This window comes from Lepeophtheirus salmonis, chromosome 1 (assembly GCF_016086655.4).
Source record: "Lepeophtheirus salmonis chromosome 1, UVic_Lsal_1.4, whole genome shotgun sequence".
Classification (NCBI taxonomy): Eukaryota; Metazoa; Arthropoda; class Copepoda; order Siphonostomatoida; family Caligidae; genus Lepeophtheirus; species Lepeophtheirus salmonis.
In genome coordinates, this window is record NC_052131.2 from 11,134,935 (window position 1) to 11,279,113 (window position 144,179).

At 28.8% G+C, this 144,179-nt stretch overlaps 1 protein-coding gene across 1 annotated transcript; it reads right to left on the reverse strand.

Moving 5' to 3' along the window:
- Nucleotides 1-113,648: 113,648 nt before the first annotated feature.
- On the reverse strand, nucleotides 113,649-114,357 carry LOC121132102 (uncharacterized). The gene is made up of 2 exons (XM_040727550.1): nucleotides 114,163-114,357; nucleotides 113,649-113,891 (listed from the first exon to the last, which is right to left on the reverse strand). Exons 1-2 carry the CDS (start codon nucleotides 114,355-114,357, stop codon nucleotides 113,649-113,651), a joined length of 438 nt encoding a protein of 145 aa, XP_040583484.1.
- Nucleotides 114,358-144,179: the final 29,822 nt, after the last annotated feature.

Sequence of the window (144,179 nt, forward strand, 5' to 3'; positions counted from 1 at the left end):
TACTTTATTGTTATCAAAGTGAAAATAAAGTTTAAAGTTTTGAATGTTTTTCTAGGACTGATAATAGGAAAACAGCAAATGAATATATGCCTTTATTGTATAAACTTATATTTTAAAAAAATCAATCTTGGTATTTACAATTATAGTAAATTCTATAATATCTTATTAATGGATTTAAGAGAGTTGATTCTAAATGGTAAATTAACAAAAATTAGTATTGATAATAAAAAAAACTAAATTTTAAATTGGACTTTAAAAAAAGAAAATAAAGGAAAAGTTAGATTTGTTTTGATTTAATGTCAATAGAAACTGTGTTTATTTTGTATCCCGTCCACACAACACCGTTTAAAAAAAATAATACATTTATTTTACACGGATACAAAAACTTTTGTGTCCATATGATAAATAAATATACTTAACCTGAGCCAGTTAAGAATTTTGATGAATGATGTATCCAATGGAAATCTTATAATTAAAGAAGGGAATATGAGCACATTGTGTGTATAAAAATTATATTTTTTCTCATATTTGTAAGATTTGCTTGTACAAGATCAACAGTGTTGTTATGTTCTTTTAATCTAGAAGCTGTTTTCCAAAAATATCGTTGGGTGAAATAAAGCTTGAATCATTATGTAGATTCAAACTCAATTATTTGAGTTTTTGCCAAAAAATGTTTCCCTTTAGTATAACATCGCTGTTGAAAATTAAAGCTTTTGTCTAGATTCCAGACAATTACCAGGACTATTAAGTTACATGAAGATAAAGTATATATGAAGATTATTTGATTTATATTATTTGCAATCACTGTCAATGTATAAACGTACACCAAATTGGTAATTCATTCCTACCTGTCCTTGAGTTATAGTTATTTACAAAAATATAAATGATATATTCAACGAAAATATCTTTATAGGTATAAAAATACCATGTTCATTTAGATTGTCTAAGGGCAAATTTAAAATTATCGAGTGATATTAGATTATAATTGAGAGCTGTATGATCAATAAAATCTATTAATATTGTAATTATGGTTTCAATGTCGAATTTAAATAAAGATTAGTTGAATCAATAATGTCCATGATCAAAGATTTGTGGAGATAATTTAATTTAAGTTCATAAAACAATTCCTTAATAATGTCGATAATGCAAAAAATGATAATACTCTTAAAGAAATGAAAAAATACGGTATTGTGTAATATCATAAATAAAATAGTGTGTTTGTGAAAATAATGTTGATATACTACTTTGATAAATAAGAAACCATTATTTTCTTATAATGAATTGAATTCTTTTTCTATTCTAATTAATTATTCTATTAAGTTGGTAGAAGTCTCACAAAGTTTATTGATATCATCAACAATTTTTCATTGTTACTTTGTTTTTGACAGGCAATATATTAGATATATTTGGTTGTGCTTTCAATTTTTAACTATTGAAAAAAAGATCAAAAAATCAATTCAGATAATTTTTATTTAAAACTTTTGAGATATTAATTATTTTTCGAAAAAAGTTTTTTTTTTCTACAAAATGCTACAATTAAAAAATATACAATCTTTGAAATTTTTTTGAAGAATTTTCCACTAAATTGATTTTCTTTATTTTTTCAAATATCTACATTATAATTAATACACTTTTTTTCTACATGTGTATGGTTTGCAGCAATTTTGTTTGTGTGTTTAGTCATTCTACTGTGTTGATTGAATATAATTTTCGAACATCGATCAGGTAGATTGTAAAGATGTATATTGTCGATATTGTTGAATAAAAAAGGGTAATCAACTTTTTGACCAAAAAACGCTACTGTTTTTATCTAGTACCCTTCTTTTTGACGTAATTCATGTATTCAGTATCTTATCTTATTATTAACATGACATCTTTTGATGGATGTTTTTCCTTTCTGGGTAGCATATAACTACATTATTTTGTATTTATCACTGATTTGAAACAATTTTGTGTTTTCCGTAAATCTTGTCCTAACACGAATCATACGTCAATATTAAAAGCTTCATATTTCAATATTTTTAATAATGTTGTTGATGATGATTATTTGTCTGTTTACTGTTTCTTTTGTCTAGTTTAACAATGACTTTTGATGGGAAAAAACTTTAATATATATATATATACATATAATTATACACATTAATATATTTATTTAATGATTATTATTTTATTGAGATTTTTATTTTATATGGACAAATTACATAAGAAATAAATGAAGGAAGAAGGATCACGTAAAAAGATCACATAAATAAACATTTTAGTTTATAATTATCCCTTTCCAAAAAACTACCTAATTACTATACACATATTACTTATCAAAGACTACTAAATAAAATCCTTCATCATGTAGAATTTAGACCACACATACAAGCAAATAACAAAACCAAAAAAAGAGCAAATAAGAATAAAATAAGAAGCATTCCACCATTAAAAGTACAAACAGTCTCCATAGTAAGACTATTTCTTTTTTAAAGCTTTGTAAGATCTTACAATCCACTTCAAAGAGTTTAAATATTTTACGGACATTCAGGCGTAACACCTAATAACATTACCTCCATATTTCCATCCAGATCCAGAGGTGTCAGGAACCATCACAGAGAAGGCACCATACCTTGCAATAGCTAAGATAATAATAGTTATTATTTCTTCAGCAGCTAAGGCTTCATAATTTGTAATTTTGCTGGCAATAAGAGCTTTGTAATTTAATAACGCTAATTCCAACGCCTTCGTCTTTCCCGTAGAATGACGGATCGTTTTGAAAGCCCATACAAAACCAGTGCTTTTGTTAATTTTGATTCGTGGTCATCTAGTCCCTTTACATTTAAGGAAATCAATACTTTTAAGATTGGAACACAGGGACAATCTAAAAAAGCGTGAATGGAGGTATTAAAAGTTTTTTCACAGTCTTTACATGGATCATTATAAAAAAGAAGGCCATCCCAGATTTGAAACTGTGCAGTAAACTTTTTGTCGTCATAAATATATAGTAAGGATCTCTCCATTTTTATATCCTAAGATTTTGGGAGATCTAAAAATTGTATAAAATTTTGAGATATCACAGTAAAATTACTCTTAAAATCTCTCGAATATAACATTTTCAAATGCTATGGTGTTTGAGGATTGTGGTTTTTAGGAGTCCTAAAAAGCGGAAAACAAAATTAACCTTTCACAAATACCGAATCAGGGTATTTTAGAAGGTCATGAACAGTCAAAATAGATTTATTTATAGCTATACTTTCTAGGCAGCTCGGATCCTCTGTATTGGTGAAAAAATGTTTTTTGCTACGTTTTGATGAATTGTATCTATGATAGAGTTCGACTCATACGTTGGCGTTCCATACCGTAAAACACGATGAGCAGCACCCCATGAAAATGAGATTTTCTCGACTGATCTGTATGATAAAATAGTACCCATCATCAGAAGTATGTATAGAGGAGTACCTGATACAGTAACTCTCCATTGAATGAGGGGATTATTCATTATGTCAATAAAAATCTTCTCGTATATCTTGGGAATAATAGAAGATAGTAGAGTAAGCCCACCTCCTAGAAATATTTTTGACCTTTTGCGATAAGGGAGGTACTTTGAATAAAAAAGGGTCTTGAGCCACGAATTTTCTTCATTGATTGCCTTCTCAGCTAAAAGAGGCAGATAATGTACTTTATTTAAAACCAGGGGGACTATTTCAGCGACATAAAATTCAACTCTTGTCAGGAGATTGTATTTCCTTAATTCTCTTACTTTTTATAGACCAAATTACACAGTGTTGTTCAATTTGTGTATGTTTCACCCTGTCTTTGCCATTCTATGCCAAAAATTTCAACCCTATTTTTGACATTACAATTTAAAAGTGTAGTCGAAGAGTATGGCTTCCAAATTCCTACTGGGAGAACAGCAAATTTACTTTTATTAATTATCAAGCCATACCTGTTGGAATATTTTTCAAAAGACATTAGAATGATTCACTAACTGACATTAAGTGTTGGCTCGGACAAATAATGTGACATCATCTGCATAGGTGTCAAGTAAATGTAAAAGGAAATTCCAAAGGCCTTATATCTCTTTAGCAGAGATATACAAAAAATTTCAATTACGGCAATAAATAACAAAGATGCTGTTGGGCATACTTGCCTGAGGCTCCTTTTGAGAAGAATAAACTCACTTACACAACCATCGAACCCGATTGTAGATGATCCATTATACAGCAAGGCCCTTATAGGATTGAAAAAACGCTCAGGCAATAGCTTTTTAGCAGCCCAAAGTATATGGCTGTGTTAAATAGAATCAAATTCCTTTGGATTGGAAATCCACCGTAATGATTACCTCAAATTTTGTATTCTCCTTTAAAGAATCAACACATGCTTTAATTTAATATTTCTAGATATGTCAGTTATTTTCCTATTTCTTAGAAATCCTTTTTGATGGTTATCTGTCTTTTGGTTGAGGATAGGCTCAATTTGTTTTGAAATTACTCCTGCTAGGATTCTGTATACTTTGTTTAAAACTGTTATAGGCCTCCAATGACCAAACTGACTACCGTCTCCTCTCTTAGGGATGAGTGTAATTCTACCACGGATTATAGAAGGAGATAATTTCCCATAATTCTCCATCGAAGTTCCAAACTTTAAGATAACTTCTTACATGTTAATTTAATACTTCTATTTGAAGGTGTTGAAATCCATTGCCACTTTTCTATAAAACTGTATTTCCAATCTAGACAAATAGTTTCAAAATGATATTTTTTTCCTCGATAATACTTGGTGGTAAATAGGTCTTACACTACCTTGCATGCTATATATCTTTTTAACCTAAATCAAGTATAATACACATGTACATAATTGACATTAAAATATATAAAATAGGTTGTGGAAAAAGTAGTTTCGATTTTTTGACTATATTTCAATGCTTTATAAGAAGTGTTACATTCATCCGATTTAAGTGATTTATGACGTTTTCTGTTCAATAACTTTTTGTAAACAAGAATCTGGCTTCATAGTGCCCTTTTCGTTACACCCTTGTCCTTATTGGCAAAAAATACAGACAAAACACAAGTCTCTATTACGGCCGATTTTTTTCCCAAAAGCGTGTTGGCCATAGACAGAAACAGGTAACACGAACTGAAAGAGATTATCCCCCTATTCATCGCAAATTTTCTTGGTCGTTTGAATGTAAAATATGACAATTTTTTTCCTTTGATACCTTCATATTCGATGCGCGATAATTTACGACTGTACTGGCGATGGGCAATAATGTCCAAAAAGCGTGTGTAGTATATATTTACACCATTACAATACGTTATCGTATGTTCTGTATGACCAATAATGAACAAGAAATATTTAGTTCAGAACAGGGGCGTGAAATAAAAAATTACTTTTTTCTCAACTTAATACATAAGACAACATTCGTCGAACGTGAACTTGACCATAATCAGTGGCAAAGATAGCCTCTAAACGAGGCTTGGTAGGCTGTGCAACTGAGATGTAGTCGCAGTTAATTTTCTTACATTTCTTATTTACGGATAACTCCGATTTTGTTATGGTGGACTCGGTAGAATTTTGGAATCTTCTTTAGATCCACCAGATGTTGATTTCCATCGTCATCGTAAATCCTGGCTTTTGGACAGAAAAAAGATGGTATACCGATTTAAACGATGCTCATTTATTAATGATCATTTTGTCATTTGATTCATGAATGCCTTAAGTTAAAACTCCATGACATCTTTCAATAGCTTTGACCACCTTAAACACGGTAACTGGTCTAGGTACTTAGGTTTTATTTATTTTTTTGCAAAACTGACCATGGGTATGGACAGATTGGCCTAAAAAGATTGTTTTCTAGTTCCAAGAGTGGGTTTGGATGGCTTAGTACTTCGAGAAGGATCCTTGATACAATACCCTCTATCATGGCGCTTGCAGTCGCAGCAGATCGTGGTGTAGTTGACCCTAAGCTACCAGGAGATATCAAGGGTGCCATATCTGATGCAGACAATCAAATTAAAAAAATATTCGTCAAATTGATCTGATTGGTAGTTTAGGGGTAAAAGGAAAGGCAATAATTCAACATACTCATGATATGTAAGAAAGACTTGAATATTTTAGGCAGAAAAGGAAAAGAGACCATCCATTTTTTTTATTTTTTTTGTAATATTAAGTAAATATGTTTGTCAAAGTCTAGGTTTTTATATTAATCAGTGTATGTTATGTATTTATGTCCTAAGCTATTTTTACTTAATCTACTTTGAAGTAAGTCTTCCTTCGAAACCTTTTTTTTAACAAAAAAACATTGGCTGAAAAGTCCCAAGTTAACAAAGAAAATACTTTTTTCGTTAAATTTTTATTTCATTTTTATTCCCTTTATTGGGCAGAGTCCCAATAACACTTATCAAGGCATTGCTCAATTCCAACAGTATTTTTTTCTCATCAATAATCAGTGTAAAATTAAAGCAAAAAATTGTATTGGATCCAATGTTTTAGAAATAACAAAAGTAGCGTCACACATAGTACAATAACTCACAAACTAAAGAACAGACTGTCATAATATTTTTTTTTCATGTTCTTTTAATTGGTTAGATGGAGTTGCACTGATTAAGTTTAAGTAAACATTAGAGTATTACAATTACTCTATCTAACCTAGGAATCTATAAATTTTAGAGTTGTCTTTTGAAAATTCTTACTAACTGAAAATGAGGATAAGTGAAAAAGGGTCGCATATGTTTTGAACCCAGGACTTTTCCATCCATTTGTTAGTCAAGTATATGTATAAAATTATTCACCATAACTTAATCAGATACTATTTAAGTTTTAAAATATTATGTACATTAGGAACTGACATAATATAATATTAGTAGTGAGTACTAAAAAAAATTTGTACCTAATAACAATTGATTGATTTAGTCAAAAAACAAATGTAACACAAAAATTTGTACATGGTGAAAATAATTTAAAAAGAGATCATTGGCATAATTGTATGTTATTCAAAAATGTTAATATTTTTAATTAATATATACTATTATCTCATATCATTAATACTAACCATATTGATTTTAGGTCTATTTTAGTCTTTAAAAGTGATTTGGCACATATAAAACTATAAATTAATAGCTAAAATATTTTTTGATACAATGAATTATCGCTTATTATGATGATAAATTATATTTTCCTATTCTCAAACTTTAGTTGTACGATATTATATTTTAGATATATATTAATATTTAATGTTGATTGAGTATGTGGAGTATTCTATTATTCTGAAATTGATATTTTTTTAATGTAATAAAGAATAATAATTTATTAAAAGGCATATTTATTATGAATATGGGGATATTATGACTTATGGTAATTCCAAAGTCGCTCTATTAAGCCTGTTCAAGAATTATGTGGGCTTTTAAGAAAACAAAAACTAATTGACATGGTTTTGGATGAATCAACGCATCTTTGGAAGATTTTTTTCATATCTCTCAGCCTTTCTTGTATTATGGAACTTTTTGGCATATTACACAATTTCACGAAGTCATCATTTTTGATGTTGGCCATCTTGAGGGTCTAAAAAATCCTGTTTAATAAGAATAAAACCCTTTTTTTATTGATATTAAGGAAAATGTTGAACTATTACTATGAACTAACTTATTATGATGTCATAATGGGACTAATAAATAAAAAGTTTAATTTTATATTTAACTTTAACATATACTACAAATATGTTATATTTACCTCATCAAAAATTCTTATTAACATGGGTTTGACAATAAATTAGCTTTTATATTTCTATATTATTTTTCTAATCATCTTACTTATATAATTCAAAAACGATGCACATAAAAATTAGTTATAAAACCAAAACACTTCTTAGGAATTTTTATTATCAATAAATTAAATTTAATTCAGATATCAATGTTTAACTATCATAATTCTATAAATATATCAAATGTGTACCTTAAAGCTTTGATAATAAATTTTATAATAACATTTAAAGAACAGATTAAAAGAAAAAATATTGATAACTAACTGCTATTTTCTATAGTCTGTTCTTTTTTTAGTCACCCTCTATATATACGCCTCGTAATAGATTTGCATAAAATATTTAATTAACTACATCATAACTTTTTATATAGCCAATTTAAACAAAGTTATTCATGCCTTTGAATCGTAAATTTAGTCATCAAAATTTGAATCATAAAAAGTATCTTCCTTATTACTACTAACAAAGTCAATGATTTCTCAATGATTCAAGGTTAAAAAACAATTATGAATAGATATTTACTAACATAGGTATTTAGGATTTTAACATTGGTATGAATGGGAATTATAGCAAATTAAGAGATGTTACAAAAATATGACTTTATTGTAGGTTAATGTAAATTATATACAATGATTTTTTTTTTCTGTTTGCATATAATATGTTTCTGTGAAAATGATGTTACTTAACTACATGACAACGTCTTTTGTTGTATGTAATAATAAAGTTAGAGTCCATTCTTGAAAATATTAAATGAGTGTCACATTGTGTCAGTTAGACATTTACCAAAAAAAAAAATACAATTTACTTTAGAAATACTAAACAACATAATGAGATCCCGTTTGAAGGACGTTTTTTTAAATGAAAATAAGACACTACTTAGGAACAATGATGACATTACAATCATATTGCATCATTATTAACCAAAAGTGCATTAAATGGAGATGTATGGCAATGAGTGGATTTGCATGCTTTTGACTATAAATTAGGGGAGACCAAGAATATTTATGCTTTTGGCTGATTTATTTGGAGCTGTTTTGACTACATGTCAAAATTTGACACAATCTAACTACTTATGTCTGCTATTGTTTGAATCTATTTAGATTAGTTGTTTTTATTTAATTTGCATTTTAATGTGAGTCTCCATTAGCCTAGGACGGTTGAACAATAAAAAATCGATATTGGTACTTTTTTTACTTTATGATACTTTTTTGACTCAAAATATTAATCGAAAAAGTCTTTAAGGACAATTGACAGATACTAATCCAACTGAGGGCAGGCTATTTCTTTTCGAGTAAAGGCTAGCACAGAAATTTAAAAACTTGTTTTATCAAATAAAATTCTTATTTTTGCTTTTTTTATTAGGGACAAAATGTTGTTTAAAGTGAGAGAAGGGTGTTATAAATTTGAATTACTTGACTAAATTGTTTATGACGTGGTGAAAATACAATTATTGGTTTCAACGTCAGTTTAATATAATACTGTTATAAATGTTTAACTACCCCAGTATCACTATAGTTCCGAGTAACTAAACAGCAATAGCTAGAAGCCTTTCGTTTTATAACTAGCCCAGTAACCCCTAAAACTATGTGTTTACACTAAATTATACTAATTTTATAATCACAGATATGTGTACTTGAATCTTTTAATACTTTTTTTATGTCTAACGATGAAATATTTAACAAGTTAGTCATTAATTTATGAAGCAGTCACGCTAACCAGCTATAAAATGACTCGTGATTCACAAAATCGTCTATATTTATATCTATAAATTAAAACATACCAAGGACACCTATTCAAAAAATTATGGGTGGAAGAAAGTGTGTGTTTTTGTCCATAATCATTGTGCCAAAAATTATGCAAGGACTAACAATTAATATTGGACCTCTAAGTTTTGAAGTTGAAAGTCACTCATGTATATAATTTTATTGGTTTATTTTGAGAAATTAAAGTTATCATTGTGCAAATCCTGTTAAACACAAAATAAGTTTGTCAATATAATTTTTATTATTGTGTGTTTAAATATGATATTTATATGATAGGTATAAAGGATAATACAACTAGAAAAATAGCATAAATATGTGTTTCGTCAACACAAAAACTACCAAAATTATTTTACTAAAAATTGAGTCCGGATTACAGCTATATTCTTCCACGGATTATTATTAATTTTATCATCAAATTATTCTTACCAATCGAAGCATCACAAATTACACAACTCAAAGTAGCCAAAATTTATAATTTATAATTAAATAGTTTAAAAATGATAAATTTTATTTTAAAGAACATATCGGGGACAAATTGAATCTTATTAAGCAAATGAAGTTTTTCAACTATAGTTAATTCTAGTTTAAAAACTTCATTTGATGCATTTGGTTAACCTAAATGAATCTCAAAATTAGAATACAATGTCTATAATTTACAAAAATATGTCTGAAAAATAGAAAGCTTAAATACGAGTATATTTGTGATGTAAAAATTTATTGGACCTTTTATGTTTAAGATTTTTTTGTGTGCTAATTGACCAAATACGCAAGTAAAGCATTTTTGATTAACAACGTTTAATCATTAAATATTTATCATTCCAAACAGCTATTGTTTTTTTCAATGATTTCCGGTATAGTGACCCTATAAAACAATTAATAATTATGAGATAATTTTTTTATGTTCATGCACCCTATAAAAATCAGTTAAAATTCATATTCTTTTTTGATCTCTTTACAAGTTATTCATACTTTTATAATTATTATCCATCTTAAACCGATACAAAGTATTTATTTATGACGTAAATTTGAACACAAATCTGATTTTTCATTTATGAATTTGGTTAGTTAATTGAAAGAGAAAAAAATGATTCATTAAATGAATTAAAAAATGTCAGACGTATGAATTACATTTATTTTTACTGAACCAACGTAATGGGTTGAGAAAATGAAATATACTTAATTTTTCTAATTTTTTTTAGATATTTAACATAGAGTCGCAAGTGATAAAAAAAAGTTATTTATATATATGGTTTTATTGTTGTAATCAAATAGCTTTCAGCACTTAGTAAGAATTTGATAATTTTTTTGATTGTTTTTGGTTAAAATGGCTCGTCCCAAGTCCATAAAATAAAATGGTCTTGGCCGTCTACACAAAAGGGAACTAGAATGATTTTTTTTTAAAAATTAGTTTTGAATTCTTCCACAAATTATTGTCAATTTATACTTAAATACAAATACATTTTTTTTTATTATTCCTTTGAAGGTACATTTTCAGAGCACTCTAAAAAACACCATCTCTACATTAATATTAATTATAAGGAAATATTTGATCTGTAATAAATTATTCATAAGTACATGTTCATCTAGATAATCATAATTTGTGAGTAATTTAGCTTTTTAAATGGAATTAAATTCAAGCCATCCTGTATATTAGTATATATATATATCTTCTTATCAATAGATTAAGATATCGAGCAATAAAAACTGATTTATTCCAGTTTTTGGTTATTACTCAGTTACTTTAAAAAGTAAAATTATCAAAAAATCATTCATCCCTGAGTTGAAATCTTTGAGAGTAATTGTAGCAATATAAACTACATAACAATTATAAAATAACACTCATATTATGCGTGAAGAACACTTCATTATGTCCCTCCCAAAAAAGTTAGTTTTGCAATATATAAAGAGATTTTTATTTCTTATATACAACATAACATTCACCGAACTCTATTTATACTTTGTCAAATACTTGAATTAAACTAGTATTTAGTAATAATATGTTTTATTGTTGCTTTGCAAAACATTTATTAATCATTGTATGAGTGATGCAACGATACCAATATTTTTGTGGTGTTCTGGTACTAAAATTGGTATTATTATTTTGATACTTTTTTGGCTAAAAATATAAAGCAAAAAAATGTTAATTCAAGGATTCATGGCATATCCTAAGAACTTTTGTTTAAGATGTGGCTGAGAGATAAGCTGGCGCATAATTTTGACAATTTTTATTTATGAAATACAATTTATATTTTGTTACGCAGTTGGAAGTGGTAGAGTTGTTAAAAACAATTTAATATAGTAATATTTTGAATTTTGTGAATCTATTTTTATGATTTTTGTAAGAGATGAAAAAAAGAGTTATTCCCGGTGAGCGTAAAAACTCTGTCTGAAAAGGTGACATAAATATATGGACCCTGGGATAAATTATACTGTTGAGTCTTATAGAACTAGAAAAAAAAGGTACTTCTTAACCGCGTTACTATATCAAAAAACCCCTGTAGTTGACCTATATTTTAAGTTTTCAGTATTATTAGAATAAAAACTGGTAAAAAACAAACAAATAAAGAGTGATTTATCAGTATTCATCACGGTTTCATCAAAATATATTTCCAACTTCATATCAAGTGACGTCATTACTTTTTGTTTTTTACTGTCCCTACTTTATTATATCTACCAAGGGGTTTCAACGTGGCGTATTTGCAACGGTCAATGCATTCCAAAAAACCAATACTACAATTATTTTATTAATTTTCTTTTTTTTGTATAACATATAAATATGACTTGATATTAGAATAAAAACCATACAATTGTAGCCAAATATTTAGTTGTTGTATCGAATAAGGCCTCACCCTAAAGAAGACACAGAAAACATAGTACAGCACATTTTTTCCGTTCAAACCCCTATTTAACATAAAAGTCACTAAATAAATAATTTACAAATTTTTAATTAGTTTTTTTCCTTTTTTCCTTCACAAAAAACATTAACTTTTTTTGTCTTACGACATATGTTTGTGACAGTTTAATTTATAGCAGCAACAGTCACACGGTAACTCGCCAAAACTCCTTTGGAAACATCTGAAAATTATTGAAAGTATCAATGAAACGTTGAATTAACTGCTTCACGTGAACAAGCTCTGATCTCACTGTGTGCCTTGGTCGAGTGAGCAGGGCCCGTTAGCCTGTGTGTGCGTGCGCTGTCTGGGAGAACAGACACACACTTACACATGCATAATTCATGTGCGTGGCTCTGTACAACATTATAAACCCCCTCCAATGTCGTTAGGGGACGTCAGTCTCTGGCACCATTATTATGGGGAGCGCAGGCTGAAAAGTTTGGGAACTCCTGATATAGACCTTGGTAAATATAAAAGAGAAATGAAAAAGTTTTTATTCTTTTCTGCCTCATAAAGGAGCAGCTATTTTTTTATCTATTTGAAAATAAGAACTAACATTCTCTATACAATGGTTATTTTGATGCATTTTTTCACTGCAGATGATATGAAGTAGGGATTATTAAAAATTATTTGTTATTTCAAAACATAATTATTATATAGATGTGTTCCCAACAAGAATAAATATAGAAAGAGGATAGCTTGAACAAAAATAAATATATTATAAAATTGCCAATTAACATGATTACGGAGTATTTGATGTTTATATTACCGATATAAACTTTCTAAATGTAGAAACAATGAGATTGCCTATCATTAAAATTGTAAATTATAAGCCTTTTCCGTATATGACAAAAAAAAAATACAAAATTAACATGGTAACCTTAACATTTTAAAGAAAGTTGGGAATGAGAGCATCTTAGCTGCTATAATTTTATATTAAATTAGCTGCAAACAGCTACAAAATAAAGGAAATAAATGCAAGTCCTACTCCGATTTATGCAAATACAGAGGTATTAGTTACTCCGTGTTTGATCGTCAATTCTACTCTGAGTCCAACAGGACTTATACTTATAACTTTTCTACAAATATTTTGCTTTACTCTTTCTTATTCATTTGCACACTTTGGCTACACTTGTGTCTTAGATATGGTTTCTTTAAGAATGAACAAATCATGATAACAGCCTTAGAAACATAAAAATAAAACGGTTTAGATTGCCAAGAATAACAATACTTAAAAATGTATAGGATTCACAGGACTAGCTATCAAACTATATGTTAATATATGTAGCATTAGTTATCCGTATACAATAATGAACAAAAATGAAGAAAATAGCTTTTTAACTTAGAAAGTTAAAAAATTATTTATTTCAGAAGAGCCGAAAATGTAATTACTATTACATTTTCAATTCATTTTTGAACTGCTATAAAATAGTATAATAAATGACTAGTCAAAAAATTATGCTGTATTATTTACTTATGATGTAAATTTTAACATGAATATGAATAGCTATTTGAAGGAAACGTGATAAGTTATATATTTGTTTTGTTAATTAAAACTAAAGATCAAAAAAGTTTCTATTTAATACCAGCAATGAGGAACTTACTTTTTTTACAAAGTTTGCAGGGCCGTTGTAACAGGGTGTTGGGGTTTGATACCCCTCATTTTCACCATTGATTTATAGAAATTATTTGGAAAGTTAACGTTAGGGACCGGAAAACTCAAAAAGAGTTGGGTACGTCCCAAAATTTTGAAGTTTTACTTATAATATCCAGAAAAATAAACACAATTAACAAAGTCCCCTGTAATTTGACCAATTTCAAATAAATATATTTTTATATAAGTTGTTGCCAGGAATATTTTGTCTGTAGAGAAAAACAATAGAAAAATCCCTGAAAAGTGCATTAATCTATAAAAGTATGTAGGAGTTACCTTGCTACAAAATAGTATGGGCAGTTTCTTGTGCCGATATAGGACTTAATATGAATTTTATGCTCATCATTGATGAATTATTACTATCATTTTCATCACTTAAAATAAAACAAAATATCTTTAAAAACATTGTTCAAGGTCATTGTCCTGAAGTCAATGACTTTATGTTTAAAATATAATACTCTCATTTTAACAGGCCATGTACATTGTACAAAAGATATGCATTTCATAAATTTTTCTTATTCTTTTCCACTATCACCTTGATATATTTATTTATTTTGCTCTTCAAAAAAAAAAATATATATAGGCTTCTTATTTTCACGTAATAATATTGTGTTGTTAAAGCCCTTTATTTTTGCCTTTAGGTGATTTAATTTTGACCCTTATCGTACAAATAATTACTATTTTAAGTCAAAGAACCTTCATTCAAAAATGGAAGTTGTTCAACTTCCTTAAATATGTAATGTACATTTGGATACTTTTTTAATTGTATAGAATGTAAATTTTAATAGCATGATAAATTTAATTCTTTATTTTTTTTCTGAAAAGGTTTTTAAACTATATTCTTACTGTATTTTTAAAAAGAGGATGAAATGTGAGAGATATCGTTAAATTTATGTATCCTTTATGTTTACACTTTGGAAAAAAAAAAATTAAAATACTACATTAGAAGTACTGATGCTGAGAGCCATCAAGTCTTCATCATTAGGAACTTGATAAACTATTATTTAAATTGTTATTGTCATAGTGTCTGAGATATTTTACAGACGCCTACGCGTTTGGCCTGTTACTATACTGTATTTAATGGTTATCCCGCCAAAGTTATGTAACATGCAGTTAATTTAAATAAAGTTATTATACAGGGTGATCAAATCAAGTGAAGAATATAATTATTGAAATAACAATACAGTAAATACAGGAAAGAATGAAAAAATTGAAGAAATATACATTGAAAAGTAATATATCCTCCAATTTTCTTCACTAAACACCTTGAAATATCATGAATTTTACAAAATGAGGCAAATATGGTTTCAGGTGGAGTTTTTTTTGTTTCCAACAAGTGATTAATATTACCTTCAGAGCTTCAAGACTTCAATGGTTTGAAAAACTGGCCTCATTTTCCAAAATACTCGATGTTACAATATCCATTGGGTTTAAATAAGGAATTGAAAGAGGTAACAATTCCTTTGGCCAAAACTCTGCCATATTCTCTTTACAACATTACTGAATATAATTAGCCCTGTGTGACGTGGCTTGTCTTTTCGGAGAGTTATTACGTCTTTTCCAAATGTGGCATCCATCCAGGGTACCAATTTGTCTTTCTAACATCTCCAGATAAACATCTTAATTGACTTTCCCCCCGCTTTAATGAACAAGAGAGGATTTTTTTACAAGATGAATTTACCCCACCCAATCTATCACAAAAGCTTTTTAGGTCTCTAAAAGATCAACTTTTTAATTTAATAGGATGAATTTATCATTTAATGCAAATACGCCGTCATTTTGATATCCATGCACGGCCTGGACAGTGAATATCTTTTTATATGTCTACAATGCTGCTATACAATCTGCAAGTTTATTAAAAAAAAGTTTCTCTCCTTCCAATCTTTTGGTCTTTGCAGCTTGAACAAGCAAATAAACTTTTGTTTTCTTAAATATTGCTAAGTTAAGATAATTTTTGTAGCACATTTGGTCGTACCATATTTTAAAACAGTTTTCCCTAGGGATTTTTTGACTTTTTCCATGGCGTTTTTGATCTGTTTTGAGTTCTTACAGTAGGATTTGAAATAATTATCACCTTTTCAAGGGATAAACTGTTTCTATCAAGCGTTTTAGATTCTTATTTACACCAAATCTGCTGACAAAAGCCTTCTGTGTAGATTTCAAGGAGGTCATTTCCTGCTTGTGATAATTCTTGAATAGTTTTATTTATTGTGCTCATAATAAAGCAAATTCTAAGATTATATCCTGCAAAAAAAAAACAGACTATTTTTGTCAATATATATAGTTCTAAAACTACAGAAAGGAAGTTTTAATTTTTATTTGCTAAGAGTATATTGTGAAATGTAAAAAAATATCTACAGCTTGTAATATCAACTTGTATATTAATTCAATATAACCAATTGTGCTACTTCACTAGCATGAAAAATGACTATAAATTTTGTAAATTAAACTTTTTTTGGACCTTTTACACGTATCAGTAATTATTTTTTATTAAGTTTCGAGTAATTACTAGTGATGTCCAAATTATGCAAATTAGATTTATTTGCATTTTGAGCTCTTAATTATATTTTAGACATTTATTTGCATCTTCCCCGCTATTTTTAGGTAAAAAAATATTCAGTTATTAAAGTAAAGAGAAGATTGTGTGCTATTATAAGAGGAAGAAGAGAAGAAGAAGAAGAGGAAAGGATGAAACCCTTAGCGCCATGAATTATAAAGGGAAAAGTACTCGGATATTCAAAAATATATTATATCCATTTTGCCACACAAGCTATTTATTTTTTTACAATCAGGATTTTCTCTTTATATAAAACGGGCATACAATAGAAACTCTTTTTAATATATATTTACATTTATTCGAAGTGAAAGACCATCTCTTTAAATTGACAATGTCTAAGATAGTTGACCATCAGTGCTCATTAAGGAGCCTGTTGGCACCGAGATTTGGACTTATGTGGCTGAAACAAAGTATTTGCTATGCAGCTTTAGCACTAAATTCGGCAGGAAGTGTGTCCAAAAACAACATGGATAGTTCACCAGGCAGAAAAAGAATGTATAATTAAACATCAAGTGAGACAAAAAGTTACACAGAAGCTTTTCAACGTCATTCACTCCAACGATAACAGCGATGGCGTCTTCAATACTTAACTTTTTTTTTCTCCTAATATCCCTTCACCAAGATTAACAATAAAGAGTTCAAGAACTTCTTGGAGAAGTACCCTGAAAAGACGATGCCTATCTGGACCAGATGATAATTCAATGGAACAAGGACATGCTTGATTAAAAAAATTTAAATTATACATTACTTTTTTACCGGAATACATCCAATTTTATCAGATTTATATACATTTTTGGCCTTTTTCTGCATTTTTGAGGTTTTTTTTTTGGTATGTTCAGCTCAATTTTTATGCATTATTTGGACATCAATAGTAATAACCAACCATTATTAATATCTAGTGTCAGTACTCAGCATTGTTTAGAATTATAATCAACTCCACAAACATAAAAACTTTGCATTGATAATATAGACTTTCTTAATTACTATAAAGAAAATACCCCATAAATCATTAATATTACTCTACGTTTTTTTATGAGCACATGCACACGTAATTACTAAATCCATACATGTTTTTTCCTCAAGAAGGAAATAATAAGGATAACAGCTTGAGAAAAAAAAATACTTCAGGATCTCATCTAAGGACACATACATTATTTTCTATTTTATATAATGTACTTTAGTTTTTCTTTTAAATATAAGCTTTAGTGAAATACCATCGTTGTTATAAACAAGTCCTCAGCTCATATTTTACACAACTCTACACAATATCAAGGTGTCTAAAATATGAGTTGACCTAAACCCCTGAAAGATTAAATACCTTCTTTATACAACTTTATACATACATATGGAGTGTTTATCGTCCAGCAGGATTCGTCTACGGATGAACGACGCATTTTTTATTTTTGAATGTCACCCAGACGTTTGATTTTTATCCTAGCATACGATAAAAAAATGATTTTAAAGAAAAGTTACAAAAATTCATACTTATACAAAAACAGACATACTTTTCTTTATTAATTAGATAGTTTCATAGTTTGGAAGAATTAGCTAACTAAAAACTGATTTTAAAAGTTTTTTTTGTTATTTTTTGATGGAAAAGTTTACAAGATAAATTAAAGTTAATGTGGTGTACCAAATCCCCAATCTTAACCCTGGGCTATCAAAATTGATTATTAGTTAAATGATCCAGGATTTAGAAATAATGGAATTTAAACAATTTGTTAAATATTTACATATTGTACATTGTTACTCACAATACTCATTTAATATTATTATATTAGGATATAAAACGAAAAATAGACAATGTATTTTTTGGTTAAAGCGGTCGGGTGCACTACTCAATTTGTCTAACAAATTCAAAAACGTGTTAAGCATGATGGTGTGAACCCACTGACGATGGTTTTTAGGAAACATTGTGAGCTGAAAGTGGCTAAAATTTTTCAAAGTCAATTTTTGTCGGGGTAAATAAACAAAAAATTGGGAAGAATCGTTACCAATCTATGTATGCGATCGCTGAGAACATCAATGTAGCATCCCGTACCAATTGTGTCATCAATGTATAATTAGAAAATTGCAATTGAAAACTTCTAATCCCGTCAGAACGGGAGAAAAATTTCACCCAAACCAAGGCATAAATCAAGATAACACAGAAACCTCCCTTGAAAGATCTTGTCTGGTTCTTTTCAGATGATAAAAATATCTGTCAAACCCAGAAACCTAACTCAAAGAACAATAGATGTTTGGCAAAAAGTCCGGAAAGTTGTCTCTGAGGAAGGCTTGGGTCTTATGATACATATTTTTATATTAGTACAATTCCTTCTCAACCTAATTAGGGCCCTAGGATCATGAAAACCAAGTACCCAAAGCAAGATATGCTTGTTGGCATTGTTAGCAGCAAGGGTCACGTTATGCAGCATTTCATCTTCAAGGTCACCGTTAAAGTTTACATCAGTATTCCGGGCACATAAGTATTTCCTTGGATCAGCAACATCATCAAAGAGCTACCATAGATCTGCTGGCAAGACGGAGTACCCTGCACGTCAGCAAAAGAACACTTGATTCTGAGAATATGAAGTACGTCAAACCAACTTCTTGACCTTGGAATTTGCCAGAATTGAATCTTATAGACTATTTTGTCCGAGGCAATGTGGAACGAGCTTTTAATGTCAGTCCCTACAGCACCACCCATTGAGCTACCATGTTATTTCTTAAGTTATAATAAGCCTATAAGAGAAGAATCATTTTTAATGTCAACTCGTTAGCATAATCATTTTGATAAAGTAGCCACTGAGTTCTTAGATATTAAGTGCACTGACACAAATGAGTCATCCACAGACATTCTAACTTTAATTTATTGAAATTGATAAATAAAAAACTTTCTGTTAATCAACTTATTTTACATAAATTTTATGAAAATCATCTTTTTCTAATTTTAATATATTTGAATTTTCATTTCTACATATTAATTTGACCATTGAAATACAGGCCTATAAAAAAAAAGCTCAAAAGTAAAAACATACAAATTTTTTGTTACAAAAATAATCCCATATAATATATTGCCAAGCATAACCATAAAATACAAATATAATGTTTTACATTATTCAACAATTCTTTTGTGTCAACTTTTCCTTGTATTCTCATCGTATACAACACATACTGATTTTTTTGTTGATAGCAGTGATCTTCTTATTGCTTGTGCTATTAAAAATGTTTGAATATTATCCATATTGAGTTAACATCTGATTGTATTTTCCAACAAAACTTTAATTTAAATATAGATATAATTTAATATCAAATAGTTTAAGATTAAATGTTATATTGTTTCTAATATTTCAAATAGGCACTTCCCCGCTTAACTCCATTAAATTGCGTAAGCTTTATAGAGTTTTAGTAAGTATTTGGTTAATAAATACTTAGCAGCGTGTGCTAAATAAGTTATAAAATTATTAATACATCCATAAATGTTTCTTCTAATTCTCTTCTGCTTCTTATCATCCTTAAAAGAATGCAAAATCGGATTTTGAGAGCACTTTCTAAAAAAAGGAAACCCACATATTAAAGGAAACAATTAGACGTTGAATCCTATTTTTTCCACGAAAAATGGAGTAATTTGTCCTTGTACAATATGTATAAAAAGATTCAGGAACATTGCACCATCAGCAGAAATATGTTTACCTTTATTTTGCATATCCAGTGGATAAATACATTATATATTTGGAAAATACCTTTCAAAAGTTTTTGTTAAACCCTTTTGAAACCTTAACAAAAAAATTATATTCTTGAAGAAGAGTAACGTTGAAATATTTTCATTCAAATGTCAATGTATTTATTGACGTTATAAAATCTTTTTATTGATAAGTGTTTTTTCTTTTTTAGTTCAAAAAATGAGTTTAAAAAAAAGAAAAAAGAACTCAAAAGTATCTATATGAAAAAGAGTTAAACATAACATACGGATTACTTTTCCACTGATATATATATTACAAAATTTTAGTTTATCCCTCATATGTAAAGCGAACGAATGGAAAATTATGATGACCTTCCTTATGTCAAATAAAATTTATTTTTGATTAATTTTAATATTATTCTCCCCAATCCACGAGCCAAGTAACATTATTTAGGATATTGTTTTGAAAATAGGCCATTCTTTCTCAGGGTCCAGTAAGGACTTAGATAATCTGTTTTCCAGTATTTATTTACAAACTAGTTCTTTGAAGAATTATTTAAATGTATAAAACCCATAGTCTATTGTAATTGTTTGTAATGGTGTGCCAATAACAATTAATAACAAGTCGTTCACACAATATAAAATAAAGGGAAGAAGATCAAGTGAGAAGTAAAAGACTTAGGACCAACTTTTTTTATATTTTGATAAATATAATGTATCAAGCGGTCAATACATAGGAAGAATAGTATTGTAGAGGAACGATAACCTTGGAAAACGCCTTTTTTTTATAGTTAAAATCGAAACTTTTTTTATTTCTACAAAGAATCTAAGTACGAGTTCTCAATGTAACACCCACCATACGTATAGTATAATCCCCAAAATTTTGATATACAGACTCTGATTAATTTGGCTCAGGGTATCAAATACTTTAGCAAATAAATTGTCATAAATGACATAAGTTCGTATGACTCTAAAATAAAGTGTAGTATAAAATTGATGTTGTCCATTATTTTAGTTTTAACGAAACCTTATATAGAATTCTGTACTTTTTTGTAAATCCTATTACATCTATGGGCAAGAAGATTAAAAAAATTATAAAACAAAAATTTATAAATTAATTTTCATTAATAATAATTGCTTTATGTAAAAAAAAAAGAGTAATTTTAATTTTAATAGGTTTTTTTTTTTAATTTTTCATCTTTTAAAAATTGTTTGTGTTAAAATTTTTAGGGTTACCCTAATGTAACTGATTAACTATCCTCATTCCTTTCTCCTAGAACAACATCCTACTTGGATAAAACTTCTGCTTACCTCTTGAAGACAAAAAGCAGATATAGTTAATCTTTTAAGTCAAAAATTTTTAAATAGTCAAATTTCTAAGGTTTTTGTTCCATCTTCTAATGAACTTTTGAAATCTAAATCTTATAATATCTTCTTCCAATCTTCAGAGTTACAATGAAATATTTTGAATATTTTATTCTCAATGTATCCGATTTACAATAATTTAATCAATGCTTTGGTTCTTAATTAAATCCATTTATACAAATTCAGACTTTATAGCATGAAGATAATATATAGTTTGTTAGATATAGATGATTTTTTTCAACAAATTTGTCATGGGGAGGATTAAAATCTTTGTTTTATTTCTACTATACACAAGTATAAATTTTTTTAAATTGTTATATCTAAAATTGACAAATATTGAATTTGTAAGTTTCTTTAGTTTATGGTCGTTTCTAATATCAAGAGGAATTGAATCCTAAATTCTGTATCTAGAGTAGTTTTTAAATTATAGAATAAGAGTAAAAAAATGACATTAAAATCATATTACTATTACTATAAATTTGCATATTGTACATTTTTTTATATCATGAATATCTAGTAACTACAACTTCAAAGTTGGCACACGAGTTTTTTTATGAATAATCACATTTGTGGTGTATCAACATTAAAACAATGTTGACCAAAAATGAGAAAATCTTAGTTTTGATTTATTTCTTACTTTAAATATAACTACATCCCATCATTAAATATATATATATTTGTATTCAAATTTGGGAAAATAGTTAAGATACATAAGACATTTTAGCTTTAGATTAGAATTTTTATTTGATTTAAGGGACTTTTATTGATCCCAGATGGCCATACAAATAGAACCAATCAAATTATCATAATTTTATTGTAACAACCAATTTTATCTACATACATTTAGTGTTATTTACAACACATCCAAAAGAATAATCTGAATCATTGTTCATCGGGATAAATTAATCTTTTTAGCTCACTATTCGTAACTTTGCGCCCCGGTTGTTTCTATAAAAGGAAAATTACTTTATTCACATGGACATCAAAGACAATTTCTAGGTCAGATGGAGTAAATATAACACTATAGTGTTTACTTATATTTAATCAGTTCAAATGAATCTGACAATAAATGAGACATTTTTTTTTTTTGAAAAAGTTTTTAATAATTTTTTTTTCAATTCTACAACACCACAGGCTAAGACTTTACTAAGATTTACCAACCTAACCCCCAATCCCCTTTCCCCCAGTAGGAAAACTATTCCTAAAATACTTTAAAGGTAATATGTATATAAATATTATAGGCAAAAACGATGTTAGTTGGTACAATATGAAACTTTTAACACTTAACTTGAGTTTCAGATTATAATTAGTAAACAAGAAAAAAATTTATCCAAGGTCGAAAATTCAGAAAATGAGTCATAACTTAGGATTTGGTGTACTTACAACTCTAAAAAATCAGTATCTACCTATTACGACATTAATTGTTTAATATTCTACAAAAATTCCTTTGTTAGAAAATTATTGGAAATTGATGAACACCAATTTAGTATGTGTGGCAACTATTCCCACTCTCTCCTAAAATGGTATTCCGCCAAAAAAAGGATGTATGTTAACTGTCGATTTCTCTACTCTTAGCCATTATTAGAGATCAAAACATAGTTAATGTCAATATCTCTTATAATAAATAAATAATTTGTAATGTAGACATGTTGGAAACAATGTAATTAGCTACTAATGTTGTCGATCTACTATTATTTTTTTATTGGTTCCTATACCAAAATTAGTACAAATATTTTGGATACCTTTTTAATGAAAACATATAACAAAAAAAAACAAATTTTGCAAAAGCAAATTTTGTTTTTGCAAGTTGGGGAGGGGATTAGTTCAGAAATTTAAAGGTTACGTAATTACTTCTTTGATTTTTAATAACATAATGAGGCTACATTACTAATTTCAAAATTAAATTTATCAATTTTTATATACGCTTACACCTTGGTGCCATATTAGTATTCCTTGTCAGAAACAGCTTAAACTAATTTCGGTACTATAACTAAGTATTTAGAACAAAAATACAAAATTTTAGCAAATTTGGATGACGTTTACCTCTTGCACAATTGTAATTTCAAAACACATGTGAAACAAATATTTTTTTGTGCATTATTTTAAAAATATTATTTATAATAAAGTATTTTTATGAACCAAAAAAGATTATAACGTTTTAAATTTAAAATTATAATGTAAATATGTTTTTATATTATAACAAGAAAAATAACTACATTTAAAATATTATTTTGTATTTCAATTACTAAATTTAAAACAAAGATTATTTAGCAAGAGCCATGGCTCAAGATATTCCCTTTTAAACCAAAAAAAAAAAAAAATAGAAAGCAAAATCAGTAGTTGACGAATGATCTATGTATATTTATGTGTAAAATAGTTAATAATTTAATTATACTTATAAATTTATATTATTATATAAAGATAATAATTTGTAAAAACCAAAATAGCTAAAAAGGAAAAAGTGTTATTAATTATATCTCCTTTATTTAATAAGGAGTCAAGGCTCGATCACTTATTGCGAGATAGAATTAAGGAAAAAGAAGTGACAAAAAAAATCATCTCTGTTTGATAATAGAAATATGAAACGTTTCAATATGTTTTTAATAAAACCCATAGTATTTTTTTCGTTTCAACACGCTTAAAAATTGCAATTAAATTCGCTAAACTTTTGCATTTGTTTTCTACGCTCTGCATTACCAGAATTAGGTTTTGCTGATTCTTATAATGTTGGAGCAATTGTATCCCCTATATCTATATAATATATAATTACTTTCTATTAAAACATTTAAATGAAAAATTTTTTTATTTAAAATTAACAATATGTATAAGATTCATATAAGAAATGCAAAAATAATTTTAAATTTTATAATAAGTAATGATGATAGATGAAAGGAATTTATTGGGGTTTTTACATGCAACCATGTAAAAAGGCTGATGAAGGTACCTTAGTAGTATTTTCCTGGTTTAACAAACACAATCATTGAAAATGATTCATCTCAATTATTTTTGATAGAGTTATTACAATAAATGTATTGCTGTTTGTATTTATTCTAATGTATTTGTTAAATTTCCCTGAAGTTATTAAGCTGTAAGGATCTTTGGAAGGAGGAAAAATTGTCGAAAATTCTATGCAAACCGAAACCGATTATTCAAACAACCCAATCATGGCGATTATAGCAGCTTTATAAAATTACAATGCTTCGTAAAGAAAAATTGCAGTCTTATAATCATAGAAGGGAAAAAATTTAAAAGCTTTTTATTCTTTGTTATATCGTTATAGTGTAAAAATTTTCCTTATAAAAGGCTATTAAAAAAGTGGAGGTTTTTATTCTGTTTCATCATAACACATTGATTTTCTCAAAATAGTTGGATTCAGTTTTTTAAATAAATAAAAAATCGCGAATAAGTGATAGTTTGATTGATTTAATAGACTCACCGATATAATAGTCAGTATATACCCCAGAGTACCTAAGAAATTTAGGCTCATATTTTACTACATAATAGTATTTTATTGGTGAAAAAGACACTGATACCTCCATCTACTTTTAAACAGATTTTTGTTGAAGTATCATTATACATTATTTTTATGAACACAAACTAAGGTTAATCTTTTATTAATCCTCGGTTACGTCTCTGGGGGGCTTTCCATACAAACAAAAAATTATATATACTCGTGTGAGGTCTTGAGATGTGAACCAAGAGATAGTGCTGAGATATCAGAGACAGGTAAATATCTAACTGGGGAAAAATTTGACACATTTTGAGATTAAAAATTTCATAAACAAAAATGCAAGCTTAATAAATCCCTGGGGCCATCTGGCTTTCAATTCGAATTTTACAAAAAATACGCTGACCTCTTGATCTCTGCTTAACTCTTTTTTTACAAAAGATTAGTGTTTCATAAGGGGTTTCCCTGAATTTGCATTGGAAGGACGTATCGTCTTGATGCCGAAAGCTAACAAGGATCCTGGATACTTACAGAACAATCGACCGTTAACAATGCAGAATTCTAAATATAAAATTTTCCCTTATGTATTGACTAAAAGAATAAATAGTACAACAGACGCATATATATTCCAGTATGGATTTCTGAAAGGTACACTTATGGACAATATTCCCTTCTCTTACAGACATTCCTCGAATCGTCGAGTAACACCTCTGAATCGCTCTAGAATTTGTCAAACTCTTTGTCACTCTGTCCCATGAGTTCATAATTCGTACGCTATATGAGAAAGGGTTTGGTGATTTTATAACTAGAATGATCGGAGTAATCCTAGCGGGTTCCCGTACCATTGTGAGGTATGGGAATCAAGATTCATTTTTGGAGAATAGGAGAAGAGTAAGGCAGGGGGACCCCGTGTCTACGTAGTTATTCAACGTAGGGATTGACAGATTTCTTCGAAATTTACAGCAAGATCACCATATTATTGTTTTTTCGGCGATCCCAACACGTCCAAAATGTATCTGCTATGCTGACGACCTAACCGAATTATAAAAAGTGAATGGAAGATTCGCGCCTGGAATTTTGTCCCTGCGGAAGTTTGGATCTGGGAAGTTTGTATATATATATATATTTTTAATTAAATGTATTTTCCTACTTATTTTTCGTGCTTTTTTGGGTGTGCTTGACTTTAAGTCCTTTGTAATTCATTGTTTTTTACATGATATAACTTAAAAAGAGGGAACTTTAATGCGATTCGAATGTATAGCATTCACATTGAATTAATATTATTTTTTTATTATGATAAATTTGAACCGTTTATTAACAGTCTACATACTTTAGCTGAGAGAAAACTGAAAGAAAGAACGCAAGCAAATAAATTTGAATATCAAAAGTTAGTACTGCTACTTCAACTTATAGAGGAATGAGGAATTCACAATTTTGCCGAATATGATTTTTTTTTAATTATTGGCCTGAATGAGGGGGTTCGGATGGAGATGAGGATATGAGTAGGGGGAAGGTGGGGCAAGTCACTACCCCGGGTATGTTGAAACACCATTGACTATGAGAGAACTATGGAAAATTCATAGTTGTTTACTTTTAACATATTGATGGGGACACTATTTTAACTTCTAATTAAATTTTATGAAAAGATTCAGTAAAAGGAACAAGATTTAAGGATCAAAATTTATATATTTGTCAAATTTGCATATTTGATGTCACTACAGTTTTTGGTTCATATCAATGTCTTAAATGGTTATCTTATTAATTTTCACCTGTTGGAATTGTTCATTAGACATTTTTGAATAATTTGAATAATTAAATTAGAGATATTTTTTTTGTTTTACTTATTGATTACTTTTGAACTGAATGACATAGGATTGGGTCAAGTTGATACACTTTGTAAGGGGCAAGTTGATACATGTATCAACATTTAACATGCTCCTCTTCTGTATGTACGAACAATAGGGGAAGGTGATGTAATATAACATTTCAATCTATGCAAGTTGGTCGATGGGAAATTTTTTGGAATGCATTTTATCAGGCTTTAGAAACACATATATATTGCCGTAAACTATGATATTTCCCAAGAATCGGATTACGTAGCTTCCGAAATTACTGAATGTGAAATGCCAAACAAGAGTAAAACATCTTTGCCGTCCATTTCTTCTGAAAACTCTTGTAGTTCAATACAAAATGGCAAATCGCCAACATTAAATGAAGTCCCTTCTAAAACATTATGCTCACTACCTATAGCCCAACAAAGACCATCCAAAATTAGACGTTGCAGAGTATCAGGTTATATTCTTACAAAAACACACCAAAATGTGAATAAAAAGGATGATTTATTATTTAAATTATGATTATTATCTATGAGTTAAGTGAAATATTCCTGTATTTGGAAAGTAATATGAATAAAGTCATTATTGTCTTCATAAAACCATGACAGTGTATTTATTGACCAGGGTGTGATGTATACCTAATAATGAATAAATCTGAATAGACAAGATAATTTTCATATCATCAATATGTCGATTTTTCTTAATTATTTCTTATCTTAATTAGTCATTCAATTACATGTATCAACTTACCCCTACCCTGAGGTAAGTTGATACATTTGCCAATTTTTATATTTTGGAAAACATAAGAAAGCATATCATATAAATACATACTTACATTTTCTTAGGTAACCCTTTTTGCTACCTAGGTGCTAAATATTAGCCAAAATAGATGGTTCTGAACTCTTTGAGGACGTAAAAACCAAAATGTCTTTCAACTGACCTCGCCTTCCCCTAGGTTGAAGGTCTTATATAAAATTAAATAAATAGAACACGCCACTTGTTTAACGTAATATTATTAATGTCTGGAAATTATGTTTTCATTTAAACTATACAATTTGTTCATGCAACTATTTTGAAGCAAATAAAATTGACTCTGAGCTGAATTATGTCTTACTGAGGTTCGAGAATCCTTTAAAAATCGCTAAAGTTTGAGAGACTCCCAAATTTGCCCTCTTACCTTATAAGTTGTAGGGATAAATTCCCTTACCAGACATGATCAAAGTCGAGGATTCTGATATCGTCAATTTTCAAGAAGGTTGTACACTTTACCCAGGGTGCCCCAAATATTTGATTAAAAATGTTAAATATTTACAAATAATATATTTATGTGAAAACAAATTGGAAAGTTTCTTAATTTTAAGATAATGTTCATACGATAACTCAAAATTTGAAAAACACTATCAACATTAATTGACAGAATGACTAGAACCTATTGACATTGTTTTAAACATTTTCGTGTAATTATGAACTTTTTTTCATCATCTAATGAGAAACCTTATGTTTAATTATACTTTTAATTCTTATTAAGAAAAAGTTATGTCACATTTGCAGTCTTCATTTTTGTTTGTATGGTTTTTTTGTTTTTTTGGTTCATTAATTATTAGAAAATAATACCAAAAAATATTATTTTAATTAGAGAAAATTAAGTTTTTTTTAATTTTTTTTTTAATGGAAATAATTGAATTAGAAAAAAAAACATAACAAAACGAAGGTTTACTAAAGAGTTTAATGACTAGATTTGTATGAAATATGACACGCTTGTATGGTGGATGTAGACTAGTAAAGTTTTGCACGAACGAAACAAAGTTTCAGTATATAGACAATTTAGTTGAGCTACTCGGTAAATTATTTTTAGTATTTTCAGATAACATAACTCATTTAATTTTAAATACCAACTGAGAAATATTTAACATTTTGAAGTAAAATAAAAAATAAATGATTATTTTACTTATAAATTAATTTTAAAATTCAAAAATACGAACTGAGACAACCACAATAATTTTTGTAATTGTAACCCCAATAGTGTTTTTATTATTTTTTATAATTTGATCGTTATTTTTTAATTCTTGAAGAGGGTAAAGAGAAGTATATAGTACACATGCTGATGTATAACGGAGAGTTAGACTAATGATTTGTTGAGGACTTATGAGTGTAAGTTCTCATAAGACTTAAAGGAGTAATTACTGTCTATGTATTTACTACATATATAAGTCGTTGGATTTGTGTTTATTACCTTCCTCACCCTCTCAAATTTTCTTGTACCTAATCTAATATAATTCTATGAGATATAAGTGGATCACTTCTTAAACATACTTCGAAAATGTCAGAATGATAATGATAATTTTCAGTTTCTATCTATTTTCTTACTTACTTGCAAGTAATATTTTTTACAACGTTACCTATGATTAGTTGATATATTTTATATTCCTCAACAATTACATCACCCTTCCTAAGTTGATCAACACTTTTCTTAATGTATAACTATGCCGAATGCAGTGCTGAGATAGTACATTCATGGTAAATTCAGTATCTTTCTTTTCATTTCCGTTAAATACATTACCAGTCTTTTCATTCCTAGTAAATTCATTCCCTTCAATGTTCATACCCGTACATTTCATTCCCATTTTGAAAAGATATATTTAGTGACATCATACATTCGATGTTTCTAAGCTGGTAAGTAGTTTATGTGTAACCTTGTACAAGGAGGTCTAGGCAGTCGGCACTGGAGATGACTAGTGATGTATGGAAGGCTTATATAATTTATTGGCAACCTGTTCTAATACATGGACCTATGGATTAAAAATGAAATTATCATAAGTATTTCATAGTGATTAGGAATGGAATCTGTCTTTATTATTATTTATTGGTAACCTTGGAGGTAGAAGTAAATCCTGTTAGTGGTCTTCCATCTTTGAAATGGGAATGATATGCCGGGGAGAAATCTTACGGGAGATAAATATACTAAAATGAATAAACAGGGGACTAATGTAATAATATTGTATTTGGCCGTCACAGCTGAATGCATCCCTTTAATTTTAAACGAAATAGTGTTCTAATTAACATCATAGATGGGAGGAAGAACTAAAAGCGACTCCATCTTAGATGCGTAACTTTTGGTGGGTGCTTAAAAATGAACAAAGAACCAAACATTTTTTAGGTGCATGTTATTCTTATAATTATTTAGACTTAGATCAAAACCAATAATTATTTTCTTATTTAGCCAATTTAAAATCATGGAAAGTAATTTAATCCTTCTCAAGCTGTTAACCGTTATTTGTTTCCTGAAAACAAATAAACCATCAATATAAAGGTGGAAAAATATAATCAAAAAGATTTAAATTAGCTCACACAGATTATTATTTTAGTGGATTCAAGAACTTGCTTGGTTACTTCAGGAGAACTTTGTATGATAGCTGCAATCACTGGAAAGCTTGACAAAGATGATAGAAATTCCTATAAGCTAAAATGTGACAAGAAGATGAACAGGGGATTCATCTTCTGTCTTGTGTTTATCAGCTTAGATAATGGAATCCTATCAGTGCTCTGGCCAAAAAAAAGCAACAAAATTAGAGTCATTTAAGTCTCCCCAGAGCTGCTATTTTGACTTATGGATGAAACCTTACAAATGGCATCTTGACAAAAAAATATATTCATTATTTTTTTCAATAATGTTTAACAAATTAAGGTAAATGGATAATAATTAATTTTCTTCCATGATGAGATGAACGGGATTGTGAAAATTGTTGCTGTATTTGGATGTATTGGTTTTCACATGTTCAAAAAAAAGTTTTCTACCCTATACAATCATTCTTGGTATTTTTTAGAGTAGTGGCAGTCACATTACGCTGCCATATTTCGAACAAAAAAAAAATTTACCTCACATTGCCTGAATCATTAATAGCAGAAGATGATCAAATTTAATAAATGAAAATAATTTAAAGTAAAAAATATCGCTAATTATAACTTTTTTGACGAATTTTCATTACATTTTGTTTTAAATAGGTGTTTAAAACTGTAATTAAAATGATCTTATATACCGTGTAGTGGACATTTATTAAAGTCCCGAATTAGTTATTTTATAATTGGTACAATTAATACGATAAGGAAAATATATTTTATTTATTATATATTACGAGCTGTATGTTTTATGTTAAATATATATAGCAATTAAATTTTACTTCACTATTCTTTAATATGAATGTGTTGAAATACTTGTAACAAAATAATTATATGGTCTTGAAAGTTTATTGATTTATTTGCCAATCAACTCAATTTTTCCATAATTATTTGTTGTCTAGTTTAGTCTATACAACACATAGTTTTCAATTGTCATTCTTAATAAAAATATACATTTTAGAAAGAGACAGGATAATAAATCATTAATATTTCCAAGTATATATTACACATATAGCATTCAAAATATGAATATCTTACGGATACAGATGTGTTGCGTACAATTTCAAAGTACACAATATATTTTCAAAATAAAGCATTTAGATTGTCTTACCTCTTTTATTGAGAGATTGTTTGACTGGGGCAAACATAAAATTAACACCACATACTTACATTTATCTTATATCTACGAAATCTATTTTTCAGTAATTGTTAAGGATGGTTGTAACTAAATATACTCTATGAATAGAACCAACAAGACGTTTGAAATAATAGTGAAACCAAAAAAAAAAACATATAATAAGCTATGTTCCCCCATTTGCCGAACCTCGATCGAAAAAATATAATAACTAAGATTAGGGTTAAGACTTTTTCAAAGAGCAGGGAATATAACATCTTATCATTAAATCAATCTTGAAGGATGACACAAGACAAAAAAATGAACATATTGTCTTAGAAAAATTCAAATCTAACGGAATTGAAGGTGGTAATTTATTTTTTTCATTGATTTGTTAGTTATCTCTCTTTTTAGATTCTGTTTAGTACTTTTAACAAAATATTGTTTTTCCAGAAATTTACTTTAAGCACTCAAAACTGTATTTTTTCAAATATCTCAAAGAAAAATTGGTAAAAAAAATTTAATTTAAAATAAAACATCTATCATCAAATTACACCGTTTTGATGTAAATTTTGTGGCTATAGCTTCTTTTTTACTTATTTCCCTACTTTAACAAATAGATTTGGCCTTTAGAACCTTTAAAGAACCCGATTTTTGAGTATAGATACGATTCAGATTCATATTTCAACATGAAATCTAGATTATTCAAACCAAGTTTAAATGTGTGTTTGGATGAAAAAATATCATTTTCATATTTTTAATCTAAGATTAAATTCTAGATATAAATGAAATCTTGCAGGCGTTTTGCATGTAACATTTACCGTATTTACTGGGTGTACTGTATACAGTACTTCCTGTTGTATATTTTATACGTATTTTTGCTTTAAGATGTAATAATGTAGTCAATTTAATCCAATTCGCTGGCATTTTGCATGTTGAATTCAGCGTGTATAGTTTACATAGTGTAGATGTTTATAGTGAATTTTATTGTAAATCATATTCATATACCGTACGCGTCATAATGTCTTGGGATAGATAAATAATATTCAAATAACAATGTCAACATAGTAAGGAAATTTTGCAGGCGTTTTGAATCGAACATTTATTATATATACAGGGTGCAATGTATATAGTGATCCCTGATGTACATCATATGCATATTTTTAATCTAAGAAATAACAATATATCAATATTTATGAAATCTTTTAGGTGTTTTGTATTTAGCATCGAGCATGTATATCTAAGACTAAACAATGTAGAATTCTAGAGACTAAAGCACTATCAGGCTCATCAATCATAACATCATATTACAGATTTTTGTCAAGTTATCATTACTGTTATTATTTTATCCTTGAGGAGAAAACATCTTAGTATTCAGTAATTATGTGTGATTGTGCTCACGAAAAACGGTAAGTAAGCCTCATGATTTCATAAGTAGTTATCTTCTATTTTTTTAGCAAAGTTTATCTGGTCAAGACTTCTAATAACTCAAGGCCATGCCGAAATCAACCGCTTGTGACTACTTATAGATTACATTAAATATATTACAAATAGTTAAAAAATATACCATCAATCAAAAGATAAGCTTTTTAGTATGTTAGTACATTTTTTATACAAAATGTGTTTAATAATACAATGTCAATTAAATTGAAAATAATTTTTGTTAATTTGGTTTATATTACACCTAAAGCTGAAGAACAACCTTAGCAATTTTAGTCTAAGTAATTTTGTCAAAAAAAGGTATATAGATGGATTTTTGTTTGTTTAACTATTAATTATCTTATAAAATAATTAATGAATAACCCATTTAATGTATGTGCGAAAAGTTCAAAAATAAAAGTCATTAATTTAGATAATTAACTAATTGTAATAAGTATTTAACATGTTGGAGGCAAGGACATGAACTCCAATTTAAATATGCTTCATTTACGATTATTTGTATTTATTACAGTTTATTTAATTTAATTAACTAATATATTTAATTTTTGAACTTATTCATAAGAACTGTTTTTGCTTATTTAGTATCTATGTCCCTAGCTAAGAACAGAGCTGCGAATTTGACGAATTTACCCAATAGTATATTTTCTAAATAAAAAAAAAAGACCGATTTAGGTATGTTGTGTTAAATTTTGGTGTACCTATGTCAGACCAACTCTGAGCTATTTATCTACAAGCAAAAGTGTGGCAACAGTTTCAGGGTTTCTTTCGATCATTTACTATACATATGAAAATCAAAGATAAAATTTGTTTTTATAATTGATTTTCGTGCAAAAGAAAAATAATATTTCAAAATAATCTCTGGTAACTTCTTTATTTTCTAAATGATTGAATAAAAAATATAATCCTAAGATTTTTTGATTTTTTTTTTCATGTTTCTTTACAATTAAAGATCGAAAGTTAGACGGAGTTGCACTGATTAAGTATAAGTAAACTTTATTGTATTACAATTACTCCATCTAACTTAGGAATCTTTTGGTGAAACTAATATACATAGAGTATATTTCTTTCTCTAGGAATCACCATGGTACGAACGTTCACATAGTGACAACGCGATCAGGAGATATTATTCTCTTGAACGTAACGTGCGTTCGATTCAAGGTTATTCCTAGAGAAAGAAATATATAGTACTTTATGTGTGTATATTTAGATGGAGTAATTGTAAGACTATTATATTTACTTATACTTAATCAGTGCAAATCCATCGAAACAATTAAAGGAACATTAAAAAAAAAAAAAAAAAATTGTATTCTGTTGTACCCTATATAGATTTGTATAAATATAATGATGTGACGTATTTCAGAGGATAACTGCTCAGGAGCAATTATTCTCTTGAACTCAATGAACATAAGCTCAATTTACAATCGTTCCTAGGAAAGGAAATACAAATTTGTTAGCTCAAATAAAGTAATTTTAGTACTATAATATTAACTTTTACAAAATGAATGCAACTGCATCTGACAAATTAAAAGGACATAAAAAATAGAAAAATTTTAAAACCCATATCGTTCCTAATAATGGAGAGTAAAATACTAAAAGTTTTTTCACACATGAAGTGTTTTTGTATCAACTCAAGCGTTGTATATATGTATTTCGTTTACAGACACATGAACAATTTGAACATTAATTAGGATTAGTAAATTTGAGAAATAACTATTTTTAACCTGTCCTTTATTTTTAATGAAAATTTCAGGATAAAAATAGATCAGCATATCTTTCAAAAAATATTGTATCAAGTATTAAAATAAAAAAGCTTTTTAAATGGTTTTTTTATTTATTTTACAAGTGATAAATTTTCAATAATCTACCTTAAACAAAATAATATGTCTATTTTTCACCAGAGGGGCTTGTATTTCCAAATAGTTAATATATGTTCAATATACATACAGTTATAAGAAAAACATTAATTAACCTTAATAGATTGAACATTAAAAATTAAAATTTTCTTCCTCATATGACCTCTGGCAACAAAATTGAAAGTGTTTTATATTTACTCTTTAGTTTTTTTGTTTGTACGCAGAATTACTAAAAAAGTTGGATGTTTGTATACCCACTTTAATTAATTATATAATGGGCTATTGTAATCTTCATAACATTTAAATACCTCAACAAGTCTAATATCAACTTCTTAATCCTACTTTTTACTATATATCTTTATATTTTTGATAGAGATTGCTGCATATCACGCCACGATTGTGATAAAAATTATTAAAATCAAAACATGAGCGTTGATTACTTATTAGTAGTTTTTTTACATAGCCAAAGATAGTGGTGTCAATTTGTTTATAACGAGAACTCAGTATATCTGTACCATCTTGCGGATATTGATGTTTTTATTAGTTCATGTTCTATTGGATCCCACATGTTAAGGCATGGGCTCACAATTGCAATTGATACCTCCTTCATCTCTGAACATTTTCTCCCTGAATGAAGACCAAACAATATTTTAATATACGCATACATAAGTACGGATGATTTATTTTGTAGAACACAAGGTACATGCAGAATCAAGACTTATAGTATTAATGAATTAAGATTTTTTTTTTAAATCAGCTAAATGTTACATAAGCCTGGGAGGGAGACAATAAATTACTCATATAAAGAGGAAAACCTTTTACAACTAAAATAGGGAATAAGTTAAGGAAAATTATTATAGTAGTATTTAAATACATGTGTTTTACTAATATTTATTTTCAAACCATTTACACCAAAGATACGGAATAATTTCTTTTTTTTTTTTAGATAGGTAATAGTAGTTTTTTGGACAATAACTATTTTTGTAATTTCCTGATTTTTCCTATTATTTTTATCATTTGAATTATAACATTACAATCACTTTACCGAAATTAAAAATTCATAATAACTAAGGATAAATATATGAAATTGCATTTCTGAGTTGAAAGGGGCAGTTAAAACAAGTGTTGCTATTTTCAAGAACATTTGATCCTTGTTTCTTAATTTATGTATTAAAAGTTTCAATCAATCCTTTTTAAGCCAGAGTTTAAAAATTTCGCAAATTATAATATGAAATATTTAATTTGTCATGGCATTTTCACTCATATGAATATGCCACATTTAAGTCACATTATTACTTCATTTTCAAAATTAAATTATTAAATCAGTGCAGCTCCAAGTGACCTATTAAAGAAACATTTAAAAAAGAGGGTTTATGTATATTATATAATTAAATTTTTTGAAACAACATGGATCTATTATCTGGAGTTCTCATTAGAACAACTCAAAGACTATGTACATTGTACATCCTGAGTGTTAAGAGGAAATGCCCGCATAAGTATGTTATTACGTCTATCTAATCCAATAAAGAAACTGTTGCGTCTTGACGAGGGAGAGACACAATCTTATTTATAATAGGAGAGATCCAGGATGACCAAGAGACATGAGGAGAAGAATTCACGTGGAGGAATAATGTTACACTAGATCATGTGTATTCTAACTATACTCTGATATATTTAGAAAAGACGACACTATTTATAATACGTAAAACTCAGTACTTATAATACATAGACGAATATACAAGAAGATAAAAACCAGACAGGACATATTAAATACATAACATCACCCCCCAAGCACCAAATCCATGGCGGTGCTTAAACAGGTTCCTCTCCATGAACAGCAGCCTATAGATCCGCTCCATCCATGTCCAGGCGAGGACAAAACATTCTTCCTTGTACCGCAAAAGTTTATCTCCATAGACGTGCCGTGCTCTCAGCACGCGCACCGGAGAAAGGAGGACAATACTCCTCATAAAGGTTTTAAGGACCCGAGCACCTTGCTCGTCCCTGGGAGAAATAACATTCACCCTTGTTGAGGTTTTAAGGACCCGAGCACCCTGCTCGTCCCTGGGAGAAACAACACTCACCCTTGTTGAGGTTTTAAGGACCCGAGCATCCTGCTCGTCCCTGGGAGAAACAACACTCACCCTTGTTGAGGTTTTAAGGACCGAGCACCCTGCTCGTCCCTGGGAGACATCTTGCTCGATGTACCCTCATCCAACTCGGGATGATCCACAAGAGAGACCGTTCCACATCCATCAACCAATGATGTGAACGGGAGAGTAGGAACAGTAGAGAACCAAAATTGAGTAGGAATAAATCCATTTTTAATTATGTGGTCCCTGACCCGGACACACACTTCACTTCTTGAAAGTGACCAAGGTTCTCTTCCTTCCTCCACGAGGCCCAAACATAGGCACAGTCCATATTGCTCCGCCTTCCGCAGACAAACGAGCGTTCTCCCCATCGACGAAAAAGGGCTACCCAACTCCAACAGGGCTAGCTTCGCCGACGATCCCACAGCAGGGAGGTCACGTGATCCTGATCCCATCCTCGTCGCCAATGTTGCGTCTTGACGAACGAGAGAGTCAAACTTCTTTATAAGGTGGAGAGATCCAGGATGACCGGGAGAAATGAGATAACGGAATGACGTGGAGGAATGAAACTACACACTGTTTATATGTTCATGTGTAGACTAACTATACTCTGATATATTTACAAAAGACGACACTATTTATAATACGTAAAACTCAGTACTTATAATACATAGACGAATATACAAGAAGATAAAAACCAGAAAGGACATATTAAATACATAACAGAAACCCTGAATCAAGTTAGGATATTCATGGAAGACATATCTTATTTGTGCAATACTTCTTATTGGTGTAGACTACATAAATAAGGGTGGAAGAATTAAAAAAATAAAACCAGCATCAATGACATATCAATTTTACTTTCCTTAGGGAGCGGTAAGGGGGAACATACTGTGTCGATAATAAGTATGGAATGTCACAACACAAATTTTTATCCGACTCCGTGATTTTCTTCACAAATCATATTTGTGTCAAATAAAAATGAACCTCTCGAATGTATTAATGATCCATATATTCATTGTTCTCTACGTTCATTCGTTCAGGTTATAAGAATCCCAAATTATTAGCTCAGTATATTTCTCCATATTCTCCTTTGTTTATAAATCTTATATTACAAATTTCTTTAAATTTATACAAAGAAAATCGAAAACGTAGTGAGGAATATACAAAACTTGGGGTTATATGTGAACTCGTTGTTGTTTCCGCCATGTCCACGAAGAAGATCTTTCCTAGGAAGACTATAATTCTATCCTATAGGCATACATAATACTTTATGTAGTTCTTAAATAATTATTGAGTAAATCATCCATTTTCTCAATTATGCTCAGCCAAATGCTCATCAATCATTCCTAATTGGATAAAATTAGGGACAAACTATTTGTACAAAAATATAACCCCCATATAAACAAGGAACTATTACATTATATTATTGCGAATTCATTTCTTACTCGATTCTCAAACTTATTTTTTACTATATTAATACACATTTTGACAACATATGATAAAATTATCCACCATTCTATATTATTAGTTTGTTCTTGACAGATTAAAAGGTTGGACGTATTTTTGTGTGCACCACATTTTTTTATAATATAAATATATATCTGCTTCCAAAGAAATGTCATTCCGTGAAATAACGACTTCATAGAAGAAAAAAAAGGACGAAAATTTTCTTATTCTATTATTTATTTGTTAAACTAAAGTGAAGATGTTTTACATAAAATAATACTTACATATATAAAGAACTTACTTATAATTTTTATGTTATTTTATGGCGCGCAATGAATTACTATTAGAATCACATATACGAGTAATATGCCCTTGAATAAGAAATGGGATGAATAAAGTTTATAGTCATGAATTTAACTCAATATCTCCATACATAATACATATTATTAACTCAGCTGTTCGAACTGAGAAAGAATAAAGAATGTGCCTCACTCCAAATATAAAACAAAGTCTTTCAACCAAAAAATTAAATAAAAAAAAACTAAGAAATACTCAGTTTAAAGAACATAAAAAACAACCATGAATACCTACTTGCACGTTTTAAAAAGAAAATTAGGTATGTGTTCAAAATATATACAATATAGTTGTATAAAATATGACCTTAACACTTGCAGGATATGTTTCCAGTTGGCAATTTCATGAGTATTGTTTTTTTAATGCTGTTATCATTATTATTAAATTTTTGAAAAGAGAGCATCTAAATATAAAGCAATCCCGTGAAAGACAAAGAGTAAGATTAAGCACTTGTTGGAGAATTATAAGGATAAATCATTGTTGGCCTCGGAGTAAAATAGAGGATCAACATCAGAATAATTCCTTATACGTCTTTGTTAGATAAGGAGGGTGATTATTCTTTATTTCATGGTTCTCATAGTTGCCAGTAGTTAAAATAATAAAACAGCATGACAGCTCAGCTGCTCTTTACAAAAAAGTATTCAAATTTTCAGAGTTACCATGTCACTCATTGGGTTTTTTTACTTAATATACGAGCAGCTCATATTTTATACGATACTAAAAATGTAAATAGAAGAATTTATATGGAGTAGAACACAATTTGATTTTAAATTTATAAGAAATGAATCTGTTTTTTTAGCCTCCATTACTTTATTGGTATGTTTTTCACTTCTGAGACTGAAATGTATAGATTTGTAGATTATATGACCTGTCAGTAAATTCCTAAAAACTTAAAACAAAATTTGGAGAATAGAAAATTAACCGTCACGATGTTTTATTAGAGTAGCTGCCTGCAGATACACAAGAAGAAAATAAAAACGAATTGTACTTTGTATCTAACAAAGACATAAGAAGGATTTATTTCGATATATATCATCATTTTTCCAGCGAAGGTTGTAAATCGTAAGCATTTTGGTAATTTTCAATTAACATGGTAATCATGACAAGTTGAAGAATATTTGGGAGAAGAGCAACTTAGGTTAAATGCTATTTTATAAGATTCTTTGTAAGCATATATGGAAGGAAGGAAATAAACGCAAATCCCACTCCAGCCAATGTATATTTTGATCAATTATAGGCCTTGAATTCCAATTTTAGAGATAAGCTGAGGTGTGCAATAATTTTCACAAAAGTATTTTGCCCTAATTTGATTTATGAAACATTATTTGACCTCGAAAAGCCTTAAAAATGAAATCTGACAATTTTTAATGATCTAATTTTGACTATGATATTTTGCAAATATAGGAGCAATTTGCGCAGGATTTGAGGTCAATATCCTTGGGTTTGATTCATGGTCACTCCTATGGAAGTTCGTATAAATGATGTATGTGGACTTAAAAACAAGTCTTAGATTAGATAGATTCATTGAAGCCCTATAATGTTTACTTATACTTAATCTGAATAATTTGGAGATAAAAATAATAATTTGTCAAAGAATAAGATTTATTGTTGATGGGCAACATGTCTTGTTTCATAATAATTTATTAAATTAAAACTAATCTATCTTATACAGACACCAACCATTTGATCTTCTTTTTCTAAATAGTATTTTAGAATATGAATTCACAGGAATGAAATAGTATGGTAAAAATATATTCAATTTCTTCACCAACACATATACATATTAGGAAACATATGCAGCAAATAAAAATTTATATTGCTAAAATTTGAATATATATATTTTTTTTGGCTTAACATCCGAGGAAGATATTCACATAAGGAATTGAAGGGAATTGATGGACAGTTAATTGTTAATATAATCCATTCAATTCACAGAAATAAATAAATTTGCATGTGAATATATATGTATAAATAAAAATAGTGATTTGAATCATGACAGGATCAACCCTTTAGACCTCTTCCGGAATCATATATTTTCCCACATTACATTTGAGGATCACATACTACTTAAGTAATAATTATCAGTTAGATAGTATCGAATTTGACAGTAAGTTTAAAAAGGTATTTCAATCTACATGTGGCTTTTAAATAATATGATAATAATCTACTCTTTACGGTAGTTGAAATTTACCAAATTCCATATTCAATGTGCTACAGAGACATCCGTAACAACGTGGGAAAAAAAATTGTGGTTTGTATTCTTACATAATTATCACAGTTATATATTTTTAACAACATTTTTCATAAACTTTGAGCATGTGACGTATTTGGACATGAAGAAAAATATCTATTCATTTAAACGGAAATTTCAATCCTCTTTCAACATGAAAATAGTCTTACTATTATTATGAAAAATGAATGAAAATATTCATCATGATTTACGTTGTATGTACGCTACATTTTGTCCTTAGTGAATATATGTATTATCAATGAAAAGTACAATTTATTTTATTAATATATATTTTTTTAAGTATAATGTTTGACAGATTTGCATTACTCGAGGCCATAAACAAAATTATATGAGCTTGAATGCAAAATGGTTGTTTGCGATTTTTTGCTCTGCAAGATACAAAAAAGTATTCTTCGAGCTCATTTCGTCTTTTGTACTGAGGGGTTAATATAGAAAATTATATAAGCATGATAAATTCGTAGTCTTTTTATCCTTTTATAATATGTGTTGGACCTTTAACTTTAATCTTTACTGTTGTATCTCAGCTATAGATCATAAGAAAGAAAAAGGGAAAAAGTGAGAAAATAAAGAAGGAGAGTGGTTATAAGGACTGAGAAGTATATAAGATAATGAGTCAATTTTGATAGTAATCATTGAGTAGTGGCACTTTATTCATAGTCATGATCTTATTTCAGGCTTGAAAAAATTTAAAAAAAAAAATCAATAGAAAAAAATCAATATTTTAAATGTAAATAATACAGGTAAAGTCGAACTTATAAAATAAATAAATAAAAAGATTCAGCAAAAATACAAGGAAGAATTTGCTTTCTCACGTTTAAAAACTGTGCTACAGTATGTATGAACACAACAAACAAATAAGACCGGTCATAAATTTTTAATCAATTTAAATTGTAAATCGATCAAAAAATTATAATATATTGTTCTTAATTTTTTAAAGCCGATAAGGATATCTTTATTCAAAATAATAATATTTTCTAAGTAAACAGAAATAAGTAACTTATTTACATACAAATATTAATATTTTTTTGGGTAAAAAAAAAAACAAAAACGAATCAAAAATTGCTAGTTAAAATATGTTTAACAAAACGAAGGGGGAAACCCCCTGCAAATCTAAAGATCCGTTAAGGAAATCAAATCTAATAGAAAGAATCTCAAACAAGTTCTAACATACAATAGTTGCATAGCATATTATATTTTGTAATATTATTTTCTAAAGACTCAAGGGAAAGAGCGGACAGACAAAAAATATACAACAACAAATTATAAGTGAAATAATTAAGATCTTCATCTACAGCTATTACACAGACTGTTATAATATACAGTTGTTATTCTCTTATGATTCATGATTTAAAATGGTTATTTAGTATAAAATAGTTGTTAATATTTTGTTTTATTATCTTTATTAAAGAATTCAATTAAAAATGTATTAAAAAAATTATATAAATAGTTAAAAAATAACCAAATTTACTTTTTAAATTTGAAATGTAAAGTGAATTTTCTACTATAATCTTGAATAATATTAGCAGGAAATAGTACATTTAAATAATTAAATGTGTCCAATAATCAAGGCATGTGTTGTATAGTTTCAACTTTTACTAGTCTAAACATTGTTCGTCATCCCTTCTTTCTCTGTTCGTCTCTTTCAAAAAATGTTCTCGAATTTGGCAAATTTTTCGAATAATTTTTGTGCTAATATTATGACAATCGGCTAGGGATATATTTGCTGTTTCTTTTTCAATTAACTTCAGTAGGATTTTGGTTATATTTCTTAAATCATCAAAATTTTGAGTTTTTTTAACGTTGCCATATCATTTACAGTTGTAATAAATATTTTTTCGAATACTTTTTTTTGATACATCGACATAAAAATTGATCGGTATATTCTTTTAGACAAGGAATTTTGAATATGGGTCAATATAACTTGTGTCCAAAATAGCAAAAATAAGACAGCCCGAACAATTAGACTAATATGTTTTAATTTGTTTTAAAATATAATCAGCAATATCATATAAAATATTAGTTTGTTGTTCAGACAACACAGTCGCTCAGGAGTTGGTTTTTGAAGAAAACATGAATTATCAGCATCGTCCGATTTCCTTCTTTCTTCTTTTAAATTGTCAAAGAAATTGATTAGATATTCGCCATCATCATATTCATAATTGGAAGATCATTTTTCATTCATGAACTGACTTAAAGCAATCACTCTAAGATTATTTTGAGCCTCTTATGATGTTGGAGTTAAGCTCGGGTGTCAAATAAGGCTGAATGAATTTTCCATGGCTTCTTGAGTAAATCTTACAGTTAAAATGAATGAAAATCCTTCATTAATTTGATTGATGTCTTTTGAAAAGTTGAACGTTTTTATGGGAGATAAGCCTGATGACTTTTTACTTGAAGTTGATCTATTTTTACAATATACTACATTTCATGTAACTATTATAAAAATCAAATGCCAATTAATAAGCCAATCTGAGGGACACAGTCTTGAATCAAAGTTTATCTAGATTTTTTCCTTCGCCATCCTAGGGACCCGGGTAATAGTTACACGTTCGTTGAATAGATGGAACGAGGTTTCCAAACTATTCATAGGAAAAATAACAATTTCTGTAGGATCTAATCAGGACTTGTTAGTAAAAATACAGGAAGTTCCTAGTCAATACCTCATAGTTATAATACACTATTGAACTAAAATATTTAACACAATGTAAGAATATTATTTTACTGCAGTTAAGATTTTCTCTAAAAATTTCATTTATTTGGCATCACGATAAATTTTCACATTTCATATTTGCCAATATTTCAATAAAGTAACAACTCTATTATAGTATATATTTGTAATTGTTTTATAAATATTTGTATAATTTGCTATTTTACAAATAAGTAATATTGGATATTTATGTAATGTTATATAGTTTTTTTTTCTCTTCATATTGAAAGATGTTTCTTCCAGAAAATTTACTCCCTAGAAGAGTATTATGTTTTATATCATAATATAGTTATATTTCAATAATTACCTTTAATAAATAAAGTTTATAAAAACATTAAAAATATGTGACGTGTCAAATTAAAAGAAGTCAGTGATAAAAAAATGAAGAAGTTATTATGAAAAATGAATGAAAATATTCATCATGATTAACGTTGTATGTACGCTACATTTTGTCCTTAGTGAATATTTGTATTATCAATGAAAAGTACAATTTATTTCATTAAAATAAATTTTTTTAAGTATAATGTTTGACAGATTTGTATTACTCGAGGTCATAAACAAAACTATATGAGCTTGAATGCAAAATGGGTGTCTGCAATTTTTTTATTTGGCAAGATACAAAAGAGTATTCTTCAAACTCATTTCGTCTTTTGTACTAAAGATTTAATATAGAAAAGTATACAAAAATAATAAATGAAGTAAAAATTGTTTTTCAAGTTATAAGAAGGGGTGAGAATTTGGACTCAAGACTCGACTTGGACAGGAATTCATTTTTAGAAGACATACGACTTTATCAAACTATCGAAAACCATAAGACTTGACCTATACTAGTAAGCTAAAACTCTCATCTCCATCTAGAATAAAAAGTCATCCAGGATTCAGGCTACTCCCTATGAATCTCTCCTTCTGGCCATCAGAGCAAGCCAGAGCTTGTAGGATCATTTCACTGTGAGCATAACAAGCAGATATTTTCACTAGCATCACTTATTTTTTCCAGGACTTGAGAGAATTAAATTTAAATACTACGTGCGTTGGTCCTTCTATCCAACAGTACTACAGCTTGGTATTAAACCAATATGGATAATAGACGCCAACTATAAGCTCCACTATGAGTCTCAGATTTGTTGGATTTTTCCCCTTCAGTCCACACTTTGATACTTAGAGTCTTAAATGTCTGTTAGAAGTAGTGAGCCAGCAGCTGTGGTAAACAGGTAGGATCTCCAAGAAATCCATCCTTTCAGAAAACACTCCTTCTCTTACAGCACACACTTTCAAATGACTATATTGCTGATTTGTAGATAAATCTTGAATAATCTCATAACACAGTTTAATTAGTGGTGAGTTCATAGAGATTTGGGTAATATTTAGATTGATATCCAAGCCAGTAACAGAGTTTAGCAGCTTTCATATTGGTTCAGATAATATATTATTAGATAAAGTCATCAATTTCATAAATTCGACGGATTGGGGGAAGTTAATTATTATGTAGACTACACTTCAACCAAATCAGTTTTCTCCTAATTTTTCGTATAACTCCAGCATTTTCAACAATGTTCATATTTGTTAAGTCCGCACTGATGGTTAGGACTGTTTTATCAACCCCACTTTCCTTTAAGTATCTAAATATAAACTTTGTGATTTATGGAGCGTGTGTGATTCTTCCTTCTTTGCTTTATCTGGTATAAAGTGGAACAAGTATTTAATCTCAGCATCACGACCAACATTATAGTGTTTTGCTTGATCCTACCCATAAATGACTATTCACTGTTTATTGCTTCCATCGCCACATTAGTCTTCCATCAAATAGAATACAAGAGCTTATGTCCAACTCTCTACACCTCAAATTAAACTCGTCTCTCATCATTTTTATCAACTTCTACTACGCTCTTCTAATCTTATTTTTGTCAATTATTTACGTTGACGTTTTATTAAATTAATTCTTGATGCTATCATTATGTGTGTTAAAAAATATAAAGTCTATTTAAATAATATTGAAACACGTTTTGGCTATGTATTTATAAAATGTTTAAATGTTAATTTGAAACAAAACATTAGAGCTCAATTATGACTTTCAAATCTTGCCCAAGTATAGCATCATCAAATCGTTAACTTACTTAACTTAATGTTAAGGTATAAAAAAAAATTATTCATGGTATTTGAACTCTACACATCAAGGACAATAAATATTGTACATTCCATTAATATGAACTTCAATAAATTACATAAAGAAACTGAGTAAAAAAATATAGAAAAAACTGTATTTTTCTCTAATTTTCAGAGTGAAATAGATGTAGCTCAGGGTTATCTTATTTAAAAATACATTTTGAAATCTACGTGAAAAAACATAATACTACGGGTTTGTGATTTCCGAAAAAATGAAAAGTACGATACAATACGCCAGCAAAATATGGATTGTTTCTTAATGTTTTTTTTTCTCATTACTATGAAAATGTTTTTTTGATTATTTTTTTGAATTTCTGTTTCAACCGTCATTTTTACATAAACAAACTAAACTAATCTTTTAGTCGTTTCATCATCATGAGCGAGCAACAAGCAAAAAGGTAGCGCATCTCAGATCTCTTAGATGCTTGATGTGATGAAGATTTCGGGCATTTTTGAAATAGAAATAATTGATTTTCTAATCAAATCAAACCTATTTCTTTGTTTAACATTATATATTGAATTATGTCCACACGCAATAACGCAGTTAAATCTGCGGCTTTCCCCCAACGAATTACACTATTATTTAATTTAAAAAGCAGAACTCATTTCAATATTTTAGCTTATTGATGGATTTTCATTAGAAAAAAACCTGCCTACTCTAATTTTGACATGTCACATATTATTCTAATAAAAGTTTATGTATAAAAATAAAAAATTGACTTAGATTTGGTCCTTTTTTTTATAAAAATCAGCATTATGTACACATATATCAATCATATTGTTTTTTATAAATATAAGTTAAAGTCATATTTTGATATAATAAATCATATTTGAACCATTTCTCAACATAAACACAAAATAAAGAAGTATAAATAAATTATGATTTGATTTAAAAATGGTGAGCTTATGTATAATAAAACTCCCGTTCGCAAAAGTTTAGGAGTAGGTTACTAGTTCGTTATATTAGTACCATAGCAGTACCAGGGTACTGCCCATTTTAAACACTAATATACTAAACTCATAATAAAAAATGTACTTGAAGTTCCACTACATCATAAAAAAATTGTCCTGCTGATGACGCAAATCCTCAAATTTATAACCTCCCCAAACACCACAAACAAAATTTCCCTTATTCAAAAAGCAAGAATAAAAATTGTCTGAATCAAATTTTTGAGGAAAGTATAAAATCTTGCAGACACCCTAAGTAAGTGTATGTAATTGCCAAAATAGTAAGTCTGAAATAATAATGATAACAGCTTTAAAATATAAACACTGTTTAGGTTGCCAACATAATAAAAACTTGTACCATAAAAAATGCTTAGGATTTATTTTATAAAAGTACTAAAATATCGATATCGTAATTCGTACCAGCACCGGTGCCATTAAATTGTTATTGAGACAACAACATCTCTGATGTATATATAACAGTTTCTTTTGGGTCTTAAATCAAACCCAACCCCCTGTTCTTACTAAGCTTTAGAACTAAATGTAGAAACACAACGCTTTATATGATATATATCCTTTGCTGTCCTTTTCCTTCATGATTTATTCAATTTTATTTCAAAATTTAATCAATATATTTCCATCGTAATATTAACCTTGGACATTCAGTTACAAACATAAGTTCGTGGATAGTATGTTGTTAGTTAAAAAGTGTACTTAACGCCTCCTAGAGGACCAAAAAGTATCGCTACGACCTCTAATTTTTACAAATATTGATCACGTAATCTTGATTTTGTTACTTAGTTTATAGCTTTGTATTGAATATCCATTTTTGCTCATTAATCTGTTTCAAAAATGTATAATTGAGCAACAAACAAAAATATTAAATCACTTAGTAAAATAATTAATTCTAGTAAAAAATTAAAACTAAATAGGAAAAGATAATTCTATATTTAAAAAAAAATATATTATGATTTAATATAGGTTAAAGATGAAATCTTATAATCAAAATTATTAATAAAATACAATTTATTATCGATAGTTAGAATATTAATTTTTTATTCACAATATATATATAAGCGAAGAACTTTTACCTAAGAGTGCATTTTAAATTTTCCTTTTTTTTTGCATATTAATCTTTCGAATTTGTTAAACATATATTTAAAATTGTAGCAATCAATAATCATAAAATTATCCAATAATCGAAACTAGCTTTAAATATAAATTATACTATCATGACGATGTAGTTGATTTCTAAAAATTTCCATTTGTCATAATTGACCATTACTTATGCATATCAGAATGGTTATTCCTCACCTCTTAAATAATTGAACTTTGTCTCAAATCTTGAAAAAAATAACTTGATGGCTATAATTATGTAAAAATTATATGTGTTTTATTGGAACTTACTTTTGGATCCAGTAGAATTCTTATTCAAAAAAATAACTGTGAACTAAACAATAATTTGGTAAAAATTGACATTCAGAACTACCAATATTTAAATTAATATCATTTAGAAAATAATAAAACTTTTGCATATAAAACGTTTCAAAAGTTCAACATTTTTTTTTCTTTGCAAAAAATAATTTTTTACTGAGTTTGACAGCATTTCTCATAAGTATGTTATCAAATGTTTTAAAACTCGTGTTTCGGAGTAATTTGTATTATAATGGATCTTCTTGGAACGTTTAATATATCTATTAGCCTTTTCGTTGGAGCGGTCGACAATTTAACTAGGGATATTGATTCAATTGTCAACCGCTCTAAGGAAAAGGCTGATAGATATTGGTCTCCTTAACGGGCGCCTCGTTTAATCTCAAAGGATTTTTTTAACACCCATGTATATTGTATGAAGGATGCTCATTCCAAGAAGAACCATTCTAATAAATAGTCAGAGCAATGCATATATCAAATAGTAGCACTACAGCAAATTTAGAACGCTTTTGCGAATGATATTACAGGCTTGTACTCTGGTATGGGAAATCAAATCCATAAATCCATATGGGATTTTGAAAATACTTGAATCATGCAAAATTGAATCAGAGCTGCAGATAAATATGCCGAAAACAATAATTCTTACTAACCTGTACGGTACCAAGAGGGAAGAAAAGATTTAAATGGTTCCAGAGTTGAAAATATTGGATACCATTATATCTATGAAAGAGGACAGTATGTCTAATAAACCGACAGAAATAGTTTAAAAAAATAGAAAAAACAAGCAGATATATGTACCTTAAAGGGACAAACATACCGAACTGTATATTTGGATAGAATTCTTTAATTCTGCCCAACACAGTTCAATAGTAAAAATCACACCATTCAATGGGGACAAAACAATGAGGGTAATAAAATAGAAAAAATATGTCTCAAATTTCGAAAAATTGGAGGGAAAGATAGCCTGAATAAATTCTCCAAAAAAGTATGATGGATTGGGACTGCTTCCGTTCAAATGCTATTGGAAAGTATTGCTATTTTTCGAGATTGTGGAGATAGTTTTAGAATCAAAACTAATGGAGAAAAAAATTGGAAGTAAAATCGATTTAATAAGAGGAAAAGGACCTGATTTATTAATTGAATCATGAGCAAAGTCATATCTCCGAATGTTTTTCCACTTATGAATTGACAATAACTTGTTCAAAGAAATTGAAAGTTTATTTACTTGACTGGGACGTCTATCAAAGGAAGCTAGAGTAAATTGGTGACATTTTCGATTATGAAATTAATATAACTGAATGTCAAAAATTGAAAAAGCAAATACTGATAAAAATACTAAGTTTCACAGGGGTGAAGTAGGTCCCACAAACACCCTTTTAAATTTTATAAAAGGAATTAAAAATCATTCTATTTGCTTTCAACAAATCGAGAAACTGCTCAAACTTCAATACATTCAACTGATTAATTGCAAGAGAAACTTGATGAAAGAGGAAACCTAAACTCCTTAAAAGTCTATCGAATGCAAAATTTGACTATTTCGTTTAAATATAGAAATGTAACTAACACACTTAAGAAATAAAGTAGCAATGAAAAGAGCGCAGAAGAGCTTTTTTTTATTGTAACGCCTGTTTGGAGACAACTTTTCAACTTCGCAGAATGTGAAGTTGGAATTACCGGCTCCTACTCTAATAAAAGCTTTATTGACTTATACCAATAACATAAATATACATATTTATGTATGAAATGTCCAACTTTTTTAATTTATTAGAGGAACCACTTAGAAATGGGCTGATATATCGATAAATATAACGGGCAAAATATCCAATATCTGCTTCTTGTCGGTATTAGAGAAAATTCTTAGAAACTTATGTATTTACTCTGATATTTATATGATGTAATCCGGGAAAAAGGGATGTCATCAGATTTTATTTTCAACTTTTGTAGTCAGCGAATGCTTAAGATACAGAGTATCAGACTTATATTAATGAATAAATGCATCTTTCATGGTAAAATTACTTTTTAGAAAGAGTACAACCCAAAATTTGCATCCCTTCGATAATATATATAAAATATAAGACCGATTATTCATTACAAAAACTTGTTAAGTTTTTCTTCCATAATCCTTTTGAAATTAAAATTACTAAACCCGGATTCATATTTTTAGAATATGAATCTTTTGGCAAACGAAACAAAACAAATTCTTCCAAGGGTACCACCACATCTAATAATTTGTTAAATGTCCGATAGAAAAATAATTTTTAAGAGACAACAGATTGGATCAAAAAATATTTTAAAATTATGTGGTAGATGTAGTTTTAACTAGATAGATATTTTGATATTAATACGTCTAAATTAAATTTTCTATATTCAAATTATGATTTTTGGTCAATGAAGTAAATCAATTTTCAAACTTATATTCTTTTTAATAAATTCTCCTTTTCTATTTGCACTTCATTTAAAAGGAACTTTATCCTTTAAATATTTAGATATGGACATCTCAAAATGACAATGATATAGGGCGTTTTTGAAAAAAATATTTATTTTGTATGAAAGCTCAGATTTTCAAATATTAAATTAGATATAAATTAACTTTTCTTATTCATTTTTTTGGAGCTATGAGCTAATCTAGAAAAAATAAAATAATTATATTCAAATAAAGAATATAAAAATTATAAAAATGGGCTTAGAAATCTTTAGTACTTAAAATAGATATATGTATTATATCTTTAGAATACTAAAAAAACGCAAAAACTTTAAAGCCTTTGTCTGAATAATCTCAGCCAAAGAAAACTACTTTAATATTGGAAATGAGAACCTCAATGCTCCCTCTATCCATTCCAGAAACTGATATGTCCTTGCAATATATCATGTGCATCAAATTTTTGCTCCATCTTCTGTGTAAATTATTAATTTATTATATATCCACTTCCTGTATCTTTTTTTTTATTGCTGCTTAATTAATATGAGTTTTTAACACTTTTTACTGATCATTCTTTTTGTAATGCTGTCAGTCAACTACGTAAAAATGAGATCCCAAAAATAAAAGATATTTAAATACATGATATTACATTTGAACATTGAAAAATAACTATTTTTATCATTTTGAATGACCACTCCAGTCATTTTGAACATGCAAGTATGAATTAAATTTCTAAGAAAACTTCTATGAATATAAAAAATCTTTAATAAAGAAATTAATATATATATTTTTATGTATTGATGAGTGAAGACGTGCCAGTCCTTCATAGTGCATATATAAATCTAAAAAGTGAGGTTAGAGATTGTTTACATACTTGAAAAGTGAATATTTGGAATTTTGAAGTGTAAAGTGTTTAAATTAGTGTTCATAGATAGTGTTTATTGTTATCTGAGGCCTTTTAAACGAGGTGTTTACTCTCTGGAATCCTTATTCTTTCATGTATTGCCTGGAAAGGATCGTTGCCATCTTTTATGAAATAGTATTATTATTATTTCATTTCAATAAGTTTTCATACTTCTTCACTCATCGTACTCAGAATATACGCCCATAAGAAAATTGGGGGATGGTTTTCTTCATCACTTTTATTTTATTAGTACTTATTACTAGATAAATAAAATTATATTCTGGCATATCGGTATAGTCAAATCTTAGGATACATAATATCAAAGATCCCACCCTCCTTGTGTGTGTGTTTTTTTTTTAATAATTTATTTATCTGTATTACAAATTTGGATACTTTGGCAAAATACGTATAAAAGAGGATGGATGAACTTCCTAGGACACGTCCGCCGGACACAATCAGATATATGTAAAAGATGGCATATGCTAGGATTACTGAAATGAGAGAGAAAATGATAAAATCTGCATCAGAATATATCAATTTAAATGTTGATTTAATTTGGGATACATTCATTGTTATACTCACGAATGAGTCCGGTTGTCCTTTTAGGCAAGATAACCTTGACTTTATCGATGTGTTCGACGCGGCCATTTTTTTTTTTTTTTTTGGTATTTCTGAGAAAGAGTTATATGGAACAAATCCTAAGTATTCATTCGACCATGCTAGTTTTCACACAAACAGGCTTATTGATGTAAGAGATAGAGCAGCTTCTCTTAAAATGGAGTTCAAGGTGCAAGTTGTCTCGGTAAATGTTGTTATTATAAATGATTTATGCATGAAAATCAATGGATCGATAAGCTTAGAGTATCTTCTATTGGAAAAGTGAAAATAACTGCCTTAAACACTATTGGAAGGTTTAAGGATGAGAAAATGATTACATCTTTGTTATCAAAATTTGATTAAGTAATTGAACAAAACTTATCTAAGTGCCCGCCTTCGGCAAGAGCTGCTCATTTTAAACAGTATAACGAAATGAGGGGTTTAAACTATGAAATTGAGATCGAAGTAAATCTAAACTCCATCCCACAAATTCGTCCAATTAGTGACCATTTGGTTACAGTAAAATTTGAGAGAGCAAGGCAGTGCTTTCAATGCTTCAGTGCTGGACATTCTTAGTTGTCTTGTAATGCAAAAAGAGTTCAGGCTTTTGCATATGAGAATATTTTTAATGAAAAAATTAATGAATATATGTCGTCAATTAATAGGCACCCTCGGGTAGAAGATTGCGAAATTTCCACCGATAAGAGCGGTGGTGAGCTATTTATTTAGAAAAATGATTATCAACGAAAAGCTTTCTACTGGAAATGAAGTGAGTACTGAAGGTTCTACTCCCTTAAATGTTCTATAAGAAGTATGACAAGATACGTAAGAGGCATATAAAAACAGTCCCCCCTCCAATGTTGTTGGGATAATACCCTCAAACGAGAGTATAAATGAACATGGCGAATGTGCCATTGTAAGTAAGAACACCGTTGAGGATGTAAATTCTGTAAAAATGGGGATGATGTAAATCAAAGTGCTAAGGTATTAATTCAGGAAATGTCTAGTATAGCCGACAAATCATGGATCAGCTTGAATAAAGATCTTCGAGATGAATTAGAGAATGGAAGTCAATGAACGATTCATTAAAATTTGCACAGGATTATTAGTAAATAAATATGTCATTGGCTGTAAGAGTTGTTTTGCATATTATCCTGTTAATCACACAACTATTTCATTTTTTATGCGTCATATTACGACTTAAAATAGTATAAGCAGTTTTATTTAGACAGCTTATACTAAAGTCATGGCAGAATCGACAAGAAGTCAAACCAAAGATTTCTGGTTACTTGGACACGAAGGGGCCTAAATAACTGGTGCAAAGTTACCTTCAAGAAGGCAGGGTTTGCTTGTTTTGTATCACCATATAACATTGAAAAAAATCATTCATGATAGTGCTTCAAAAGTGATATGGGATGTTATATTTTTTTGGGAAAAAGCTGGAATTCCTGTTCGTCCTAAGCCTCATGCTATTATACAACTCAAAAAGCTTCATTGTGAGTGGCAGAAGCTTAAAAAGGATAAAAATCGTACATCTAAAACTCATCAATCGTATATAATTACCTATGAGAGTAAATTAGAAGATTTGTTTGACATTGCATATAAAAATGCACTCATTCTCATCAAGAATCCAGAAGATAAAGAATTTATTTTGGCGCAGAGAGAGAAAGGACGTCGCGGATATATAGGCGTAGAAGATAAAGCCCATTCTAAAAAAGTAATGAAAATAGCAAAAGGCGAGATATAGAATCCAAAAGGCTAAAAAAAAACGATAACATCCACTCAAATTCCATGATATTGACGAAGAAAGTACATTGGTAGATAGTGATAAGGATTATCAAGTCCATCACAGATCACATAAAAAAGTTAAAAGTATTATAAGTCCTGAATTGGCGGGATCGATAGACAGAGCAAAGCTATCTTATCGAAATGCAACCTTTTTACTTGCATCAACAGTTAAAAGTATTGGCAAAAGTATTCAGGATTTCAACATCAGCAGATCATCAATACAGAGGGCAAGAGATAAAATATAAAGTAACTTGAAAGACCATTTTTGTCCTAAATCTCCCTTTACTTTGCATTGGGATGGCAAATTATTGAAGTACCTAACAAAGAGAAAAATGGTCGATCGTGTACCTGTAATTTTATCTGGATTCGGTAACAAGTCAACTTCTGGGGGTTCCTATGTTGGCTTCTGGAACTGGCGAGGCCCAGTCAAAAGCTATTTATCAGTTGCTAGAGGATTGGAATATCAAACATTTGGTGAGAGCTCTATGTTTTGATACAACAGCATGCAACACTGGGAAAATCAATAGTGCATGTGCATTACTTGAATCAAAATTGAAAAGAAATCTTATATACTTAGCCTGTCGACATCATGTATTTGAATTGGTTTTAGCAAGTGTTTTCTCCATTGGTATGGGCTCCTCATCAGGGCATGATATTAAAGTTTTTAAAAAGTTTCAGAAGGAGTGGCAAAAGATCGACAAAACAGACTTTAAGACGGTCATGACTAATGATTTGAAAGTCATTTCAGATATTAATAATATTATAATTGACTTTGCTAAGAGACAACACCCTAGTTTTCCAATAAGAAATGACTATAAAGAGTTGTTAGAACTTGCTATCCTTTTCTTGGAGGTATTCCTCCTCGAGATATACACTTTATTGCACAAGGAGCTATACATAATGCTTGTTGGATGACCAAGGCATTGTACGCTCTCAAGATTTATTTGTTTCGAGATCAATTCAAGCTCACTGCTAAGGAAGTTAGAGGAATTCGCAATATTTATATGTTTATCGTGAAAATATATTTTAAAAATACAAATCCAGAAATTTCAGAAGCTGCAACAAAAAATTTTTCAAGGGATCTGTGGTATTTAAACGATCATAATATAGCCTTGGAATTTTTTGACCCAAAAGTGTCATCTCAAGAAAAAAGAAATATGATCAAATCAATTAACAATTCGGAAAGGCCCATTAATCCATGAAATACACCAAAGCGAGCAATAATAAACATGAAAAATATTGGGCAATTATCCTTATCAAATTTGATTTCAAAAAACACCATAAACTTTTTTACATTTTGGATATAACAAATAATTTCCTTCAAACTGACCCTGAAACTTGGAATTCAAGAGAAGATTATAAGGCTGCGTGTTCAATCATTAACAACTTAGTAGGTGTTAATAATTTGGCTGAAAGCAGAATTGCTCTCATAAAAGAATTCAACTCTTTAATAACTACTGATGAAGTGCAGAAGCAATATTTATTACAAGTTGTCCAAGACCATCGAAAGAGATTGCCCGATTAAAAAAAAAGTATAGTAAGTAGATATGATTATTACATTTTTTTTTATATCAACAACACTCATTGTATGTACATAATATTTAGATTTGTCATTTTTTTATGTTGATTGTCCACGAAAAAAATAGGATATTATTTAAGAAAATACATTTTTGCATAATTTAAACGAATTCGATGACTTTCTGTAACAAAAAAGCTTATTGAACAAACCTTTAATGAAGGTTCAAAGTCCTGCTGATAATATTATTCATTTTTAATAGAAAAGATTCGACAATATTGCCATTTAATTAAAAAAAAATTAAGATCGATAATGTGCGCTGTAAGTAAAAGGTTAAAAAAAAGTCCTTCACTACTATTCCGTTTAAAATCCAAAAAAAACTAATTTAAGAACAAAATTGTATAAATATTTTATAAAAGTTAGTTTTTCTAAAACAAGGAACAATAAGGTTGCATCTTCACGTCTCGAAATTTACTTGTGTAGAACAGGGAACATCATTTAGCCCTATTGAATTTACTGTTTTTCCAAATGATATTTCTGACTATCAGTTTATTCTAGCTATGTTCGAACCAATACATCACGTAAAACCGAAAGGGAGATGGATATTTAATTCATCCCTCCTATACGATGAGGAATGTCTGAGGGAAATGAGAGGAGTGATCTGAAATGACAGATTTCGTATAGATATGGGGAAAGAAGTGTCGAAAGAAGTTCGGTATATGGAGTTGGCATGGAAAAAAATTGCTATAAAATAAAGCTGTAGGAATGCGGTTGAAAAAAGACGAAAATCATCAATCTTATCAAGCTAGAAGAAGATAATGGGAGTATGCAATTGATTAGTCTCTTGAATGACAATTATCGTGATACAAAATCAGAAGTTAAGAAAAGATCGATAGAACAATTTAGAAAAGGATGCTATTTCCCTCATCATAAGTGATTAAGTATCCTATTAAAAATTATTGACTATAAATTGGAGATTCAAAGAAATTTAGAAACATTTTTTCAATTTATGGGTGCACAATATCCCCACTCATTCACTAAATGAGAGTAAATAAGCTCCAAATTTAATTATCAATGTTTCAAAGAATTTTTGTAAATTCATTCTTCTTATTTATTTACTCAAACAATATTTAAGAAACAGACAGATGTAAGGGAAGTAAGATATTGAATAAGACATATTTCACAATGTATGACTTATGTGATTCTATTTTAAGAGTTTAAAATAACTTATTCACCTAAATTTAAAAATTTCAATATCTTTTTTCAAATTACTATTTTAGATTATTATTTAACAGGTAATTTTTAAATTATGAAATAGTATTCAATTGATATGCTTATGCTTTAAGTTAGAATTATATGTAACAATTACTAAGTACAAGTAACATTTTATATTGCTAAAATATACGTATATAGGAGTGACTAGACTTATTAGTATATGTGTTAAATATTTTTAGTTAATATAGTAATATAATTTCAATCAATGCTATCTCCAAAAAGGATTTGAACAGCTTTTATGTCTCATTAAACTATTTCACTCGTTTTTATAAGAAATTATGTTAAAATATGTAGTTACAGAGGTGTCAAAGCTTATATTTTGCATCTAAATACATGGAGACAAAAGTGAAAAAAAAACTTAAAGTTATCTAACCTTGTACAAAAACTGGTCGAAAAAAGGACATTTAAAAATGAATTCGACTTCCTATTCCTAAAACTATTAAATGATAGCCTTGTAAATATGTTTGAATTCTAAATTCAATTTATCATTAAATGATTCTCAAAAATATATATATGTATGTATATTATTTTAATAATTTATTATTGTATTGTTTAAGACATAATATATATGCAAATATTAATCCATTTTGTTTAAAATAGTTATTTATGAAAAAGGGACATTTAAAATGTAAAAACTGATTAGAAAAATTGAATTTACAATTCCTGGAAATTTTATTATTTTTCTTAATAAAGTGCATCAATTCATAAAAAAAATATTTAATTGTCACTCTTTACTTCCTGAAAAAATATTGTTCTTTGGAATTTTATGGATGAGGCTTAATCGATTGTGTATTGTGTTACACCATAAAAATAATACAAAATTATTATTTATCTAGAAGTGCCCATAAATGATTTCTACATAAGTTTATCATGCTATTTTACCATTGTACGGACGGATATTTAGAGTTACGTAAAACATGACCTTACCGGTGTAAAAAATAAAAATAATAACCTGGTAACCCTGAATATTTGAAGAATGTTTAGGAGTAGAGCCGTTTAGCTGTCGTGACGATTAATCAAACTAGATTCAAGTAACTATGAGAGTAACAAAAAAAAAAGTTTCATATCATGCAAGGACATACCCCAAAACCTGTTATCGATCTTTAATTCTACTCTAAGTACAACAGGTCCGTATTATAGCTCCTCCAAAATTCATCAGTGTTACACTGCATCATCCTTGAGCAAGCACCAGTAATGTTGTAACCATAAAGCCCCCCTCCACTTTTGCAGAATGTTATACTTATCACAATAAACAAACTGTTTAATTGTATCAAAAAGTCGAAAAATCATAATTTTGGAAAAAAAGTATCTTGTTTTTACTAAAAAAAAATTTGTTCGATCAAATTTAGTGTCTTTCCAAAAATTTTAAATTCCAAAAAAATCATACATAAAAAATTTATAAATAATAAACCCTTTATAAATAAACGAAAACATCTCGTCAAAATTGTTAAGAAAGCCAAATGTCTCTGTCTCCCCCACCTCAAAAAAAAAAAAAATATATATATATATATATGCAGGCTTTAACGTTGACGCCCCCATTATATTATTTGGCCCCCTACTGCCAAATACTATCTGCTGATTGTGGCACATGCACTTTTGATTACTAATACTTTGATGTTTTTTTCTCAAAAATTATAGAATGATGATAACATTTTTTTGGAAATTAAAAGAACACTTTTCAGTTTGGCAGCAGCAAAATAAACAACACATTAAAAAATAATTAAGATTTAGAAACCTAAATATTGTCACCATAGATAGTTGGGTTATAATAAGAGGGTAATATTTCTGACTTTTTAAATAATTATTTTGTATTAAGTGTTGAAAAAAATACATTCTAAGACATTTCTTTAATCAAATCTGTACTTTTCTATTCAATGGAACTTTAGCTATTGTAATTAATTATAAGTTGACCATATAGTCTATGGAAAAGTTGTACACAAGGATGTCCTATATCTTTGTTACTGTTTGTGGCTTAAATAGACATTTAATTTTTCTACTTAGTGAAACTCTATAGACTTTGGTGTTTTCCTAGGATGTAAATAACATTTGATGGATATTTATTAAGATGACCTTATACTAATGGTTGATGGAAATTCGGACAGACAATTAATGAATAAAATGGTAATTTTACTCTCCCATTTTGATAGTTTTTATTTTATTATGAGGGATCAAAACCAATGTATAAGTTACACCGTATTCTTCTTATTAGTCAATGGTGTTGTGTACCTCCCTTAATGATAGGAGATTGTTAAGTGGTTGAGTGCATTAAAGAGGTGTCAGGTGGTGAGAAGATTTAATTTACGAAAAAGAAAAGGTTTATAAAATTCAAAATTTATTACTGAATGTATTTTGTGGCCACAGTTCTTTTATCGGTAGGGGAGAGTATCTTAAAAAGGGGAAAAGTTATTTACTACCTTATTTGATATGATATATGTCCTTGTTTCGAAGATTCTATTTTGTAAAATTTATTTACATTTAAAATGTTAAATACAGTACAGAAAAAAAAATATAACAGATTTTGGCACTTTTTTTTTTTTTTGCATATTTTACCATCTTCATAACATATTTATAATATATTTCAATAAAAAAAGGTATCTTTCTTATCCATACTTATTAGTGTATTAAAAGTTACTAGTTTTTCTAAATATTTTATTATAAAAATTACTAATTTATCTAAATATGTGAATATAAAAATTTCAATTTGCGTTTTAAGAAAGTGTTTTATTTTCTTGTGAATTCTGATTCCAAACACAAGAAAAATCATTTGAACAAATTCAAAAAAACTATAAAGTGTGCTGTAGTGTTGTATTGGCAACTTTATAATAAACTAATATTGCAGCAGTTACTTGAAACTCAGCTACCTCATAGACAATTTCTAACATATGAAATAAACTTTCAAATTTATACACCCTTCCTAAGAAAATCGTTCGTTATCAAGAAAAAATTTATATTAATGTTTATTATTTTTATTTGAAAAGAACCTAAAATTACATGTTCTTCAAACTAAAGATTTTTTGCCACTCCTGAAAGTACATGTCAATCTCTCTTTATCGATTTTTTTTATTATTTTTAGTATAAAAAGTACCGATATAGAAATGTCTTAATAAATGAACTGGCCCAAAAAAATTGGAATTGTGACAACAGTAGTGCGCAAAAAACTGCATTTGAGAAAATTGACATGAAATTTTATTTTATTTACCATTTACTTACAGGATTAGATAAATTATTTTCAACAGAAACCAGTTAGGTACTTTAACCTCTCCGAGAAGAAAAATAAGTAATTTAAAATTGAATGCAGGCATTATAAAAAACCCACTATTGAGATACAAATAATGTTGGTCCCATGTAACGTAGCATCCATAAGAAAAAAGAGTTATATGGCGTAAAAACATAGAAAAAATGCAATTTTCAATTTGCAAATCGATACCTTAAACTATTTTTTGGTGTTAGAGGGGTTCCTTGGATGTTTTGGCGGGAGTTTTTAGGAATCCCGACTACCCCCAGGGTTGATCTGATGCGGAGGGTATTCTACAATATTTTAAGAGGCCCTAAGCTGTTTATACCCTATCAATTCTCTCGGTAGATTTCTTAGAAAATTGGATTGAATTTAAAAAGATGCAATAAAATTACTTCTCACACGTGAAGGTACTCCCTTGGGAGTTAGAACAAACAAATGTGTTGAGATATTTGTCTTAAATAATATTAAGCGAATGTATAATGTGTTATTATTTATCAAAAAGTTGGAAAAAAATACAGGCAATTTTCCTTCGGTGTAATTTTCTTCGGGGGAATCATCCACGAGTAAATTTTCCAGGTCAGTTTTCCTTGTATCGCGATAGAGTTTTTCATTGTGTTCAGCAATTAATTTTGGTATGCTTAGGGGATTTTTTTTTTCAGAAACAGCCATTAATTTCATAAGATGATTTTTTATTTAAATATAACATAATACTACTTGTAAACCCAAGAGCTATAATACTATTCTCAAGGCTACAATATTTATTTTCAGTGTGTCTAACTCAGCCAAGCACACAAGTAAAAGTCCTAATCATCTCAATATTTGTATTTATCTATAGGTGTGGCTCAATAACAAACCAGTTACTTGATATTTTACAGTTGATAGTCTATTGTTGCGTATAGAATTCACATTCATTACTAATTTTTTCATTTTAGATAAAGTCTTGTACTTAAACAATTAGAAAGAAAAATCAGTCTGTGTTTAGATGACTCATTTGGAATGTTTGCTAACACTCAGAACTACGTTACAACATTATTTAAGAAATAACAATGTAACAACGAGGGTTTGTAAATAAAGCCGAGCCTGTCATATTAAAAGAAAAAAGGGGAACAAGGGAAAAATTGTCTTATTGACAATAGAGATTAACCATTAGTGAAAAAAAGTCCACGTGCTTTATTTGTAAGATGCGGTGATCGTATTGATACTTTTTTTTGTCGCTAAGAGCGTTGAATATTACTCTTTAACTAACTATACAGCCTCCATTAATTCACCTTTCTAACTTAAATAAGAAGGTAAATTCTGCAAAGGGAAGAAAATGTCACACACGCCATAATGGAAAATGACAAAAATGTGACAGTGATGTTATTTGTTGTATTATAGAAAGTATAATTTTGCGTGTAGAAAAAATATACTTGTACCAAAATATGCTAATAGTTTTGCAGCAATGTTTTAAAGTTTTAGTAGATACAACATAGTGCATACTTGAATAGAATAAAATAATATCTAACTAAATTTCTATATTCTTGAAAATGTAAAATGTTTATTTAGTTTAACACTGTCCTTAAAAAATGATTTTTAGTATATTTTTCACTACCAAGAATAACAATTTATATCCAAACTTTTACATATTATATAATATATATAAAATAACGTTGATTAGAAGCAAGTATCAACCATGTTGTAAGAAACATGTAACGCAAATTATCCATATGTATTGAACAAATTGAGAAATTTTACTCTAATTCTTGTCTTTTGTTTTTAACTTTTACGGAAAATGAAATGAAGGAGAGGTATGCACACTACCGATTGCTCATTTTAGTTAAGCATATCTTGAATGTTATTCATATACAAAATATTTTAATAAAAATTCACCTCAAAGAACTTAAAAAAATGTACAAAATATAATAAAACATTTTTTTTTGTGGTTTACTTTGATGTCGTTTATTAGATTTTACCATGCATTACATAATATTCAACACAAATATCAATCTTTCTAAGAATTGCTGATTTTTTTATAGTCGACATCTATTGCCACTAATCAAATAACCCTCCGTTTTTTCTCTTCAAGTACTTAATTACAAAAATAGAATTGGTTTTGACGTATGAGACTTTAAGTATCGGAAGCCAAATTCAAAATATAAGTACAATTTTGGTTAAAATTTATCAATTCATAGATTAAAGACTCCAGAACTTGCTGTAGCATCATTAAATTACAAAAAATGCGATTTTTATGTAATCAATAAAAGGCAATGCAAAACCAATTGATAGTATTTTTAAATACTATAAATATAAATATGGGGTCCTTTTTCAGCTATAAAAGCGTCTATACGCCGGCAAAAAGATTGGCAGCTCTTGACGATGAAGCCTGTGTCCATGATATGACAATAGATTGAAGCGAATCTAAATTTGAATGAGAGTTGTGATAGATATTCTTCTCTAAGTTGCAACGTCCATGAGATGGAGATGAGAGCTCGAGGAGGGCCACATGTGAGTCTCTTTAGAATAGAGGCATATTGTTATTGCAGAAGTTGTGGCTCTTCTTAGATGTATAGATTTGTCATTTAATTTTTTTTGCTGCAAGCCGTCTAGATGGAGATGCTAAAGGTATCTGAAGCCTTCTCAGTACTGAAATTAGCGCAGAGAAGATCGCTGACTCCTTTTCTTTTTTATTGTACCTCCAACATTCTTACACTTAAGGACATGGGACAACAAAAGAACTTTATGATATTTTTTTCAGCTGCCATTTGATTGCGTAGTAAAATATTGAAATTAAAGGCTTGTGCATGTTTTTGAGACCTATTCTGTAATAAAAAATACTAACGGGGAAAAAAATTAAATTTCATGGACAGAAGACTATTTCGAAATCAATACATTAGTTTATAACAAAAAAAGTTTCTTACAGTTTTTTTTCTCCATCTCCTTCACTCGTATCCATCATTGGCATTGATAAACACACAGCAGGTAAGTAACAGAGTGTAAAAAAGACCGTATAATATTTTATTTATGAGATGCTTTTGTTACTTTGCTTTTCAACAGAAATTTCTCATTTTTCTTCAATTTTATAAATTTAATTTTCTCCGGCTTTTTTTTTTAATATTCCAGGGATTTTGTTTTTGCCTTTTCTTATCGAAACTTTATGAATATATAGAATAGAAACTATTGCAATATAATTAAACTTAAAAAAAAAGAAGTATAACATACATTAAAATAGTTGCAAAACTCTTTAATGAATTATGCATTAGGAAATTAATTAATTTTATTATTTTCATTTATATTATTAATTAAGATTATAGGTTCTAACTTATGAAATATCCATTTGTTACACAGGACGGAATAAAAATCGTCATAACGATATTTTTAGGCTAAAAGGTTTAAAAAAAGAAAAATTTACACAGTTAACATCTCTTACATAATTGCTTCATACCTTTTTCAAGTAGTTTTCATTTTAAAATAAAATTAATACAATACATTTTCCAAAGGGTGCATGCATATATTTATTTAATCATCCTACTATCAGTTGTGACTATGACAATAATCTTTTTTAAAAGAGCAATACTATTTATATATGAGTTTTGATTTGGTTGTTGTCCTCATAACCGAGCACACGTTCGTGTAAAGTTTCGAATAATATAATAAAATTTCATTACAAAGAAATACAGGATTACTGCATGTCACACCAGATTCTGTCATTGAGGAAAAAAAAATTGTTTGAGTTTCTTTTATATGCTCTATTTTGAGCTTAACATAATGCAAAAGATCAGTTACGTGATGCATTTGATCTATTTTTTAGTATATTTCTGGAGTAGATATTTATCTTTATTGATATTTTCAATCTGATTAAGACGTTTTTGTCTAATTTTGGTTTTTTTGTTTTGTTTTGTTTTGCTCCAGCTCTAAAACAAACTTTTGTGATTAACTTAAGCATATTTTTTACGCAAGAAAAAACATAATCAGCAATTGCAACTTCAGATCTGGAAATTTCAATTATTGAAATAATTCTATTATTAACGTCAAGATAGTCAATTAAGGTAGGCTTGAGTTTCGAAGATGATTTATATGTTGGTATTTTGCATTGGATTTCAAATATACGATCAGGGCTCCGTGGTCTGATATCCTAGTGTGTATTACTTTATATAGCTCGAGTACATCTTCATGAAATCTCTTGAAAAGAACCAGATCGATAATTGAAGATAAACGCCTCATTTGTCTATAAACCGAACAGAATGAATGAGAAAAATTTCCTACTGCTTCCCATACATCAATGAATTTGAAGGAAGAGATAATAGGCAAGAGAGCTCGGTGCTTGGAAATAGCTGAGTTTATAATATTATCACAAGCTTATAACTTTGGATCATCAATATAAGGCCCATACAGCCTAATTATATCAAAATTAACTTCAACTACTTCTAATTGCGCTTTCACAAGATTTCTGCATGAAAATTTAAACTCTAGTTTGGGATTTAATGATTTTTTAATCAACAATGACTTGCATTGTTTAGAATTGAAGAGGTTTTAATAAAAGCTGCGTAAGACACGGTAATGAGAAGCAGTTATCCAAGTCGCATTTTGTATTACAGAGAATGATAAGATTAGGGAAGTTCAGGAATTTTAGCAATCTAGAGAGATTTAAAGATAAAAATGAAATCAAAGTTGTGTAAACTGTTTATGGAGTCTACTTCACCCTTATTTGCTTGTGTAAATTTGGATGCAGGTCTTTTGGGATTGGAAGAAGATCTTGATCTTGTTATATTTTCAGTAGAAATGTCACGTGATTCCTTTTTGATTTTCTACGTATCAAAGGAAGGGTCTCCTGTCACTTCAAATTTGAAATTTGATGTTTTTTTAAACCGATTTGTAGATATTTAATTTCCTTACAGCAACAGGATCTTCAGGATTAGACTAAAGATAATAATCTACGACCTTATAAAACATTAAAATCCATTCTCCCAATTTACTTTCATCACCTCTTTTGAAGGTGTTGACTGCGGTAATGATAAATCTTTTTTTTTCTTTCCATACATGTTTCATTTCACCATTGGATCCTTCTATGTTAACTTTCTATGATTTCTTTTATAACTCTATTCAAGAGCGCACATCTATAAGTTCATGTGTATAGAAAGGAGCACGACCAAAGCAAATACCGAGCTTGAGCTCCAGCAATTTAATTTTTTGTAAAGGTAAAATCAGTGCAGCATTATAAACCATAAGTTGTTTCATATTAAATTCATGGAATACACGATTTGTATATGATTATGTTAAAGTCACAACCAACTTTTCCCATTTGAACGTTGTGTTCAAATAAATCCTTTGGAAAGTTTTTTTAATGTTTTTGTCCCTTTTGAAGAGAAATTTGGTATATGACATTTTTTCTTTTCTTAGATTTTTAAAAGCATCCTCCGGAGGACGATCAGTTGTTAAGTTTTCCATAATGTTTTTAGAAAGATTTTGTCTAAAAGGAGATTTAATTAATTTAGGGAGAATCCCTAATAAAGGTAGTTTTTCACACACTTGCACAAAGAGACAATAGTAAAACGGAAGATCCTCAGAGAAAAAAAAATAATAATAACGTAATTACCTTGATTGGGGTTTATATCATGCTGTTTGCAAGAACTGGTCTCTCCAACATTGTGAAGGGCCTACGATCAAGTTTTGCAGTAGTTATATTGATTCTAGTGTGAGAGACTCCATGATGCTTAACATGATTTTGGATTGACTGAGTTGGGTTTCTCTTAATGCTAGTTTTGATAATTGCTGACTAAACAATAAGTTTCCTAACATCCATTTTATGGATCTAACCACATTCCAACTTTTAAATTCTTTTTCAGGTTCTAGAAAGTTTTTTGAGTGACTCCAATAACCGTTGAAATTTCAGTTGGAGTGTGACTTTCACAAACTTATGTTGCAACGTTAAGCTTGTTTCCAGCTCCGATGACATTTATTACATTAATAAAAAATATATATTTTTTTAAGCTAATATTTCCTAGAAATTAAAAATATTCGCAACTTTTGAAATCGCCCAAGTTTGGAGTCATTTGTACTAGTAAATTTTATGTTTCCTTCCAGTATGATAATTCAGTATTTGATAGGTAAATCATATGACCTTCAATATAGTTTTCATGTTTTTTATGGTTAGCCTCAACTGAAATACATACATTTTATCAGTCATCAAATATATCATTATATACTATTGTACCTTACTTGATTGATCACTTACATGAAGGAAAAATATATATTTGGCTTCTATTAAATGAATGAAAATGAGAGATATGCCTTAAAATTTGTGTACAAAATAATATAACTTTAAATCATCTTCAAATTAATTGCTGTTGTATTTATGTTTGATGGATATGTTTACAAATAGATCACTGAATACACTTCTTCATTTAAATTATCTCTGGAGCTTTTAAAGACACGTATTAAATATTGGTAATTGATCACTTTAAAATTAAATAAAGTAATTTTAACAAAATTTATAAAAATACTGCAGATCAGTGTTTCGTAAGCTTTTAAGCCTGTGTTCTAGCGGATCAAATATCAACATCAAGAAGTACTACCATAATTTAAAACTTGTAATATTTGACATAATGTTTTACAAAATTTCGAATATCCTTTTTTTAAATAAAAATATATATTTGCTGACCTTTCTTTTGATAAAAAACATATCTTTTGGATTATGCATCATCAGAAATGTTATATTAAGTAGTTTTATTTATTAAAGAAACTGTTTTTATGAAAATATTTGGATAAACCATATCCTCAAAAATTTATTATTAATTCAAAAAGCAATAAATCTTTTTTTTTTTCCTGCCACCATTCAGCGAGTATATGGGAAGTTATTATAAATATAAAAGAAAAGAAAAATGTAGATTTGGTCATAATTTCCATAACAAAGCAAACATCATTGTTTGGAAAGTGCTCTTTGTATTCATGATAAATTTTGTTATAGAAAAGAAGGATCATGTTTGTCAAAGTACTCAGGAGAAAAAATTAATGAGAAATACTGTTCTACTGATTGAAGAAACAAAGAAAAATGAAATCATTTTCTTATAGTATAATATATTGCAGATAAGTCTTACAGTATTTGTAGAATTTTTTCAACTAATTTTGTTTTCTCAGTTTTGTCAGCCATTTACAGTTGTTTATTTGTTACAAATGCTTATCCACGTTATTGATAATCTAATTTATAAAAAAGTTTTCAAAATATCAAAATTTTGAGCAACACTATATGATTTATTTAGTGAATGTCTCTATGTTTTATAATGTATAAAATGCCAATATTTTTTACTATTATTCATTCCAATGTTTCAGCCATTTTTTATTAAATATACAAAAAAAACAAATGATTAATAATTGATAGGACAAAAGATAGCTGAAAACAATAAAAAAGGTGTTCACACTTCCTCGTTGGGATGATTTTGTGCTTCTCCTGAAATTATTTGAACCAAATTATTGGTTTTTTAAGAAGCTTTGTAAAATTTAGTCGTCAAGTACGAACCATATTCCTTCATTAAAAATGAGGTATTAAGCCAGGCGACATTTCATTGGCTCCAAAGGTCTCGTGCATCCATCCTTTTTGTTAACCATTATTGGTTTTTTAATTAAAACGAATAAGTTTCTTGTTATAGCCGCCTCCCTTCCTCCTTCAATAGATCCGAAAAGGAAAGTCTATGACCTTCACTTATTTTTAATTTTGCAAGGATCTTAGATACAATATGCCTCAAGTCTTTTGTCCTTTAACACGACGTATAAATATGAAATTGCGTGTCAACTTCACAATATTTAAAAGAACACAGCCTTTACTCCTGGTTTTTCCTATAAAATTATTTCATAAAATTGTCTTACAGTTTATATATATGCTTGTAGGTTTCTTCCTAGTATGCATTAAACACTTTTTAAAGATCCAAAAATATTTAAGATTTTTTTCTTTCCATCTTTTCCTCCAGTCCTGTGCAGTGCAATCGAAATAACGGGTTTGAGACAGTCTTATTATGGTAAAATCTTTTAAACTTTAAAAATATATCAGCACTTGCTGTAGTTCTTGCTAAGAGTATATTAAAAGATGTTTTTAAAATTTGGATATTCAGCTTTTTTAGCATTTTTGCAATTTGATAGTCTAGGAATTTATTAGGCCCCTCTTTTTTAATTTGGCAACAAGATCCTTCCAGTATCGCCTTCTTTTCCGTTGCGGTCCTCTCCTCTGCTCCCACGCTCTTTCTTCCTCTCCTCTTTGCCAAAATCTCCTCCACCCGCACAAAAAAGGGCGATCGTCTTCTTGCACTTTTTGGTCCATATAAAGGTTTCTTCCAAAGTACAGAATGTCCTCGCTTTCCACTCCAAAATGTTCTTAGAACCAAATAAATTACTCTTTTAAAATTTGTAGACGCGTTTTAAAAAAGATTTTTAATTCACATACATAACAATGGGGAACAATTAGGCGGGAAGGGGGGAGGGCATTTTGTACAAATGAATTAAAGACAATAATCGAGTTTATTAATGAGTGCAAAATCCAAAACAGATCTCAGTTTTTCTGTCCGTTATCTGAATTCTGAAATATCAGAGATTATAGTAATTTGGGACTATTATCGTTTAGAGTCATTTTAATTTCTCTAATTAAAATAAATTCATTAGTTGGGTTGAATTCATTTGTACAAAATGATTGCTCCTCCGTGTAATTTAAGATTAGATTAATTTAAGTTTCATATTTTTATATGTATGGCAACTAGACTGTACCGTAATAACAAAAGTACAGAATTTGATATCACAAGATATTATTATTATTGATTTAATTCAAATAAATAAAAAAAACACGATTCTGTGTATGTATTATTTACACCAACTGTCTAATAGATTCTTAAAAGTACGACATTTTATAAGCTATTTTATATGGATGCTAATTTTGAAATCATAGTTATTTATAATTTATTCATTTAAATAAAATATGCAAAGGAACAGCATTTTTACGTCATATCTGACTTGTGATAGGAATGTTTGTTTGCTTATGAAGGTTAACTAAACGAAATGGGCTACTGAATTTCCATTATGTCTTTATACTTTGTTTTGAAAAACAAGTATATTTATAAATATTTACAAAAATCCCGTATTGAACAAATATTCGGTCAAAAAAACATACACAAATTGAATTGATCTTTATATTATAGATTTACAAGATAACATATAAGCCGTATGCTCATAAGTGCCCCTTGAATGTGCTACGGACGTTTTAATAGATTATAAAGCGATTACATCAGATCAAAAAAAGTAAAATACTAAATGTAAATTTTGAAATATATTGGATTTAAATAAGCCAATTGAATTTTTCATTTTTTATGGCCAAATTAACATAACAAATGCCATTATGTTCAATAATAATGGCAAAATGTATCCTTTTAGTGAAAAATAAGAACATATACCATTAACATTTGCATCAAAAGGCTCTTATATCGGCCATATTTCTCCCAAAGTAAAATATGGTAATTCAAGAGCTAATTGTATATTTATTTTCAGCAGAAAATAAAATAATAAAATATATTGAACGAGAATAGGTTGTTATTCACAACTTATAATTTGATGATAAATCCCCAAAAAAACTAAACAACTTTTCTCTAGCTAAAAAGGTCTGAAAATTTCTTTTAGGATTTTTTAATGACCAATCTTCATACCATTTAAATAAACATTATTTCCCATTCAAGATGAGTCACTACGACAAATTGTTTAGCAAATACATTTAATTCAAACAATGAAAAGGGGTATATAGTTTTTTTTTGAAGTATACCAATAAATCATGGAAGAAAAGACTTCTATCTTTACTTTCAAGCTTTTAGCCAGAAGATAGGTAATTTGCAATGTCAAAAATTATACTACCCATATTCAACATGATTTCAACTTGTATTTAGTTAATTTATGATTGGAACAAAGCTTCTGAGCCTCTTATCAGAACACGTATTCTTTGACGTCAACTTTTTTTTCTCTTCACAGCTACAACTATGAGAAATATCATGTCATACACAAATTGGTGAGTGGTAAAAGAAATGATAAAAGCATCATCCTATGTTTATTCGTAAGAAAGACAAGATGATTGTATGAGAAAAAAAATGAAATTCATATTAATGAAACAAGGAAGCCAGAAGATTTTTTTGAAAGATTATAAAGTAAAAAAATCTCATTTTCAACAAATAAACCTAAAAATGAAGATAGGACATATAAACTGTAGTACTTTTTAGATTTTAAAAGATGGTTTTTGAAGTCCAAAATAATAAATACTATATGTCTAATAATTTTTCATATAAGACATAAAGGAACTGGAGAAGTTTATTCTATTAAAGTATATTAAAAACTCAGTATAAAAAATGAGATGTAAGTAGTAAAAATGAAGAAACAAATCAGTAATAAAAGAGAATATGATTTTAGAATGAAAATATTCATACCGTTGGTCAAGTTAGAGCAATGACACTCAAAATTTGTTGAAAGATTTTCTAATTCTATAATAATAACATTAATATAATCTAATAATTCGAATTTAACTCGATAATTTTTATGGAACAACATGAAAAAGTATTTTTTTTTCTTTCCAAGTATTTTACAAATTTTCAAATCAAAACTTGTCCATAAAAGACCTTTTTAAAAATTAAAACAAGTTTTTTTTCTTGTTAAGATGAATAAAATTAAAGTCAAAAAAATATTCTGCAATATCAAATTAAGAACTTTTTTCATTTTGGCACAGTCTATAATATATATATATATAATTTGTCTTAAATAAACAAAATTTATTGAATGTCTCATCGTTTATTCCCTACTTTTAATGAAAATAAAAACTTTACATAAAAAAAGTTGTTGATCATTTATACAAAATATTCATGCAATAAGTAAAACTATGGAGGTTCTAATAAATTAAATTTCATTTTTATTTTAAAACTTTCTTTAAATGTTGATATAAAATAAATCATTGAAGATACATAAAATACATGACGTAAAAAAAGTATTGTTGGAACACGAGAGGAAAACAAAATTTTACAATATTATCTCAAACAATCCAGGAAATTTGTTTGCATTGAAGTGATTGAATGTATTTTTTAAAGTCTTGAAATGCAATTCAAACTATATCAAGATCTGATCGAATATTTATCAAACGGGATATTCTTAATTAATATTTTTATTTCATATATAACACATACATCCCAAATTTTCATAGACATATTTCAGTCTATTATAGACTTTATAATCAAATTTCCCATGTTTTATTATTGTGACCATCAATTTTGGATACTTTAAGCCAAATTTTTACGGTTCCTAAGGGTAATAAGAGTAATTTATTTATAGAATTTGAAAATCATACAAATTTAAGATACACACTATTTAGCTTTTATACCCAAAAGTTATGCTTATTTATAAATAAGATAACTTTGAGTGACAAAAACAAAATATTAACCTGAGTTTATAAAACCTATTTGGGAAAACCTCAAAGTGTAAAAATATCTGGGAAAAAAAGAAGTCGGTTGGATGGTTCTAGACCAACAAAAAAAATATTCAACCCCTTATAATGAATCAAATTGTCCAAAAATATCAATAACATCTTCTGTGAGATTAGTCAGCTATAAACAAGGGTGAATTATACTATAAGCTTATTGGCAAAACGAGGATCTCTCGTGATCAATAATTGCCCAAATATAGTTGGCTACATATCAACATTTTGTGCGGTACGGCTGTTGAGGATGCCACAAATAAGTAGTAATATATTAAAACTTCGCAACTTCCATAAATTAACCCATTTTAATTAAATTATGCAAGAGAAAAAGATTGCATGGTACATATGTAATATCTCAAAAAATACATCTTGGGAGGGGCGGGGTAGTTTTTACCTAGTCTAGAAAAATTATTCCAGTACAAAGGGTTTATCTGCCACTTTATTTGATAGCATTGTGGTAGATACACACTGAATAGGTTGTATCTTATCATGTCACATTCGAATTTACCATTTTCTGAGTTAAAAATAAATCAGGGCCAATTAGTTTTGAGTCCAAATGCCATAATTTTAATGCTCGAATCCGGATTTTCTCTCTGTTCATGTTTTAATGAAATCAGACTATAGACCAAATGAATTCTTACCTGATTCAGACATTGAAGTTAAATTTACTCGGATTGGATTCAAACTCGGATTGACTCGAACATATCAAATTTGTACTCGAATACATTTATCTCCATTGCTGTGAGCGCAAATCTGTTCCGAGTAAATGAAGGGTATTATGTTGCAATGAAGTCCATATAGTTTCAATATAAGTTTGAACTAATAAAAAAATGACTTGAGTCCGAGTCCACGCTACTTAATGTAAATATTGTTTATTTTAAACACATTGTCGATAGAATTCGTGATTTATAACGAGATAATTACTTCAACAAACAATTAATTTGCCAATATGCCATACTGAAGTACGGATGTTAAAGTAATTAAATATTTTTAAGTAAAAAATTAAAAGGAACAATTGCAACAAAAAATAGTTTTTAGGGAAAGTTCAATGTTTGTTGTGATAAATCAATTTTAATTTCATTCGGATGTGCACATTAACGTACCTACGTGCACACATTGAATAAAGCATAGATATGCATGAATTTTTCAATTCCTATGTGTATAGATATTATCATCACATATATGAAATTGCATTGTACAAAGTATGAATTATATATCAGAGATGTACAATTCAAGAAGCAACATCAAAGGAATAATAATGAAGCTTCATGTTGAAAATAGATTAAATTTTTTACGTAGTATACGAGTATATAGAAAGAAGGGATCAGATACTGTTGCAAAAGTCCCTTTTTTTGTAAGATCAAAAAGCTAAAATCATTTAATTTAAATCCTATTTATATTATATAATGTAGATTATTGTCAAAAAAAATAAAAAATAAATGTTAACTCTTCGTTTATATATTTTCTTATTTTATTTTTTTAGAAAGTTAAATAAAAAAATATAGGAACAGATTAAGTTTCTACATCTTTAAAAATCTAACAAAATTAAAAGCACCATTACCAAATACGATTAAAATAGCTTATTACACTGTTAAAAAAATGAATTCACTCTTAAAAATACATAATAGACGGTAAAATCAAAACAGCCAAATTCACACTTATTTCAAAAAAAAATATTTAGAAATTAACTTTCATAAAGAGTTATTGAACTAATCATGAGTTTATCATTCTTATAAAAACAATCGAAAGTTGAAAATGATCTCATGATCATTGCCTCTTTTCTTTGAGCATATTCATTCGTTCTTGCAACTTGCATGAGTGTCTTTATTTTTGTTATCAAGGCTTTTATTTTGAAATTATCAGAGTGACTGTCCGAGATATTTAATAAACACTAAATTTTTAGGGATCAATGTAAGTTTTTTGAGGATTTTTATTTATGTAATAAGGCTGTCAGTTTATATTGCTTCCATATAATTGATATCATTTGAGTTATGGATGACTTTTCTACCAATTGATATAATTTTATTAAAACTCAAAACTCATTCATTTAGAAGGATATTGAGATAGTATCCCCGGAACAAAAGAAAAAGTTGCAGAAATTTTACCATTTTTCTCTTTTTGTTTATTAATTTGTATACTTACACATCATATCATGCGTGTATTACAGCCTGAAAAGGACCTAAATTTCTCCAATTTTTAACACTGATCAATAAATAAGTGATATATAATGTTATTCCAACTAAATTTTAAGAGACTACTTTTAAGAATTTAGTTATTTATTCATCCAAAATATTATTAAGTTATTTTTTTTATTTCTAACACAAATTCGATATTTTTAAATTGATAACTGACCCTATCTACCCCACCAATTTATATATTGATGAATTGTATTTATGTGAAATTTGTAGAAAGCTATTCGTTTAAATAATTTTTAAATAGATTTAAAAAATATCAATCATTTGTATTTTTGTATGTTGAGTTTGAGTTAAACCTTTTTGGAGTAGTTGAGCCAAACAAAATATGTTGCAAATGTGCTTTATTTTAATTACTATTTATTGGTATGGGCAAAATATTAAGAAAAATAACAGTTTTAAGTTTGAAAAATGAAAAACTATTTGTTTTATTGTTTTTTTTTATCATTTTTAAATAGATTGCTGTAGTGTTATCATCTCTATGAAAAATTAATTTTGCCTTTTCATGATGATTCTTTTTTAAATGCATAATAAAAAACTAATATATATGTTAATGTATAATTATAAAATGTTTTTCCTGCATTGATGCTATTTTAAATGGTAAAGTGTATCTATCCTCTCTATATCGTTCATATTTGTATTTTCTTATTCTGAAATCACATAACAGACAGCTAATTGGAACAAAAGTATTATTTTAGGGATACTATATGTAGATATTCAATTTCCTCGTTCTCTAAGAAATACCCATATAGCTTTAGTTGTTATATTCAATTGTATTTTTTTCCTACACATCCGCAAACTCTCTCTGGTTAAAATTCACTGTTTTAATAGTTTAAAAAATATCTAAGCTTAATAACCTATGACAACCAGCAATTCTTTTTTAAAGTGTTTTTTTTTTGTAGCAAAGTAAAACGCCTAAATCTAAATATATGTATGTCCCTAAACATAATATTGATTTTTTAACTTTTAAAAGATCGAAAAGAGAACAAAGTATCAAATTAAAAAGAAAGTAGAAAATTTGCAAATAAATACAACAAAAAACACATTTTTTAACAATTGCAGGATATGATTAAAAAATATGACTTCTTTAAAAAATTGTCCACAATTTTCTTTATATTGTCAGGAAATTGAGTTTTCTATATAATTTGCTTGTTCATAACTAAAAGATGAACTAATTTTCGATTGACACGTTGAGATGAAAACTTAAGCTGTTTTTTTTTGTCTACTCTAATTTTATTAGTATTTTCAACATTGATTGGTTGAAAATTATGTAGTTCTGGTTCAGTTGTCAATAATTCCCTACTTTTAATTAGATATTGTCCAAAAGTAATAAATTATATGAAACACATTATTCAGAATTTTTATTTTAAGTTATACACTCATAAGTCTCTTAAAACATATGTAAAAAGTGCTATAAAATTTATACATTTTTTAAAAATTATTTGCATATATGTTCATCGATATTTGAAAACATAAGAGAATGAATTACTTTTTGAGAGAATAAACATATTTTAAAATGAATATTATGAATATGAAACAGAATATCCTATAAAATATTTTTAACCACATTTGTTTTTGCTTTTTAAACTTGGAGTTGAATTCATTTTAAATCATTTTTCATATTTTTATCAATTACACTATGCAAAAAATTTATGACTTGGAAGGTTGCCGATTAAAAAACAAAATTCGTTATTGTTATTTAAGCCACAAGCACAAAAAAGATCTTTAAAATTTTCAATTCCAGTGGGTGTGACCTTCAAATCTTTTTTTTTTTAATCACCTTTTTGGTGTATAATTTGGATTCAAAGCCATATTTTGAAATAATTTTACTATATATAGGAAAATTAACGGTAATAACTACTAATAATAAACATTAAAGCATTTATAAGTAAAATTATTTGCTAAGTTATCTTGAATTCAGTTCCTACAAAATGGATTGGACTATAAAAAATCAAGTAGAGTTTTATAACATTTTTAAATTAATTATGTAATTTAAGGTTGGGTAATTTTTTTTCCAAATTAATTAAAACTTAGCCAATATGACAAATTGTAAGAAGTAATGAATATTTTAGAAGCAGAGAAATTTCAGAAATTAAATATCAATAAGTCGATTGGATGACTTAATCTGCCATAAATACTAATTACATTTATACTTGTAAGATATGACACATATTTTAATTAGAGATAATCTTCCTGTTTCTATAATATTAATAACAAGTTATTCAAATTATAACATAATTATATGTTAATTTAAAAATATTCGCACGCAACTGGGTATTTATTATTTATTAAAGATTCTAATATATTATAAGATTTATTCTTAAGTTTTAGCTAAAACTGCTAAACTATGCAGTTGAAAAAAAAATATGCAAAAATATTAGCTTTCAAATTAAATCCTTCATTTTACTCGATTTTCAAAAATTAATAATTTCATAAACAAAAATAATTTTGAACGCTTAAAATTAGATTTTGGCGTGCTGTTCTATTAGTACTAAATAAAAATAAATCAAAATTCATATAATTTTTTACGCTATAGAATATGAGTTAAAGGGCCAATAAAGTAAACACGAACGCTTGGGAGACCTATATTGCAGCAGTGGGAGGGGGAGTTAAATTCCATTGTCGAGAGGATTCAGGTCGGGTTTCCAAAATCGGAAAAATTATCCTAGAGCCATTGATACCTGGTCCTGGTCATGTACCTCTGGGCAGAATCCTGGTGGAACACATAATTTCCCTCAGGATAGTTTGATTCACCCAGAGCAAGACCAACTACTTGATGACGTCTTGGTACACCTTGGTGCCGATTTCCAGGCCTTTTGATATCCAATACGGGGGACATCCTCTTCCTGTCTGATGCCAATATTCCCAACATCATCATAGAGGATGGGAAATTAGTCCGGTTAACTGGGAGAACCTCATAGACCACATTTGAAAAAGTAACGGTTGTTCATGGAGTTTCTGGATTAGTCCATAGTTCCCCCTTTTTTTTTTTTTTTTTTTTGTTCTTCTAGCTGTGCTGGGCACGGCTCAAATTAGCTATGTTTTGCATTTTGGTCTTTATATTGAGAATGAACCGATTGGAGTCAATTGTAGCTAATTGGAACGCTAATATTCAACGTATTATTGGATTAATAAAATCTTGAAACCTAGTTCTCAAATCAGGCATCCCTGACACTATCAAAGTGGAAGTCGTAATTTGCTGTGGTACAGTGTATATGGTACTATCTTATGATTGGAACGCGGAACAGAACTTAGAACATAACTAATGTCTGAAGGCAGAACCAAAAAAAAAAAATCAACGGGAGGCCAAAATAGTGGACGGCTTACAAGTCTACATAAAAGTAATCTTGAACAAGCACTCAAAACATATAAATTTTCAATTTATGATTTTATTTCATAGTTATAAATGGTCTACTAATGTTAGAGTTCATTTTTTGCCTTACTATTAAATTTCTAGAATGGATGGAGAAATCACAGAATGTTAGCATTAATTGAGAGCATTCATTTTATTTATGATTTTAACAAAAAAATACAAATATCATCGTATTTTTTTGGTTTTTTTAACCATTCTAGTATGATTTCTATTGACAAATCACAATTCATATCCTAAACTTTTGAAAAGATATTTACTTGTCATAAAAAAAACGATTTTCCTACACCTTCTTTTTTTTCTTGAAAAAACATTAATCCAAACAATTGTACAGTTTTGCTGGCGTCTTTCATAATTTATAAAATTAACACACACCTTGATTAAATCGAGGAGATTTCAAAAAAATTTAGAATACTAACATGATAATGTCCATTGAAATCAAAAAATTTATCAAAAAATGTGTTAATGTATATTTGTGAGCCATAAACATTAAAATATGCTAGAATGATTTTTATCACAGTTGAGTCTGGATAAAAATTTTTATTATTTGAGAAATTAAAAAAAGTAAATTGTATCAACAAACTATTCTGCTTAATCCTTTGAAAACGTCGCAAATTACACCTAAAATTGTAAATTTTAATCGTCACAATAAAATGATTATATATTTGAGATCTACTTGAATCATCTCTTCTAGTTCAAATCCTGAAAAAAAGCTTTAATTTGTACTTTATATCAAGTATAGAATTAGTTATGACTTTCGATCATAAATAAAGTCTTTGATTGTCTGATCAAATTCAGGGGAAAGTCTTCGAAAAAAAATAGACACGAGTCCAAGTAAAATCAAAAGTTTCGAGTCAAAATCTCCCTCATCTGTTGAATAATGAAATTATTAAAAAAGATAACAATCACAAAACTTGGCATTCCTAATAATAATCAACAAGTTATTGTACATTAGTTCTTTTTAACGAATTATATTCTAATATTTGTATGTATAATAATGATCAAAGAAGCATATCTTGAATCTAATTTAGCTTCTAGCACATTTGATCCCTGATTAATAAATTATATATCCTTTTATGTATACTATACAGAGTGCGTTAGCATAAAACATTGGGTTAAATTATTTTGGTTTGGTAATAAATATGTTTGATGAATCTGATTTACAGGATGAACAAGGTAAATCCGGAATGACTTTAACGGCTACTTATGAGAAATGTAGTGGTTATGTGATAAAAAATTTACTACTAGATAAAAGTTAAATGTGTTACCTGTCGAATTTAATAAGAGGTTTGTTTTCTGTGTATCTTGTCGTTCAAGCATGGAAATACTCAGGAGCATTTCTATCGTCGAAGCTCGCCGTATGGGACACTCTGCACAGGGAACAATTTCCTTTTCCTTCTTTAAATATTCAAAATCAACAGTTTATGACGTGATTAATGTTTTTGATGAGGAGGGAAAGACTGAAAGAGCAGCTCATTCAATTAAGTCTTATAAAATCCGGACTAAAAGGTGCATAGCTGGCTTGAAACGATAAATTGACAATCATCCAGACACACCAATTACTAGACTGGCCGATGCCTGCAACGTCAGCAAAGAGCCCATATCAGAAATGACAACAGGATTGACCTGCGTTTCTTGTCTAGGGTCAGAGCCTCAAAGCATCTGCTAACAGAGCAAAATAGGGAGAAAGAATGGTAAAGGTTAGATTCTTATTAACCAAATGAAGAGCAAGGTGGTTACATGCAGGTTTTTTTGTTGTTTTTTGGCCAAGAAAATTTGCACCATAGACACCCAACATAAACGTAAAAACGATAGATGAATCATTCTGGACCCTGATGAGGTCCACCCAGTCATGAAAACAAAGAATCCGGCTTCCGTTATTTTCCTAGGTATCATAAGTACGGCGGGACAAGTTATACCCCCCTATTTCTTCCAAAAGCGCCAGAAGGTGACCAAGGAGGTCTACAAGGAAGTTCATAAGAACGTGGTCATCTCATGGATGAAGGAAGCCACTGATGGGAAGCCATATACATTCCAGCAATACTTAGCACCTGCTCATAAGCTCAAGATTATCCAAGAGTTCTTAGGACAAAATGTGACCGATTTTTTACTTCCATTCTATTGGCCAGCCAACAGCTTGGACCTGAATTCCTGTGAATTTAACCTGTGGGGGAGGGTTGAGAGGATCGCTTGCAAGAATAATCATGCCTCAGTTAAGGCTTTGAAGGCATCTACTGTCAGTGCAATGGAGGACATGGATCCACACGAGCTAGAAAGGCATTCAGGCACCGTGTACCGATCGTGATGGAGAACGAAGGCTTTCATTATAAATAATCATTTTATATTTAATGTGGCTTTCAAATAGATAAAAAATAATCTTTATATCTCTTATAAAAGTCTCATAATTTATTCCGGATTTAACTTATATACCCTGTCTATATTCTGAATTTACATACAATAAATTATGATGAAACTTACTAATGACCTAAATGTGACAGAAAACAAACTCAGACAAATTGATCATTAGAATCTTATTTGTTGGTCAATTGTGCGATCTCCAAAACTTTTCTGTCAAAAACTTTGACGGTAATAAGATCAGAAAGGTGCAAGAAACTTCTTATGTACCTCAAACACAAAAAGATACACTATAAAATATTAATCTAGCAAAAATATCTTTATCGTAGATGAGATTTATACTTACTAAAATATATGATACCTAATATCACTAGTAGAGGCTAAAGGTAGCTTTATATCAAGCATATGTGAAGGTCCTCGGTATTCAAGACTCAGAAAAAAGTAATATGCAACTTACTTTTTCAAGGGAGAAGATAACTAAATCCTACTACTATATGGTGTATAACTCAGTGAAGACAATCAATTCTTCAACGGATCTAGACCAACTATCCTGAAGAAAACTATGTATGAAGGAGAAAATTGCTCCCCTGCACACAACTATAACTACTCAAAAAATAGGTCAAGACAATATGGCTACCCTGTGATACGCCTAATATAAAAAAATTAAGCCCTTATCCTTTTGTAACAAAGAAATGATATTATATGGATCAGTGAGCAAATTGAATACATTTACACCATTTTATTCCATACAACTGAATTCATAATCTATGTAAAACAGTAGTTGGAGAAAACAATTTTAAATTGGGTAGAAGATAAATTAATTTAAATTAAAAATTATTATGAAACAAGACACTTTTTATACAGAATAACACATATTTGTAATATTTATCGTGGGGTATATAAATCATAAAAATGCATTGAATAATTTTTTTATAACTTTAATAATTAATTCCATAATTTGTTAATAACACAAAAATCATTGAATTATCATATTAAAATAATATTTAAAGAGTTTTCATAGAAGATGGAGTAAAATTAGGAGGCATAGAAGATATTACATGGATATTTCAGTCTCAAGGGTAGATAAATACCCTAGTAAAGTAAAGGATATCAATAATAATCCCATCAATTTTTAAAAACTATGTTGGCCAACAAATGAAGGATGGTTGAATCTGTTCTGACTTATATAGTTTTTATGCAAATATTAAGATGCTGTTGAACATCAAAATAATTAATCACCATATGTCTGAGTACATTTTTGAGCAAGAGAAATTAATGTGCGCAAAAATGAGTACACTTTATGTTGAGGTAGCATACACTGTTTTAGGGATAATGAAAAAGGATATGGTTCCGAAATTTCCTTTCGGAGTGTCCAAATATCTAAAAAAATACAATTTTTATTCGAAGCGTCGGGTTTGAGTATAAGATAATATTTAATTTCAAAATTATATCATAAAGGTTAAATCTCAGTGCTCACTCTTTATATATCTAGCATTGAAATCTGAGGAAATGTATACAATTTCAATTGGTTATTAATTTAGTTTTTGCAAAATTTAATCAAACTATTTTCAGGGTTATACATACTTCACTTTATATAGAGTTGAAGGATCACATCTATGTATTATGTACATATTTATGTAGATATGCAAGTATGGAATACTTAATTCCTTATAAGTATATAACGTATAATCATCCTTGAAAACATGTAAAGTTTGAGAGTGTAACTTATTTGATATGTATTTAAATGGATGCATGATAAATAATAATAAACCAAAAAAAAACCTTTAAAATCCTGAATGAGCAAATTGCTCGTAATTACTCGTCCAATTATACCCTATGTATGTAAGTAGGTATAGTATAACAATTTTTTATGAAAATAGATAAACGGTTGGTTTATTTTGGAACAACATAAACTTATATAGAAGCCACCTTTTCTCTTATTGTGTAACATATTTAAAGATGTGAAAATTGTTCAAAAATCTTTGTGATTGTACATTGAAAACAAAATGTACATTTTATTAACTTTTAGAAACGATATTAGTTAAGAGAAAATTAATTGGATTCCTTGCAAATTTTTAAATTTCGCTAATCTGTGGTCCTGAGAAGGGCTAGGCACTCTATAGCTTTTATGTGATTCTTCTTGAGCCACTCCTTCGTTGTTATGGAATTATGTTTGGGTTATTGTCGTGTTGGAAGACCTGTTACACGACCCACTTGGCATAAGCCTGGCATGAAGGAAGGAAGATATCACTCAAAATTTCCAAGTACATGTTTCTTTAATGCAGTGAAGTTGTCATTTAGCCTTGACAGAGAAACATAATGTATCCACCCCATGCTTGACTTTGACAATGGTGTTTTTAGCATTTTTATCATTCAAACAATTATTTTTGTTCATATAGTAATCTCAATATTAGAATAAACTTACAATTAAAATAATAGACAGTTATTTTTTTTGTCAATGGGCAAACTTTCAAAATCAGCAAGGCCTAGAACACTTTTTTTCCCCTATACTTGGGTAAAACTTTAAAACAAATTAGCTAAAGTAGCTGTGAGTAGATTCTTTGCTATAGTAGGACCCGACATCTCAAGATGTCGTTTTTTATGAAATCTCAAATGACATTAATTTATTCTTATCTTTAATATTCCTTCTGACGAACCCAACTTTTTTTGCTTTGGCAAAAATTTCCCTGCTTAATTCCTTAAAAAGTAGGTAGGAATAGGAAAAAGTCAAGTTCAATTTTATTCCAATGCAAGAGCAGATTCTAAACACTCTTGTAAAAAATTGATTTGCGGCTTAGACTTTTTTTTCTTGCCAAACTAAGTAAAGTATTTCATCAAAAGAAGAGATATGTTTTTGATTTTGGAAATGTGTAGGTAGTCTGTATATTAATCATATTTAAAAAAAAAAATCCGGAATGTATAAAATGATTCCTTAGACAAGGAAGATGGTGATATCATGCAATGTGGAAATTGTACTGAAATGACAACTTTTGTTTGATCCTTTCTATCTCCTGGATGTTGAAAACTGAATATAAATCAAACATAATAATTCAAACATTCTTAATCATGCTCCAACCTTTAAATTTTATGAAAAGTTAATATTGAGCGATTTACTTACAATGATCAAAACAGTTTTGGTTTTTTTAAATATAAGTATAGACCAAATATGTCAGAAGATATTAGCAACATTTGCAAATGGTAGTGGCTGTTGCAAAAATTTTATATCTAGGAGCGTTAAATATTACTTCATAATTAATTGTACAGCCTCGATGAATTTATCCTTTTATTTGGATTAACACGGTAAATTCTGGGAAGATATAACCAATTCCATATGTTATGGAGGAAACCCCTAAAGTAATGTCATCAGTCGTTTCATCAAAAAGACATCTTGCTAGGAAAGAAGATTTGAATTAGCCAAGAAATTCCCTCAAGCTAACAAACGCTTTTTTACATTTGGTTTATAGCTTTTGGGAGGAATTATCAATTAATAAGGGGAATAATACCTTGTAATTTAACAACAGGAACTTTTTTTGCTTATTTACACTCGCGAGGACATGAAAATTTTCCCATCTTTAAATACAATAATGCCTGATAAAACTCACTTATTTTTGCTTCCTTCTTTAGAAAAATGTTTAACAACGTGTTTATATAAATTTCAATAAAATGGAAGCTCTACTTTTAACAAACACTTTTTTTATTATTAACAAACAGTTTACTTTTTTGTCGAGTCATTCATTCTAATAGTGATTGAGCAAACATTGAATACACAACTCTTGTAGTTTAATTCAATTACCATGCTTCCAAGTTGGGGTTTCTTCCACTTCTTTATTCATAAAATCATCATCGTCTTTGAAATTAATTAAATTTTTCTCCGAACTCCACATCATTATTTACATATTATATTCTGTACATTGTAAGCAGATATATTTTGATTTTATATATGTGTATCTAATATAATAGAAACTAGTTGATCTTTACTAATTGAGAAAGAGAGGTCTTATGATTAGTAATGTTTATTGTGGTTTTTTTTGGTAAAAAAAACAAAAAAATTAATCGGTTTACTATAACAATTAGAAGAAGAATATTTAGGGGAGAGAAGCATAGCCGTCATGACGTTGTTTTAAATCATCTGCGAGCAAATAAAATAAACACAAATCGAACTCCGCATCAAACAAGTACATATCTAGGCCGAAATTAGTCCTTTTGTGAATCCTGAATTCCACAACAGGTCAAAAAAAAAGACCAACACTTATAACTAGTGTTGTGTCAGTCCTCATTTATTCAGTCCAGTCTTAGAACCGGTACTTAAGACCGTCGAACCTTCAGACTGTCAGTACTAAAACTAATTCAAAAATAAAAATAAAGTTGAGTGACGTTATCAAGGACTGCGTTTGAAAAGCTTTAGAACTGATATTCAGGGCTGAACTGAACTGGACAGGACTACGTTTTTTAGTCCTAAATAGGAATAAGATTTAAGAAACCGACACAACACTACTTATTACTCCCAACAAATCCTCATTGGTACTCTCAATCATTCATGAGCACTCACACATGTGATTACACTTTATAATCAGATGTTTTCTCCTTAAAAATGAAAGGTTAACAAAAGTATCAAAACTTGTAGGTTAAAAAATAGTATGGATTTACTTATTATAATTGGGGATGGGAAATTTTTTCTAAATAGCCGTATGTGTAAATCAAAAAAGTAAAAAATATGTAAGTAACATTGATAAACAACTAATAGGATGACAGATATCACTATAATAACGATAGTAGTCATTGCTTAATAGAACATTTAATTTTTAATATAGGAATAAATAATTAACAAAATCACTAATATCTTGCAAGTTATGAACTTATATTTTTTTAAGTGCGTAATCTTACGATTTTGACAAATTTCACACCCTTATCATCATATAACAATGCTATTTAAATGGGAAGTTTTAATGAATTGAATTATTTACAAAAAGGTTAAAGTTAATTTATGAGTAAGTTGATACACCTCAATTTACTAGGAAGTTTTTACGATTTGCTTCCGCAACTTTGTGTAACAACCATCTATTAGTATTGCACTGGATATGTTTAATTGAAGGTTATGATTGCATCCACTTCAAAGCTATAAACCATGTGGCGAAATGAAGACCACTTGATCAATATTCGCCAAAATATAATTGGTTATTGAACATTTTTTTGTTCACTAGGGAGTGGTGAATACGACTCTATAACTAACTAAACAATTTCCATGAAATTAATATTGTTACATTCCTTTTCCTCCCTTTAAATCCTAACACAATTACTTTCCTGGATTGCCAAGCCACCCCAAAAACAACATGGATATTGTAACTATATCAAAATTTATTTGGCCGTTACATTTGTTAGCAACATACAGTACTACAAGTGTCAATGAACAAATTAAATACTTTTTACCAGTAAATTTTGTATCTATGAATTCATAATCACAAACTGTCGTTAGATAAAATAATATTAAATTTTGTTGACTGCAGAGGATAGATGTTTCCAAATTATTATCATATTAAATAGGTTCTAAAACTGTGCCATGGAGGAAAATTGTCAAGTAAAAAATTGCCCAAATTTTGTTTTAATTTCATTATGAATAATAACACATTATATATTCGTTAAATGTTATTTATTTATGTTTTATGCATTTTATAAAAAAATCAATATATAATTTTCATCTATTTCAGGTCTTTAAAAATTATTATAAGAAATTTATTGTATTATTTTATGTAGGAATTTATAAAATATAGATAATTGTTTGATTAATTTATTTATTGCTCCCCCTTGCCAACCCTCTCGATCCAATTCTTAGAAGAATGGGTTAAATTTGAAAAATTGCAAGGAAATTGTATTGCAATAATATTTCTCACACTTGAAGGACTCCCTTAGAGGATGGAACAAACAAATATTCTCGGATATTTGTCATAAATAATATTAAGTGAAATTATAATGTGCTTTCATTCATCATGAAGTTTTAAAAAAATACAGGCAATTTTCCTATCTAACAATTTTCCTCCGTGGCAATTTTCTCCAGGGGAGTTTTCCCCGGAGAAGTTTTCCTAGTACCGTTATATGTATATAAAATAAGAAATCCTCCACTTCCCTTCAATATATAGGTCTATCATAGTGTTTTTTTATTTAGATAAATAATACAAAATTATAAAAAAAAAGTTTTTGAAACCTTGATGATTAATTGCAAAATTCGTTTATATCTCTGAAACTGATTACACAGAAAGTATATGATAAATCAAGAAGTTATAAAGTGGTTAGAAAATAATATACACTCAATATTAGGAAAAATATTTCAGTTTAAAAACCCAAGGGAAGAAACTGAGTGTTATTACTGAATTGAATACACAAGGTCATTCCTGCAGAGGGAAGAAAAAATTACTTACATCCAGTGGAAAAAGATAAAGTAATGTCATCTGTGAGGAACGGCCGCAAGATTTAGATATACATATATTTATTTATTTTCCGCTTCATAATCTAGATGGAATTATCTTTAAAAAAAAATATATATAAAAATTGCATTTTGTTTCTTCATTAAAAAATTTTCTTTCAAAACGGTCATTTTTATAGAATGTCTTTATTTTAAATTTATATCCCCTTCAGCCCCACCCCTGGACACCCCTGTTTTTGTTATTTCAAAAACAACATGAGATAGGGGGAGTTTTGTGTAGCCAAAAAAATCTGCACAGGCTAGCTGCCACTTTGACGCACTCATTAACAGATTAACTTTTTATGACTTTATTGCAAGATATTGGAATTATTTCCATGTGTCTCCTTCTGCAAATCTGCAGAATTGTGGTACACCTTAGAGGTCGTAAATATTTGTTCTGCAACTGGTTTTCGAGGGATAGGATGAGAATTTAAAAGAACTACCCTTTATATGAATTAAATTATTCATATCCGAAAGAACAAAGACATTGTAGTACAATAAAATATTCTTCTTCTTTTTTCTGTTACTTATTGTGGAAAAACCATTGAATTTAGGATTTATAAAAAGTTTAAATTAACATTTATTATTTATAAATACAAGAACTTAAATTGCTTTTCTTATTCTACAATTGGTTTGAAGTCTTGTAAATAAGTGCATGAACATTGGTATTGTATGCCATGTGTTTTTGAATATGTGGACTATAATATTAGACTAAGGAAATTAAAAACCTTTGTTTCAATTAATATGTACATATATGTACGTACAAACAAAGTCAGTAATTTATGGTTAGTTGGGGCCCATAGAGGAAGTAGAACAAATAATCAAATTTACATTATGAGTCAAATGGACCCACCTGGTATATTAAAGCTTAAAAGTGCCTGTTTATTATATTCATACAACCTTAAGTATAACACATAAATATATTCTTTTATTGCACCGAAGTATAACAACTTAATTGTAACACCTTCTGGGGTGAAATATCTTATTTCGTCTTGGTAGAAACCAATATAAAGTAAGGTGAATTAAATTGTCCTAAAATTATTTTGTATTTGTGGTATATAACTTTTATTATTTGATCTCTGTATATTTTCATGGCATAAAATTCTGGCAAGAATTGATCAGCAGTTTTCTTTCAGTTTTTTCAAAAGAAGCAAAATCTATCTTAGGTGGCAATCGCATGTATAGTTTAATTGGTTAGTATGCTTGTGACCAGACTGTATTGAAACCAAAATATTGAAAATTTGAATAAATTATTTGACAGAGCTCTAAAAATGTTCTTAATTTAAGCTGTCTCTCTAAAAGAATCCCTTTTTCTATCTTGCATATCGACTTTTAGTGTCGTCGTCAGATTGTTGTCGTCGTATTGATTTTTTGCTCATTCCTTTCATAAAATTGAATAGGGAAGCCTTTTGGCTAATTCAGCTTCTACATATCGTAAAATTCTTTAAAATAAATTTCCATTCAATTTACTCAAACGACTTTGTTAGTTTGCTTTTTAATACTTATTCAATTAAGACACGTTTTTTCTTGATGGGCGTATCAGATTATTTAACGTGGATCCTGTCATAACGTTCTGGGAACAAAATAGTGAACAAATGTTCTGGCTGACATTGTTATTTTCGAAACTTCATTCCAAACAACACACAGTAATTTCAAAATCTTGATGATTACTTTTGGTCCCTAACCTCCAAATGTGTCACAATTAATGTCCCTCTTGATTTTTAGAATAGTTTTGGAATAGTTTAGACCCTGTGCACTCTCTTTTTCATCAATTTTTGAAACACGTAACCAACAGTATTCGCCGAAATAAAAAGTTGAGAACAACACCAATTTTCTATATTTATTTGGACAGGTAATTAACTTCCGCGTGATCTTTTTCTGATCTACCCAAAGTATACAATTTGCACAGAACTCTTTTATCCTATTTTGAATATTTCACATTAAAGGGTATAATACTTAAAAAGTGTATTATTTTAGTAAGGAAAATGGAGTTCCTTATATGTATCCTTCCAGGCAGATTTGTCCCAGCAAGATTTGCTTACCTAGGATAAGTTTTCCTAATTTTTTTCAATTTCTCTGAATTTTCTCCTCGATAGATATTCTAAACTCAATGATTTTTTTTAATTCAGGCACTATCTGTATCTCTAAATCAGGTATCAGGTTTTGGACTTAACAAAGTTAATCCCCAAATATATGTAAATAATTATTTACTAGTTTTAAAAATCTGTAGAGTGCAACTCACAGATTCCTTACCTACAACTAGTTTCCCAGAATAAAAGGAGCCAAAAGCTACAACCTTGTCCTCAAAACTTTCAAGGTTAAAGCCCCTTATCAAAACCTACTGAGTCAGTTTTCTTTGCTAACGCTAAGTTTACCTTCACTAATCAAGAGCACTTATTCATTCCTATATTCAATTTTAAAATAATTTAAATAGTTAATTACAAATCCTTAATAAGTTATTTTGTATCCATTTTAGTTTTTGAGTATTACATTCTTTTTTATAGGTCAGAACCAACGTGTGAATATGAAAAATCAATTATCCAACTACAAGTTAGCTTATTTTTACCAAATTTTATGTTGATTTCAAATTTATGTTAAATTTTTTATGCAATTTAAATATTTGGTTTTAGAAGATCTAATTTAGCTGCAAAATTGATTTTAAACAATTTAATTTTTTAAGCATTTCCTGAGGTTAAGTGCTGAAAATTTGAACATTCCGTAATAATCAATTATTGAAAGGGAAATAAATACATACAGGGAGCGGGGATCAGATTGTCGCCTACTTTAAACCTTGATAACTTGAAGACGACATTATCCAATAAAAAACCGGTTACCAAATAGGAAAGCTATGCTCGTCAACTGACGATACGTAGTTCAGTTAGCATCATGCCGTCATCATATGAGGAGATAAAGAGCTATAAGTGGAACGAGGAGCTTTCGAGGTCCGCCGTAGTCATGAGATTGGTTAATAATGGAGGTGAAATCTCCAACTCAACGATTGCTTCAACCTTAGGAGTGAATTTACGGACTGTTCAGCGTATCCAAAAGAAGCTAGAGGACACCTGGGATGTTGATGCCACCATAAAGAGGGCACCCAAGGAGGAGGGCTCCGACAGGAAGATCAGGGGCACTGACTTTGTCGACAAGGTGACAAAGATGGTTGAGGATGACCCTACCAGGTCCATGAAGGCCATGACGAGGGATCTGGGCCGGAGACAGGCCCTGGGCGTGGCAACAGGACTCAGCACCCTGCCATGCGTCCAAAATCTCCATGCAGTGGTTAACCGAGAACTGTTATGACGTCGTAAACAAGGATTTGTGGCCTCCTAACTCTCCCGACCTTAATCCTTTGGACTATTTTGTCTGGGGCTATGTCGATAGACATACCAACAGACATCCCCATAGTACCAAGGCCAGCCTGATGGACTCCATCAAGGAGGTATTCGGCAACATGGACAATGAGATAGTCAGAAGAGCCTGCGCCCGGTTCAGAGGCCGTATTGAGGCCGTTATTGATGCCAACGGTGATTATATCCAATGAATGGCTACTCTATACCTATATGCTAGTAAAAACGCTCATAACTTTTTACTTAACCTAATATTTATACTTCATATAATTTTCTTTCACGTGAAACCAATAAAAACCTTTGGCATTATTTCTTTTTAAACAGAACCCTTAAAATAACCATAATAAATCAAGCACCTCAAATACTCTTTTGTAAATGAAACCCTAAATATTTAGGATTAAAATAAATTTCTTTGACATGAAAACAATTGGAAAAAAAGTATAATGTTTTTTCAAGCAAGCCCATAAAATAACTAGAAAATGCTCCATTCGTTTTAGTTCATATTCTATACAAATCTAACAATAAATATTATCAATAGTTAAAGTATTTTATTCTCATATGTAAATTGATATTGCAATATAATTTTCTTGAATAAATTCGTTTTTTTTTCTCTATTAATATCTACAATTATTTTGTAGAATAAGAGTAGGGAATAATTAATTATAGTACTACTCATTACATTAATTTGTTCAACCATTAATCGTGTATAAATTGTACCCGAAGAATTATAAATATGTATATAGAGGTATGTTTTATTTTTATCAAGGTTCCAAAAATAACAAACCTGTATTCATTTTGACCATGCATTTCGATGAAACAAAATGAAGAAAATTTATCCTTGTTGATCAAACTTTTCATTTCGATTTTGTCATTTTACAACGTAATATTTTTGTCAACTGTCCATTATCTATTAATTATCATTGCCTCTTGAAATGTAATTAACTCATGTTAAACACTTAATTATTCCTTTATATGATATGTTCATTGGGAATTTTTTTTTTTTTTTCGACAGATAATTTCAATTTTTTCAATAATAACTTATTTAGAGTATATTTTTTTATTAAAAACTTCTTTGGTGACATTTTTCATTAGAATTTTTACAAATTAAATTCTTAAATTTACTATTTTGGATAGAGACAAATGTCTACCGCTACCCTCCTATTAAAAAAAAGAATATTTTATATTCTTAGGAATTTGTTATCTTGGTTTGTTTTTTAATCTTTCATATATGTAATCTACTATTTATTTGTCCTGGATGATATTTCCCAAATTTATTGTCTCCCACAACTCTCCCATCTCTTTAATCTATGAATACTACCAATTGATTTTTGTTTTTCTTTCAATTCATATGAGGAAAGGGTGAGAGATACAATAAATATGAGTTTGAGTTAGTGTGTAGGTTTAATGTTCATGATAATAAATTAAACCTGGCGTAATATCACTTACAAAAGTGTATGAATAATTAAAACATATCGTAATCTATTTAAAGGTTATTTAAGGAGTTTCTTCCTTTGCATTTTAATAAATATTAATAATATAAAATGATAACAAGTACATTTTTATTATTTTTATACTAGAATGAGTATGTCAGTTCCACGGACATATATGGGGGGGCACATTTGGACACCAAATGCTGGTGGTCAAATTATTTAAAAAATAAAATAAATAATTTTATTCATAACTAACTTATGTTTGTCTATTTGAATAAAATGTAAAATTACAAAACCCCAAAACGCCCCCTGGTTTTGATAAAAGAAAAAGTTATGATCATCAGAATTACTCCTAAATATGTATTGTCTACGGCAATACTCCCGAAGTTACGCATGCCTTGAAAACAACCCTACGAATTGCAAAATACCAAATTATCAGTAACAGTAAACAATCAACAGATAGCTACGTAACAATCCTTTCAGTATGTAGCTAATCCTAATTAATGATTAATAATTTTGTTTTTTTTGATTTTTTGTTGGTATTTTTTTTATCATAGATAAAAAGTTTATTATAATAACCTTTGTAAATTAAACTCTGTTCACCCCCATCCCAATAAACCAACCTACTCCTAGCTTGCCTAAAGAAAAAATAGTTTAATAAATGCACCAACTACATAAAAACTTTAAAATTACTTCACCTCCAGATTATTTAGGATCCTAAGTAATGCCCAATGCTTCAATAGAATGCTTATAGACCATGGTTACTTCAAAATATTACCAGAGTAATATTTCCAATTAGTTATACAATGTCACTATTTGGCTTAATTGAACAGATTAAATTCTTATAAGTGTTCATTTGAATTGTAGCAATCCAAGAGGAATTAACTGGTTAATGTTATCTCCCCTTCATGTTATTACCTGAAAAATTATTAAACAGGTTGAATTGAAGGACTTACACATAAAACTACCAAACTATTTCTCAATGTTATTCTCTGTCTTTCCTGAGCACGCGCACTAGTGATGACTTTATACTTAGATATTTACTCTCCAAGAATGAAATAGTAACGATAACAGCTTTGTAAAATAAAAAAACGGTTCAGGATGTTGCTACAAATGAAATATTCTTTGCGTATTAGGTGATATTATCTGTAACTCTATATGCACTCTTTTTTATTGTGTACAAGTTGCAAACCAAAAATGTGATAAATAATTTGAGCCCTGTAATGTCAGCTTGGTTAATTTGTGGTCCTAGATTTTTATCTTTTTGGAAATTAAAATCATTTTCTAATTCTAAGATTCAAAATGTTTTTATTTTTTTAAGATTGGTCAAATTAAAGTTTTGTATATTTTTGAGTTGATGGTTTGATTTTTTATTTATTCAAAGTAACTGATTGATTGTTTTCGGACATGTTTATTAAAAAGGAATTATATTCTCCACTTTCAATTTAGTGCAATAGAGGGTTAACACAATGTTCATCATCTTAAATGGATTCCTATTTCAGAAGATGCTCTTACTGAGCTCATTACGTCAATATTTAACGGGGCATGGTTAGTAACAGAATCCCTTTACCATATTAATTACTCCACTTTATTTCAAATTTTCCAAGAAATATATGCTCCTTATTAAGAAACACGTTTATTAATAAATTTTTAAATGATTATTTAATTATGATTTCAACAATCAAGTTTTTCAGTAAATGGCTCGAATTAAGTATTAAAAAACTCAGTTACTAAATTTAATACGTACTTTGATATAGAATGAGGAAGAATTTAAAGTACTTTTGGTGAGACTAATGTAATAATTGAATATGTTATGCACGGTAGATATATTAATTGTGTATTTTTGACTTTTTTTCATGAAAATTTATTATTGATAAGCATTATATGAAGCATAATTAATTTTAAATGTTCACAATTATATAACTCTTTGATGTATAATATGTTGAAAAAGTAGTTTTTATAAATCAAAATAAAATTATAGTATTAAAGTAAATTAATATATTAAAATGATTGATGTTGGTATTATATAAATCACTATGAGAAATTATAACGATTTGCTTATATAAGTTACAACTTTTACTTAAATAGTGTTAATTTGATTACTTTTTTATTATACAAATAAAAAATAAAAAAGAGAAATTCATATGAACTCCTAGGGGAGCCAAATCTTTTTTTTAGGTAGATGGGAGAGGTTGGTTTTTTTTCAAAAATTTAAAGACTTATTTTGAAATTTAACAATTTTTATTATAGTTTTTTTTAAATGACATTTTTTTTGTCCAGGTTGGGAAATTAGAAAGGGTTACGTCATCGGCGGCCAAACATACTTATGAAGCAAAAGTAAAAGTTGTTGAAAATATGATCTGCTAATGAACTAAAAAAGAATTTTTACAAATGTCAAGCTTACCCTGAAAACGTTTAGTAGGGTAACCAGCTGTCATTACGTATATTAAAACTAGCTGAGAAGAGAGGAAGAGTAAAAAAAATATTTAAATCTATATCCAGCAAAGATATATGCATGAATTACTCCTTTGTCAATTTTCAATTATACTCTGAGTCCAACAAAAAATTACAGTAACAACTCCTCAAAAAGTCTTGAGTTTTACTCTATGTCTTTCCTGAGCATATACACTAGTTCTTCCTACATATTAGGATGTTCTCTTTTCAAGAGCTTAGGAACAATTATAACAGCTTTGGAAAGTAAATTTATACCATTATACTTTTTAATTTAATTTATTAGGATACCGGCAAGTAATATTATCGACAACTCTATCAGTACCACTACAAATACTTATTTATTTATCAATTTTGTATAACACCGTTTGTAATGCGTCACTAATTCTGTAACACAATAATACTGGTACATGAAATAATATAGCTTTATTAAAAAAAAGTTGAAATTTAATCGTAGTGTCAAAAATATAGATTATTGTTTTTTTATCCCCTTATCTACCTAAACATAGAGAAATGAAATTCACAAGTCACCAAAGTCGAATAATCAGTCCTTAAACTAATTTTTGAAAAAATATATAATTGAATTTCTATGTAAGTAATAAGTGGAAGAAAAAGTTTTATTGAAATAAGTATATTCTTTTTTTTTCAGTTGCATAGTTTATTTTATTAATTTAAATATATATTTGAGGGCGAGGTTTGCACACATCAAATTCTTCACTGAAACTTTTTTTTTAACATTTTAATGAACGTATCTGTAGAATTTCATAAAAATATATAAGCATTTACTTTGAGCAGAAAGCCGATGACATTTTGAAAAATGTGAGATTATTATGTTTTTGAATGTTTTATATATTTTTTTAGGAATATATATATTAAGATAGAATAGTTAAAAATTAAATTGTTTCGCTATGAATCATGTTCTATTATTAAAATATAAAATATTTCTGCAATAGGTAATATTTTTTTAAATATTCCTTTAATTGTTAAGATGGAATGTGAGTAAACCTCATAGTATTACTATTATTCCATCTGACCTAGGAATTGTCTTTGAAGCCCGTATATTTTAAGTTTATTTTCTTCTCTCATTGATTTCAAATAAATAATTTCTCCCGAACGCCTTGTCCGTTGAGCTACGTCGTTCCATATTTAAGAAGAATTGTCTAATTACTTGCAGCATATTTCCTGAGTATTATTTTTTTGTCTAATTTTGATACAGAGGTTACAGTATTCAAAAAATTAATTATCACTTTTGAACAGTTTAAATAATTAAATATATATTGAATGCCGGGGAAAAAAAAACTTGACCCCCCCCCCCTCCTATGATTATAGTCATATTACAAATCGTTTCTTTTATTGTATCTTATGACCGCTCCTCCAAAATAAATCGAAAAACCGGTGAAATAAGAGTTGGTAGCCAATTCTTTCCAAGTATGAAATTAAATTATTCAATAATTGTTTTGAATTGTTTACAGATTAACAGAAGCTAATCCGAATTCGACCAAACAATGCTCAGAACACCGATTTGGAGACAGAAAGCAGAATAATAGACTGTTGATAACAAACCCCAGTCTAATTTCTTGTGTTAATGAAGTAACGCTGGCATTAATAAAAGATAATACAAATCCCCATCTATGGAATATCTGTGCTTTCAACCCGGTCCCGAAAAGCAATATAATGGATCCAGTTCTGTCAGATGATCCTATCTTTTTCATAGATTTCTCCAATATCTGATATACAGTTAATTTTTATTTCTGTATTCTAATCTTAGACATACATTCGCGAATAATTTAGCAAAAAGTGAAAAGTGACTCTACTATCCCCAGTCTGCACTAGAATATAATTCATTCTTATAAATTACTAAATTGGAATTAATTATTTTTTAATATGCACTTCCGCAACTGAACTCAATACTTGCGTTCACATATGTAGTCTATCAACACAAAATCATGCTATAACAAATCTTTAAAGTATGGATTACATTTGTTTTCTTCAACAAATTATGTATAGTTCATTTTAAGAATGTAAAAGACAGTTTTTGGAGTTCAAATGACAGTTAAGTAAAATAGTGTTTCTTATTTGGCATAAATGATCTCTAAAAGTATAAATTATAATAATATATTATTCATCTGATTTCAAAAAACGAGATTTGAGTACTGAAAATGAAGATAAAAATCAAAATATGTAGGCGTAATACGCGATACCAAAAAAGTATATATATTTACTTGCAATATTGTTAGGTTTAAAATACTTATGGGGTGAGGCAAGTTAAAGTTGAAAGATATATACCTTATCTGCCAAACTTAATTCTATAAAAATCCTATATCTTGATTTTTCTCCATAATTTTAAAAGAACAACATGAAAAATCTTTTTTTTGAACATCAAACGATGATTTTCAGTTGATGGTTAAATTGAAAAAAAAACCATAATAACTTTTTCTTCTTCGTGATTTTTGTCCAAAAATTATTTTTAATAACGCATCACATATCATTTTTCTTTCTTTTCCGATTTAATTTTTATAAATATCTGATTTGTATTATGTAGAATTCAATCTTTAAAAAATTGTATTGTTCAACCTATCTCTCACATATTTTACATTATATGTACGAACAGACTATAAATACGTGAATCCATTATTTAAAAAATATATACCATAGACTAATACATTTAGTAGATAGAAAAAAAACATCATTTAACACATCGTATGTTTTTATCCGCATTCATCCTTCATAACTATAAAATATTATATACCTATGTAGAACGTGGTTCATTATCCTTAGGTGCTACAAATAAAGGAAATGAAAATCATTGCTTGAAATAAAATTACTCATATTAAATATCCCTGGGACACAACATACATCTCTACCAAAAGTATTAAATATTGATTAGAAAAAGTGGAAATTTATTGACAATTGTATCCCTCAGTGAGTTTACCTGTCATTTGTAACAGTTAAAAAAATCGAGTTTGACTTCAAAAATAAAAAACTTAAAATTAATATTATCTAAAATATATCTTCACTATATAAGTCTTTTGAATTTTGAAACAATTTTTTCAACTGATTACAAAAGAAGCAATAATTCAAGCGCTGTAATTTATAGAAGCAACAATGAAAAACTGACTGTATTATTATTAGATAATTTTTCGTAAAGAATGACTGTTATCTCTCAAAATCAGTTTTTCGTCTATATATCAAAGAAAATGTGACAACTCTATTATTTTTTTTACAATAATCTCCATAATGCAGACTATTATAGCCGTAGTTAAAAGAAATCCATTAATGTTCCAATATATGGCTTTAGTAATGAGTAACTCGTGTTGTGTAAATGCAATTGGTTTACACTATATGGCATTATACATACAATATTTTCTTTCCAAAAAACTTTAGTTTTTATGATTGTTTGAGACAGTATTGTATGAATGCGCGTCAAAGATGGACACAAGTAAAGAAAAACTACACCCTATTTTACATATTTTCTTCGATAAAAGCGAAAAAGCAAGACAAGCGTATGATCTTGTGAATAATGAATGGTCCTGATACTATCACAGCCAATCATGTGGAATTTTCGTTATGTGGACTCTGTTCTAGTAACTTTGATGTCATTTATTTTTAGAATAGCCATTTATGTGAATGAATATTACACGTGAATTTAATTAAAAATACACATTTCCTCTTTATAAGCATACCCCGAGTAAATTTCCGGAGAAAAGTAACCTAACTTTGAAATCCCACCCTGGGAGCTATGGTAAAAAAGCCAACACAATTTTTGGCAAAGTGATACCCCTATTTATTACAAACATGTTTCCAAAGTTTCATATTCATAAGAGTTGGCAATTTTTTTTTGTTGATCAAGTACTTGCCAGTGTATTCCAGATTTTAAAAAAATACAAATTGAGGTCATACAAAATTCAAATACTATAATTTTGACATTGTTATTGAAATCCTCATACTTCAAAGTAGTTCAGTACCAAATTTGAAGAAGTTAGCTCGTTGGGATCGAAAAATAGACAAGAAAAAGTAGCGTCCGATAAAAATAAATTGAAGTGACGTTGACAATTTTGTTCTGAGATGATAACTTATATCTGAGAAACGACTCATAATTATGTGCTGAAATTTGGCACACTTAATTTACTTATGTGCCAAAAATCTTCCTAATCTGAGAGGGTTGGTGCATTCAATCTAACGCTAGACGGCGTTAGAAAGATAAGATTTTGTAATAAAAAACAATTTTGTTATTGTTTGAGTGGATGTTGAAAATAGACACCAACAAAGAGAAAACACCCATCTGTTACAGTTTTTCTAATATAAAGGTGAAAACACAAGCCAGGCGGATGAAAATGTGAATAGTGTTTATGGTTTTTACACTAACTGCCACTTACTCGCAATTTAGGTTTCATCGATTCCATTTGTGTAATTTTGATCTCAAAGATGCACCACGCTCTGTAAGGTCAATTGTAGAAAATGTGGATAGAATAGTGGAAATTGTTGAGTCCGACCCTCATGTTGGCACTGTTTTGTTTGCCAAAGATATAAACATTAATGAAAAAAAAATTGGAAAAAAACAACAACATAAAATTAATGAATTTATTTTTACAAAACCTTATAAAAATATTTTGGCCGGAGCTTTAATGATGTTTGAAAAAAGTATGTTGCAACGTAATAAAACTCTAAAAAAGTAGGGGATAAACATATGAGTATATATAAAAAAGTATTATATTATGTTTAAAAAAATGTATTGTATTATGTTCATATTTTTGCTAATGTCAATGTTTGAGATAGGATATTAGTGGATAATATTACAGTTTTATTATCCTCACGCTCAAGAAAAGTATTGGTGGACACAATATAAAAATATTTTTTAGTGATGATGACGATGGTCATGTATTTAATAAAAATGAATATGATGAAATAATTAAATTATTGACCTAGTCAATAATTTTAATTTATAATTAACAAATTTTGCATTTTACTACAATTTTTAAGATTTTTTTTTTTTTGTTTTGTAAAATTATAAACCTTTCAATGCAATTAAAGAAAAAATTAGGTCACGCAACCTTTGTTTATTATTATAGTTTGTGTGTGTCTATATAAATATATAAATTAATCTTCTACAGCCCCCGAAGAAGGTCAACGTCCCTCCTGATGGCATCGACCAAACTTGTGTATAAGGGTCGACCTTTGCACCTTGCTGTGTACATCATGGAGAGTACCTTAGTGAGAATGGAGTCCGCTTTTAAGGAGTGGAGACCTCCAGGTGATATAACAAACATCCAGTCTGCCTTTGTTAGAGTTAGACCAAACTCCTTTAGGATAATTTCCTCGACTTTGCTTCTGAATGGAGTTGTCCTATAACACTCATAAAATATATGTAGCGAGGTGTCCCGCTCTCTGCCACAAAAGGAACATGTCCTCTCCTCTTTGTTCTTTTTGGACTTGTTTGTATAAAGACTGGAGGTAGTAAGTGTGTATCTGAGACATTTTTGACTCGAGTCGGTAAACGGGTTCTTGATTATGGTGTACCAGCTGTCTAATAAACGTATGTTTCCCTCTTGTCCAAGGCGTTGGATTCTTCTTTTTACTATCGTCTTTGAAGGATTAGACTTAGAATGCGTATTAATTTCATTCTTAATTGATTTGCAGGGAAGAGACTCAAGGGATATGTAAAATGGAGTGAACAGACCGTGTTCATTTGGTATTTTTAGCTTCCTCATCGCCAATCTTGAGGCAAGTAAAAACGTCTGAGGACGATGTTCTCTTTTTGATTACAAGAGTTGACCTCTGGAGGTCATTCCTGTGTGATAGAACAATTCTCCTACACTATTGATCCTTGTGTTAAAGTCATCTTGACTGAGAAGTGGAAGCATAAAAAATAATATTTATATTATCTTTGTTATTTGTTTTTTCAGTATAAACAAGCATTATAATTGAATGCTTTGTTAAATCAACAATGATTTTGTCATTTTTTTTTCTCGTTTCCTTGTTGGTTTTTATTTTGCAACCCATTTAAAGACTCATCAACATAAAAATGAAGTAGCAAATATGACAGACTTACTCCATATTTTGTAAAGTAAGAGATAATTGTGTGTTAGTGTAGGTAGACAATTATTTGTGTTAGTTATTTTTGTAAGCCACATATTTAAAGGCTGAAACAAAAAAAAAGTACAGTGGTTTTATTTTATTTTTGAATTAGGAAATTAGTCCTAAAACAGATTTAACACAAACTTGTTGATGTTACACAGCATTATTTTATAATAAATAGCTATTTCCATACTTTTCTATTAAGTTATGTTACAATCACAAACAATATAGCAGTAATCATCTTACAGTAATAAACTCAAAACTTACGAATGCATTCCTGATCCATTTCAATCCAGGCTTAATTGACGGCTACCTTCATTGATAATTGGTTCAGGGGACTGCAATCATTTATTTCAAAGTCATCATCCTCTTCCACCATATTATTCCAATATATACAGTTTTTCTGGCAACTTCAATTAGCTTTGAATTTCCTGTATAGTATTAGCTCTATTAAAACTCTGAGCTTGAGTCTTGTGACCACTTTGATGCCATTTTTAAATCAATTAAAAAAATAAGAAATGTTTGCAGATAGTTAATATTTTATAGATACTAAGTAGCATCGAAATTTTTGAAATGACTAATTTATAACTTGAGAATTTAGAATTGTATGAATTTTTCAAATTTTTCTCCGAAAAATTAAAAATTAGTATTGGTTTTTCCAAAAGAAAATTAAATTCTAATTTTGAAGTTTTTGAGAACAGCTGGAGATTTTAAAATTTATTTCCAAAAAATTTAAGTTTTCAAAGTTTTTTATATGAATTTAACTTCACGAATTTTTAAAGTATAAGCCAACCCATCTCCAAGTAATTGAACTAAAAACATAAAGTCTTGCAACTGTCCCCAGTCTTCCCTACGTATTTTAATATGCCTTTCAGGATATTAAGTTTTCATTGGTGTTGATAACATTATTCTTCCGTATTTTATTATTTATTTCTCTTATGCACTAAACATCATTTACTTACATAGTATATAAAAAAACATGTCATGGAAATAAAATGGAATAAATTAGATCTTAAAAATGCTAAACGGACACACCTTTGGGTTAATTATATTTGTAGGACAGAAGATTTCTCTCATCTCTAAAGAATATATTTAATGAGGTATGATTGTATTCAAAGATAATAAGCGTTTCTGAGGTACTATAATTCAAGAAAGAAAAAAATATAATTATTCATAATATATAGATTAAAAATGACCTATCCTTTTACCTTTATATATATTAGACTGTCCCGTTTTCAGCTGATATTTTTATCCCTCTGCACAAAGACTTTTTCTACTGGGGACAATAAAAAACTGACTTTGGTAACGTTTGAGGCATCTCAGGCCATTTTTTTTTTCATAGTACTGCCCACATTATGTTACATAAAATAGTAATTTTGAATCAATATTCACGGGCGTCTGGAGAGTTCTATTTTTAGGGGGTAGGAGGGACCTGGGTTTTTGGATTATTTTTTGAAAAAAAAATTAAACAATTAAAATGTTTTGGAAGAAAATTAGAAAAATTATATTAAAAAAAAAAATCAAGTGTTGTTTTTTTTATTTTTTTACGTTTCAAACAAATTTAAATATTAACTTTTTTAATTAAAAATACACAGTTCTATACAAAAAATTAAAAAAATATATATTTCAAAAATTAAATTTCGAATAATTAACATTTAATCATTAAAAAAAATATTTAAAAAATTCATAGACATTACCAAAAAAAAAATTTTTTTTTGGAAAAATTGAAAAATTCACAGCTATTCACAAAAAAATTAGTTTGTAGGAAAAAAAATTAATTTAATTTCAAATATTAAATAATGTAAAAGTTCAATTTTATGGCTAAAGCAAAAATCCTTATTTGGGGGCTACAGCTCTTCCAGCCCACCCCCTATAAACGTCGATAGTATTTTTCATTTGTAGGCCTCTTGTACAGTCCAAATATGATTCTATAAATAAGAAGTTGTACATTTGCCATTTTTTAGTATTCATTATTTCAGTTCAAAATATACTTGTGTTTAATAATTTAATGTGCTCAATGATTTGCAGTTTCCCTGTTTTGTCAAAAGTTATATATCAATGATAGTTGCTGAAAAAAAGGAAGAACATTGTCTTTTGTTATGTTGGTTATAAGTGCAAATCATTGAGCAAATCTTAGAAAAGACCTTAAAATATCCACTTTTTTTTCTACAGAAAGGTAATTTACAACACCATAAACGGCTTAAGTGGCATCAAACTTTTCCACATTCATTTTTTTATTGTCATCAGCAGAAAAGTTATTTCTACAAGGGAGAAAAATACTACCCAAAAACAGGACAGTCTAATATATACCTAAAATAATGCCCTACAATGTAAAATACATGGTAGATGATAAATAAGGAAATAGCTTTACATACTAGTGCTTAAGGCTTAACATTTATTTATAAATGCGTTTGGAAAAGAGACGATCCTTACAAAAGAATATTTCATCATTATTATATAGGATATTTAGATCAAAACTCATTTGTACAAAATAAACTGAAAAGAATAATTTGTATAAACAAATTTCTTATCTGTTAAAATTAGTCTGTTATTGTAGCAGAGAAAATAAGTACCTGTTCCCCTTGCCGGTTTTGTAAATTTGCCCATTGACAAAGACAAGAATGGTCTTTTATTTGAATAGTAAGTTAATTTTAACAGTGAGATACATTATATGAACAAAAAAAAAGTTCTGAGAATTAGAAAAAATTCTGAGTATAACCCAAAAACACCATCCCCTGTGTCAAATATAGGGTGGATTCATTATGTTGTGGGAGTGCTTCTCTACTTAGGGGAAAGGATGACTACGCCACATATAAAGTAAGAAGGACAACCTTTCATTCTTCAAGAAATCTTGGGTGACAACTTCCTTCCTCAGGGTAGTGTACTGAAAATGGATCGAGTAATGGTTCTTCCAGCACGACAATGACCCAAAACATACGTCAATGACAACAAAGAAGTGGCTGAAGAGGAACCAAATAAAAGGTATGGAGTGGCCTAACCGTTTTCCGGACCTCAATTTCATAGAAAATCTATATATGCTAAGTAGTCAAACTTAAAAATCGGCAGAGGATCCAATACTTATTTTTTCTTATATCGCCCTATTAAGTTATCTTTTTTCAAAAATGTTTAATAAATTTTGCGTCCTCAGTGTGAGTCAGAAGTATCATTAGTATGATTAAACAGAACTAAATTAATAGAAATTGAGTTTAAGATAAAATGATTATTTTTGAATTTATAAAAACTAATAAAGTTTAATGAGTAATGTAATGGGTAACGACTTTTTATAGTTGTGACCTGTACCTATTTTAAGCTGTTATCATTATTATTTAATTATTGGTAAGAGAACATCAAAGTATAAAGTAATAATTAGTGAGTGTGCTCTTGAAAGACGGAGACTAACAGTGAAGGTTTGCTCAGGGGTTACAAGTAGAAATCTTTTTTAGACTCACAGTAAAATTGAGAATCGAAATCGAATTAAATTCAAGTCTATATGTCATTGCTATACAAGAAGTCGGATATCCGTCCATTTCTTTTCTTTTTAGTCTGCTTCAAGGCGACTTACTAAAACGTAATGACAGCTAAGCTGATCTCATTCCAAACATTTCGGAGGCTTAATCTATTTATTTTTTTTACAAACACAAGTACGTTATTTCATTAATGAGCAATAACACAGACGTATCGAGACTCTAAATCTCTTTCTAAAAACTTTAAATTGCAAATGTATATCCTTAAGGGTGACAGGATTGTTAATTATTATTATTTTGTAATCATTGTCTTTCTGATAAAACTTGGAATGAATAACTTGTTTAAAGTTGGAATAGTATTGCTAAATTTATGCTGTAAATTAAAATATGGATTGGATTACTCAAAGTAAGGTTAAGACTTAATTTGCTATACTAATTATTCGTAAACAAAGCTAACGATGCAAAAATTTCGTCTTGGATGCAATACTAATTCACTTAATTGACAGGGTTTAATAAAAACTCGGGATAACCTGTAAAATCTATATTTTTTTAAACATTCACTGATCTTTATTATGCAAACACTATTACGAACTCTTATTACTAAATAATTCCAAGGTCCTGTCAATCATAAACATACATGGATAATGCAAAGTATTATCAGTTCTATTAATATTTTACTTCTATTTTTACTTGAGGCATATCCTTGTATTTATTTTTGGGTATTCGGATTTTTTTTTCACGTCATAGTACCATCAATCCTATTGTATTTCATAGTTTAAGTGTAAGAAACACGTGTGATAATTAGAGGAGATTATAGTTTTACCTGTTTAAGTTAGCTATTTTAAGGGCTTAAACGTGTTTGTTTTATACTATTCCTTGTTAGATTCCAAGTATATTCTAATACTTTTATCTTTGTGATGTTTTTAAATACAATACTTCGTTATATTTGGAGTATTACATTATCATTCTCTACAATACTGATGTTAGTGATTGAAAGTTCATCAAAATAAGTCAATGTATTCTAAATCTAAGTAATGAAGGGTTAGACATTGAAAAAATAGGAGTATTTTCGTAGTTTTAAGATAAAGCAGGTAGACCGTACGGTATCACCAGATATTTTTGATTAAGTTAAGACAAATATCTATTTCAATTTACCAATTTTCATAATTTGGTTCATAGGTTAGTGTTCCAAAGATTGGGAAAGAACAAACAAGGTTATCTTCCTATATAAAGCATTACAAATATATGTCGAAATGAATTGTTATCTTAAATACTTAAAACATGTTTATCCTTAGCTTTAATTTTGTATAATATAATTATGTCTACATTTTATAAGAATTTGTAAAAATACGTTACGACCTTTATTAAACTTGATGTTTTGGATAAATTGCTTTTTCACATAAGCAAATATAAATGTTCTTTCTTAACCTCTCCTCTCGGGGTTTCCTCTTTAAATCTTAACGTGAGTACTTTCATAGGGTGTTTAGCCACTTCCAAGTTTAAATATATATTATAGTGCTATAAAACCAAACTTGCACGAAGTAGTTGATATACATGGTACTATAATTAATCAGTAAATTGATTTTTTTACCATTATATTTTATACCTGTGAATTGAAGAAAAGAAAATGTAGACTAAATAGTTGTGGCTTTCTTATTTTTTACTATCTAATTTAAATAAAGGGTAAGTTCCACCCGGAGAAAAGGAGGTTGTTGCCCCAGATTTCCCTGTGAATGGACGGTATGAGTTAAGTATATGAAGTATTCCTTTAAGTTCCTCAGTATCCGTCTACTACTATTATACAAATATACTGAAAAAATAATAGTGTTTATCATTTTTCTGCTCCACACTCTATGTAAGTGGTTGATTAATCATATGCTTCTTGTATCCAACTTGGGATGGTAATTGGTTAATGATTAATTTCTGAGTTGTTATTAATTTCTAGAAATAACTTTTGAGGTTTAAATGAATTTTATTATGCGTTACTGCTACTTATCTTCCTCAACGATGAATACGAACAGTGGAAATAGAGGGGAAGTATAAGAAGTCTTATTCTTTATAAAGCATTTTCTGTTTCATAACAGTTTATTAATTTAAAAATAATTTATCTCTACAGCAGATGCTCTAAGCCTAAAGTGGTAAAAAAATTTGAAATTTCGATTAAGAGAAGATAGAGATCTCGTATAAAGCACCATCTATATATGTATAAAAAAATTAAATATTAAATAAAGTCAATTACATCATGGATAAAATTAAGATATATTTTTTTATCTTTCTCATTTTCCTGACCTATTAAAGGCGTTTAGCGGAACAAGGTGGGAAATAAAAGCTACATTTTTATAATTTAAATACTCAGCTATACTATTGAAAAAAAAAGTGTAGCAGTTAAATAAGTTGGTCACTTATTCAGGATTAAATATTAAAATGGCTCTAGTTATTGAACGCCCATAAATTATAAGAAGATACATTTTAACTTAAATTGACTTAAATTATCAAAACTTTTTGTAGCATATTGTTCGTAAGTATGTTCAATAGTTATTTTGTTTATTAAATATGGAGTTATAAACGTCTAAAGGGATTTTTTGAAACATATAAATAATGTGTCAAATAAACTAATACAGCACTATAAGAACAATTATTTTTTCATCAAAATAATAATTTTATTAAAACTTGAATAAGTGTTCAACCCATTGAATTATATAGCTGATTTGTTTATTTTAGGATAGCTTAAGGTATAAGTATAGCTATAGGTATATTAAAATTACAAAAATGTAATTTTGATGTTCCGCCCAGGTTGTCCACATGTCTTCAATTTGCCACGTGAATGTTTGTGATAAATTACTTTAAGCTACATTGTAAGATCTGTTATATCTGTAAAAATTCAATTTATAGAAATAAAACATTCATTTTTAAAATGGATATATTTTAGTTAATCTGCACACAAATGGGCCAGTACTACCCATTACCAAAATATGAAGTAGCTTAGGCAGTTTCCAGACATCTTCCCGTAGAAAATATTGATCAGAGAGCAAGCTTACGAAATCGCAATATGATAAAATAAACATTTTTATTATCAACATCTTTAATATTTTTAGTAGAAAAAAATGGAAAATATCAAATTACTAATTCCTACGTAAATTGGTAACGGAAAAGGTTCGAAAATATTTGTATCGTGACAACACTAAAACACACATATTATTATTATAATACCTTAATCTCTGGAGTGCATAATACCATAAGGAAGTAACGGAAGAATAAGTGGAATTCACAAGGTTACATCTCTATATATTTTTTTGTGTAACATTTATCTATTAATGATTAATTTCCGAATTGCTGATGGGCAAATTTTTTCCACAAAACCGGGTGGCAGAATGCAGATCAATATAAAATATATTTTAAAATTACGGAAGTGCATAATGCTTTATTGATTTATTATGGATATTTATTTAATGCTATTTTTTAACTCATGACCTTAGTATAAATCTCTTGAAGCGATATGGCTCAAAGTGAACTCATAAATGTTTGTATATATCTACCTAAAAACATTGTTTTATATTTTTTAGGAACTTTTCCAATGATAAAAATATGAATGTAGTAAAGTTTGACGTGGGATTACTCGTTGTGTCGGAAATTTGTATTGTGGAAATTTTGCTGTGTGGAAAAACTCACCTTTTTTTACTATACAAAAAATGTTAAAAAACAAATTACTGAGCATTTCTTTATCCTTTTATTGTAACTTGATTTAAATATATTTATCCTTATATTATAATACTCTTCTGAAAAGATTATTTAGTATGTATTAGTCTAACAAATATAATTTAATTTAGTAAATGTCATGAAAAATGATCATACATTGAACGTCAGTGATGTCTTGTAACCATAGTTATTTTAAAAATGTGTTAAAGCTCAATGAAAAATATATTTTTAATATTATACAAGGAAATTTGTGTACTATTGTTAAACTACTATACATTAAATGTTCGGTATTCATCATGGAGTGACGTAGTCTAATGAACAACCCGCTATGGATGTATTATTTTCTGACTTCAATGTGTGTAAGTCTGATTCCCCGCCGCTCCTAGAGAAGGAAATATGCATAATGTATTTGATTTTCGAAGACAATTTCTTGGTCATATCGAGCAATTGTAATATTTTAATGTTTAATTTTACTTAATCAATGCAACTCCATCTGACAAAATAAAGAAATATAATTAAAAATTTGCTTACAAGTCTTATAAAATTCCCTGAGATCAGGATGTAGACATTCTAATTGTAATACATTAAATGATCATAAAATGTTGAATAATATATTTTTAAAACCTTATTACTTATATTTAAAAAAAAAGGTGAATTTAGGACACAACGATTTTTCCATACGGAAAGCATTCATGACAACATCATTTTATGTATAAGAAGGTATTTGGACATATAAATTTGTTATTAAATTATTAGATTCAAACTTGTAAATTTATAAAAACATTTTTAGATAAGATAATTTTGTATTTACATGAAAAAAAAAATATAAGAATTACGTGTATAATTGCTATTATCTGTGATAACAATAGAAGCAATGTCCGAATATCTGAATATTGCATCTGAAACACTCAAATTCCGCATTTTCCTTTCACATTGGACCTTTGCAATATCTTAATTGAGAGGTATACTTGATAACACGGAGTCTATTATCCCCTCTCAAGCTTTTGTAAGCTGTTCCTCTCAAAAATAGATTCATGCTGTTTCTTTGTCTCTTTGCTTCATTAAAATAAAGAGTCTATTTTGTAATATGATAAGTGAATTATAAGTCATTTTTAATCGATAGATATTGCTCTCTTAAGTTTATGTAGTAATGTGTAGATCGATTAAGACCAGCTTGTAAGATCATTCATATTTTCCTTAATATCTATCATAGGAAAAAACATTACTCTTTGAATAATTTTTCAGTAGCTTCAAACCATGAACAATCTTCATAGCTCCACTTGCATTATTGTACAGTTTACTCTTATTTAATACAACCCCACCATTGGTTGGGTATTTCGTTGATGAATAAACAAACTTTGCTTTATTAATCTTGGAAATAACTCCCCAACAAATCCTTAGAGTTGATCTCCGTTTTTCATAAGCACACTTAAACGTAGTTAGTCAATACTGAGATGCTCTCTCCCAAAGGATGAAGGAATAATGATAACAGCTTGAGAGAATTAAATGGATTGCTCAGAATGTCAACAATATCAAAATTCGCACGTTAAAAGTGTTTAGGATTTGTAACCATAAATTTATGTTTTACCCTTTGTTTATCTTTTTAGTTATTCACGCTTCAAGCAAAACTTCATTTAATGTACCATTATTTTTATAAGTGTACTCATTTTTTCTTTTTTAATGTGAGGCGCTGAGCTTTAGTAACACATACTCGGAGATAAAATTTGTTTCTCTCTGAGACAAATACAGACTGACAATTTTTCCTTTATTTATATAGAAGATATGTTTCGTAGAAGTTGTTTTTTTCTGTATACTGTACTGGTTAAAACTTGTACAATATGCAATGTAAAATTCCTACGTCGTATTACGCTTTATTTAATTACAACATCAGTCATTTAAATTACCCATTATAAAATTATGCTATCATTTTATTTAGATCCATTAAATTTATTTACAAATAATAAAAAAAAACCTGGGAATTCCATACACCCTAGCAAAGAGTGTTTAAACTAACTCTATGTGATTTAAAGATAGATATAAACGAGTCTTTCAATGAAGAAAATCTCAGATATGGAAATGGTGAAAACAGACCAAATATACAAGCTGTGTATAAAGATTCAGGTGAATTTTCAAGGTACATTTGCTATGCTCGATTTTTTTATGTTAATATACTCGCCACTAACATATATTTACTTTTTCAGCTATATAATATGTTTAGTTTGCTTGTGAAAAATGAAATCTCACCTACCTTTTTTTTTACACTCGTTGTTCACCTTTTCTTGGTTTGTTTTTCTAACAAAAAGGTTTGTAAAATTGAAGAGTAGTTGAGTATCTTTCTCAGTAGATATTTTTCAATAAAAATTCATAATTTATTTCATAATTTAAGTAAAAAGAAATATTATATAATTTTATGAGATTACTGAATAAAACAATAAAAACGTCAGAATCCCTTCAACACAATTTGATCATCATTTACATTGTACATTACATGAAGAAGAATAAAAGGAATTCTAATTTTTCATTCAACTAATCAGAAGATGAGTTTTTCATATAGTACATACATATTCCTTAATCTGATTAAGGTATTATTTCATTTTTTTTTTTTTTTTTCCTTTTTCTCACATAATAAAGTCACAATGGGGTAATATTGCCCTCAAAGAGTTAAGTATAAAGCATTAAATCATTGTAATTGATGCCACGGATATTTGAAAAAAAAAATCATTTTTTTATGAATAAATGCCGAGACACACATTTTTGATTTTCTTGAGAACGGAATATACATAAAAGAAACAAAATCGGTTCCATTTAATGCATCAATTAAATTTCAATATTATGCAAAGGCTTTTCCTTAGGTATGTTGCAAAATTAATTCGATCAAACTCAATACAAACATAATACCTAACAAGGAATAAAAAAATGTAGTACATAATTGAATAAGTTACCAAAGACATAAGTTTATTTAAAAAATACTTATCATCAATGTTAAGTAATCCATAGTTTATTACATCAAACAATAATCAAATTAATACACGTCTGTCCTTATTTTAACTTTTTTTGTATATAAAAATATAGGTATTGACATATTGCAAGTCGTAACTTAAATTGTATCTCGTAACCTTTCTCCAAAAAGAAACATAAAAAAGGTCTTTAAAATCAAAGATTAGTTGAATATATTTCCCCATAGATAATTTTCAATAAAAATTCATAACTTATTTCATAATTTAAGTTAAAAAGAAATATTATGTAAATTAATATGATTATTGAATGAATGTATAAAAACCAACTGTTTCCAACTAATATTAAGTATTCAATAGTTATTTTAAATATTTCACACCTTACTTAAAGCTATTTTGAATATAATCCATCAATTTTCAAATACACTGATAAGGCAGGGGGGGAGAGAATTTGACAGCTGATAATAAAATATTGTCTAATTCTGTATGTTAGTGAGATAACATCGTGATGAATGCTTCAAAGATACTACTTGATAACCTTAAAAGTGTAGGTAAAAATGTACTTAAAATTTATATATTTTTCTACACATATTTTCTACAGCGGCAATGATGGCTTCCGGGTAGCGGTGGAAGGCCTGCCAACCACTACAGATGTAGTCCTTACACCGAGGCTTTGTAGACCTCGTTGTTTGGATGACAGACACTGCAGACATGCACCCAAAATGTATAGTCGATGGGGTTCGTATCAGGGATATAGGGAGCCTAATATTAAAGGCACTAGTGATATTTGCATATAAATGGGTTACTTTTATGTTAAAAACTATTTCTCCATAAAATTTTCTAATAATGTATGTTATTGTTTGAAATCATATGGAATTATTATTTACCTTTTCAAGTTCTTTCAAAACATATCACTTTGATGGTGGTTTGAAAAGTGTTTGACCTCAACTTGAATATGGCAGAACTCGTAAAAAAAAGCTGGTCATATCTATCATGGATTACTTAATATCTGGATAGACACAAGCAACCCAACCTCATCATTAGAACTTTATAAATAAATAATTATTCTATTAAATAACAATTGTAGAAGAGAAAAATTAATTCGTGTTAAAATGTGATGAATCATGAACGCGGAGAGAGGGACTTGTCCATTGAAACCCCTCGTAATCAATCATGGAATTTTGGATCGGCTAGTGAAAGATTTGTGCAAAAATGTCATTTTTTGGTGATCAAACATGAAAGAGTCCTCCAAAGGCAATGATCAAGTGTGATTAAATTCTGTCACAGAAAGGTAAATATTTTATAAAATAATTGCAGATCGTCTTTATTAGTGAGTATGGAGGAAGTACCTTTAATTAAACCACATCGAAGGAAGACATTTTTTGAAGGAATATCCCTAACATAGTTAAACAATTCTCAGTTCATCATATTTCTCTTGTATTAGAGAAGAGCGTCTCTTTTTGTCCCTGTTTTCATCTATAGATGTAAGATGACTTCACATTAAGTAATTCATGATTATAATATAAATACAGGCTTAGACCATTATGTAATCGGGCTTGCAAGAATTTTCAATCCGATGTATTGTACCCACTGCTAGGCAAGATAGGCAGATTTTGACAAAACACGTAACTACTGATAGTTTATGACGTACTATTGCTAGAATTTCCAATTTAATGTATCGTACCGACTGCTGTGCAAGAAAAAGCATATTTTAATTTTTGGATTTGATCGAATTTTTCTAATTCATCAAAAGTGCTGAAAATATTGATTTGATTTGATTTTTGGATGATTATATGTTTGGGGTTCATTTTTGAAGAGTTTATTATCGAGGATGTCTCATCCTCCCCATTCCATATACGATATCTGCTTGAATATGTATGTATCTTAAACCTCAGGAGTTTAGTTTTAAACTTATATTATGGATACAGAACCTAAGTGTGGATTATTCAACATGTTAAGCATGAATTATGTAGTCAATATTTAGCCTATTTTAATGCAACCAATCTTTATTATTGCTACTACTTAAACTGAAGACACGGCACATAATGGATTTAGGTTGATATTTATTTCATTTCAAATTAATTATGATAATTTATTGTGACAGCAAGTTCATTTTTACTTCCGGCTATTTATATATTATATTATGTTGAGATATGAATGTTATGAGTCTTTAATTGGAATAACTAATGATTATATTGATCTCTCGATATAAAGTAACAAATAAACTTATTTCTTCTTCAATTTTATAAGTATTATATTTATTGGAAAATCCTATCATGTATTGCATGGAAATAAATGATATTTTTTCATAGTAAATTAATTGAGCTAGATAGGAAAGGCTTTGATTGAATCTGTTTATTTTAATAATAGCATCTTGCTCGGTAACATCCTAATACTTAGTCTTCAAAAAAGCAAGTAAATTTAAAACTTCACTGCAGGTATTTATTCACTATGCAACCCCCAATGACTTATTTCATTGATTAAAATCTTATTTACAGTATTCCACATATAATATTTCAAGTTTATTTTAATTATTACACTAAATCCAATAACTGGTCAACCCAAAAATGAATTAAAACTAGATATCAATCGTTAATTAAATAAAAATATAGTTATTAAATCAAAATAATAACTAAATATCTTCTCAAAAAGAGATTTATGATTTGACTAATTTTACATCTTGTGCAAAATACCTAAACTTGATTTTTTATGTATTAAAATTGAACTTCATCTGACCCTGAATCTACTGTTATCTTTGTAGGCACACAATTGATCTTTATTTTTTGTTTGAGCTCCGACAAATTTGAAAAGTCACATTATCTTTAAAAAAATTGCGCCTTTAATTATATTTCATCACTTTTCCGTTTACACCTCACCTCGGCCATTAGCATTATTCTTGTCCTTTCTTTAATTGTCACATTTGTTTTTAATCCTAGGGATGTTATAGCACTTTTTCTTAAGATTAGTTCTCCGTTTTTCATTGTTTTGATTGCAACTATTTAGGGTTGTCAACGGATTTATCATTTATATATATAAACAATAATAATTGTCCAGATGTTAAGTAATCCATACATCTATCTATCTTAAATCAAAAACATAACTTACGGTTCTTAAGCTGTAATTTCTTTTATTTATTAAGTAATGTTTTGATTATTTTGATATAGTGAAAATAATTAAAAAATGAATCGGAGCATAAATATGTAATTAGTAAAGAAGAGTTTTGTGTAAAGGAAAACATTTTATGCTCTGTTTCTAAAAGGACAAGAATCCATTTTTTTGTTGATCTCTCATCGTATTTATATATATATACATTTAAGCGTAGCTACACATAATAATTTATATACCCAAAATTTCTCCATAGAAATAATAATATAGCTGGTATAAAATATATATTATAGAAATTTTGGGTATTATATATAAATTATTATGTGTAGTTACACTTTAAATATTATATTAATACATTATCAATTTAAGATTTTAATTTTATTATAAATTACATATAGGGTAAGTTACGTATCATCGGACGTTCCAAATTGTCGCATACTTAAAGGTAAAGTCGCAAAAATTATTTCGTCATTCAACCTAAGGTTTCAAAAGGTATGTAATCTTCATATATTTTTAAATAATCCTGTAAAATTTCAAATCGATTGATGCTGTAGTTTTTGAGAAACAAAACTTTAAAGTTCGAAGTTATAATTATTTGCAATTAAAATTCAACACTTCTATAATTTATGGTCTGTGATAATGTGAAGCTATTTGGTCTCCATTTAGTTATATTAGAACAAACGTGTCATGTTTGAGTTCAATAGGAGTTTTGATAGAAGTTTTTTTTTTTTTTTTTTTTTTTTTTTATTCAACTTTGTTTGCGAAATAATCGCTGTCTGATAATATGAACCAAATAATTGACAAATTCATATTATCGGACAGTGTTTTAAATTGAATAAAATAACAAATAGCTCACTAAATAACCAAATAAATAGTTAGATACCGAAGAGAAAATCATTCAAATAGCTGTTGATGAGGAAGAAGAGAAGGTGGAAGAGACATACGGTACATGTAATATAATGAGAAAACTCTGTCGCTCCTCAACCCCGAGCTCAGTCATATTAATTTATGGAAATTATACGTGCTTCGAACTCCATCTCTGGAATTAAAATAAAGGATCAAATTCCACAAGATTATGTCATTTATTTCAAGGATGCCTCAAATGTTTGATTGACTATTAAATTAGCCATGATAAAATTATTTCAATATAGGGGGGTGACAATGGGGTGTAATCATAATAATGTACGGTACCCAGGAGATTTGGATGCAAGTGATTGGATACCTCGGACTTTATTCATAGTATTTTGACTCTGACATCTTCATAAAGGACAAGACACTTGATTTTCAAAGTATTTTTATGGTCCAGGCTGCAATAATGCTGTCTTTTAAGCCAATGTAACACATCAGTCAATAAGTCCGGCCCTAGATAGGAAAACAATATTGTTTTGCAAAAATTCATTTTGGTTCATCAATACAATCTCCTTTTAGAACGATATAATCAATTCAATAGTCCTCTAGCTTTTCAATACCACAGTTGCAGAACGATTTATCGAGACCTTCAAAATATACTTCAGTTTCGTCAATCACTTCCTCATCTGAGTCAAATCTCTTTCCACGGAGCATCTTTTTGAGTCCTGCCAAGAGCCAGTAGTCGGTTGTTTTTATTGAATTGTGACACGGTGTATTGCCTTGGTGAAAGACCACCTTTTTCTTCTTCAAATGAGATCTTTTCTGAGTAATTTTGGCCTTCAAACGATCCAACAAACCAATATAATAGTCCCTGTTGATTGTTTTTCCATGTTCCAAGTAGTCCATGAATAAAATTCCATCCCAATTCTAAAACCAGAGCCCATGATCTTCCCAGTCGATATTTGAGTCTTTGGACGGCTTTCTCCGTCTGCACATAACTCGCCAGGCTACCGTTTTGATTCTGGAGTGAAGTGGTTAATCCATGTGTCATTCATTCTGATGTATCGAAGCAAAAACTCCTTCTACTTTCACGTGAACATCTACAAACAGCTCTTTGAACATCATTTCGTTGTTGATTTTGCTTTGGTTTGAGCAAACACGGCACACATTTGGAAAACAGCTTTTTCATATCCAAATGTTCGTGTATGATGGTGGAAACACTACATTTTGATAACTTCAACTTCTGTTGAAGAGTATTTAGAGTATCAGCTATCTCTTGGGGCTTCACTTTGCAATTGCCCATGATAATTTTCAGGGTTTTTCAATGTTTTCCGAAATAACCACCTCATTTGGCCGACCAGGGCGTTCAGCATCATCGTCGTCCCTACGACCACTTTTGAAATCAGCAAACCATCGTTTGATGGTTGTTTTCAATGGAACAGAGTCCAAATAACATTTTTCAAGCAATGCTGGTGCTTGAATTGTGTTTTCCCATCAAAAAGCAATGATATATCAACACACGAAATGGCTTTAAATCCATCGTTTTTAAGAATCACAAAAGTAACGTCACTTAAACCACTGTAACTCGATAAATAATAAACCAACGTCTGACCGTTTTGACTGTAACTTTTTGAATGTTTGTACTTCCGAAAAATATTTTTTGATTTTGTTAGTAGCACCATCTGGTAGGTAGGTCCGGGGCTTATTGAACATGTACTTACTAATTATGATTATACCCATTACATATCCTAATATTAGTGATACTATACAAAAGGAGATCTTAAGTACCTACGGTATTCTTTCTTAATCAGTACATTAACTCCTACCTCAAGGAAGTCAGGAGCAGAATCATATTCCTGCCTGTACTTTCGTTGCAGAGGATAAAGAATACTTGGATGATATTTGTTTCGATTCAAATTGGAAGTCTGAATGTAAAACAGTCGTTTTTTGTAACTTATTAACATACTGAAATATACTCTATTATATCTTAACGTTAGATACAATTTTTCAAGTAAGTTAAGAACCATGTATTTGCGTATGTTGCACAAAACGAATGTAAAGAGACTTAATAACGAAACAAGACGGCAATTTAATTAATATAAGCTTATTAACTATATTTTCTATCGAAGTATCTATTCTTAATAATCACAAAATATTTCCATATATATAAATTTTTACATAACTCCATTATTTATATTCTAAAAATAAAACAAACTAAGTAAACTGACTTATAATTATTTTACTATCACTAAATAAGCAAATCTATTGGTTTGCTGCAGCTTGCTTTAGATAATTTTTTGCCAACTTTTCTTTTCTTACACTTTTCATTATTTTTTCTTTCTCTTATTTCTTTGCATTTCTTCTTATTTTCTTCTTGAATTATCTTGGATTCTTGTTGCTTCCTTTAAATATCGAGCGTAATCGTCCCCACTCACTGCAAGTGGTAAAAATGGCTTCGCTTTTGTGTTTTTTCTGTTGAAACCTTCAACAATGGCATTGATTTTCAAATATGTTTCAAGCGGTGATTTATCCCAGTTGTCATGAGATTTACTAGTTTCATCGGGCACATATTGAATAGTATAATTGGATCAAATAAAGTTTGATGATAATCCAGACGGAACAGGCGTTGGTGAAGAAAAATCGATGCTTTTCGTTTGCGGCGAAGAAATTCTTCCATGCGTAAAAGAAGAGTCATCTACGAGAGTACAATTATTCACTAATTCATCTTTATATTCCAAAGTTGATTCATGACTTAAAATTTCAAAAGGATCTACAGTAGTCGTACTAATGAATACAATTGGAGATTTGGTCATCTTTATAAGGGCCTTGCATGACCCCCCCCCCCAAACTTGATTTAAACTAGTAGCGTCAGTATAATCGAAATGTTCTTTGTATCTCTCTTCAAATAACTTAATATTACTTCCAATTTTCTCATTATAAATATTTTTTGAAAAGCGCTCATTGCTCCCAATTTTTGATCAGTTGAAGCAGAATTTTTAATTGTGTATTGTATATTTTTAAGGCTAAAAATACTTACATCGAGAGGTTGAACTATGTGTGAAGCATGAGGAGGGAAACAAAAAAGAATAACGTTATTGTCTCGGCAAAAATCTACAACTGTCATGTTAACATGAGAAGTATGGCTGTCCATGAATACAATAATAGGAAATTGGATTCTCTTTTCTTTTATAGATTTAATAAAAAGGTTGGAGAACCACCAAAAAAAGCATCGGATGATAACCAACCATTTGGTGTAACTCCAACATCGTACTTCGAAGGACTACTTTGAAGTTGGATGTTGGTCTTACACAGGGAAATATAATTAGGAAAATTAGAAAATATCCATCTGCTCCAACACACATCAGGACTGTTATCATTTCTTTGCTTTCCGTTGTAATAGTATATACGTTTTTAATCCCTCGTTCAGCCACTATTTTCATTTTGTTATTACCTCCTAGCTTAAATCCGGACTCATCCAAATTGAATATTCGGTGGGTATTTTCAGTAGTAAAAAAATCTTATGCTAATATATGATGGTCCGTTAATCAAAAATCCTTTAAATTGGAAACCAATTCTTAATTATTTCTTTAGTTATTTGCTTTCTCAAATGTCCTAAAGTATCTGTCACCCTAGCAGCAATTTGAGGATGCCTGTTAATAAATCGATAAACCCATGTCTTGGAAGGTAAATAGTTTTCAAACTATTTACTTTCTCCAGATTCTAAAAAAAACAACAAGGTAACTTAGTAATAAAATATGAAAAACAGGTTGTAAGTGCATGGTTTATTGGGCTGTAATCCCCTCCCAAATCAAGAAATTTTTGAAAAATGAATTATTTCCTTTGAAGCCATTGAATCAAATTATTCTCTGGAGCAAAAATTTAAATTAAAAAAAAAAAAAATCACATTATATGTAATTATCATATCGGTACGGCTTTATACAAAATGAAGTATTAAAAAAAAACGTTTTAGGTGTATGTAAATAATGATAAGTAGGTATATCCTAGGTTCAAAAGGAAATTTTCTGAGCATCATTTATTAATTTTAATTTTACGGGGTGCCATTTTTTACTTTTTTGATCATACAAATAATCAGGGATTAACTGCACTATCTAGCCCTGGGATTTACAACTTCTTTTTTGACTGACGAAACCTTTGGGGCAAAATTTGAATTCCATTTACTGAGTAGAAAGAGGATGATGAAAAAGAGTAGCTAAACGCATTCATGTAATTCATTGTTATTTGGATAGATCTTTCTTTAGAAGCGTTCGGATCTACATCAACGTATCTATTACAAGGTAGATAATTAATTATAGCTTACCGTATTGGGTATAAATATTCAAAGTTATACATTTATAAGACAAAGTACAGACGCAGATTATGTAAAATAGAAAAAAAACTTTGAAAGATAATCTTCCCTCACTCATATTAATACAACTAAACACCTAACAATTCTACTTCCAGTGGAGTTCAATTTTCATCCTTTAGAGTTTACGTTGATGACTACTTTACTTGATTGAAAAACATGGAAGGACTATAGAAGAATCGTTAGACAATATTATGTTCTACCTCTTTGAATAGTATATATAATTGAAAATTAAATCTTAAATTAGGTATAAGTATTGGAAAAAGGAATTTAGCAACAACGGAGTGGTAAATCGTTAGTTCCTAAATCCTGGAGGAACCAACGATTTTAAATTCTTAAAAACATGATGAGTTGTCGAGGGGCGAATCGCCCATTCCACGCAAGTCCATTGAATCATTAGCTTATTAATAAGTCGATCCAAATCGAACATGAATCTTCGAAGTTAGTAAATGAATCATTTCCCTTAAAAGAGGATAACTTGGATTTTGTTGGACGTTAAAGCAAAGAGGCTAAAGGAGACAATGCTGTATTAATTAATACTTATTATTATAAATGAAACAAAAGAAAGTAAAATACGGTAACAGTAACATCATCAATCGGAATATAGATTATTGTAGTTGATTTTGAGTTAAAGACAATTCCTATTCATAGTTGATTCAACATATTATCAAAATAATATAAATTTTGACATGGAAAAGTCTCAATAAAATAAAAGATCCGAAAGTTTTTATTGGGAATTAGGATTTAAATTTGTGGAATTGACGATAGGATTAAACAATACCTGAGAATTATACAACATCTTTTCAAAAGTTGGTAACTTTCCAAGGTTCTTTGAGTTGAAGTGAAACGACTGTGAGAGACTCCATACCATACTTGGTTAGATATATAGTAGTAAATAGGACGTTGGAAGTATCCATCGAATATATAGCGTTATATCGCAGAACGGAGTCCATTATATTCCTTCCCGAGAGGGATTTGGTAAGACGATATGATCCTTCATAAATTATTATTTATGTATAATACGACTAAAGAAGGACGATTCCTTTTTTTCTAATTTATGCACGGGGTGTCTATTCCTCCCTCTATTCGTACTCATAAAATAAAATGAGATCCTTAATCTCAAGGATTACCAAATAATCAGGCATTCTTCTGCGTATAAGAGTAGGTAGGTTTTATTTTCAATTTTATCCATCCAAGAGGTAAAGATTTAAAGCAACATTTGCACTCGTATGTATATTTTTGCTATTTCATGGTGTCTGAAATTAAGAAACATGATTCGAATTAAGCCCGAAATTAAAAATTATAATTTGAAACTTTCCCAAGTTTATGAATTTTTGGCATTTTTTGATTGAGTTTTTAAATCATTAATAGTTCCTCTTTTTTCGATGTTTTACTGAAAATATTCTGATACAAACTTCTTACTGAGATATTTATGAATACGTTTATTAAAAAATACCTCAAATGTAACGCATGATGTCTATATAATATACATGAACGTATATGCCTCTTCAATGTGTCCGACGATACGTAACTTATCCTACGTGTGTAATTCATTTTTAAAATTGTGGATCAATAATATTACAACAATAGTCTGGGAATACTTAAGTTGGTGTGATGGACTTATTTGGATAACTATCATATTATTTTGGGCCTTTTTCTGTTTCTTTTGGTAGGAAGGTTGCTTGATACAATAAAGGTAACGCTGAACTTAAAACATAAAAAGAAATCCTTAAATTATAAAGGGTTTTTATTTATAAGAAAATCTCAATATTTCCGAAAATCTCGTAATATTAAAATTTGTTTCCTGGAATCCTGATAAAGATAATTTACCGGAAATGAAAAGCACTAATACACATACTACAACGATAAAAATGTCAATTTTTTTTATTTATTAATTTGGTAATAATATGTTATTTATTGCAACTTCTTTAAAAAGTTGATCACTAATCAGTTGCTACTATTATATTATATTTCTTCAGTATGGTTCGTATAAAAATTCCTATTTGCATTTTCCTCAAAGCTATCCCTAGATTGATCAGATAGATGCCATTAAATGATAATATTTAAATAAAGCCACAGTATATATATATTTTTTTTTTTTAAATTGATTTTTTATTCAATGAAAGTTGATTCGCATGAGACTTATGTACAATGATATTTTTTTAATACTATCTTGAAAGTGTCAAGGATAATGCTGTTTGAATACATAAAAAAGATGTGATGTTCAACTATGCAAATTTATTTATTAGCATTGCTGAACGTATTCAAAACTCTCGTGCATAAAACTGTAAGTGAAGCTTCTCATAGTGTAATTCAAATAAAGGTTAAAAATTTTACCTTTGTTTTATGTATCTTTCATGTTGTTTTTACTTTTATTCATACCCGTTGCCTTAAGGGTCAAAATGGCACGTTGTTAAAAAATATCCCATTAACAATGTATTTATTCTTATTAAATTATGTTATACTTACAGAATTAACAAATCATCAGTCTATTTTTCTATATAGTTTCTTAACTCTACATCTAAAACTAATATAAAACTATCCTATCATAATATAAGTAACATATTTTTTTTACATTCTCATTAATTGTTCAATTAACAGTAAGAAAAAGGATTTTCACTCTTTGGGTCACAAAAATTGAATGCAGTCACATCAAAAGGCCTACATATGAATAACATATATTATCAACACCCCAATGTAAGTGTGAAGGTTAGTCATACGCAGGGTTTTCAAATTCTAGCTATATCAGTAAAAACCTTAAAAAATTGTAATTTTTAATCTTAGATGGGATGAATAAACAAAACGTTATTAGAATTTCTGAATGTGCTACGGCATACCTTGTGGACAATATTAGTTATTTGCATCTTATGCGTGTTATTCATAACCTTGTTTTTATTTCGTGTTAATAACGTCAGTTTTTGACAAAAATTATAACTTTCTTGAAGAAAAACTTGTTCTTCGTTTGAAGGTAAATCAAGTCTTGGGCTGAAGTATCCAGGGGAATCTTCTTCAAATACACTTCCTTATTTGTAATTATTCGTTGTCAAGGATCTTTAAGCAAGTTCTTGTTGAATTTTTTTTATCACGAAGGTAATATTTGACAAGTTTATTATAAATTCAATCTGCAATCTCAATAACATTCCTTGTATTTTAACATGTTACATTCCCTTTCTACCCTGGGTACATTTGAGTATTTCTTTTAAATTTGACATTTAATTTCCCCCTATTGCTCTAAGGAGACTGTTGCGACAATGGCCGGAATTTTTTCTCGCATTTCTTATTCTTGTATATTATTTTAGATAAACACAATTCATATCAAGCATTTTTTCTAGCCAGAGCAGGGATAACTGTTGACTAGTGTGTATATCTTTCAAACACATTTAAACAATAGGAAACAAATTAATGCGTCTTGTGTTAAAATCTTAGTTTTTCTATACCAAACAAACTCTCGTCATACCCTTTTAGATATACCCTTTTTGTACTATTCTTTCAATGTCTTTCTTCATTCCAGGCCAAAATACCGTCTGTCTCATCCTACAATCAAATCATTTGTGAAAATATTATATGAATTGAGCATAGAAGATGGTTTTATTCTTCATATTTATTTCTTGGAATTACCAGCCTATCCTTATAAAGAATAAGACCATCTTCTATGCTAAATTCATGTAATATTTTCACAAAATGATTCAATTGTGTCTTTTATCTCACCTGTTTCAATTGCATTAATTATATATTCTCGGTCTCAACAAACTTTTTTACGAATTTCTTCAATCATTGGATCAATTAATCTCTCATCTTCTTCATTGGAAATCACTGCTAATCGGATTATCTTATCTCTATGATGACTTATTTATTAATCTAATTCATCATCCTCTTCTGGGCATGATACGGGGATACGTCGTCTTCTATTTCAATAGATATTACATGTTCTATTTTATTAAGCATATCTAGACTGCAAAATGAGTTAAAAACTAATTTCTTCTAAATATCTTTTTAGTCACTTATTCCCATTAACATCACTTAATTATTCCGTAATGCCTTCCAATTAATAGAATCTTGATATTATATACCATCATCTAATTGAGGTGGTGGATTTATGTGAATTTTGACTTCCTTATTAATAGTTGAAGATCGCTGAATCTTTTGAGTTTTACCATGGCCATTATGATTACTCATCATTTTTTTTATGAATTGACGATATTCTTCGTCCGTTCTGATGGTATCACACCGGGTTCGTTTCTTTTCTTCTATAAGCATCTTCACCAATATCATTGTAGAATAATCCTGTTGACGTTCGACATCTGTTCCAACATTTTTCTCCACTCTTCTGATTCGATCTTTTAATGCTTCGTTTTCTATTCCAATTCGTTTTTAGTAGGCATATTGCGTTATAACATTTCCACGCAATTTATGATCGTCACTTTTAATTAAATAATTACTTAATTTAATTTTCTTTCTTTCATTAGGGTTCCGCGTATTCTTAATTCGCACACAACAAGGCCGTATTATGTTCCGATCACCTACAATAAATTGACCCCAAGACATATCATTATACAATAACTTTATTCTAGAATAATACATATGTTCATCACAAAAAATACTTTATATTTACATGAAGATAATACATCTTAGATAAACTAGCTCGATACATATCTTATATCACACCAGAAAACAAAATGTGCTGCAACTGTTCTGGGGTCTTCCTTACTTTGTAAAAGACTTCCTTTGGCATTTTCAATCCTATATTGATAGAGTGTTAATTAAACACGTTAGTAGGCTTAACAATTAATTACAGACTTCTTAATTGTTTGTTTGTTTTTTTTGTTTTCTAATTTTGCTTGAGATTTAGAAATATCTTGTATATAAAACGTCACTTCAAATTCTTTTTAGATTCCAAGAAAGGCCGTTTTGGGCCGAATTACAACAACTCAACTTATATTTAAATAAGAACATATTACGTCTATAATAGACGTGGATATGAGATATATGAGGATATGGAGTTTATATATATACTTTATTCTACACGAGGAAAATACAGAAAGACTCTCATATTAATATATTATTCTACATAAATTTCTGCGGAATATTTATATATAGGTTACTAAATCTATAGGTACGAAGATATATAACGTCCACTCTTTCCCCCAGGACAATGATTACAAAATACAGATCTAAGGTATATGAAATGAAATTTGCTTGTTCCCTTCTGTGGAATCCAAACGGATGAATCTCCTATTACGATGCCAAAGACGACCATTTTTCATACGTATGAGATATCGCCTTTGAGATTTCTACGTTTCAATTGTACCTGGATGGCTCCATCTTTTGATTATATGATCTTGTATCCAAACTGATTTACCTATCTTCAGTACGGATAACTTCTTCCCATCTCCTCTTTTTCAAATTGGTTTAGGAACCTTACAAAGTTCTTGGCTTCTCTTTTGATGGAATTCAGCTGGCATAGGTATAATAGATCTAGTACTACGACCAAAGAGATTTTAGTTGGACTCAATCCATCTTCTATTCTCGGAGTATTTCTCATTTCTAAAATTCCAAGATTGATTTTTGATTGATCTATCTTATTTCCATTCATAGTTTTCCTTATTAAATATTTGAATTTCTTCACACAAGCTTCAGCCAATCTATGTGATTGTGGGTTATGGGGAGAAGAACATTACCATTCAACTTCCCAAAAAGATAGAAATTCTTGAAATTCCCATAACGAGAAGTTTGTTCCGTTATCTGATTCTAAAACTTCGGGTATACCATAATCAATGAAGAGTATTGAATGATATTCCAAACTTCCTACCTCGATCAAGAAATTATTTGACTCTTTTAACATGTTGTTCAAATGTCTCGTCATATTTTATAATATCATCAACCAATTTCTTTGTATTTGGCAATTCTTTATAACCATGGTCCATTATAAGATTGAATACGTCACTTGTTGCATTTAATCTCATTGGCCATATTTTAAACTTGAATTATGAACGTTGTTAGGTCTTGGCTCTCATGGTGTAAAGGGATCTTCCAATATCCTTTTAAGATTAAGGAAGTTGATTTCCATCAATTAATACATAACGATAGTCCTCCACAAGCTTGTCTCTCATGCCTTTAATTTCTTCCTCGGATATATATTTCATTTCCTTGATTCCACGACCACTAGGTTCTTTGGCTCTTTTCCATCTACATCACTGAGTTTGACTTGGACAATATTTTGGTAAAATGCTTAATTTTTTACACAATACCCACATTAGAAATTTAACATTTTCCTTTACAATTATAATCTCTTCTTTAATCTCCTCATTTCCAAAACATACATTTAAAATTATGGACCCTAGTTGAGTAAAAGTAGCTCCAGTAGCTCCATTCGAACGAAAATCTGAAGGTATATTTAAATCTTTGAGTGGTATTCCAATTCCTTTAAAAAATTATCATCCACAATAGGTACCTCACTACCAGAGTCCGCAATTGTATAACTATAAGTACATAAATATGTTCCATCTAGAGAGTTTAATCGAACTTGTATTGCAGGTGAGGGACTAAATGTGGTCACATTTCTTACCGTGACTATTCTGCTTCTTGCAATTCCATTTTTACAGGCCTTTGAATCTTTAAAATGACCAACTCTTTTACAATTTCTACATTCCTGTTTTCAAGCAGGACAATTATTTATAATATGGTCTCTTGAGCAGAATATGCTATCCATTATTTTTATTTCCTAAAAATATTTTTGTTTCGACTAAGCCTTTGATCCCTAAATTTGCCTCTTGTGATCTTGTTGACTTTTACACAATTTAACTTTTCGTCATCCCTTTTCGACATTTCCTCAGCTCAACCTCTATCAATCACTTTTTGATCATTCTTTTTCTTCTCTGGGCATTACCTTTTTCCTCGTTTCTTCATCCCGAAGTCCCACAATTAATTTAACTTTGATATTTTTTTCTAAACAGTCTTTATTACCGCATTGTTCATTTAATTCGCCACGATTTGCAGTTCAAGTTACCTCGACATAGAAGTCATTGAATGATTGACCTCATTTTTGATATAAAGAATGGAATTTAGCTTTATCAAGAATGATATTATATTGAGAGAGAAAATATTTCCTCAATTTTTTTAAAATTTCCGGAACGGATAACGCGATTGATATACGTGGATATGAGATATATGAAGATATGAAGTTTATATATATACTTAACTCTACACGAGGAGAATCCATAATTACTCTCACATTAATATATTATTCGACATAAATGTACAATATTTCTTTATGATTGACCTGTTATACAAACAAAGAACTTATTACAAAACTTCTTAATGAATCCAGTAATCATCATATTTTTTTAATAATTTCTTTAGTGAATATTGACAAGTAGTACATCTGAAATATTCGTATTTAAAGATAATTATGCTTCAAAAACAATAGTCAGAAATATCGAATAATTATTTCGAACAAGGTGAGCCTCTATAAACTTAATTTGATTACTTAAATAATGTTAAGTTATCAAGACGATTCTATTGATACTGATTCAAATACATTCTATATTAAGGTACATTCTAATATTATATATATACAGATTCATTCCCATTTATTTTCTTATTAGATGACCTAACATCCCCCCCCCCAAGACGACAAATGCCATAATATAGCAATAGATTAATACATCCCAGAATACATAAAATATTATTATACAATAACAATCAACTAACGGATAAATATGTAGTACTAATATATATTAAGTCGTTTTAAGAGATTCAGGTTCACACGTATTTAGGAAACGCCTATTATGTATAATTGCCGTTTTCTTGGGGTAGTTTGTTTTGGTTGAGAAGACTTTCTCTAAATGATTAAAGACCTTAAGTTCGAGTAAAAATTTACGAAATACAACACTATATAATCCTGCGGACGCACCTCATGGCCTATTTTAGTCTAATTCGTTGGTGTAGTCAACAATTTGTAAACATTAACTATAGATTATTTTTATTAAGCACAAAATCATTTGAATTATTAAATTTTGATGACTTATATTGCTATGATATAGATAAAGAGGCTTTCAGTTATTTTATCCTTTTTTGTTAATAAATACGTTTGAATATTCAAAATAGGCATAAATAAATAATAAAAGTAATAATATTTTGCAAGCTACTAGGATATAATATATTTTTAAATGTATCAACACGAGAATTTCGAAAAATTTCACATTCCTATCTATTACATACTTCAAATAATTTATCATTTAAGGTTTCTAGGTATTTGAAGAATAGTTATAATCAGCCTTTACTCTTTTGATGGCCTTTATCTATTGCTTTCTTCTTGAGATTCGATGGCATCTTATGTGTACGTTAAATATTCCTTGTGTTTTTAATAACATAGGGTAATACAACGAAGTGTCATTCTCATAAAAATTTAAAGTTGAATCAATTATAAGAGTGAAAATAATGAATAACTTATCCATCATAGTAAATTCAAGGTGTGAGTTTTATGTATTATGTTGTAGAAAAGAGTAAATGAACTTTATGACAATGAGCTAGCTGCAAAACATTATCGCTTGTTTCTTTTTTTTTTTCCTTGTGTAATCAAGCGAAAAGTATTGCTACACCATAAAAAATCTTCAATGTATCTCTCAAACTCCCCTCTGAATAGAGAAATAAAAAATACTCCAAATAATTTTCATTTTATAGCTGATTATTAATGAACCAATCAATGTTTAAAATTAAAATAAAGATTAAAAGAAACCGAATGTCAATATAATCACATTGAACATTTGGATTATCTTTGAGAGGAAACAGCTTAGCTGTGATTATGTTACATTAGATTAGCTGCCAGCAACAATTAGATGAGATAAATAAAAACAAATCCTAATCTACATCTAGAAAGAATTACGACGATGTCGATCTTCAATTCTATTTCGAGTCCAACAAGGACTTAACTTTTTTAATGCAACAACAAATCTTCAGTGATACCCTACGTTATTCACGCATATGTTAGTACTTTATACTTATTGTTGTCTTTTCAAAAATAAAATAATAATTATAACAGAATTTAAAATTAAACAATCTTATTTTTTAAAGTATATAATTATATATAATATATAACCATAGAGACAACAAAGGGATTTATAGAGCTAGTTCGGCAGAGTAAATCTGTAGTGCCTATATTACATTAAAATATTTTGTCTACATCAACGAATTAGGCTAAAATAGGCCATGAGGTGCGTCCGCAGGATTATATTTTTATTGTAATTTTGCACTCCGCTGTATAATTTTGATCAAATGAGCTTTTTCTTTAAAAAGAAATAATTTTTCTTCTTTTTTTCTACACTGAATACTAATTGATGCCAATAATAAAGAGTTATGTTTTAATTTAATATTGAAAATTTCTATTTATTGTAGTACATCTTTTTTTTTTTTTTTTTTTTGATCGATAAAGAAATAGAAAAGTTGGATATATATAAAAAAATTAATTTATTATTATCTACAACATAAAAATAAGATTCTATAATGATGTATTATCATTTTTTACACATTCAAGTGAACATAGTTTATAACTTTTGAAACTATTTCATTGGAATATTAAAAATAAAACGAAACTTTATAATCTAATAATAAATATTCTCTACTTCAAAAAAATATTGATCTCTTATTAGTCCTGCAGATACATTTAGTTACAGCAATCAACGAACTTAAAATTAATGATTATTACATAGTAAAATGAATTACTTAAAGGAATCTAGAATATCTTTATTAGTAGAGGTTTTATTATGAACATTTCAAATTATTAGGATTTTTTTTTAGATATTAAGATCTAATACTGGCTGATAATAAAAACTAAATTAATTGCTAAAAATAGATTACTGAAATATCCTTACATAATTTTTCTTATAATGGGTTAAGTTACGGAACATTCAATGTATTCAATTGTCACCCAACCGTACGTGAAGACTTAAAAATTCATACAATTATTATATCCGGAAAAAGTACAATTTTTAAAATTATAGAAATCTAAGAATCAATATAAATTGTAAATGAGCATAAGTTACTAACGTGGGATAATCCTCTGCCAAACAAAAAATAAATCACAGAAGTTTTTTATTTCGATAGGGAAAATTGTTAAGCTTTGAATATAATATGTCATGTATTTTGAAATATATTGCACATATACGCAAGACAGATGATTTAAATATTTCTTTAGATAAAAATGCCTAATACGTGATTATAACAATTTTAGGCACCTTAAAGCTTGTGTTATTTTTCAGAAGTTTATTTCTTATAACATCTTTAAAAGATCACAATTTTAGAATTTTTAATCTAATATATTTTTTGAACTATTTGTGAAACGTTTCATTAGTTTAAAAATACCAAAATACTTTATTATATTTTATCGATAAGTTACAATGTTAGTTTAAAATTATTATACGCATAGTTTTTAGGTTTAGTAAGTTAGTCGGTTTTAAGGCACCTAACTATTGTTGCCCTGACAATTACTTTTTTTCATTCCAATTTTCAACACTTGTGATAACCCAGTAATTAAAGTAATTTTTTTTAAATACTTTATATTTGGGAGAAAATTAAATCGTTAAAACATAGAAATGAAATTTTTAGTACAATATATTTAAAATGATAATTTGATGATTTAATTTGATAATTTCATTTAAAATAAACTATAATGCATGACAATTAAATTCTTAATTTGAATACTTACTTTAAAAAATTATATTTTTAACAAATTTCAAATTATCATAATGAATGTATTTTATTCTTGGAATGTTTATTAATTCATATTTACAAATGTTTAGTTTAGTAGTAATATTTATATGCAAATATTTATTAACAAAAATCACTCGAGGCTCTGTACAATAATTTATAAAGTTTTGTAGAAATGGGAAATATTTTATGGTTTGGAAGAACACATTTGCTTAACTTTGTAAGCATGAGAATGAGTAAATCGAGTGTAAATTTTAAGTATTAAGTTAAAAAGAATAAAATCTTAGTTATTTCATTATTTTTTATAAATAATTCCTAATCATTTGATTATTAGGTTTATAATGAATAGTATATTTAATTTTAAATAAACCGTTCATAATTTCTGAAGGTTTCTTAATATTAATCAAGAAACGTCATTTAATTTTACAACTTTTGTGCTAAATCTAGACATAACAGATGAAAAGGAATTAACACATTCTTTAATAATCCTCATATTAAAATTAAAATCTATAAATAACAAATTACCCCTCAAATTATTATTAATAAACCATATCCTTAATTCATCTTTATTATAGAATCATCCTTAGTTCCTATGTTTTTATTCCTATTTCCCAAATTATCATTTGTATTTTTAAATTAATAAGAATTAGTTAAAAACATTATAATAAACAAAAAACAAGTAAAACAAAATAAATGAATTTTAAATAAAAGATGTACTAAAAAATCTATTTTTTTTCTAAATATGGCTTCAATAATGTTTATCTTGCGTTTTATAAGTGCAATCAGTTTACGCTAGATGGCATTAAAGATATAAAATTTCTAACTAAAAATGTTTTTGTGATTTTTTTACTCAGTTTTGTTAGAACTCTCATCAAAGAGGGACACCAGCTAAGAGAAAAAACGCCATATTTTACTGTGTTTCTCCTATCAAGGTGAAAACGCAAGCCAACATTTATTTTTATTAAACCGCAGCTTGGTTTAGATTTTTTTTTTTCGAAATACGATACATAAAACATATAAGATATAACTAGTTTGTAAATAAAAATTATTTGACCCCGCCCCCCTTAGTTATAAATTTCAAACTCTACTTATGACCATATTGCATCCGTTAAAATTGCTAAACAGTCTGCTTCTTTGTTGAATAAGAACCTTTTATTTGTGTTTTAAGGTAAATTCTGATGACAAAAGACTACCAAACATAATTATTATTTCATCTCCGGTAAAATGTCCCCGCTTATTGCATTTTTTGGAGCAGAAAAAATCCGTGTTATATAGATTCTACGCTGCACAGGGACTTTTTCTTCGAAACCTACTTTTTCCTATTTTTACTTTGTCATTTTAATATGGTCTAAATATTAATATGAGTCTAAATATATTGTTTTCAGAATAAGTAGAAGTATTTTAGTTTAATAAAGTATAGTTTTAAGGTCAGATGTCACAGAAGAAGTAAACTTCTTCTAATTTTTTATTCTAACATTTGTACTAGGATGTCATATTTTTAGGCTGACCTGTTAATTCGATTTTCTGTTGTATTTTGATGAAAAAGTAATATTTGTAAAGTTTCAAAGAACGTTTTTTACCTCTATAGCTACTGTTTTTTAACTAAGATAAAGTAGTCCAGAATGCTTTGTATTTATGGATATTGTCAGATATTTTACTACAATTAACTGACATCAATTCTAGAGCTCTTTCAAGTGGGCAAGTTTTTTGTATTATCAATTTTCAATTAAGAATTTATGTTAATGATATTAGATCATTTCTCTTATTCAGAAAATGATTGGACTTACCCGATATATTCACACCTTTTCGAAGATAAAGATTACTATAAGAAAAGGCAGGTTTTTAACCATCCCCAGTAACAGGGTTTGACATGGTAAATGAATCAGAATTTTTCTGAGATTCATAGTTAAAATTATTGTTGATAATTCATAACATATTATTCACATTTTTATTGTAATAGTTAGATTTGAACGTTTTACATGGAACAAAACATTAAGGGTCACATATATATAATTTTTACGTGAATTTTTATTTCTACAATTAATATATTAATAATTTTTTCTATCTTTTTGAGGATATTTCCCTTTCGAGATGCAATAAAACTTTTTAAGTGATATTTATCTAGCTGAGATTTAAGAAGCTCTTGAAGTACATTGGTCATAGCAAGACACTTAGCTCTGCTATTGGAACTGCTGCCTCTCTTTAGTCTCCTTTTCCTAGGAATTCCTTTGGTATTCGTTGTTTTCCAATTTTTGTCGCATACAAGGACGATGTGACGATCCCTTCACATAGGACATGAAACCCAAGCACTTCTTTATATGTTCCTCATTGAACGTAGCCAAATAGAAAACGCATTTCTTAAGACCAATGCAAGCTCTCGTCCATTCCAATGGAGAAAGCGCTAATGCTTTAACACAAGTCTCGGTGGAGTGACTGTCTCCATGTAAAATACATCCTCCTTTAGATTCTGAGACACGAAAGATAAATTTTACTCCTCCCTTTCAGGGTTGTCTTTATGCGGAGTGGCATAAGCCTCCAGCCAAACACTAAACTCTTTTATATTGAGTATAGATCCCAGATTCCAAGCAGTATCAGATCCTTCTTGACCCCTTTTTCTTTTGTGTTCCTCTTCTTTTGCAAGAAGAAGAGCCTCCCAATCCGCCACCGCTCTTAAAGGAAGTCTTTCGTTTATGTATATTATCAGGGAAAAATCAAAGGGGTTAACTCCCCGCGTTTGAGCATTTTCAAGTGCGTGTTGTACCTAGTACATAGCGGTTTTAGAGGATTTTTGGAGGTCTTGGATTTTCATGCTCCACTTTACTTCATCAAGGTATGCTCTTATTAGTTTAAAACTGTTCTCATAGGTTCAATCAAGCTCCTCTACGGCTAGTTTAAACGAAACGGCCTCCCTTAGCGAGGAGATGCGCCCACTTTTTTTTGTAGACAGATTAAAAGTAGAGAACTCCCGTGGAAGCGCCTTCACAAGAAAATTTTAGTGCAATGACTTTCTTTGTATCATAATACAGAACAGTTTTCCTTTGTTTTTCCACGGTGATGGTTAAGGGGGTGTTGACCTTGGGAGAGTGAGCTCAAATCCAGACAGTGATGATCCGCAGCTTCAGCTCCTCTCACAGACAACTCCTCCAACTTACCAAACCCTTCTATGAAGGCCATTTGAAGAAGGCTCGTCGCCAATATTATACCAGCATCTGCATAAGGTGCTTTTAAGGGTCCCGAGATCATCGCCCTCAATTTTACCTCTTGCAAGCTTAGCGGGAAAAAAAAACTTCAAACCTGACACCAACTGGCTTCTTTCAGAGTTGGTGAGATGCTTCGAAGAAGGGTATTTCACCTCAATAGGGCAACTCTGCAATTCACAAACACCTTCTCATACTTGGAGTAACGAGATATGAAAAAGGGGAAATTTTCCTTGAGGAAGCTCTTAATATTTTCCTTTGAACTCTCAGTGTGGACCTGAGATAAAAGTATCTTCAAGGTTAATCGAAGCAAGCTTTTCTCGTAAGAATAGATACCATAAGAAGGGCTTCAAACTGTCGAGACATTTATATTTTCTTTTCTTTGTAAAAAAAAAAAGGAATAATGAATTTAGAATTTAGGTTTACTCAAAAAATTCAAATTAGATGAACCGTAATTGGTGAGAAAAAGTCCAAATTAAATTAGACTTTGGTTCTCGTTATAATGTGGATTCAGGAATCAAAATTGGTAATCGACTTCCAGGAAACAACCCAATAAATTATTCAGATACAAGATGTTGGGCTTGCAGACTTAATTCCTGCCGATAAAATATCGGATTCGAATCCTCTGAAACTACAACTAGAGTTTCTAGCTCTTGTGAAAAGACAAAGTGAGTTCGTGAGTCAGGAGCATTAATCAAGACTCCAGGAAGCGAGATACTGATTTAAAAATGGGCTTATTTATTTATTCACAGTGAAGAACTCCTTTGGTTGCGTGTAGAAATAGCCCATGAACTTATAACTCTTTCTATCTTTTGGTGCAAATAGACAAATGGAGAAAATTGGACAAGTTCAACTTGCTATAATTATTGGACAATTTAATACCCATAATAATTATTTATGCTAACGTGGTTTGTCTAACGCAATATTAAGCTAAAATGATAGATTTGCTGCAACAATAGCCAATGACCCCAATGTTGATTCCCTGGCGGGCTCTTTTGAGAAGGAGTAGGCTGGTATGTCCACTAACTATGTAATCAAGGTGTGCAAGAGCTTCAGGCCCAGACTAGAGACTATAGTGGACACAAAAGGAGAAAATTTTGAGGAATAATTGTTGATATTATTAAATATAATTTTAACAAAAATAAGAAAATACTCTTGAAAAAGTTCTTTATTAAGTTGATTTAAATATTACTATCAAAAACAGTTCGAATTTTTTACGCACACTGATAGTACAACTCTGAGGCCACGTCCACCCTTAATAATTTTATAGAAAGAAAATGTAGAATTTGAAAGCATTTTGAACTTATTTAAAAGCTTTGTTTTACCTATTATAAATTAATAAATGGTTAGAATAAATAGCCTATCTCTGATCAAAAAATAGAAAGGGGAAAAAATAATAGACATTTCATGTATTCCTTAAATAAAAAAAGAATTATTATTCAATATTGTGCTGAATCAGTTCTACTTAAAGCAAAAAATATATAAATAATGATTAATATTTGCACCCGTCTTTCATTCAAGAAATGAGCTAATGATTTACTGAGATGTATATGAGTTTTTTTCATCTATTAACATATGCACATATATCCCATTATACATAGTCTCCACAAGCTGTTGTTTTTATTAATCAAAATAAAAAAAAACAATGTGGTTCATCGTCGTTTTAATTAGTAGGTACAAAATGTTGACCTGATTTCAATTGTTTGCCATGTTTTCATCTATTTTTTGTTAGGGGAATTCACACGTGACGTGGTCACTTATATGTGGTGAGAAGGATCCGGCCTAAAACTGCGTCTATCCTCGTTGGGAAGTTATGTGGGCTGCTTACAACAATGCAGACTTGAATAACAAGGCAAAATAGCATAGATGATGCCATAGGGAACAGGGGACCAAAAATTTAATAGAATATTTTCTACAGAAACACGTTTTAAATAAAATATTGAACACTTTTAGGAAAAAGACCGTTGGAAGGCTTATCTTTATCTATAAAACAAAAGATCAGCATGAAAAAAAATGTTAATAAGTGAAATATGGAAAAAATTAAAAATAACATAAAAGAAGCCACGTGTCTCTTGGGACAAGTGAAAAAACGACCAATGTAACCTCACAAAGGGGGGAGAGGGATTATATGAAAAAATAACCTGATGTTTTATGAATGGACATTTCAATATTCTTCATTAATTTTCCTTGTAATAGAAACATGTATGTTAAGGCTAGTATATAGGGGAAGTAGAAATTTTTCTAATCAATTGACATCTGCATATACAAGATGGACAAGGTAAATTCGGAATAACTTTAACGGCTAATTATGATAAATGTAGAGAATATTTGAAACAAATTTTAATACTTGTGACAAGCTAAATGTGTAAGCTGTCAAATTTAATAAAAGGTTTTTGAGTAACTAGTCGTTCAAGCAAGAAAATAGTCAGAAGAATTTCCATCGTTGAAGCTCGCACATGAGATAATTTCCTTCTTCAAATATCCTAAATGACGACATTAAGGCCTTTGATGAAGAGCATCTCATTCAACAAGATCTGATAAAATCCAGAGAAAAAGGCTCTTAGCTGGCTTGAAACGATCACTTTACGCTCATTTAGACACACCAATTGCTAGGCTGGTCAAGGACTGCAACGTGAGCAAAGGGACCATCAAAAATGTCACTTGTGTAGGTTAAGAGCCTCAAAGCAACTGCTAACGGAGCCAAATAAGGCAAACAGAATAATCAAAGGCAAGATTATTATTAACCAAATGAAGAGCAAAGGTTTTTACGTGGGTTTTTTTTGGGGGGGAGGGCTGAGAAAATCTTAACAATGGACGCCACCGTAAACATAAAAACGATAGATTGAACTGTCTGGACCCTGATAAGGTCCAACTAGTCATGAAAACAAAGAATCTGGCTTCTGTTATGGTCCTGTCGGTCATCATCAAGGAGGGACAAGTTATAACACCCACTTCTTCTAAAAGGACCAGTAGGTGACCTGGTAGGTCCACAAGGATTTTCTCAAGGACATGGTCGTCCTATGAATGAATGAAGTCACTTATGAGAAGCCATATACATTCTTGCAAGACTCAGCACCTGCTCATAAGGGCAAGACTGTCCAAGAGTTGTTAGGACAAAATGTGCCGGATTTTTTACTTCCATTTTATTGGCAAGTCAACAGACTGGATCTCAATCCCTATGGTTTTTATCTATCGGGCAGGGTAGAGAGGATTGCTTGCAAGAATAATCATGCCTCATATGAGGCATTGAATGCCCCCATCGTCAGTACAATGAAGGACATGGATCCGCACGAGGTAGCATAGACATACCTCGCATTCAGACGCCATGTACAGATCGTTATCGAGAACCATGGCTTTCATTATGAATAATCATTTTACATTTAATGTGCCATTCAAATGTATAAAAAATAATATTTCTATCTTTTATACAAGCCTCATAATTAGCCGTTAAAGTTATTCCAGATTTACCATGTCCAACCATTTAACTAAATTTATGGTGAAATAAAAATCCTACATGAGTTCACTTTTATTATGTTTCTAAATGACAGTATTGCAATTCCAAATAGTAAGGAATGAGGTTGTCAATAAAAAGAATCAAAATTGTCTAACCAAAAGTACACAATATTGTAAATAGATGCCATTTATTATATCACCATGAATGTAAGTCTATAATGTTTTTAGGTTAACATTAGTGTTGTAGAAAATATGACCTAAAAATAACGCGGACTTTTTATATTTGCAACCTGAGCAGTGTTGTTTTGTTTCAAAGCTGTTATGTTTATTATTTTCTTCTTGATAACGGAGCATATATATATATTAACTTGGTGCGCTCATAAATTACCGATCATAAGATTGATCATTTGTTTGAGAATGATAAGTATAATACTTTGTTGGCCTCGGAATAGAATTGAGGATTGGTAATGGAGTAATTTCTGTCGATGTCATTTCTAGATAGAGATTGGACTTTGCGCATAATTATTTTCTCTCATAGCTGTTTGAAACTAATTTGATATAACGTCGTGCAAGCTTAACTTCTCTGCTTCCAAACATTATTCAAATTGTCAAGGTTTGCTTAGTCATTTTTTTTAGCATACCGTGAGTTCATATTTTCTGCATCTCTTGTTACCACTGGAAACTTAAATATAAACTTTCTCCTGGTGCGTGTAAACTAATAACAATCATCTGATTTACTACTCATTTAAGAGCTTTAAATCATTAGCACTACTGGTAGGTATATAAAACATAATCATTGTAGGTATATTAAAATAATCATTGTTTTTCAAATAGGTGGTTTTAGTATTGAGTATCTTGCATTATACAAGGGGGATCCATTTACACTTGATAGCCTTAGAAAGATTAGATGTCGTATAACTTTTATTTATAAATTTTCTAGTGATTGTTTAACACAGTATTGTATGAACGCGCATCGACGAATTTATTATGTTTATTTAAGCCTTAAAACACAAAAACTATTTCTAAAGTTTACAAATACGCCATATTTCACAGTTTCTTTTGATAAAGGCGAAAACACAAGTCAGGCGACTGAAAATATGAATTGTGTTTATCCGGGGTGTCCTTGTGACAATGACATTGTGCTGCCATTTTTTTCGCTTCGTGTTAAACCGACTGACAGAGGATTTATTTATTCCGCCCCCCCCCCTACAAAACATCCCACAAGAATTTCATATCAGTACAGCTCAGATCATATTACTTGGATTTTTTATGTAGAAATACTGTAGCATTAGAATCTGCAAAGTTAAAATTATAATTTTATAGTATTTTATTCAGGGATGAATAGAGCCACATTTTTCTCTAAATAGATAAATTGATCTCTTTTGAAACGAGAATAAATGATTTTTCATTATTTAAAGTATGTGTTGAATATTAAATATGTATTATTTTGACATAAAAAGTATTTTATCCAACAAAATGAATAAAATACATACATAATATACATGTATAAAAAATTATATGGGGCAAGAATTGGCTTATCGCCCAATCGAGAGAAGGCCCTGAGTAAATAACCCTTAAAAGCGAATATGTGTATATGAACTCTAGGAAAATTATTTAAAGTGATTTTTTATACGCAATCTGTATATATAGTATATTGATATGATCAAACAATGTAGAAATTTCGAAACTAACGTCTTAACTATTTTCCGTTATACATAATTTATATGAGTACATACCTTATATATTGATATATGTGTGTATGTTGAAGAACAATGATAAATAGAAAAATAGAATATATATGAGGGTTATTCCATGAAAAAATTTCTCGAAAAAACGGGTTTAACACACTTTGGTATGTGAAACTATTGACAGAAGACCAGCTTAGTAATAAAATTTTGGATTTATAAAGATAGGCAAGTATCATCATTGAGTTAGCTTAACAAAGCTTATGTTGTTTTTTATTGGTGTTTTATCGGAAATAAAAGTAAGCCATGATTTTATATTTCTCAAAGTATATAATATAAATCAAAGACAAAATACTTAAAAAATTTAAGGTTAAAAACTGAGGTCATGATTTACTTCACGTTTTTATAACAAAAATCAAAACAAATTTTGTTCAGCCAGCTGATTTTAATAATGTAATTCATTTCTGAAATTTTAGTCAAAATTATTTAAACTATGTAAAAATTTTATAATATGAGTCGCACCTTCGTTACTACATTTTACATGAATACTTCTTAAATAAAGTATTAACTCTCAAAAAAGGTAAAATCTACATCAGTGGTTCCCAACCTTTCAAATGTAGCGACCCAATTTAGAACAAGCAATCATGAAGTGACCCCAATCCTTAAAATATCTTATACACATTTATTTTTTGTATAACAAACTGCCATATATTGCGATTTATTCGTTGAAGTAACTGTACATTCTGTAAATATATGATTAATTAAAATTTTATTCATACAAAATTTCAAAGCGCCTACAAAACATTAATTAATTGCAAATCAATTCCAAATTATTCGAAGAAACAAATTTCTCACCGTTATGTAAAGTATGTTTATGAACTGACGATAATGAGACGGCTGGTATTGTAGCTTTTTAGCTAGCAATTTTATCTTGGGCTCCGTTGTCGATATGACACACCTCAAGTCGTCTTCCACATCTAATTTATTTTTGTTAACTTGTTTTTAAGGATGAGAAGTTGGGAGAATGCTGTTTCAAATAAGTAAGTTGTTGGGAACGGCAATAAATTCCTTACTGCGATTTCTGATATTAGTGAAATGTTTTGCCCAAAATTCTTGTAAATGCAGTTCACCATACCATGATTTAGCTTCAAAACTGTTTTTTAAGTTGATGAACTCTTCTTCTGCTGCTTCAAGGACATCAGATACACTGGCATTAAAACGCTTGATTGTAAGGGGGTAAGATTTGGAACATTCATCAGGAAAATATTTTTTTATTTGAAAAGTAAGATTTTTCAAATGTTCTTGTATCAGGTCATACAAGTCTTCGGTGTCAATTTCATTTGCCGCTTCTTCAAAAAGTTGGCCAAGTCTTGGGAACATGTATAATTTATTTTGATTAATTTTCTTGATCCAGAATTCCAATTTCATTTTGAAAGACGATATTTTTTCAGACAAAGATATTAGCGTATTATCTTTACCCTAGAATCCTGTATTAATATTATTAAATATCGCAAAAATGCCTACCATGTATGCCAATTGGCACAACGTAAATTCATCCGTAAACAATGATTCATATTTGCTTGAATTTTGAGAATCAACAAATATTTGCAGCTCTCCTCTCAATTCAAAAAATATCTTCAACGCCTTTCCTTTCGAGAGCCACCTTACCTCTGTGTGAAACAATAGTACTTCATCGGTTCAATCCAAATCTTCACATAAAACTCTGAAGAGATATAGAAAGTATATGATAAATTAAGAATTTACATACAAAATAAAAAAACTATAATAAACACATGATATTACAAGGATATTTTGGTCTCTGGGATGGATATACCCCCATAGATGTAACAGAAGTTGAAAATGCGTATAATTATATCCACAATTGCTTAATAAAAATTCATAAAATGACAGATAACTGAATAAATGCATAGGTAGTCATCATCTAATATATTGGTTATGTAAATTTGTTCAAAATGTAGTTATTTTATTAATAGAACGAACCGCATTGCACACTTAATTAAGTTTTGGAATATTAAATATAATTGAGTCTCGACATTGATGTGAAATTACTAATTATGTAGTCGTATATTTCAAAAGTATTGCCCAATCTTTGAAACCTTGATAATTAATTTAAAAATCTCAAAGTCTATATAATAAATTATGAATTTAAGTATAATGTGCATGAAACATACAACATATTACAAGGACATTTCAATCTTTGGGCTAGATAAACAACTCATGGAAGTAACAAAAAAGGTAAAATGTTATCACACCTGCCCTAAAAGGTCCTGGGCTTCACTCATAGATGGTGCTATTTTTATTTTACTCAGGCTCATAAACTTAGAATTGAGTAATAAGTAATATAAATAAAAAATTTACTTTAAAATTATTCCCTTACGAAGAGCCTTTCAGTATGTGCTAATACACAGCAATAAAAAATTTCAGACAATTAATAAAACATGATCAAACATGTGAATTGAAGAATGTAGTAAAACAAATAAAAATATACAGCATAATTAATAAAACATTTAAAAAAATAAATAACCAGATAAATTTTATTCACATACGAAACAATTACTTTTCAAAAGTTTGATGCATACCAAAAAATAAGTAGGTATACATATTTTTCTTAATTTACGCTTGCAAAAATTTCCATGATTTTGACAACTATACGAACAGTTGTCAACAGCAGAGAGATCAATAGCTGTTAAATAAAAACAATGTATACACTTTAGTTTTTATTATATCTATTAACTTTCTTTCAGAAAGAGAAATAATATAGACCCAAAATCAGTCAAGTCTTTCCACCTGAGAGACTATTCTTATTTAATATTAGGTTAATTGTTTAAAGCTTAACAAGAGCTAACGTGAGTACAATCTATATTGAGACTACTAATAAGGGGAAAGAGTTGTATAAAAAACTTGATATCTGAAATAAAAACAAATAGACAGTTTTATGTTAGTAGGTTAATTCCATTGTGATACAGTTATGGTATATGCAGTTATAATCTAAAGAAACATACAAAAAGACATTACATAAATATGTTATTAACATGAAAAAGTTATATTCATGACATCAAATGTTTTTATTAGTATTTAAAGATTTTTTTACTACATAAAATGAGAGAGATGTGAAAAATAAAAACCCTTCTATTTCTAAAAGGAAGGTAAATGTTTTAATTTAAATTTTGCGATAATCTTCAAACAGTGTGATATCCCTGCTACATCAAAAATTACAATGTAATGTTTTTCATCACTTTACATAGTATTTCCTTCCATTCACATACAAAACGTCATTGAAACGTTTATTGTAAAGTTGTTGTAAGATATGAAAATGTATTTTTGGGCTTTGTTTTCCATAATCCATATTCAATTCTACTAAATATATATAAATAACATCAGCCCAACAAAGGATATTATGTAGAAGAGAACTATGATATACCAATTGATACATTGACAAACAAATTTCCTTCAGACCAAGAGGCAAGGGTTAAAAAGTATGAAAATTGAAGATTGCACTCTTTTTTATTAGACTTAAGAGCTCTTAGAATTAATTTTAAAAAATATTCTCTCAAATGTATTCTTTTTAAATACACTTTAAATCGGTATACAATAGTTTAAAAAGCACTCCAAAGGATCCTTAATTTTAGTTTTATTATTATTTTTGAAAGTTGTGTAAAACTACAAAAAACTTAATACCTTTTGCAATTGTGTAGTTTAAAAAAATATATTCACAAGACAACTTAATGTGGTTGTACAAAAGATTCCAATAAGCTTTTAGTTCTACTAACATTTGTTGTTTATATTTTTGTTAAATGTTAGGTTTAAAGATGATAAATACATTTAACTAATTCATTTTTAATATTTTGGGATTTATAAAGAATTTTCCTGGTTGTAAAAACAAAAGGATCTCAGGTTTGCAGGGTCACAATATCCTAAGAGACAATCCTTAGTAGTGAGTGGGTCACAACTTTCAAGGGTATTGACATGAAATGATGATACTGACGAAAAACGATGTAGACTAATATCTCGGCATCTCTTTTATTTATTGAATGTATCTATTGTTGTAACTTGTAGCAGTAAACTTCATTAATAAGTTGCAGAAGATAAAATTTCAGACTTGTGATTTCACAGAAAATATTACTCTTACAGCACATCACTATACTGTACTGTACAACTCTTATCAATTGTTCAATATACTTTTTCTTGAAACCTTATAAAAACTAATTAATGATGAGAAATATAAGCAGAATTTGTTTTTAGAAAAAAAATTGTCAGATTAAATATGTCTAAAAATAAAACAAAAGATTCCGTATTTATATATTTCTTATTAAAGGAACTACTTTTTTAGAGATCACAAGGTGGATAGGAACAAGCAGAGCAACTGTTAATAATGTCAAAAGAAGAATGAAAACTGAGAAACACATGAATAGACATCCTTGCTGTGGCAAGAAGCCTAAATTCGTCGCGAATGCTGTGAAGGAGGCAGTCACAACTTAAGAATATCAGTAACTCTGCAAATGTCTTCAATATTTGAAGAATGGCGATGTCCACACCAGTCATGCAGCATATCGTTCATTAGTTCGAATCTCTTTGAACTTTTGAATATTTACTGAGTCCAAGCTCTTGATATATCATGTGTGTATTCGCTTAAGAAATTATTATTTAAATCTTAAAAATCCTCTATTTTTTCAGAGACCCTTTGCATGCCTTCAGTTAACCTTCTACTTCCTATTTTCTCCCCTTTCGAAAACTTTATCCAATCCCAAGCATCTATAAATTTTTTATCCAAATAGAAAAACTACCAATCTCCTCTTCCATCAGAAAATCAAATAACCATTTGTAACTACTAAAGGGCATGTTCTTCATTTTCTCCTTCATTCTCCTAGAAAAATATATTTGTTGTTATCGATTATATTCCAATTAATAAATACACACAATCTTACTCAATTACTGTTGCCCTTAATTATATTCTGAGTCTAACAAGGACTAAGACTTATAACTCCCTAACCAATCCTTAGTGATACTCTTCGTCTTTAATGACTACACGCACTAATGATTATTTTATATTTCGATGTTATATCAGTAGGAAGTAAAAAAAACATGATAACAGCTTTGGAAAAGTATAAAACACTCGTTAAATTGGCAATTTTGATAAAATATTGAACGCTTATCAGTGATATTTTATTCCACTCTAATAATAGTATCAGTCAATTTATAAAAAAAAAGTAAAACTGCTTCATTTTAATATATGATATGACAGCTTTATGCAATACATCAAAATTGAATTAGTTGATTATATTTTTAACCTGACCAGTATCGTAGTTAATCATTACACAAATTTGACGTAGTTTAACCGTAAAAAGTAGATATTACCCCTAGCTTGCAGATGCTTATTCATTGTGCTTATTTGAAAAATCAATATAACTTCTGCAAATGATAATTTGGTTGAGTTGGACAATAACTATATCTTCTTATCTTTTTTTAAACAATATAATTAACATCAAAGCAGCTTGACAATACAACGAAGTGAACATGAATCTAACCTCCCGTCTTCTTATTATCTTAAAGTCCTTCTAAATTGTTAATAAAAATAGTTCCTTAGTTCATTTTGAGTACATCATCTGCAAATCGTACATTTTAACTATTTTAACTTCTCAAAAGCTGAAATAGATGTAGGAGAAGACTTTTTTTTATCCTTAAAATATTCTAAGTAATATGGAATGCAAAAATGAGTCTCACATGTGCTACTCAATATACTCGAAAATATATTTTCATCGATAAATTATATTGGATACAAATTTTTGACATCAATATCCGATTACAATAATATATTCAAAATATATGTAAATAGATGCTAGCAAAATTAGGTAGATCATAAAAAATAGAAACTATGAACTGGAAGGACATATTATAGAATTAATAATATAAATCTTAGATAGACAAAAAAAAAGATATTTTGAATGATTTGTAAATGATCAAAGTTAATGTATCATTATATTACAACTATGGGGCATACGATTTTCTGTATTCGTAAGTTTATATTAGGCTTGGATATGCTCGCACTTTTTCCAATACAGTAATCATTCGTCAAGCTCTTTACAGTTAGTTATAGATTTACTCATAATAGTCTAAGCAACCCCTAGTAGACAAAAAATATTATCTTAACCACAAAATTTGTACAAAAATACCTTTTGTGACTTGGTTTTACCTCTGTTTTGATGTAAAATATGTATTTGGAAAACAATAACAAATGATTGATGGAATGAATGGCTAAAGAAACGTCGCATAGAGGGGTACAATCATTTAAAATCCGGCCTCTAAAATTTTTTCCTTTTATTTTGTAATATGAGACAACTAAAAAAACATTAATTTTATATACAGTTGTAAATAAAAGTTAATCATTAGGTTAAAAAAAAAGGAATTGTTATGAGATATATTATAAAAAAGGGAAAATTAATACTTATTTATAATATGTCTTCATTTTGGGAAAAAAAACACATTTCATATTTAATTTAATTATTTATTTTAGATATATTTTTTAATACATCTTTTTTTGTCATATCCATCACCGAATATACAGAGTCTGGAACAAAATAAATACATGATATTTGAAAAAAATTTGAAAAGTCTAATTCTTACAAAAGTTAAACTTGTAAATGATTTAAACTAAAAAAAATCTGGATTACCTCAAGCTTAAAAAATATACATAGGTCAGATACAAACTGTTGCAATGAGTTTTTCAAATTTAAAAAAAATTGCTTCAGAACTAAGGGAAAAAGTATCGTATTATTAACAAGTCGAATTGATAGTTAAAAAAGTATATTGATTTGTTCGAAACAATAAAAAGAGTCATTAAATTTTGAACGTACCTTGTTTCTTGAAATTTATGATGGATTTTGTATAATAAATTAAACATTTTTGTATTTTTGAGGTTGAACAACTCATTCTCAACCATTTTGAAATTAGCTTTTTTTTTGTTTTATATATGTACAATTGCTCATAAAATTTATTAGTTCTAAGTCTAAATTATGAAAAGATTACATATATATTTTTTCTTAAATCTTACTTTTATGTAACATTTATCTACTTATTCGTTTGGAAATTATAGTTAAAAAACTATAGCATATAAAAGTTTCATTCCTTTTTAGTTAATCTTTTAAAAAAATATGGTGGCATAATTTTCATCAAAAGAATAATTAATTTTTTAAAACATAAGTATGTATAAAAATCTTTTGTCGTTACTTATACTTTCACATCACTTAAAAGTTATATAAATACATTATTTATATTTAGTCAATTCACAAAAAAAATAAGAATCATTTTAACAGAAACCTCATTTAAATTTAAATTATTTTTATTCAATATAAAACAATCTTTGGTTCGGAGGTTGATTTTGTCTTTTTTGAAAGTGATAAACTTATTTTTAAAAAACTAAGAATATATCAAACATTTATTGTATCACGCAAATTTTCTACGAAAAGAAACCGATTTTAATTTTTTTAAATTAGGCCATTTGTCCTAACTATGGAATTGTTATTCATTTATTGCTTAGAATTGTTTACAGCAAAAAAAAACTGATTGAAACCCAACCACTCAACGATCATAACACTTATTAGGTACAAAAATCTGAGTTATCGACAGCTAACAATAAAATACATATTACATTTTGTTTTAGTTAGGTAAATTCAGTAATATTTATCCATATTTTTAATGTTTATCT

Excerpts from the sequence above, each read along its gene's own strand:
- LOC121132102 (XM_040727550.1), bottom strand. The coding sequence starts at position 114,357 with ATGGGCAATTGCAAAGTGAAGCCCCAAGAGATAGCTGATACTCTAAAT. Across the intron at positions 113,892-114,162 it reads GAAATGATGTTCAAAGAGCT|GCCAAAATTACTCAGAAAAG; the intron begins GTTTGTAGATGT and ends GATCGTTTGAAG.